This window comes from Lacerta agilis, chromosome Z, assembly GCF_009819535.1.
Source record: "Lacerta agilis isolate rLacAgi1 chromosome Z, rLacAgi1.pri, whole genome shotgun sequence".
NCBI lineage: Eukaryota > Metazoa > Chordata > Lepidosauria > Squamata > Lacertidae > Lacerta > Lacerta agilis.
In genome coordinates this window covers 11685701-11826785 of record NC_046331.1, presented here as the reverse complement: position 1 = coordinate 11826785, position 141085 = coordinate 11685701, and the positions used below count along the sequence as shown (strand labels likewise).

General features: G+C 46.3%; 7 protein-coding genes and 1 pseudogene across 12 annotated transcripts in view; 4 read left to right on the top strand and 4 right to left on the bottom strand.

Annotated features, from left to right (window-relative positions):
- The window catches only part of LOC117040342 (telomeric repeat-binding factor 2-like), a 5729-nt gene extending 4696 nt beyond the window's left edge, over positions 1 to 1033 (bottom strand). The window contains exons 1-2 of the mRNA XM_033138062.1: positions 767 to 1033; positions 252 to 398 (exon numbers count right to left, since the gene is read on the bottom strand). Of these exons, the coding sequence (XP_032993953.1) occupies positions 252 to 398; positions 767 to 790 (171 nt within the window). The 5' untranslated portion in view covers positions 791 to 1033. The remainder of the gene's footprint in view (positions 1 to 251; positions 399 to 766) is intronic.
- A 30738-nt stretch (positions 1034 to 31771) lies between these two features.
- ADAMTS13 (ADAM metallopeptidase with thrombospondin type 1 motif 13) lies at positions 31772 to 68812 on the top strand. Of its 5 annotated transcripts, none has more exons than XM_033137261.1 (32): positions 31774 to 31944; positions 32915 to 32981; positions 33438 to 33721; positions 34736 to 34877; positions 35667 to 35806; positions 36685 to 36768; positions 38791 to 38915; positions 39636 to 39782; positions 41382 to 41516; positions 45826 to 45976; positions 46515 to 46619; positions 46910 to 47061; positions 47578 to 47641; positions 48654 to 48783; positions 48904 to 49052; positions 50012 to 50132; positions 51057 to 51137; positions 52725 to 52906; positions 53057 to 53192; positions 54301 to 54430; positions 55762 to 55941; positions 56578 to 56767; positions 57485 to 57599; positions 58511 to 58640; positions 58917 to 59096; positions 59595 to 59777; positions 60485 to 60689; positions 61643 to 61979; positions 62675 to 62821; positions 64967 to 65143; positions 65889 to 66073; positions 68257 to 68812. In XM_033137261.1, exons 1-32 carry the CDS (start codon positions 31870 to 31872, stop codon positions 68407 to 68409), a joined length of 4782 nt encoding a protein of 1593 aa, XP_032993152.1. In that variant the 5' UTR covers positions 31774 to 31869; the 3' UTR covers positions 68410 to 68812. The 5 variants fall into 5 exon arrangements, with proteins under 5 accessions (XP_032993156.1, XP_032993157.1, XP_032993152.1 ...); XM_033137262.1 differs by having other exon boundaries at positions 57482 to 57599; positions 61643 to 61970; XM_033137260.1 differs by having other exon boundaries at positions 31775 to 31944; positions 57482 to 57599.
- A 2524-nt stretch (positions 68813 to 71336) lies between these two features.
- On the top strand, positions 71337 to 82286 carry CACFD1 (calcium channel flower domain containing 1). Its single transcript, XM_033137267.1, has 5 exons — positions 71337 to 71612; positions 76942 to 77014; positions 80085 to 80210; positions 81763 to 81870; positions 81987 to 82286. Exons 1-5 carry the CDS (start codon positions 71477 to 71479, stop codon positions 82081 to 82083), a joined length of 540 nt encoding a protein of 179 aa, XP_032993158.1. The 5' UTR covers positions 71337 to 71476; the 3' UTR covers positions 82084 to 82286.
- A 5633-nt stretch (positions 82287 to 87919) lies between these two features.
- SLC2A6 (solute carrier family 2 member 6) lies at positions 87920 to 108038 on the bottom strand. The gene is made up of 11 exons (XM_033138225.1): positions 108026 to 108038; positions 103145 to 103229; positions 101229 to 101391; positions 97629 to 97835; positions 96025 to 96124; positions 94126 to 94337; positions 92160 to 92312; positions 90967 to 91075; positions 90116 to 90292; positions 89238 to 89383; positions 87920 to 88090 (listed from the first exon to the last, which is right to left on the bottom strand). Exons 1-11 carry the CDS (start codon positions 108036 to 108038, stop codon positions 87920 to 87922), a joined length of 1536 nt encoding a protein of 511 aa, XP_032994116.1.
- Positions 108039 to 114470: 6432 nt separating this feature from the next.
- Positions 114471 to 116834, top strand: RNF183 (ring finger protein 183). The gene is made up of 2 exons (XM_033138228.1): positions 114471 to 114674; positions 115306 to 116834. Exon 2 carries the CDS (start codon positions 115351 to 115353, stop codon positions 115939 to 115941), a length of 591 nt encoding a protein of 196 aa, XP_032994119.1. The 5' UTR covers positions 114471 to 114674; positions 115306 to 115350; the 3' UTR covers positions 115942 to 116834.
- An 806-nt stretch (positions 116835 to 117640) lies between these two features.
- Positions 117641 to 130304, bottom strand: PRPF4 (pre-mRNA processing factor 4). 2 transcript variants are annotated; one of them, XM_033137544.1, is made up of 14 exons: positions 130243 to 130304; positions 128910 to 129087; positions 127246 to 127432; positions 127056 to 127143; positions 126772 to 126851; positions 126448 to 126541; positions 125916 to 126010; positions 125385 to 125443; positions 124410 to 124533; positions 121266 to 121355; positions 120533 to 120655; positions 119303 to 119410; positions 118675 to 118793; positions 117641 to 118246 (listed from the first exon to the last, which is right to left on the bottom strand). In XM_033137544.1, the coding sequence occupies exons 1-14, from the start codon at positions 130264 to 130266 to the stop codon at positions 118053 to 118055; spliced, it is 1563 nt and encodes a 520-aa protein (XP_032993435.1). In that variant the 5' UTR covers positions 130267 to 130304; the 3' UTR covers positions 117641 to 118052. The 2 variants fall into 2 exon arrangements, with proteins under 2 accessions (XP_032993435.1, XP_032993434.1); XM_033137543.1 differs by having other exon boundaries at positions 130234 to 130286.
- A 158-nt stretch (positions 130305 to 130462) lies between these two features.
- On the top strand, positions 130463 to 132067 carry CDC26 (cell division cycle 26). Its single transcript, XM_033137545.1, has 2 exons — positions 130463 to 130677; positions 131730 to 132067. The coding sequence occupies exons 1-2, from the start codon at positions 130597 to 130599 to the stop codon at positions 131901 to 131903; spliced, it is 255 nt and encodes an 84-aa protein (XP_032993436.1). The 5' UTR covers positions 130463 to 130596; the 3' UTR covers positions 131904 to 132067.
- A 3956-nt stretch (positions 132068 to 136023) lies between these two features.
- LOC117040063 lies at positions 136024 to 136309 on the bottom strand (annotated as a pseudogene).
- Between the last annotated feature and the right edge of the window lie 4776 nt (positions 136310 to 141085).

Below are 141085 nucleotides of genomic sequence, written 5' to 3'. Positions count from 1 at the left end.
GTGCTCCAGCAACACACAGGAACATATTAAGAAAGAAAGCTGCCTTATGCCAAGCCAGTTCATATAGTTTTCTATCACCACACATTGAGTGACAGTAGCTCTCCAAGGTTTCAAGCAGGGGACATTCCCAGTCCTACCTAGAGATGTCAGGGATTGAACTTGGGACCCTCTGCATGCAAAGCAGATGCTCGACTACTGAGCTATAGTCCTCCCACTACAACAATCAAGCAGCACTCCATACCCTTGCTTACCTGTAAGAGAAAGGGCTCAGAGTCACTCAAGCAGCTTTCTAAATACCGAAGTATTATCTGCTGGAAAACTTTAATGGAGAAGTTCCAGATGGCTGGATGAGTGAAGTTTTTTTCTCGGATGATGCTCTGCAACACTGACCTCATTTTCTAAGCAAGGGGAAATGTTTTTCAGTACTTGCAAGCAAATTGCAGTGCAGGGCAGAAATAAAAGCAATTTTTGCAGTCATTATAAGTTTAAACAAAACAAGCCAAACCAAACCACAAGAGCAGTCTAGGTAATGTCACAAATGCACGAAAGTAATGATGACTAGAGATGTGGAGCACAATCTGTAGCAACATGTGCTGCTTGCGGATGTAATTTTTCTCATTGCGTAAGGAGGACAATAAACTAAGTAAGACACTCACTGAATTGAAGAATGTGGGACGGACAAATCATGACTCTGCTTTGTAGTGATATGACCCTACAAGAGGCGCATTTCAACAACAACAACAATTGCCACCTGCTGAAAGCTCACCTGGGAACTTGGGTCCTTTGTCATGTGTTTATTCAAGATCTCACTGGCTTGTTCATATTCTTCGTTTTTTAGACAGATTATAACAGCCTGAAGATGAAAGACAAAATAATGGTTTGCAAGGAAGACTTTGGGGGAATGTTCCTAATCTAAGAAGATACCGTTTGAGAGCTACCCCCTGGCAGTTTTCTAGATCTGCTTCACATTTTCAACTCAGTGGGTTTTCACTGTGTAATATTAGATTACTTATTAAAGAAAATTATTTTTAAATTCAAGTAAAGCAACCTACTTAAATGTCTGTAGGCTAACAACACTGGAATAATGTATGCCTTATGTGGGGGTAGCCGATGCCTAACGGACACCAGCTATGGGGGTAGCTTGCGGACGGGACGGACAGTAATCCTGGAGTCCCGCTTCCACCGCGCCGTGAAGAAGAGTCCGCTGGCCACGACCTGAAGGTTGAGCTTGTGAGTTCGGAATGTTATGCCTTGATGGTTTCTGCGAGCGTCTGTGGATTCCAAAAGGTTCCGGAAAAGAATAGAACCAAACCAAACGGTGGCCAAAAACTAGACGGCCAAATAAAAGGTTTTGGAATAAAAACGAAAATGAAATAAGTACAACGGAGACTTCAGTCTGGTGAAGAAGCTCTCCGCTACCCTGCGTGGTTGGTTTCAGTTTCTCTTTTTATCTGTGCTTGCCACACAACAATGATCTTACTCGGCTTGCATCGCGCTTTCTCCACAACAGGGAGCGGTTGCTATTTATTAGAGGGTAAACCAACGTCATAACAAACATAACAACCAATTACAATCCTGTTACCGTGCTAAATTTAGGCGGAAAGAAGACTACTGACCGTTACCTTATTCAAAGTTAGAGCGCCTTTTCTACCCGCGGAAGGATCTGTGCAGTGAACTGCCTATAGGATCCTTCCTTCTAAGGCGGAAGGACATCTCCAAGTAAACATAAATACACATAAATAAAACATATTCCCACAGCCTTAGCCTAGGGCTTGCTGATTAGAAGGTTGGCGGTTCGAATCCCTGCGACGGGGTGAGCTCCCATTGCTCGGTCCCAGCTCCTGCCCACCTAGCAGTTCGAAAGCACGTCAATTGCAAGTAGATAAATAGGAACCGCTCTGGCGGGAAGGTAAACGGCGTTTCCGTGCGCTGCTCTGGTTCGCCAGAAGCGGCTTGTCATGCTGGCCACATGACCCGGAAGCTGTACGCCGGCTCCCTCGGCCAGTAACGCGAGATGAGCGCCGCAACCCCGGAGTCGGACACGACTGGACCTAATGGTCAGGGGTCCCTTTACCTTTAGGAGAGTAAAGAAGCCAGTCTTTCCTGGATTGCCCTGGATTTCCCAAAGAAGGAAAACATGCTCAGTTCCAATAAACTCAGGCACCTTTGAGCATACATTTCTCTCTCATTTCATCCCACCATATAGGAATCTTGCCTCCTTGCTTCTACTAACTTTTGTGAACTTATTTAAAAGCTTAATTTAAACATGGAGAAAAATAGACAAGAGTTAATCCTGGCATTGAATTAGCACCTTAATTAAACCCTTTCCAAAATATACTGCATTTTGAAACTTAAGACAGCTGTCTTCATACTTTCTAACTAGGCTGAGAAACAGCAATCAAAACCTACAAAAGAGAAAATGCTAACACTTACCGCTTCCTTTATTTTTTTTCTTATTTCTTCTATTACATCAATGTCTATGTCCAATTCATTCTTCATGTTATCCAAAAGAACAAGGGCATATTCAAGAGGCGTTAACTTGGTCTTGGTATCAATGGTCCAATGTTCTTCAATAATAGACAAAAGCTGGATAATCCGCAGCTGAATGCTAATGTGTTTCTCTAGCGCTAGGGGCCGTGAAAGCACAGCTGGAGAAGAACAAGACAGTCAAAACAGTCACTGAGCAAAATCAGATAGTTCAGCAAATCAGGTGTAATGAGGCTTGGGCCAGGGCACCAAAGCCCTGGCCCATACCTTATACCCCTGGTCATATACAGACAGCCAATTTCATCCCAACATACCTTTTGGGCCCAGGAGTTGCTTTGCATTTGCTTGCTTTTTGTGTGTAATTATATCCTTTAGTATCTATATATACACAAATACACACATCACTTTTTAGTGTCTTAATCTTTGTGGCAAGATATTTTGTTGGGACTCCCCTTTTGTAGGGCAGAAATGCAGTATGTACAGATTTTATTTATAGACATACAGAAGTAATTACTGTAAGAAAATGAATGGTAAAGTAGTTGAGTTTCTTAAAACTACACTCCAAAGGTGCTAAGCCATTCCTAGCGTTTGGCTTCTGGAAACCATCAAACTCAACTACAGCCCAAACCCAAAACTCATTAAACTCATTCTCTTAATACACACATCAACATCCTCCAATTTGAAATAGATTTCAAGAGGGCTCTGTGTGGGAATGTTTAGGAGTGTGGATGATGATATATTATTTTATATATCTCATCCCAGCTTGAATTAACAAGCTCCAAACTTAGCAGAGTTTCATTCCCTTTTAAAACACACACAGCAGATGTGCTTGCACAGGCTTGCTAAAGCCTCTATATTATATATGTTCCTGGTATATATTTCCCCTTTATCGCTCTTAAAAGACTACACACGACACAATGTATCTTAAATGAATAAAAAGAGTTTACTTACATAATTCCTGAGTTACAGTACAGGCTCAGAGAGGCAGACAGGTTTAGATAAATATATCTACATGTAGTGAAGCTGATTCCATAGGGGAACAGGCTTCACCTGGGCTCCTCTCAGCTGCAAGCCAAGAGAGCATCCTGCTTCTTCAAGAGACGAGGCAAAATGGTGACTGATCCCTGGGATCTTGTTCCCAGGTAAGACCACACCTACTTCTGGTCAGAGAGGAAGTTAATTCAGTCCAGGTAGTAGGAAAAGAGTGGCGAAAGCTGTACTGGGATGCAATTTCAAAAATGATAGAATGATCTCGATACAAATCCAAGGCAGACCTTTTAACATCACAGTAATCCAAGTTTATGCACCAACTACCAGTGCTGAAGAAACTGAAATTGACCAATTCTATGAAGACTTACAACACCTTATAGAAATGACACCAAAGAAGGATGTTCTTCTCATTATAGGGGATTGGAATGCTAAAGTAGGGAATCAAGAGATAAAAGGAACAACTGGCAAGTTTGGCCTTGGAGTTCAAAATGAAGCAGGGCAAAGGCTAATAGAGTTCTGTCAAGAGAACAAGCTGGTCATCACAAACACTCTTTTCCAACAACACAAGAGACGACTCTACACATGGACATCACCAGATGGGCAACATCGAAATCAGATTGATTATATTATCTGCAACCAAAGATGGAGAAGCTCTATACACTCAGCAAAAACAAGACCTGGAGCTGACTGTGGCTCAGATCATCAGCTTCTTATAGCAAAATTCCAGCTTAAACTGAAGAAAGTAGGAAAAACCACTGGGCCAGTAAGATACAATCTAAATCAAATTCCTTATGAATACACAGTTGAAGTGAAGAACAGGTTTAAGGATTTAGATTTGGTGGATAGAGTTCCTGAAGAACTGTGGATGGAGGCTCGTAACATTATACAGGAGACAGCAACGAAAACCATCCCAATGAAAAAGAAATGCAAGAAAGCAAAGTGGCTGTCCAATGAGGCCTTACAAATAGCGGGGAAGAGAAGACAAGCAAAATGCGAGGGAGATCGTGAAAGATACAGGAAATTGAATGCAAATTTCCAAAGAATAGCAAGGAGAGACAAGAGGGCCTTTCTAAACGAGCAATGCAAAGAAATAGAGGAAAATAACAGAATGGGGAAAACCAGAGATTTGTTCAAGAAAATTGGAGATATGAAAGGAACATTTCGTACCAAGATTACCACAATTAAGGACAAAAGTGGAAAGGACCTAACAGAAGCAGAAGACATCAAGAAGAGGTGGCAAGAATACACAGAGGAATTATACCAGAAAGATATGGAGGTCTCATACACCCCAGGTAATGTGGTTGCTGACCTTGAGCCAGACATCCTGGAGAGTGAAGTCAAATGGGCCTTAGAAAGCCTTGCTAACAACAAGGCCAGTGGAAGTGATGATATTCCAGCTGAACTATTTAAAATTGTAAAAGATGATGCTGTTAAGGTGCTGCACTCAATATGCCAGCAAGTTTGGAAAACTCAGCAGTGGCCAGAGGATTGGAGAAGATCAGTCTACATCCCAATCCCAAAGAAGGGCAGTGCCAAAGAATGCTCCAACTACCGCACAATTGCACTCATTTCACACACTAGCAAGGTTATGCTTAAAATTCTACAAGGCAGACTTAAGCAGTATGTGGACCAAGAACTCCCAGAAGTGCAAGCTGGATTTCGAAGGGGCAAAGGAACCAGAGACCAAATTGCAAACATGCGCTGGATTATGGAGAAAGCTAGAGAGTTCCAGAAAAACATCTACTTCTGCTTCATTGACTACGCAAAAGCATTTGACTGTGTAGACCACAGCAAACTATGGCAAGTTCTTAAAGAAATGGGAGTGCCGGATCACCTCATTTGTCTCCTGAGAAATCTCTATGTGGGACAAGAAGCTACAGTTAGAACTGGATATGGAACAACTGATTGGTTCAAAATTGGGAAAGGAGTACGACAAGGCTGTATATTGTCTCCCTGCTTATTTAACTTATATGCAGAATTCATCATGCAAAAGGCTGGACTGGATGAATCCCAAACCGGAATCAAGATTGCCGGAAGAAATATCAACAACCTCAGATATGCTGATGATACTACCTTGATGGCAGAAAGTGAGGAGGAATTAAAGAACCTTTTAATGAGGGTGAAAGAGGAGAGCGCAAAATATGGTCTGAAGCTCAACATCAAAAAAACTAAGATCATGGCCACTGGTCCCATCACCTCCTGGCAAATAGAAGGGGAAGAAATGGAGGCAGTGAGAGATTTCACTTTCTTGGGTTCCATGATCACTGCAGATGGTGACAGCAGTCACGAAATTAGAAAACGCCTGCTTCTTGGGAGAAAAGCAATGACAAACCTAGACAGCATCTTAAAAAGTAAAGACATCACCTTGCCGACAAAGGTCCGTATAGTTAAAGCTATGGTTTTCCCAGTAGTAATGTACAGAAGTGAGAGCTGGACCATCAAGAAGGCTGATCGCCGAAGAATTGATGCTTTTGAATTATGGTGCTGGAGGAGACTCTTGAGAGTCCCATGGACTGCAAGAAGATCAAACCTATCCGTTCTCAAAGAAATCAGCCCTGAGTGCTCACTAGAAGGACAGATCCTTAAGTTGAGGCTCCAGTACTTTGGCCACCTCATGAGAAGAGAAGACTCCCTAGAAAAGACCCTGATGTTGGGAAAGATGGAGGGCACAAGGAGAAGGGGACGACAGAGGATGAGATGGTTGGACAGTGTTCTCGAAGCTACTAACATGAGTTTGGCCAAACTGCGAGAGGCAGTGAAGGATAGGCGTGCCTGGCGTGCTCTGGTCCATGGGGTCACGAAGAGTCGGAAACGACTGAACGACTGAACAACAACAACAAAAGTAGGAAGTTATGCCTGGAGGACTGAGTTACCTTCATGTCCACTCTAGCAATGTTGTGTTTGGCTGCTCTGTGTTTACATCCCGCACTCAGAAGTTTTCAGGTACAGTGGTACCTCGGTTTAAGAACAGTCCTGTTTAAGAACGATTCAGTTTACAAACTCCGCAAAACCAGAAATAGTGTCCCAGTTTGAGAACTTTACCTCGGTCTAAGAACGGAATCCGAACGGTGGAAGGGCACCAGCGGCAGGAGGCCTCATTAGGGAAAGTGTGCTTCAATTTAAGAACCGTTTCGGTTTAAGAACGGACTTCCAGAACGGATTAAGTTCATAAATCGAGGTACCACTGTACTTAGGAGGCTAAGGGCGGGGGTGGGGATCCCAACCCTTCTCGTGACCATCTGTGATGGGCTTTAGGAGACATTCATTTAAGGGGACATGTATACTAACCATATTCCTGAGAATCACAGCTGGCTGTTTTCAGACCTTCCTTCTGGGTTCTGTCCTGTTGGTTAGTTGTACTTTGTGTCTTTTCTTTTAAAATCAGTTCCCTTAATTTCTAAAGGCAAATGACGAACATTCAAGGGACATAGATTGTATTATATTTTAAGTTGCTTTAGGTTCACTTTTTCTTAAATGAAAACACCTAATGACTATTAAATGTAAATAGGTAATAGTGACATAAGTGGAACCAGGGCTATTATGCAACATATTTTAATGTTTGATGTTCTGATATACTGTATGCTGTGAGCTGTCCAGAGTGGCTGAGGAAACCCAGCCTGTTGGGCGGGGTATAAATGATATAATAATAATAATAATAATAATAATAATAATAATAATAATAATAATGATGTTATTTACATTCACGTTCCTCAGCAGGAAGTACCTTTAGAATTATTTAACCCAGCGCCAATGTTCCCCAAATGCCCCTTTCCTGAAACAAACTGGTCCCACCATATATGACGTCCCGCAGCTGGCGAAAGTCCTGGCTGCGGCCGGCCCGGAAAGCCTGAAGGGCCCGGTGGGCGTAGAAGTGGATGGCCCACCGGTTCACCACCTCCTCTTGGGCCCTTTCGCGAGCCTCTGCGGCTCATTCGGGCGATTCGGCAAGAGGCGCTCCACAGCCACCGTCTGCCATCTTCCCGCCCACGTGCGCCAACACGCCGGGAAGGGGGCGTGGCGAAAGCTACGCCGTTCAACGCTTCCTTCACCTGACGTAGTCGGTGGGCGGGGCAGGAGAGCGTGGACGGGACCGCGGAGAGCAGCGCTGGCTCATCACAGCCCGGGCGGGACCCCTGTAGTCTCAGCGCCGTCCCGGTCCTAGCGGGGCTCTCTTTGCTCGCTGCTCTGCCTGGAGGCCCACAAAGTGCAGAGGGTGAAAGAGAAGGCGATGGGCAGCTCGCCCCACGCCGTGACGCTGCTTGCCCAGCGAAATCAAGGGGGCAGCCGGGCAGGTTCCCACAGACACCAGGCAGAGAAATCAGACTTGGGGAGGCTAGAGGGCGGAGCACGAGGGCACTGGCGGAGGAAGGGGATGCGGCGCGCCCCCGATGTCATCCCTGAGGTGGGGTGAGATCGCCGCCTCGCCCTCCTGGGACGCTCGCAGCGGGTGGCTCCGCCCCAACCTCTACGCTCGCCGCAGGCAGCGGCGACCCCGTGGGAAGATCGCCCCGCCTCCGTGGGACGATCGCCCCGCCCCCGGGTGCACAGCACGTGCACCGCTCTGGGTGCTAGAGCAGCTATCTGTGCCTCTGCACTCTGTCCCTCTGGTTGTCAGAAAAACAAGGTCAGCATCTCAGCATAATTCTCCCATCACCCCTAATCTTTAATGCTACATGCACAAGATTCCAGCTGTGTGAATTGATCCATATTAATGGCACCCACCCACTAGTTCCATAATCAAAGCTGCTTCCCACTCTCTTATTGATTACTATAAATATACTAAATATAATAATACATTAAAGTGGACAAATCATATCTTCAAAATTGGATAAATAAGCATGTCACCCGTTGTCTGAAAACGTTTATCATAATCACATGTAAGATTTTCTTTTGCGAATGAAATAAAATTGTTTCAAATTGTTTTAATGTTGGCATTTGTCTGCTTCGAGAAACAATGGGGTGCACCTGGGGGGGGGGTGAGGTCAAAAGTCAAACAATTGTGTTAGCAGTACCAAAGTGACCTCTCCAGGGAGCAAGCCTGGGCAGTGTGTATGGAGGTCCTGGGCTGCCCAGAGGACACGACACTCTCTCCTAGCCTTGCAGATGTGGTTTGGCTGCAGGAGTTGTCAGAAAGGGTTGTAAAAGGTGCCATCCAAACAGCCTGAGGGATTCCACTCCAGATATGTGTAGGGTTTACTCCTTAGCCTTTTCTGCTCATGAAGATATCCCACAAGGCAAATTAGGATCAGAGTCTTCCTTCTCCTTGATGGGCTACCTTTCTAGGTTGATGAGCCCCATCTGTCCCTCACTTCCCTCTACAGTACATGCAGAAACCACCTTCTTGACCACTGGACTCACTCTTGGTCTTGTCCGCACAATCTGCTGGATCCTGTCTTTGCATACAGGGAAAGTTCCTAACACTGGGCATTAGAGACTCCTTGGCTACCCTCACCAGGTTTAGGTAGTCAGTTGAAGCCGTACCCAGGATGGGGCAGCTGTTGCATGCTGACAATTTCTAGGAGCCCCTGGTGAGAGCTGAGTGCAGGGTGGGAACCAAAGGTAGCATTAAAAAAGTAACAATATAGTGCCATATCTATTGATGGAAGTGTCGTAAGGCTTGCATTTCCTTCTCTTTTGAGGAATGAAGGGAGAGAACTACAGTATTTGTCTGAAATAAATTTCAGTTTGTACTCTTGCAGAGGTATATTGATTACATTTTCAGATGACACATTAAGACAGGGGTCCCCAAACTTACCTGGCCTCGGGCCGGTTCCTCTGGCGCCGATCGTGCGGTGGGCCGGAGGGCAGGGGAGCGTGTGCCCATACGCGCTCACTTGCTTTTTCCGGCATGGCGTGGCACCAGAAATAGCTTCTGCGCATGCGCAAACGTCATTTCCAGTGCACTTCTGGCGCGGCGCAGCACTGGAAATAGCTTTTGTGCATGCGCAAGCATCTATTCCGGTGCATTTCTGGCGCGGTGCTGCACTGGAAATAGCTTGTGCATGTGCGCACGGGCCTCCACAGACCCAGAAGTGCACCGGAAATGACGCTTTGCGCATGTGCAAAAGCTATTTCCGGTGCTGCGCTGACCCAGAGATGGGCAGCCACACCGCGCCGGTAAGAGCAGGTGGTAGGGGTCAGCGGGGGTCGGATAATTGGCTCGTGCAGGCCGTATCCGGCCCACGGACCTTAGTTTGGGGACCCCTGCATTAAGAGCTGTTCCAGTATTAATGGATGTTGAATAAGAAGCTGTCTGATTGGTAAAGTTCAGCAATGATGATTCTTCATTGGGAATTCATAGCTAGGTAAGTTTTGGTAACCAACTGGAAATCTAGGCACAGGGAGCAGCCGCAGAAAAAGAAGTGGGGTGAATTTGATCAGGTGTGCCAGCTTGGCCCTGCAACTGTGGGTACCCAGCACCATGGGTGCCATGCAGCATGTATGGCCCTAGCACCAAAATTTGTGGGTGCCCAGCCCCTCCATGGGAAATTTTGTGGGTGCTTGGGCACCCAGGGCCACAGTGAATTGGCACTTTTGCTGGGAATTCAGAGTTAGTTCAGGGTAATGATAGCCATCTTCATATATATAACAAGGGCTGTCACGTGGAAGAGGGAACAAGCTTGTTTTCTTCTGCTCTGGAGGGTAGGACTCGAACCAATGGCTTCAAGTTACAAGAAAGGAGATTCCAACTAAACATTCATTAAAACTTTCTGTCAGTAAGGCAGTGGAACAGATCCCACAAGAGGTGGTGGACTCTCCTTCCTTGGAGGTAGGCCTATTTAAGCGGAGGTAAGATGTGGGGGTAGCCAGCAGATGGAACGGCCGGTAATGCTGGAGTACCTGCTCCCACCGCGCCGTGAAAAGGATCCGCTGGCTACGATCTGAAGGTTTTTAGCTTGTGAGTTCGGAAGTTGTTAGTTGCCTCTGAAGTTCTCTGCGAGCGTCTGTGAGTTCCAAAAGGTTCCAAAGAAGAAGAAGAAGAAGAAGAACTAAACTAAACTATGGCCAAAAACTAGACAGCCAAATAAAAGGTTTTTAAAACGAAAATGAAATAAACACAACGGAGACTGCAGTCTGGTGAAGAAGTCTTTCGCTACCCTGCGTGGTTGGTTTCAGTTTCTCTTTCTCTCTATGCTTGCCACGCAACAACGATCTTACTCGGCTTGCCTCACGCTTTCTCCACACCACAACAGGGAGCGACAACTATTTATTGAAGGGTCAACCAACGTCATAACAAACATATCAACCAATTACAATCCTGTTACTATGCTAAGTTTAAGTGGGAAACAGACTAATGACCGTTACCTTATTTAAAACTAGAGCACCTTTTTTAACCGCGGAAGAATCCATGCAGTGAGCTGCCTGTCGGATCCTTTTTCCCCTTCCTTTCAAGGGCGGAAGGATATCACAAAGTAAACATAAATAAACATAAATAAACAGGTGCAAAGGCACCTATGAAACATATTCCCACAGTTAGATGCCCATCTGCCATGGATGCTGTGATTGAGATTCCTGCATTGCAGGGGGTTGTTGTTGTTCTCCATCATGCATTGGGCAGAGCTAGTGTCCCATTGTTGCTGCTGCTGCTCCAAATGTTATGGGGTATGCATATGCTTGCAGCCCCCCCAGAAAAAGGCCTTTAAAAGAAGATTATTTTTCACATTTGTATCCCACTTCAGTCATGTGATGAACTGTGGTTTTATTTTATTAGCTTTGCTAACAGGAATAGGCCATTTCACTCTGTATTTTTATTTTTATTTTAAATACAGAGTTAGAAGAGTTATTTCTTTGTTATGTTGTTACCCTTGTCCCCTGTCATGGAATCATATATAAATATTTGCTGTTCTTGAGTTGAGCCACTGGATCAGGTGGCCATTTTCTCCCCAGTCGAACCACACATCCATGCCCCTGATATTTAGATAACATTAGGTAAGGAACCACTTTTACAAGGGGTAGAAACATGACAGAGAAGTTTTCCTAGCTGGCCAAGATGGAATACTGTTAATCCTTGTGATGGGGAAGAAACAGGCAATCCATTTTTATCTACCCCTTTACTGTTTATTCTTGGTCAGGCATTTTTCTTTCAATACCTTTTGATCCATATTTTCCCCCCAGTCTCCAGATTGTTTCAGATTTGGTTGCAGTTTATTACTACTTTAATTGATTAATTAATTAATTAATTAATTAATACAGCCTTTTATCCAAATATCACATGATGGTTCAAGACATAAAAGTTTTTCAGGTCCCTTGGGGTTTGGACATTTGACAGAGGACTCCTGTTACTGGACTCTTGGCACCTCCAAACCTTCCTGTTGGATATTTGTTGGCAAAGAGTTGCTCCAGCAGATTGAATTCATACATTGGTCATTGAAAGAAAGAAAAAAAAAATACAAGGACTATATGAGGACAACCCCAACCCCTAACCCTGCTCACCATTTCTACTTTGCTTGGACAGAGCATGAACCAATTCCATAATTACATATTATGATATCTCAACATTAGGTAAGAATGGGATGGCGTTCTCCTTGCTCAGGTCTTTGCTGTTTGCTCCAACAGAAAGCTAGAGAGAGGTTTTCGGGGGGCGGGGCGGGGAGTAGTGGGGAAAGAGGAAGTATAGATTTGCCCCAAGAGTAAAGCAGCCCAAGAGGGCAGCTCCCATATGTCCGGAATTCCCCGGATACACGGGATTCGAAAAACGAAAATAGCAACCAGGGGGGTGTTTTAAGAAACGCAAAAATAAATGCAAAAAATGCTGTGCCCCTGAGACTTCTCCCTCCAGGCCAGATCTCTGCTGTGCCAGGAAGCCTGGCTTTCTGGGAAGTGGGAACGCAGTGCCAGGGCTGTTTCAGCATCGCAGGAGCCCTTAGGCAGCCTTGTCAAAATCAGGCAGGCTTTGGGAAGGTGGCAGGGAAGGTGCTCCTAGTCCAAGGGGCAAGGCTTGGGTGGCTGTTATGTACTGAGTTGAATAGGATCCAAACTGCAGCAGTCTGATTGGTCCTAGAACAATAGGATTGAGATTGCAGCAGTCTGACTGGTCCCAGAATAGGATTGAGATTGCAGCAGTCTGATTGGTCCCAGAACAATAGGATTGAGATTGCAGCAGTCTGATTGGTCCCAGAACAATAGGATTGAGATTGCAGCAGTCTGATTGGTCCCAGAACAATAGGATTGAGATTGCAGCAGTCTGATTGGTCCGCAGGAGCCACCCAATCCAATTCCAGGTGGAAGTGAATCCGCACTCTGGTTGGCATACAGGAGTATCCTGGAATAAGCCAATCACGTGGGGCCCATTGTGTAAATAGTGTATATAAAGCAAATGTTTTGGGGGAACTGCATTCCTCACTACTATGAGCTGAATAAAGAGCATGAAATTCACACTGGACTCCAAGTATATTTCAGCGGCTTAAGGTGTTTCTGGGCATTGTGCAAAAAATACATAAGTATCTCTTACATAAGTATGTTAACTCATGAAAAGAGAGAGATAATGAGCCCTATTCTAGGACTACTATCTTGGTTTTATTTTGGCGTTTCTGCTAAAAAAAGCTCAACAACATTCGTGGTGTCCTGATTTTTACCTTTCGGAATATAGCAACCCTGCCCAAGAACCACAAACCAAGGAGGCCCAACATATTGGTGTCAAAATAGATTCAACAGAGCATAGATCTAGATCTGTGTTAATTATTTTTTGGGAGATCTGGAGACTTATACGTAGTGGGGCTTATGTTAATTCCTTTCAGGCTAGAGGGATATCTGTGGAGTGGACAGCATCTACTGGTGTATTGGTAGAGTTTGTACTCCTGAAATAAATGAATCAAGAGGGATTGATGGTTCTACAATAAAGGACAGCTGGAATGAAGACTCAAGAAACAGGGCTTTGGTTGTTTGTTTGTTTTTAAAGGGTAAAGGACCCCTGACAGTTAAGTCCAGTTGCAGACTCTGGGGTTGTACAGGCCGAGGGAGCCGGTTCTATTTATTCAAATTTAATTTGACGATCTGCAACAAACAGTTGCAAACTATTATTTTATTAAAAACAATAATTTTTAAATGAGTTTCCAAAATGCATAAACAAAACAGTATGTTTTCCCCATTCTCCATCCTCCCACCCCTGAACAGAAGACTTATATATATAAGATTTTGCCATAAGTCCATGTGTGTGGTCGGTGGATGCCAGTCTTCAGGATGTTCATTTGAATATTTTATGATGAGATACCAAATAAATTGTCTGCATCTGGTGTATTGTTCAATGCATGTACCCTCTTCATTAGTTTTTCAGTTAGGGTAATTGTTCTTACATTCTCTCTCCATTGTGTGATATTCAGATGTTCAAGTTTCTTCCAATTCTGTGCTATAAGTAATAGTGTTGCCACCAGAAGGAAAATAATGATCCTTATATAATAAAGCAAGTTGGTCTTCCTTTAAAATTGTTAATAACCCAAACTTGGATTACACAGCACTTTCTGGTTTCTAATATTGCTTCAGTGAACATTCATCCCCATAATGTTCACCTTATAGGGAATGTTGTACCAGTTGCCCTGCATCCTCTCCAGTATGCTGGCAAATATGTTTTGTCTATGTAACTGTCTTAAGGGTGTTTAGATGCCATCTGTCATCTGTGAATTAACTTGGATGAGTTTTCTCTAAGCCTTTTTTCCATTTCAAAGTTAGATTTCTTTCTTTCTTTTAAATAATGTTTTCATTTATTTTTCATGGTACAGAAAACAGTAAACAACAAATAACTTGTCCTGATAAAATTACAGACTTTCGTCATGCTATGTAATAATGCTATGTGATTGCTCCAACAAATCACGCCACATTTTCCCATGAGTGTTGGGTGGATTCCTGCCACAGTCAGAACAATTTATGTGTTCAATAAACATTTGCCATATGTTATGAAAGGAATAGGGATTGTGTTTGCCACTTGGCACTTGGCCCTGACATGTTGTTTCTCTGCCAATGTGATTGAAGGAGCGTTTCCACCCTCATCATTCATCCCAGACACTGAGGTCCACCTCCTAGGGTTTTCTGGCGGTTCCCTTCCTGTGAGAAATGAAGTTACAGGGAAACTGGCAAAGGGCCTTCTCAGCGGTAGCACCCTCCCTGTGGAATGCCCTCCCTTCTAATGTAAAGGAGATAAAGGAGAAGCGTAGGTGGATGAAAGGAGATAAAGAACTACACAATTTTTAGAAGACCTCTGAAGGCAGTCCTGTATTGGGAAGTTTTTATGTTTGATGATTTATTATATTTTTATATTTTTATATTCTGCTGGAATCCTCCCAGAGTGGCTGGGGAAACCCAGCCAAATGGGAAGGGTCCTATTCTTATTCTTATTAACCATACTCTGGTATACCAAGAATCAGTGTTCATCCCAACACCAGTTTTCCAACATCTGGCTATCTCCATATAGCCAACTATCAACAGAAAGGCTAATTATTAGGGTAGTCTTGAGCGGGTGGGATCATAAGCCCAAGTAGTGCTAGTGCAGGAGACATTTCAATTGTTTTGTTATATATAATTCCACCCTCGTTTTGGCCAGGACATTCCATATTTACACCAGCTTTATATTTCCATGAAACTTTTTGACTCCCTTAACTATTGCCAAACCCTCCTTGTCGATCTGGGAGTAGTTGCACTCCGCCGACGTGAGAGTTTGGGATAAGTAAGCCACTGGAACTTCCCTCCCATCCAGGAGCTGGTGGCCCAGTACTGCGCCCACTCCATAAGGGGAAGCGTCGCAAGCCAACACCACCGGGAGCATTTCATTGAAGAGTGCCAACACTGAGTTGGACACAAGCAAGTCTTTGACCCCTCGGAAAGCCTTGGCCTGTTGAGGGCCCCAGACTCACGGCACTTTTTTCTCCAGGAGCCTGTGCAAAGGCTCAGCTACGGCTGCCTTGTGTGGCAGGAACGCATGGTAAAAATTAAGAAGTCCCAAGAAGGCTTGTAACTCTGCCTTGCTCTTTGGGTCTGGGGCATCGCAAATGGCGCGCACCTTGTCCTCTGCTGGATGGAGGCTGTCCACGTCAACCCGGAACCCCAGGAAATCCACACTGCTAACTCCCAGCAGACACTTTTTCTGCTTTACGTTAAGTCCTGCTGCCTGGAAGTGTTGGAGCACTGTCCGTAATCTGGCGGTAAAGTCCTCTTTTGATGATGCGGCAATCAGCACATCATCGAAAAACGGTGTGACTCCGGGGATGCCTTTAAGGAGATGGTCCATTAGGCTCTGAAATAACCCTGGGGCCACGCAAACTCCCAACTGTAGGCGTTTGACCCTGAAAGCACCCCTGTGAGTCATGATTGTCTGGGCGTCTGCGATGGCCTCATCAACGGGCAGCTGCTGATAAGCTTGCGCTAAATCTAACTTCCTGAAAATCTTGGCCCCAGCCAGGGTCCTTAACTCATGGTTCACTAGAGGAATCAGGTATGCATGGCCCTGTAAGGCCCGCTTCAGGGTGCATTTGTAATCACCACAGATACGGACTGAGCCGTCCGGCTTAACCGGTGTGACGATTGGGGTTTCCCAGGTTCCCAAATCTACCGGCTCTAAGACCCCTTGTGCAACTAAGCGATCAAGCTCCTCATCGATCCTGGGTTTAAGTGCAAACGGGACTCTACGGGCCTTGACCCAGATGGGTTGCACCGTGGGGTTGAGCCGTAGGGAAATCGGGGGTCCGTTGTACAGGCCCAGGGTTCCATCAAAGACTGATGGAAACTCCTGGCAGATTGATTCAAATTCTGCCCCTGGGGAAATCTGATTAAGCCCCGAAATGCTTAAGCCTAACAGCCTGAACCATTCTAGGCCTAGAAGGCTAGTGAATGGGCCTTCAGTTATGATGAGGTTCAAATTCTTGGTGTACTTCTTAAACTGGACCTTGAAGGTGCCCATACCCTTTAGCTGTATTCTTTTCCTCTGGAAGTCCCACAGCACCATGGGGGCCGGGCAGAGAGGAGGACCGCTGTCAGGACAAAGCTCTTTCAGAGTCTTAGGAGATATTGTGGAGTAGGATGAGCCGGTATCCAACTCCATAGTACACGGGGATCCCTCTATCTTGAGTTGCACCCTAAGCTTATTGGGCCCCAGGGACAGAAGTTGCAGTACCCTGGCTGAAGAGATGGACTGTAACTCCTCTATGTAGGCCTCATGGACACGTTGCTTGGGTCGTGCTCCGGAGTTCTTGGAGCAGCAGACTCGACCAATGTGCCCAGTCTTCCCACAGCGGAGACATGTGGCGTCCCGAAACCTGCATGTCCGCCGCTCATGGTTTTCTCCGCAGCTGGTGCAGGTCCCTCGAGGTGCGTCAGATGGTCGCTGGTTCAACAATGCGCTCGTAGCTTGGGAGCTGTGGTGTCGGTCGGATCAGTCCGAAGCTCGGTGGACATCCTCATTGTGGGAATCTACGAAAGATGACTGGTCTCGCTGTATTCAGTGAGTTCTCCTTTCGGCATGTTGGCTGTAGGCCGCCTTGTGGGCGTTATCCTTCTCAAAGGCTGTGGCCATATTTATTGCTTCCATCATCGTGATGTCATCTTTTGCCAGCAGCTTGCGGCGGAGACGGCTGTCTCACATGTCAGTGATGAACCTTTTGAGAAGTCGTTCCTCGATGTCAGCGAATTGGCAATACATCGCAATCTCCCGGAGTGCAGTGATGTATTCACTTGCTGACTCTTGTGCTTGTTGCACTCTGTGCGCCAAGTCATAGCAGCGGTGGTTCTTAGTTGGCTGAGGCACGAGGTGTCTTGTCATAGCCTGTGTCAGCTCATCGAAAGTGCAGGCCTCTATGTCCCTGGGTGCCATCAGACCTTCCAGTAGAGTGATGGCGGAACTTCCCAGCACCGTCAATAGCACATGCACCTTGTCTGCCTCCCTAGTGAAGCCTTGTAGTCGGACATAGCTCCTTATTCGGCGGAGCCACTGCGGCCATTCTGCAGGATGGCTCATATCGAAGTCCGGTGGTGGCCGACTATGACTGCTGGCCATCCTCAGACCTGAAGTAGTCGCTTGTGCAATTATGGGTGGTTGCGAAGACGTGGCAGGTGCGGTCTCATTTCCGGGGCTTCTTGCTGAGTCCAGCGTGGCAGTGTTGTTGCGCTTACTGTGAGGCGGCAGGCGGCTATGCCTCATTGCAGTCTCAGGCCTCTGGTAGCTAGTGGGAGCTCATGAATCCCATCCTTGTCACCAATATTAAATATTCAGGAAAAGTCAGAAGCCCAATGCAAGTTCGTTTATTCAACAGCTCACTCCCATATTAAACAAGAAGACACACTGAAAAGCCCCAGCAAGGAGTGCCAGTTGGCAGTTGACAGTTGACAGTGCTTGCCATTAGAACTTTCGTCCACCTACGCTTCTACGATTGGTTAGAATCACAACATGTGTTAAACCCAATACATAACAGTCCTAGAGCCGTTCACTCCTCCCCAAAGATGGGCAATAACTTACTAGACTTCCGGCTTTGGAAAGGTGGTGCATGGCTCTATGCCACCCTCCAACAGCCACACAAAATGGATGCACTTTGTAATCTTTCCTATAATGGCTGCCTGTGTTAGGCCAATATTTTTGGTGCCCCCAAGTGGATCTTCTAAATTTTGCAGCACCTCAGGTCTTGAATAACTGCTATAGCAGGCATGTCCAACAGGTAGATCGTGATCTACTGGTAGATCACTGGACGTCTGTGGTAGATCACTGGTAGATCAGTGGCTCCTCCCAAAGAAGCTAAAAAACTTTGGCTCCCCTAAAAAACCTCAACATCTTTGCCCCCCCTCCTCTAAAATCACCCGACCCACCAAAAACAGGGCTTTCCTTCCTAACACAAGCTCAATGTCACTTTCCTCCTCCCTAAAGAAGCTCAACAACATGTACGTTAACCCCCCCCAAAAGGGCTTTCCTTCATTAAAAAAAGCTCAACAACTTAACAACTTTGACCTGAACCCCCCAAAAGGGGGTAGATCACTGCCAGTTTTCAACTCTGTGAGTAGATCGCAGTCTCTTGGAAGTTGGCCACCCCTGTGCTATAGCATAGCACTATGTAAAAGTACCTCCAGAGGAATATACCCTACAACGAATGCAGGTCCTACATGTAACAGGTGCTGTTTGCAATGCATTATATATTATATGAAGTTCTGCTACTTGAAAAGGCAGGAAGATTGAGAGACTGAAATGAGCATCCTACATAAACAGAGATCAGAAAGGAAAAGTGCTGCAGTGAGGGCTGGGCGATGTCTGCTTTTCAACATCGCAATATATCACCAGCTAAACATCGTGATATATCGATATAACAGCATGTTCCACCTCCGCAATGCTGCACAAACAAGTACTAGACTTCTGCTTTGGGAAGGCAGTGCCAGGTCTCTGGCAGCATCCCAGAGCCCTAGCGCTGCCCTCCAACAGCCACACAAAATGGACGCACTTTGTAATCTTCCTTAAAATGGCTGCAGCCTGTGGGAAGCTAGAATTTGGCGCCCCAAGTGGATCTTCTCAAGTATGCATCTTCTCACCTTTGTGTGGGCAAGCCCTTACTAGGCTTCCAGCTTCAGTATGGTGGTGCCAGGGATTTGGAAGCGTGCCAGAAGCTTAGCACCACCCTCTTACAGCCAGACAAAATGATGCCCTTTGTAATCTTTCAAAAATGGTGGTGTTCTGTCTGAGGCCAATATTTTTGGTGCCCCCGAGTGGATCTTATCAGTTCTGCAGCACTTTAGATATTTGAATGACTGCAATAGCATAGCACTATGTACAAAGAAGAACAGGGACAATGGAGTGGAAACAGCTTTGTTTACCTCTGGTGGAATACACCCTACAATGGAATCCAGTCCTCTGTGCAATGTACTATATCATACATGAGGTTCTGCTACTTGAAGAGGCAGGAAGATTGGCAGACTGAAATGAGCATCCTACATAAACATAGGTTAGAAAGCAAAAGCGCTGCAACTAAGGCTGGGCCATGTCTGCTTTTCAAAATTGCAATATGTCACCAGCTAAACATTGTGATATACTGATATAACAGCATGTCCAGAATAAGGATAGAAGCAGAGCATTTTTTTCTGGGACAGAACTGGGAAAACTCATCTTTTTGTTTGTTTATTGCAGACTCAGTTGCAATGGCACCCCCATCACCCATGCATAAATGAAGATGTGATTAATAAATTCAACCAAACTATCTGGATTGGAAATGGCCACAGCATTATTGATTACAGATATATGTGGATGTTTGGCTCAGGCGTTGCATGTATATTCATTACAGCCCTACCCCCCCCCGGTCAAAAAAAGATATTTAATTTTTAAAAAGGTAAGGGAGCTCAGCTGTTTCCCAAGTTCCTGCAGAAAATGATGTAGAGTTCAACAGGGTGCTGTGCTAGCTACTGCTGCTACTTAAGAATCTAAGACTTATAAATTTTTACTTACCCTTAAGATATTGGTACAAATGTTATTTTTGAATTTATTAGAGTTTATTAGTATTAGTAACACAGATATCAAAGGTAAGGTGAGATAATGTTCCATAACAGACAGGAGGAAGACATAGAAGCATGCACACACAGAAGGGCGGAGGGGAGGAAAGAGCACTAAGTTTATTTTATTTTAATAATCCCAGTTTATAAACAGGGGTTACAAATTGAACTCTCCATTTATTCCCCCCCCCACTTGCAAAACTTCAATCTCATAATGATTAGTGGTGTCAGGGGCTTTGGCAGCATCCCAGAGCCCTTGTGCCACCCTTTCAAAGGCAGACAATATGGATCTTCTCAATTTTGTGCCACCTTGGCTGGGCAATCTGAACAGCGCTCTGCTACTGGGTAGGGAAGTCAAAGGCTCTGGCAGTGTCCTAGAGCCCTTCTCTCCTGCCCAAACCTGAGCAAGCAAGTACTAGATTTCTGGCTTGGGGAAGGCAGTGCCAGGGCGCTGGCAGCATGCAAGAGACATAGCACCACCCTCCAACAGCCACATGAAATGGATGCACTTTGTAATCTTTCCTAAAATGGCGGCCTCTGGGAGACCAATATTTGGCGCCCTCAAGTGGATCTTCTCAAGTATGCACCATCTCACCTTTGTGTGGGCAAGCCCTTACAAGGCTTCCAGCTTCAGGAAGGCATTGCCAGGACTTTGGCAGCATCCAGGAGCCCTAGCGCTACCCTCCCTAAGCTACACAAAATGGATCACTTTGTAATCTTTCCTGAAATGGCTGCCCCCAAGTGGAACTTATTAATTTTGCAACTAGGGCTGGGCGATTTCAACATCGTGATATGTCACTGGTTAAACATGGCAATATACCGATGTAACACACCGTCGGATGGACTGCAAACCTATCCATTCTTAAGGAAATCAGCCTTCAGTGCTCACTTGGAAGGACAGATCCTGAAGCTGAGGCTCTAATACTTTCATGACCTCATGAGAAGAGAAGACTCCCTGGAAAAGACCCTGATGTTGGGAATGATTGGGGGCACAAGGGGACGACAGAGGACGAGATGGTTGGACAGTGTTCTTGAAGCTACCAACATGCATCTGACCAAACTGCGGGAGGCAGTGGAAGACAGGGGTGCCTGGCGTGCTCTGGTCCATGGGGTCATGAAGAATCAGACATGACTAAACAACTAAACAACAATAACAACACACTGTCTAAAATAAGGATGGGACTATGCAGAGGCGAATGAAAGGGATGATGTGCTGGGAACTGCTATTACTTAGGGGTCTAAAATTTATTAGATCATACTTACCTTTAACATAGTGTTACAACCTTTATTTTACGGTACAGATAATTTTAAAATCAGACCTTTTCTCTAAAATAAACCTGTGTAAGTAATTAGTAGCCTGGATATCAAAGTTAAAGTAGGAGAATATTTCCTAACACACACAAGGGAGACACACAGAAGGAATTGGACAAAGGAGAAATGAGGCTTAAAAAACAGGGCAATGTTTATTTTTTGAAATAACCCCAGTTTAGGGAAGTAAATAAATAGAGTGCACACGCGCGCACACACACACACACACACACAAGCAGAGCTTTCTAAAGTTTTATGTTTGGGTCACACTTTTTAGGCATACATAATTTCGAGACACAGTAATTCAGTTTTAACGAATCCCTTTCCAGCCCCAGTAAAAAGGAGGGCAGGCGAGTGTTCTGGTGACAGGACCTACTTACGCATTGCGACACACAGTTTGGAAAGCTCTGCACTAGGGCAAAGCTGCACTTTCCGCTTTGGGAAGGCGGTGCCAGAGCTCTGTGCCGCCCTCCAACAGCCACACAAAATGGATGCACTTTCAAATCTTTCCTAAAATGGCTGCGGCCTGAGGGAAGCAAGGATTTGGCACCCCAAGTGGATCTTCTCAAGTATGCATCTTCTCACCTTTGTGTGGGCAAGCCCTCATCAGGCCTCTGGCTTCAGTATGGCGGTACCAGGCCTTTGGAAGCATCCCAGAGCCCTAGCGCCACCCTTCTCCAACAGCCACACAAAATGGGCACACTTTGTCATCTTTATTAAAATGGCTGCAGCCTGTGGGAAGCTAGGATTTGGCGCCCCAAGTGGATCTTCTCATGTATGCATCTTCTCACCTTTGTGTGGGCAAGCCCTTACTAGGCTTTTGGCTTCAGTATGGCGGTGCCAGGCCTTGGGAAGCACCCCAGAGCCCTAGCACCGCCCTCCTCCAACAGCCACACAAAATGGATGCACTTTGTAATCTTTCTTAAAATGGCTGCAGCCTGTGGAAAGCTAGGATTTGGCGCCCCAAGTGGATCTTCTCAAGTATACATCTTCTCACCTTTGTGTGGGCAAACCCTTACTAGGCTTCTGGCTTCAGTATGGCGGTGCCAGGCCTTGGGAAGCATCCCAGAGCCCTAGCGCCACCCTCCTCCAACAGCCACACAAAATGGACGCACTTCTTAATCTTTCCTAAAATGGTGGCCAGTGGGCGGCCAGTTTTTGGCGCCCCCAAGAGGTCTTCTCAATTTTGCAAGTAGGGCTGAGCGATGTCTGCTTTTCAACATTGTGATATGTCATCGTGATATATACCGATACAGCACCATGTGCGTGTCTGAAATATGAACAGAGATACGAAGAACGAACAGGGTTATGTGCCGGCAACTCATACTGCTTAGGGGTCTAAAACGTATTCATTTAAACTTATGCTTAAAAAGTTGTTACAACTGTGATTTTATATTACCAATAATTTTAAAAATAATACAATCTCTCAAAAATAAAAGCTCTAGAAGAAATTAGCAGGGTATATGTCAAAGGTAAGGTGAGAGAAAGCTCCGTAACAGAGATGAGGGAGACACAGATTGTGAGGGGAGCAACGGGATGAAAGAGGCTTAAATAGGGCAAGGATTATTTTTATTGTTTTATACTCAGCATTAAATAACCCCAGTTTATTTTTCTACCAGAGTAGTGGAAGCTGCCAAGCAAGCCAGAACAACATGCTGGGCTTTGGGGAGGGGAGGCAGAAAGGGCTTCCTGGTATTGTAAGAGCCTCAAAATTTGTGCCACCTAAGCAGGGTGGCTCTTGCATAAAGCCTGCAGGCTCCGATTTGGCTCTGGGAAGGAAACGGCAGGGCTCTGGCAGCATCCTAGATCCCTTCCTTGCTTCCCAAAACTGGGCAAGCAGTTACTAGACTTCTGGCTTCAGGAAGGCAGTGCCAGGGCTGCAGCAGCCTCCCAGAGCCCTAGCGCCGCCGCACAACAGCCACACAAAATGGATGCACTTTGTAATCTTTCCTACTGTGGCTACGGCCTGTGGGAAGCTAGGATATGGCACCCCAAGTGGCTATTCTCTAGTATGCATCTTTTCACCCTTGTGTGGGCAAGCCCTTACTAGGCTTCCAGCTTCAGTATGGTGGTGCCAGGCCTTTGGAAGCATCCCAGAGCCTTAGCACCACCCTCCTCCAACAGCCACACAAAATGGGTGCAATTCTTAATCTTTCCTAAAATGGTGGGTAGTAGGAGGCCAATATTTGGCGCCCCCAAGAGGATCTTCTCAAGTATGCACCTTTTCAATTTAGTGTGGGCGAGCCCTTACTAGGCTTCTGGCTTCAGTATGGTGGTGCCAGGCCTTTGGAAGCAGCCCGAGCCTTAGCGCTGCCCTCCTCCAACAGCCACACAAAATGGACGCACTTCTTAATCTTTCCTAAAATGGCGGCAATGGGAGGCCAGTATTTGGCGCCCCCAATAGGATTTTCTCAATTTTGCAAGGAGGGCTTAGCAATATCTGCTTTTCAACATTGTGATATGTCATTGCGATATATACCGATACAGCACCATGTCCGTGTCTTAAATATGAACGGACATATGTAGATACGACCAGGGTTATGTGCCAGCAACTCATACTACCTCGGAGTCTAAAACCTAATTATTTTTACTTACACTTAAGAAATTATTACAACAGTGATTTCATATTACCAATAATTTTTAAATCAGCACATTTTCTCTAAAATAAAATCTGTGGCAGAAATCAGCAGCACAGGTATCATAGATAATATGAGAGAATGTTGCCTAACAGAGATGGGGGAGACACAGATTGGGGGTGGGCTAAGGGAGGAAAGAGGTTTAAACGGGAGGAAAGAGGCTTAAATAGGGCAAGGATTATTTTTATTGTTTTAAACTCAGCAGTAAATAACCTCAGTTTATTTTTCTTCTAGAGTAGTGGAGGCTGCTATGCAAGCCACAGCAACCTGCCAGGCTTTTGGGAGGGGAGGCAGAAAGTGTTTCCTGCTCTTGCAAGAGCCCCAGATTTTGTGCCACCTGGTCTGGGTGCCCTGTGCATAAAAACTGCAGGCACAATTTTGTGCCACCTTGGCATGGTACCCTGCACAGGAAAACCAGGCTCTGGCAGCCAGTGGCGGAGGAAGGCTCCACGCTACCTGGGGTGGCGAAAGGAAACGCCCCGGGGGCAGGGCGGGGCGCCGTGATGTTACATTGTGACGTCACGATGGAGTGCGCCTGCTGCTTCCGCAGCCCCCTTTTAAGCCACAGAGTGAAAAGGCAGCTTGTGGGGCTGCAGAGCATGGGCGTACCCAGGGGGGCAGGTGGGGGCAGATGCCCCCCTAGAAGCAAGCTACCCCCCCAGAAGCAAAAATGATCGGCCTCCGTTTGGAGTAGACCGGGACTCCAGGGTAGAGCCGACAGAGCTAGGAAATAGCCCTGCAGTTCCTGAAGCTGCCACTGGGGGCGCAGGGAGTTCTCAGCCTCTTTCCCTCCCTCAGCCTTGGTTTCTAAGAGATCTCTCACACGGCAACCTGGGGGGGAACCCTTCCCCCGGCGCCTTATTGTCCTTGGCACCCCTCAAGTCCTTGCCATGGGGCTCCCCGTTTTGCAGACACAGGCACAGGCTTCCCCACCCCAGTTGAACTGCGTCCCCTCCCTCCCTATTTTTAAAAATATTTTTAAAGAGTCCTCTTCGGTGTCAATATCAGTGCCCTCCTCTCCTGCCTTTATTTTTCAAATCGCTTCCTTAACACTGCGAGGCCGGCAAGGAATCTCCCCCCCCCAACACTGCAAGCCGCCACCTTTCCATTTAGGAGATTCTCTCATATAATTGATCCTCGCACACTTTTTTTTTCTTATTTCATGCTGTCCTGAGAGCAGCTGGCTGCTCACATCGCAGCCATGTCGTCATACCTTCCAGTTTTAAAATTTGCTATTTGAGAGAGGAGAGATCTCCACATTGCATGTAAAGAATTTGGAGACAACTCCTGTTTCTAAAGTAAGTTGACCGTGCGCTGCTGCTCCCAGGGCGACGGAGCGAGCAGCGGCACGTGGGGTGAGAAGCGGCAGCCCCTCCCGCAACTCTCCACGCGCTGCCGCTTGCTCCCTTGCCCCAGGAGCAGCAGCGCTGCACAGACAGGGTGCTGGGTGGCGGCGGGCTCCCCTTGGAGAGTGGCGGGAGGGGCCGCCATTTGTCACCTCCCTCCCCTGGCACACGGGGCGTATCACCCCCACAGCCCCCCTTGCGATGCCCCTGCTGGCAGCATCCCGTATTAGAAATTAGTAGTGTATATGTCAAAGGAAAGGTGAGAGAAAGTTCTCTAAAAGAGATAAGCGAGACACAGATTGTGTATGGGACAACAGGAGGAAAGAGGCTTAAAGAAGGCAAGGTTTATATTTATTGTTTTAAATTCAGCATTAAATAACTCAGTATATTTTTCTATCAGAGTAGTGGAGACTGCCAAGTGAGCCACAGCAATCTGCCAGGTTTTTGGGAGGGGAGGCAGAAAGGGCTTCCTGCTCTTGCAAGAGCCACAAATTTTGTGCCACCTAGGCATGGCGCTATTTGCATAAAAACTGCAGGCTGCAATCTGGCTCTGGGAAGGGAACTGTGGGGCTCTGGCAACATCCTAGAGCCCTTCACTGCTTCCCAAAACTGGGCACGAAGTTAGTAGACTTCTGGCTTCAGGAAGGCAGTGCCAGGGCTGCAGCAGCCTCCCAGAGACCTAGCGCCGCCCTCCCTAAGCTATACAAAATTGATGCACTTTGTAATCTTTCATAAAATGGCTGCAGCCTGCGGGAGCTAGTATTTGGTGCCCCAAGTGGATCTTCTCAAGTATGCATCTGTTCAATTTTGTGTGGTCAAACCCTTACTAGGCTTCCAGCTTCAGTATGGTGGTGCCATGTCTTTGGAAGCATCCCAGAGCCCTAGTGCCGCCCTCCTCCAACAGCCACACAAAATGGACGCACTTCTTAATCTTTCCTAAAATGGCGGCCAGTGGGAGGCCAGTATTTGGCGCCCCCAAGAGGATCTTGTCAATTTTGCAAGGAGGGCTGAGCGATGTCTGCTTTTCAACATTGTGATATGTCATCGCGATATATACTGATACAGCACCATGTGCGTGTCTGAAATATGAACGAAGATACGTAGAATGAACAGGGTTACGTGCTGGCAACTCATACTGCTTAGGGGTCTAAAACGTATTCATTTAAACTTACGCTTAAAAAGTTGTTACAACTGTGATTTTATATTACCAATAATTTTAAAAATAATACAATCTCTCAAAAATAAAAGCTGTAGAAGAAATTATTAGCGTAGATGTCAAAGGTAAGGTGGTAGGAAGTTCCCTAACAGAGATGAGGGAGACACTGATTGTATGTGGAGCAATGGGAGGAAAAAGGCAAAATTTATTTTTATTGTTTTAAACTCAGCATTAAAAAACCCCAGTTTATTTTTCTACCAGAGTAGTGGAGGCTGCCATGTGAGCCACAGCAACATGCAAGGCTTTTGGGAGGGGAGGCAGAAAGGGCTTCCTACTCTTGCAGGAGCCCCAATTTTTTTGCCAGCTAGGCTGGGCTTGCTGTACTTGAAAACTGCAGCCACTCATCTGGCTCTGGGAAGGAAACTGCAAAGTTCTGGCAGTGTCCTTGAGCACCTCTCTTCTCTGCAATGCTGCACAAACAAGCACTAGACGTCCGGCTTTGGAAGGCGGGGCCACCCTAGCGCCACCCTCCCAAAAGCTACATAAAATGGATACACTTTGTAATCTTTCCTAAAATGGATGCAGCCTGTGGGAAACTAGGATTTGGCGCCCCAAGTGGATCCTCTCAATTATGCATCTTCTCACCTTTGTGTGGGCAATTCCTTACTAACTTCCGGCTTCAGGAAGGCACTGCCAGGGCTGCAGAAGCCTCCCAAAGCCCTAGTGCCAGCCTCCCACAGCCGCACAAAATAGATGCACTTTTGTAATCGTGCCAAAAATGGCGGTCTGTGCATGTCCAATATTTTTGGTGCCCCCAAGTGGATCTTCTGAATTTTGCATCAGCTCAGATTTTGGAATGACTGCAATAGCCTAGCACTATGTAAAAATTGACTGAAAATAGTGTAAAGTACCTCCAGAGGAATATATCCTACAACAAAAGCAGGTTCTACATGCAATGTATTATATCATTTATGAGGTTATAACAATTTAAAAAGCAGGAAGATTGACAGACTGAAATGAGCGTATTACATAAGCATAGGTCAGAAAGGAAAAGGGCAGTGCAATGTCTGCTTTTCAACATCATGATATGTCACCAGTTAAACACCACTATCGTGTTTCTCCTAAAATAAGCCATAGCCATAAAATAAGCCATAGCAGGATTTCTATGCATTTGCGAAATATAAGCTGTTCCCCGAAAATAAGCCATACCCCGAAAATAAGCCATAGTGACGCGGCACCTCCCATTAAAACAGCCTCGAGAGGCGTGGCTATGCAGCGTACTGATACGACGTGGTTAAAATAAGACATCCCCTGAAAATAAGCCATACTGTGTTTTGTTGAGGGAAAAAATATATAAGATGGTGTCTTATTTTAGGAGAAACACGGTATATACCACCAGTATAACACCATGTCTTAAATAAGGATGGAACTACAGTGGTACCTCGACTTACGAGCGACTCGACTTCTGCATTTTTCGACTTCCAAGTGACCTCCGGAAGTGAAAAAATGGCCACCGCTTCCGAAATTTCCGTGTTACGAAGGGAAAGGGGCGGCACGATACCTCGACTTACGAGATTTTCAATGCAGTTTTTTTGACTTGCGAAGTTTTTTTTCCGTTCCGAGATGGCGGCTTCGACTTGCGAAGATTTCGACTTGCGAGCGCACCTTCGGAATCGATTAACTTCTTAAGTCGAGGTACCACTGTATGTAGAGGCAAACGGGGTGATCTGTTGGCAACTGCTACTGCATAGGGGCCTAACCTTTACATAAAATAAATTATTACCCTTAAGATATTGTTAGAACTGTTATTCTGCAGATAATCATAAAATCATCATCTTTTCTCTAAAATTTAACCTGTAAAAGTTATTATTGCCATAGACATCAAAGATAAGATACGAGAAGGTTCCCTAGCAAGCAGGAAGGAGACACAGAAATACATGCATACAGAGAAGGGGAGAAGGGAGGAAAGAGCCCCAAACAACTGAGGTAGGTTAATTTTTTTAAAATAACCCCAGTTTTGGGAAGTAAACGAACAAACAAACAGCAGAGGAATCCCACCCTCCATTTATCTATTCTCTCCCCACCCCCATCCCACAAGTGCAAAGCTGCAATCTCATAAGGTTTACTTGGTGTCAGGGGCTCTTGCAGCATTTCAGAGCCCTTGTGCCACCCTTCCAAAGGTAGAGTCTGGGTGCCCTGGGCAGAAAAACTGCCAGGGATACTGCCACAACTCTGCCTCTGGGAATGAAACTGCAGGGTTCTGTTATTTCATATTGTGGTACATAATATTTTAATATTATCACCTTTTCCCTAAAAAGAAAAAACAAATCCGTAGAAATGATTTGATGTCCGCTTTTCAATATTGTGATGTGTCACCAGCTAAACATCGTGATATACCGCTATAACAGCATGACTGAAATAGGGATGGAGCTATGTAGAGGCGAATAGACACATAATTCTTAAATTAGCAGCTTTTCTCTAAAATAAAAGCTGTAGAAATAATGAGTAACATAGATATCAAAGGTAAGGTGATGGAAGATTCCCTAAAAGAAAGGTGGGAGACACAGAATTACACACAGGAGGGGAAAACAGAGGAAAGAGGCTTAGAAAACAAGACAAGTTTATTTCAATTATTTTTAACTCAGAAGTAAATAATGCCAGTTTACTTTTTCATTATGGCAGCCGAGCAAATCTCAGCAACATGGGAGGGGGTGTTGGGGAGGCGGGGCCAAAAGGGCTTCCTGCTGTTGTATGGGCTTAAGCAGAACTCTGGTGTCAGGAGGTGTGGGGGAAGTAAATAAATAGAGGGCAGAAGAAACCTACTTTCCCTTTATTTATTGCTGGCACACGAAGACACCTGCACAAAGCCTTGATCGCATAAGGTTTATCCTCCCCCAAGAAGGATAAAATGGGCAGACATTGGTAATCTTTTGAAGCCAATATTTGGAGCCCCCAAATAGATCTTCTCAATTAAAGTACCTCAGGAGGAATATACAATAAAAATAGGTCCTACTTTTTACCATTTTAAAAAAATTAATTTTCCAAATTATTATAAATCAAACCAATTTAATTTAATTTAATTTACTACAATTTCTTAAAATCAGGTTTCCCACTCCTGTTCCAAACATATGGTCATTTCCTCGCACAGTCACATCATTTCTTATTTAGAGTCCAGTTCATATGTGCACTTGGTGTCCCAGGTAGCCAAGGAGACACAGGTACAGGAGTGTTGGATATTCATTCATTCCTCATCCCACTCTGAAGTTGGAGTTCAGAATTCCCCTTACGCTTGAGCAATATCGTGCAGACTGCTCCATGCATGGAAACTTAACATCCCACAATCTAATTTCCTAGTATCCCAGTGCAGATTAGGAACTGCTCAGAGTTCTTGCAAACAGGAAGACTCAACAGGGTGATGATGATGATGCAAAGTTATTTATTGCCATCTCTATGACAACCATGGAACTTGTGAGGAAGGAGAATATTACAATGTCATCATGGAAGATAGAAGTGTAGAACAAGAACTACTCAGGGAGGGAGGGGGTAGAAAGAAAAATAAATTCACTCTTCCTAGCAGTTCCCAACACGTTCTCACTGGCTCCCTTTACACAGCAGTTGGTCATGTTCCCTACAACTGGAGGGGCCAAACCTATATTTTTGAAAAGGATAAATGGGGGGGGGGAATCCTATCCTCCCAGCCTATTTAAACTAGGCTAAAACTCTTCATTCAATATCCAGTTTTCTACATTGGGGTTTTGTTTTTAATATTGAAGTGTACCGATATTCTGCCCCATGAGCCCCCAACTACCATCCAAAATGGTAAAGCCTAGAGTTTACCACCTCATCAGTTGTTGTAGGAACAAGGCCTAGAAACCTTCAAAACGCCAACTCAGAGGAACATTTTTGTTGCTGAGCCCAACTCAAAGTACAGGCTGTTCTCTTGCAAGCTGTAAATGAAATGTGGACAACCATTGGCCCTAGGGCCCACATCGTCTCATTTTATGTGTCCCACATGTCTCCTGAATTTAATCCCTTTTCTCGCATCCCAACAGAACTTTTATTTTCATTATTCACCCCAGCTTTGTTAAATGTCTCCCCATCTTAATATATAGTTTCAGAATGATTGGAAGGGGCAGCATTTTATTTGATAAAAATATATTTCTAGGGTGTGTGTGTGTGTGTGTATTTCTTGCTTGCACATCATGCGGGGGGGGGGGGGAGTAAGGTGTAATGTCCCCCAAAGTCTGAGAACAAATTGGTGGGCTTCTACCAGCAGTGTGGAGGACCGGAGTCTATGATATATGAAACCAGAGAGACAAAATTGTCCTGGGTTATCTAATCCAGAATAAAAAACGGCCCTGTTTCAATTTTCACAAAGGCTACCTCAAATTAGTTTTCAGTCCCATGCAGATGTACTGCAAAGTTGAGGGGCCCCAGCCACACCATCTCTCACTGGGGAAGGGTGGGTGGGAACAGGGTCGTCTCGTCATAGATGCTGGGTGGCGCGGTGCGCCAGGGCGCCGGGCCCTCTGGGGCGCCCCCGCGAGCCCGCCACATACCAGGCGCCCCCTCCCCAACCCGCCCCCGCCCCCATGGGTGGGCGGGCGGGTGCTCGCGCTGGCGGGCGAGCTGCAAGCCGACCGCCCTCCAGAGCCCCAGCTGGAGCGCTGGGAAGGGCGCACAAAGCCCCGCGCCGCTCCAGCGCCACGGCCCTCATCCCCCGCTCGCCCACCCCCTCCCGAGGGGTGGCCAGCGCGGGAGGGAGGCGGGCGGAGAGGCGGCACGCCAGGGGCGCTGAGGGATTGTCGCGCCACGGCAGTCAATCCCTTTAAGATGGCCCTGGGTGGGAAATGTGCATAAAGAGGAATATATTAGTGAAAATTACATATAGAAATACTAGGAGAAAAATGCTTGCAAAAAGGTTTACACTAGTCAAAACTGCAGAGAAATATGTGTTTTATTACAAGAAATTTGCACTACAATGCTGTAGGATTTTCGTGTGGGGTTTTAAAAGGAAAGTTTGCAAACTGCTTCATAAATATGGAGAACTTGATTAAAGATTGGAAAAATGAGAAACTGAAATGTCCAAAATTGACAAGAGCCTTCCATTCCTGGTTGACACAAACCGGGAATGTGCTTGAAAGTAGAACAAATGCCTCTCCCCCCCCCTGCCCCCTGCACTCCTGGGTTTCTATTTTCTGTCTTGTTTTGCTGTGTGTGCATTTTCAAAATAACCCATCCCAAAGCTCCTATTTCCATCACTGATTGTTTGGCTGAAGCCAGTCTCTGCAAACATTGCACAAGCCTTCCTCCGCCCTTCAGCTCCTTTGGCAGAGCCCCCAGCTGCAGCAGAAAAATACCCTTTCCCCTAAAATGCCCCACCTCACTTGTTTAAACTCTCTGCCGTTTGTTGATTCTGCTCCATAACACGAAAAGGCCAAAAGGAAGCCCAGAGTTTCTCACTTGCTCCGAGGTGTACATTGTAGATCCTGCTGGTATCATCATGACCCTAAATACCTGGGTGCTATTTTTTGCAGTGTTCCCCATGGGAGTTTGCTGGCTGTCAACAACCCAACGGGTAAGTTTGACCTCTAGAAAAACAGGGCTGCAAGGGAAAGTGTTCGTTTCCTCCTGCAAAAGAAAAAACTTGATAGAGTTGACACAGCTCTTTAAATGAGACTGTGGGGTAGTTCAGTGGTAAACCTCCATTAATTTGCCCTCCTCCTCAGCTTTGAGCCTGACCCCTGCTTCCGCATCTCTATGAATGACACCATCTAGTCAGCAGTTTTTGTGTGGCTAGTTTCACGCATGGAAAGAAGCACTCAGTCAGATAACAGGTTGAAAAAATATATAAGCCCACACCATTGCGGTGGGCGACGGGGGAATGTTTTGCAGTAGTGTTGTCTCTGAACAAGACATTTAGAATGCTAGGGGTGCCTTTTGGGGTAAGGCCTCCCGACACTTGGCTCCTTTTAGAGCTGGGCTATTTTTTTTATTTTTTTTTTGTTAAGGGTCCTGGCTATTTAGTTTCTATGCCAACACGGTACTTGTATTTGACCTCTTTAGTTACACAAAGGCCTGTTCACAAAGGTAGCCAACTAAGGAGACAACTGTCAGATAATATAGGGACATTCCAGACCAGTCCCTATCCACTTGGCAACTATGGGTTCCCTAGTCCTGCTTTAAAATCATGATCAATCACACACAAACTAGTCACCTCTTAAGCAACACACACACACACACACACACCACTATCATTCCAAATATATGACTACACTTTCTTGCTTTTAAAAATGGTCCTCAAATACACCCAACTTGGGAGGGTGGGTAGGGATTGGGACCCTCCATATTGCAGTTTCGTCAGGCAGGCTGTCAGCTGAGTAAGTCCCCTCTGGTTTACCCCTCATCGTCCCCAGGTTCCCTGTCTGCATTGGAGCAGTTGCTCTATCATCCCACCCCTCTTCTTCAGAGGACATCCCATCAAGCCCAGAGTCAGGTCCACACATTGATAGTTTCTGACTCTCTCCCTGCCCTCTCGCCCCTTGCAGACGTTTCTGGATTATTTGGAAACTCATGACATTTCCTCATATTTTGGCACCAATTCAGTATTTGAAGGTAAGAAGTTAACAAGTACCCTGCCTTTGCATTAGCAAGCCCAGTCTGGGTTCAAATAGGTCATCTGCTCTGCAATTGCATGGGGGAAGCCTTCTATTGGCTACCAACTTTGTAACCTGGGATTGGAGGGAGAAGGGGATGCTGTGTGTGTGTGTGATTATGATTATTAAAATTTGTATACCACCCTATGCACATGGGTCTCAGGGCAGTTCACAGGATAAAATCACAACAAAATACACAATCAAAATGAAACAAAAACAACCAAATAGCACCCCCCTCACACACACACACACACACACACACACACACACACACACACACATTTTAAAAGAGCATTTGGATGTCAATCAGCCAAAGACCTGGTTAAAGAATCACTGCACCTGTTTGAATTATTCATCAATACTTCTATCTATTGTTTTTATTAACACCAGGTATTTCCACTCCCAATTTCCACAGTGCCAGAGTTCAAAGTGGTGTACCTGACTTGCTCCTGTGAAGAGGGCCATGCTGGACCGACATCTTGCAAAGCCCAACTTTGCTCATTCAGAGCCTCAGGGGAAGTCTTTGCCGTCAAATTCCCAGAGGACCAAGCCCTCTTTCCCACTTCCTTCGTGAGCAACCGAAGGCTGAGCTCATCCAACAGTTTGCTGCACCGTTTCTGGGGCAACTGTTTTGCTGGGGGACAGGTTCTCAGTCCTCCAGGTGCAGAAGGCCGAATGACATATTGTGAAGGGCAGCTGGTGAGTTTAGTCTCAGCATGTTTTAGGAAGCAAAGATCCTCCATGAGGCAGGCAAATATCACATTTCTGCAAGTATCTAAATACATCAGCTTGGGCTCCAAGATTGGCAGGGGAGGCCCTGTTGGTGATGTTACCTTTGGGGGTTACCAAGTTGGTGCTGACCTGGAACAGGGCCTTCTCAGTGGTGGTTCTCCATTTGTGAAATGTATCTGGCTGATAGATACTGTTTCTGGCAACTTTGAAATTATTATCTTTGAGGATATGTAATTGTTTATATATATTTTACAATTTTTTTAAACGTTGTTAATTGAGAGGTATTATTTTTGGGGGTGGTGGGGTGGGTTTTTGGTTTGCCAACCTGGGCTTCTTTGACAGCAAGGGAAGAATATAATTTTAATTTAATAATCATAATCATATCACATAGTTAAACTATGGAACTTGTTATGTATTGAAGTTCTCACCCTAGGCCACTAGGGGTGTTGTGTATATAGTTTCACTCTGTCCACCGTGACTGCAGTTCTCACTCAGGTCCACATGCAAATAAAGGATTGAGGGTGCCGTTCAAAGATTGGGTAGCTAGAGAGAGTTGTTACTGTTGCATGTTACTGAGTACTATATAAGCAGGCTGGCTCAGCCCTTCAGTTCAGTTCTGTTCCAGCCTGAGAATAAAGAGAGCTGCTTGGAGAATCACTGTGTCGTCTGCTATGTCCAGCCACTACTTAATAGAACTCATTCCCAGAGTAGACAGTGGTGGTTACCAATTTGGATGGTTTAAAAGAGGACTGGAGAAACTCATGGAGGATAAGGCTTTTAGTGGCTACTAGCCATGATGGCTAGGTTCTGCCTCCACAGTTGAGGCAACAATGCTTCTGAATACCAGTTGCTAGAGTGTTTTTGTGCTCAGGCCTGCTTGTGGGTTTCCTGCAGGCCACTGTGAGAGGTGGATGCTGGACTAGAGGGGCCTTTGGCCTGATCCAGGAGATTCTTCTTTCTTTTGTTTTTACCTCCCCCCAGCAAGGATTTGTCATTGTCCACGGGGCTATGATTCACATTAGGCCAGGTAGAAGACAAGACCAAGGGCTGCTGATGGGCCCACTCCTTCCCAAACCTCACGTCATCTTCAGGACTCAACAGAATGACAAAACAACACAGACAGGTAGGCATTTTTTCTCAGAATCTTGTCAAGAACCAGGGGGTCTGGTCTGCGTGTCAGTCTGTGTTGTTCAGGGTAGGAATGGGGAAGAAATTCAGGACAGTAAAGGTGAACCTACCTGTCCCCTGAAACAATATGCAAATCAAAATGCAGACATCCCCTGAAATTTGCAATGCAGGTCTCCAGCCAAGTAATACTTTTAAAAACACATATAGTATGCATGAAATACTTATGTTGGTGATAATGACATCCATAAATCTGAAGACAGCCCTGTTTAGGGAAACTTTTAATATTTGATGAATTATTGTACAGTGGTGCCCCGCTAGACGAATGCCTCGCAAGACGAAAAACTCGCTAAACGAAGGCATTCGTCTAGTGGAAGGCTGCCCCGCAAGACGAAAAAGTCTATGGGGCTGCCTCGCAAGACGAAAATTTTTCGTCTTTTTTTTTCGTCTAGCGAAAGCGCGGCTGTCATTGCCGCTTCGCTAGATGAAAAACCCGCTAGACGAAAATTTTCGCAGAACGAATTATTTTCGTCTAGCGGGGCACCACTGTATTTTAATATTTTGTTGGAAGCTGCCCAGAGTAGCTGGGGAAACCCAGCCAGATGGGAAGTGTATAAATAATGAATTATTATTATTATTAAATTGATTATATCAGAGAAAACTGTGTAAACAATGTGTATATTAGGAGAACAAAGGAAGCAGCCTCATATCGACTCTGAGCACTGGTCTAAATAGCTCAGTACTACAGGTATTTACTGGCTGGGATTCAGTCTGTGTGCTATTGCAGGGCGGAAGTTCCCATCCCGATACCGCAGAGGGTCTGAAGGGGATGTGAAACACTTGGAGCTTTTGGTTGTGGTGGGCCCAGATGTCTTTCACTTCCACAAAGAAGATACCGAGAGGTACATCCTCACCAACGTGAACATTGTGAGTTGCTCTCTGGCTGTATGCAGGTGTTGTTGTTTTTCTCTCTCTCTCCCTTCTTCTCCTGATCCTGTGGCAGTTTGTATCTTTTATGTGATGTTACACTAATTTTATTTTTTTAAGGTCCTGCTGGATCAGGCGAAAAGCCTATCTGAGAGCAGGATTCTCACATCCCAAGGGCCAGCCTGATGCCCTAACAAGAAGTTTGCAAGCAGGGCATGAGCACACTAGTAGCTAGAGCACAAAAAGTAGGTGTGAAGCAACGATATCTATACATCAGTAACATCTAGCAAACTCTGCCAACATCCTGATGGCGCTGGAGGTTTGCTTCCTCCCCTCCACCCCCAATAAAACCCCTGCTTCATCAGACCAAACATTTATTTTAGCACCCTGTTTCACTTCCATGGTGGCCAGCCAGACACCTTTATGCCCTGCTCATGGGCTTCCAAAAAGCCAAGCCTCCTCCTTTGCTCTTCCTCCTTTCCCCCCAGCAACTGGAATCCAGAGATAGTCTGCCCCTGGATCTGGAGGTTCCATTCAGTTAAGTGTTTCTGAGACTGTTTCAGCTCTCACATTTATTGCAACAGAGAATGCAAAAAATCAGTGTTTAAAAGGTGGCCCTTTCCTCCCAAAGCTTCACAGAACAAGTTCGCTTGTGTTCTGCACTGTAATTCATCTACAGCTGTTGATATGAAGCTCATAGCTTCGTCTTAAACCAGGGACTTGTAGCCCTCCATGTAAAGTTAGATTAAAACTCCTTCCATCTATGACCGTTGGCTATGCTGGCTGGGGCTGATGGGAGCTGTAGTCCTACAACATCTAAGATATCCACATGTTCCCCACCCTTGCCTTAACCTTTCTTTCTTTCTTTTTCTCGACAGGGAGCAGAGCTTCTTCGAGATGCATCACTGGGAGCGCAGTTCAGGGTTCACCTAGTCCAAATGATTGTCCTCACTGAACCTGAGGTATAAATAAATAAATAAATAAAGACCGTGTTGGCTCTAGGCATGGGCAATGTATCGATTCATCACCCGAAAACGGTGCATCACAGTGACAAATTCACGATTTTAGGCAAGGCAATACGCTGTGAATGCCAGCAGGTGTCACCAGTGTTTCATGCATGGCTTCCTCAGTCCTCAGCTCTCCTCAGAGAGCCATGCAAGGCCACCTGAGGCCCACTCTCTCCCTCCTTCCCTCCCCTGCCCAGCCATCCCTTAAGACAGAGGTGGCCAACTCCCAAGAGACTGTGATCTACTCGCAGAGTTAAAAACTGGCAGTGATCTACCCCCTTTTGGGGGGTTCAGGTCAAAGTTGTTGAGCTTCTTTTTATGGGCTGCAGGGCTAAAATGTTTAGGTTTTTTTTAGGGGAGCCAAAGTTCTTGGGCTTCTTTGGGGGGAGCCAGTGATCTACCACAGACATCCAGTGATCTACCAGTAGATCACGCTCTACCTGTTGGACGTGCCTGCCTTAAGATACTGGAGTGCTTCTGGGGGCAGCAGACCTCTTGAGCGCTGCACTGGCTCACTCACTCACCTGCCAGCACCATCCCTCCTCCGGCCAAACAAGTGGGCTGCCTCCTCCCTTCTGCCTCACACTTGGTGCTGGGAAGCGGAAGCATGGCCATGCCCTTTGAGCCCCTGAGGAAGGAGCACACAGGGAGCAGCGGCAAGAGCAGTGCTAGCTCCTCTTCCTCGCCTCCAGGCCCAGGCCTTCATGGTGGTTTGGTGGTAGCGGCGGTGTCCATTTCCCCTCAAGTGGCTGCCCGCAAGATGGAGGTTGTGGGACTGGTTGTAGCGCTGGCACCATGAGGTGCAGCATGAAGCAGTGAGGCCCATGGGGTAGACTAGAAGGGAGCCGGAGCGTCTGCTTGGGGGCAGTGAGAGGCGCTGAGGCGAGGCGATACTGTTGGTATATGCTGTCCCATCAGTGCAGATGGGAGCTACAATGTGGTCAGGGCCGGTGCGTCCATTAAGGCAAACTAGGCAATTTCCTAGGGTGCCAAAATGGAGGGGGCGCTGGGCAGGCTTGGGCGGGGGGCGGGGCGGGCTAGCAGCAGCTTCTCTGCTGTAGCGGAGAGGTGCTGCTTGCCCCTACACCACCCCCGGCTCCCGCTAAAGCAGGCTTTGGCAGGGGGGCGGGGGACGCCAGAAGGTGGTCTTGCCTAGGGCGCAAAAAACCCTAGCACCGGCCCTGAATGTGGTACAAAGGAGGAATGGCTGTGGAGGGCTGGCTGGCTACTGTAGGCCTACTGAGATAGTTCAAACCGCTTTGAAGTCCTCCTTCCTTTTCATTTTCAGACATCATTATATATCACTATATCACGATGTTTGGATGGTGGTACATCACAGGGTTGAAAAGCAGATCTCAGCCAGCCCTAGGTTTTAGTTGGCCCTGGCATATGACACCCTCCGTAGGGGCCTCTCGCACAGTGAGTCCGTCTCCTCAATGCATCAGGTTCTAGGGGCTTTTGTCTGTAGAGCACCCTACTGGGAACCTTTTGGTCTGAGTCCAGGGCATATCTGTCAACTTTTCCCTTTTCTTGCGAGGAATCCTATTCGGAATAAGGGAATTTCCCTTAAAAAAGGGAAAAGTTGACAGCTATGGTCCAGGGCCTGGCCTAATAAGCTCATATGGATCTGTGTGCACTCAGATCCAGAACCCTCCTCAGGCAGGAACAAACTAGCACTTAGATTAAAATATTAAAGCGAGCCGTGGGCCAAGCTGGGATCAATAACTCATGAATGGTAAATGAAATGAATCCAACTCATGAATGATGCCCCTAATTAGGTGATTGTTGGCCATTGGGATGGGTAGGGGGAGGCCAGGAGCACAAACAGTAGGTGGAGCCCCAGTCCATGGCAAGCAGAGCCATAGCCATTGAGAACCAGAGACAACTAATTCTCATTTGTGCCCATCCTCCTCCCTGCTGAGTTTTGCAAGGGCACCCCTGAGACTAAAGTGGCCTCAGTGAACACCCTCTCTCTAGGAAGGCATTGACATCTCTACCAACATCACTTCCTCAATCATCAGCATTTGCACATGGGCTGGGAAAGTCAACCCTGAGAATGATTCGGATCCTCACCATGCAGATCTAGTTCTGTACGTGACCAGGTAAATTAAGCTCTCCTTTCTTTGAGTGATGTGTAATGGGAGGTGGATCATAGGCCCAGTGTGTTCCAAGTTTTGCTTGCCTGAACCTCTCCCGTGAGCACATGGTCCCTACATGGATGGTGTGGGAGCACCCAGTGTTGGAACTTAGCAGTTCAGTAGGTCTTGCAGTGCCCATGGAACTGCAAAGCAGCTCTCGATAGCCTTGTCCAGGGACAGGGAAATCTGTGGCCATCCAGATGTTGCTGAACACTAAGTCTCATCAGCCCCAGCTAGTGGAAAGGGGATAATGGGAACTGTAGTACAACAGCATGGGGAGAGCCACTGGTTTCCTATCTCTCCATCTGCCTGGGCTCCTCTAGACAACAATCACCCTGATCTGCTTGCACAAAACTTACACGGAGGTTAGACAATGCCTGTCTTTATTGAACATCCATCTTGATTTGCTTGCAGGAAGTTTTTATGTCTTTCCATTAGTCATTTCTTAATGCTGCACTTTTCAATGCATTTCCCCACCACTTTCCTAACTTCAAAAAAGTCAAACTTTGTTTAAAAGTAGATTTGTTGTGCTAGGGCAACAGAGTTCTTTAATCCCACTTTAATTGTGCACACCTAAATTTTCCAGTATGCACTTGCACTCCCACAAAATACCGGTACATTCTGGAGGAGCTCCCCACCCCCCAATTGTTCTAGTGTTCTTCCTCTTTACCTGTTTTGCTTTAGATTTGACCTGGAATTGCCTGATGGAAACAAGCAAGTGCGTGGTGTCACTCAGCTGGGTGGGGCCTGTTCCAGTTCTTGGAGCTGCGTCATCACCGAGGACACCGGATTTGGTCTGGGAGTTACCATTGCCCACGAGATCGGTCACAGGTCAGTGGGCAAGGAATTAATCTTATCATTCTTATTTACTGAATTTGTATACAACCCTTCATCCGAAGATCACAGGGCAGTTCACAACATTAAAAATACCAAATGAAAACACAAAATGCCTGATCAAAAACAAATCAATAACCCCCCTCTCACAAATGCATTTAAAAGGCCTGGCTTTAGAGAAATGTTTTTGCCTGGCGCCTAAAGATATGTAATGTAGGCTGGAAGGGTAAGGGAAGATCCACAGCATACATTTAAAGTGCATCCAAAACACATTTAAAACACATGACTTTGCTCAAAGAATCCTGGGAGCTGTAGTTTGCTGAGGGTGCTGGGAAATGTAGCTCTGCAAGGAATAAAACTGCTTTGTGGTTTGTATACAGCTTCTTAATATTTTTTCTATGTGACTTCTGGGTGCTTTTATTGCACTTTTCTAATTTGAAACCATGCATTACAATTCAAACAGCAAAGAATGAACACTTTATTTTAATATATGGTGTGAATACAGCCCAGAGTGCGTGATCTGTCTTCAACCTGGAAAAACTGGGGGTTGGGGGGGGGAGTTACAAGTATCTGTCTGTACCCACATACATATCCAGCACTCAAATGTATTCATACACACATTACAGAAAGGTTTGGGATCTTTTGCTGGAGTTATAACGTGTGTCCATTTACTAATATGTGTTTTACCCTTAAACCTATGCCCATAGAAGTTCTTGCACAAAGGAATAAAGCTTGGTTTATTACATGAAACAAAAGTAACAGAATATATAAATGCTACTCCAGACAGCAAAATTACTATTCAAGCTGGCAGCAAATTCTATCAAACGTCCACACCTTGATCTGAAGAGTGAAAGATTCCCCAACTGTTTTAAAAAAAACCTAGAAAAGTGAGAATGACAATTTTGTTATTAGAACTAACACTGAAAGTAAAGCAGAGAGCAAGGGGGGGGGAGAGTACGCCCAATCTTAAAGCAAAGCAAGCATGGGAGCGCTGAGTAAGTTCCTTGCTGTTGGAGCTATGAGCGGTACCTAACTTGAAAATCTAGGGGATTTAAAATTCACCCAATGTCCTCCAGTGGGGGGGGGGGGCACACTTGAGATGAACAATTCCTAGATTTCCAAAGTTATTGTGCTATTGGTTTTATTTCAGTTTCTTGCCTGCTTCCCACTCTCTGTGTTTTGCTTAAAACGAAAGGTTGAAAGAATATGTTCCAAGTGAGCAACTTACTAAACCTGGTCATCCTTTTTTTCCTACCTGCTGCCTTAAAATGATCTCACCATTAACTTGATGCCATTCATTCAGGTGTTGAACAGACTTTAGTGGCAACTTGATTCACACGTGCTGACCTTTACGAGATGTGAGGAGCTCAGGATGTCTTCCTGACTGGCTTTCAGAATATGTTTGCAATAAGGCTGGTACCAGGGTGGGTCAAGCAAGGTTCATGCCATGATTTGCAGTAATAAACCACAGAATTTAAGTTCAGATTCTGTCTCTCTCTCTTTTACACACACACACACACACACACACACACACACACACACACCCCTATTCACACTTCCTTCCTTCCATTCCTTCCCTTTTTATTTTCATTGCAGCTTTGGGATCCAGCATGATGGAGAAGGGAACCGATGTGCAGGCGATGGGCACATCATGGGCTCTGAAGGTGGCCACAACAGTGTGGATTTGACCTGGTCTGCCTGTAGCAGAGAGCAGTTCTTAGCCTTTGTCAGGTAAAAGGGTTATGTCTTTTGCACACAGTTATTGGGAACAAAACACCAGGCAAGAGAAGCCACATACACTATTTATAGATCATTTTAACAATGGGATTCTTGGATCACATCAGTCTGTATACAGGGAGACCACCAGTAGTGCTGTGGTCTAAACCACTGAGCCTCTTGGGCTTGCCGATTAGAAGGTTGGCGGTTTGAATCTGCATGACGGGTGAGCTCCCGTTGCTTTGTCCCAGCTTCTGCCAACTTGGCAGTTCAAAAGCATACCAGTGCAAGTAGATAAATAGGTACCACTGTGGCAGGAAGGTAAATGGCGTTTCTATGTGCTCCGGCACTTGTCATGGTGTCCTGTTATGGCAGATGTGGTTTAGTCATGCTGGCCACATGATCTGGAAAGCTGTCTGTGGACAAACACTGGTTTCCTTGGCCTGAAGTGAGATGAGCGCCGCAACCCCATAGTCGCCATTGACTGGACTTAACTGCCCAGGGGCCCTTTACCTATAGGCATGGAGAAGTTATTTCAGGATCTGTTCTCCACAGGGTGTAGGGAAATAAAACTGGGTAAATATCTCCTGCTATAAGGGAATCTTCCTTTTCCACCCTCTTATTATTATGATTATTAATATAATCTTATTAATTCATCAATAGCAAAGCTCCAGGGCAAGTTAATGATCCTGACCGGACGGATACTGGATTCAGCAAGGGATACCCACATGACCTGAAGATGCTGCTGTGCAATGCCAGGTCAATGTTGAATAAAACCACTGCCATCCACGACTTGATTGTGGATGGTGGACTTGACCTGGCATGTGTAACAGAGACTTGGTTGGATGAAGCGGATGGGCCTGTCCTTGCCGCTGCTTGTCCACCAGGTTTCTCTTACGCACAGCAACCCAGGCCATCTGGGCGGGGAGGGGGGGTTGCAGTGATTTTTAGGAAGTCATTAGTTTGCACCAGGCGTCCTATTGGGAAGACCCAGTTCTCTGAGTGCATGTTCTGGAAGTTGGGCAATAGGGGCAGTACAGGATTCCTTTTGGTGTACCGACCTCCCCGCTGCACCAAGGATTCCCTGCCCGAGCTGCTTCAGGTCGTGGCGGATGTTCTCCTGGAGTCACCTAGTTTGGTCGTCCTAGGGGATTTTAACATCCATGCCGACACGACCTTACAAGGGGCCGCTCGGGACTTCGTGGAAAGCATGGCCTCCATGGGGCTGTCCCTGAATAAGTCTGGTCCAACTCATAGCCGAGGACATGCCTTAGACCTGGTATTCACCTCTATGGATGTTGGTGATCTGACATTAAAAAAAGTGAAACTAAAGAAGTGCCATGGTCAGATCACTTCCTGGTGCAACTGGACTTCTCCGCAACCCTTCCCCTCTGCAGGGAGGTGGGACCAATTCGGATGGTCCGCCCCCGCCACTTAATGGATCCAAATGGTTTCCAGAGAGTGGTAGGGGATACTTTATCCCATGTTGATGGCCTTTCAGCCGATTCCCTGGTGGCCCGCTGGAATGTGGAGCTAACCAGGGCTATTGACTGTTTGGCTCCGAAGCGCCCTCTCCGGTTGCATGGAGCCCGGACAGCCCCGTGGTTTTCCCCGGAGCTGAGGGCGATGAAACAATCGTTGAGACGGCTAGAGCGCCGGTGGCAGAAAACCCATTCTGAATCCGACCGAACACAGGTTAGAGCTCAACGTCGAGCCTACCAAGTGGCGATAGCGACGGCGAAGAAGACTTTCTTCACTGCCTCTATTGCATCTGCGGAAAATAGCAGCAGGAGACTCTTTCAGGTGGTTCGGAATCTATCGGAGCCACCTTCGTCATCGGGGCCTGGTAGGGACCCCAAGATCTCCTGCAATGCGTTTGCAAAGTTTTTTGCAGATAAAATCGCTCAGATTCGGAAAGAGATAGACTCCACCGTGGGAGCAGGGCCAGGGCGGGAGAGTGCCAGAGTCCTGTCTAGTCCAGTTGCGTGGGATCAATTTCAGTCTGTTACCTCCGAGGATGTGGACAGGCTGCTTGGACGAGTGAAACCAACCACCTGTCTCCTTGATCCTTGCCCATCCTGGCTTATAAAAGCTAGCCGGGAGGGGCTGGGCGATGGGCTGCGCGGGGTGGTGAATGCTTCCCTCTGTGAGGGAGCCTTCCCAGCCCCGCTGAAAGAGGCGGTCATTAAACCGCTTCTTAAAAAAACATCTTTAGACCCGGCCAATATGGCCAACTATCGCCCAGTCTCAAATCTACCATTCTTGGGCAAGGTGATTGAGAGGGTGGTTGCTGAACAACTCCAGGCACGCCTGGAAGAAGCGGACCATTTGGATCCCTTCCAATCGGGATTCAGGCCTCACCATGGGACTGAAACCGCCTTGGTCGCGCTGGTCGATGATCTCCGGCGGGCTAGGGACAAAGGTGAGAGCTGTTTCCTAGTTCTGCTGGATCTCTCAGCGGCCTTTGACACCATCGACCATAACATCCTTCTAGACCGGCTAGAGGGGTTGGGAGCTGGAGGCACTGTTATACAGTGGTTCCGCTCCTTCCTCCTGGGCCGTGTTCAGAAAGTGGTGGTGGGGGATGAGTGTTCAGACCCCTGGGCTCTCACTTGTGGGGTGCCTCAGGGTTCTGTCCTCTCCCCCATGCTTTTTAATATCTATATGAAGCCTCTGGGAGAGATCATCAGGGGGTTTGGGCTGGGTGTTCATCAGTATGCGGATGATACCCAGCTCTACCTCTCTTTCAAATCAGAACCAGTGAAGGCCGTGAAGGTCCTGTGTGAGTGCCTGGAGGCGGTTGGAGGATGGATGGCGGCTAACAGATTGAGGTTGAATCCTGACAAGACAGAAGTACTGTTCTTGGGGGACAGGAGGAGGGCAGGTGTGGAGGATTCCCTGGTCCTGAATGGGGTAACTGTGCCCCTGAAGGACCAGGTGCGCAGCCTGGGAGTCATTTTGGACTCACAGCTGTCCATGGAAGCGCAGGTTAATTCTGTATCCAGGGCAGCTGTCTACCAGCTCCACCTGGTACGCAGGCTGAGACCCTACCTGCCCGCGGACTGTCTCACCAAAGTGGTGCATGCTCTGGTTATCTCCCGCTTGGACTACTGCAATGCGCTCTATGTGGGGCTGCCTTTGAAGGTGACCCGGAAACTGCAATTAATCCAAAATGCGGCAGCTAGACTGGTGACTGGGAGTGGCCGTCGAGACCACATAACACCGGTCCTGAGAGATCTGCATTGGCTCCCAGTACGTTTCCGAGCACAATTCAAAGTGTTGGTGCTGACCTTTAAAGCCCTAAACGGCCTCGGTCCTGTATACCTGAAGGAGCGTCTCCACCCCCATCATTCAGCCCGGACACTGAGATCCAGCGCCGAGGGCCTTCTGTCTGTTCCCTCACTGCGAGAAGCAAAACTACAGGGAACCAGGCAGAGGGCCTTCTCGGTAGTGGCGCCCGCCCTGTGGAACGCCCTCCCATCACAGGTCAGGGAAATAAACAACTACCTGACATTCAGAAAAAACCTGAAGGCAGCCCTTTTTAGGGAAGTTTTTAATGTTTGATATTGTTGTATTTGGTTTCTGTTGGAAGCCGCCCAGAGTGGCTGGGGAAATCCAGCCAGATGGGCGGGGTACAAATAATAAATATTATTATTATTATTATTATTATTCAAATAGAAGTCAGTGGAAACCACTGAGAGCTGAGTCAGCCTTCACCTTCATAGCCCCACTTCCTTCATCTGCAAATGCTAAACTGCAGTCCCTGAGAGCTCAGCCAGCTCCTATCTGAATAGCCCATCCCACTTCATCTGCATATTATAAACTGCCTCACCAGGGTGACTTTGCTCAGCCCCACAGAACTCAATGACAGCCAGTGAGAGCTGAGGCAGGACTTATCTGCATAGCCCCATCACCTTCATCTGAGAGCTGAGACATCTCCTAGCTACATGACCCTGCCCAGAGTGGCGGACTGAGGTGGTTGAAACCCCCAAAGGCAATATCCCAGTTTGATTTCAGCAAGATTCATGCAAATTGGTGCAGATGCTGGCACCGCTGGTAGCAGGGTGGGCAGAGAAGCAGGTACAGCAGCAACAAGGCAACACTTTCCATTCTGCTTCAAGCGGCAAAATGGGCCACACCACTCCTGACTCCACCTCACCTCTTCCATCTGCATAGCCCTGCCCTAGCATCTGGACTATGATGGAACCCATTGGTTGTTTTTTTTTAAGAGATCACTGGTGGGCTATGCATTTAATAACAGTTGGCACTTGGCACTCCTTGAAGCTAATCCACAAGCAGTTTTTCTGTCTTGGTTTTTCCCCAGTACAGGCCAAGCAAGCTGCACAAATGACTTGCCAGACCTCAAGGACAATATCCCAGGAGGGAAGCCAGGCCTTTATTATGGGGTGGATGAGCAGTGCAAAACGGCCTTTGGGGGCGGAGCTACAGCTTGCACTTTCTCCAGGCATGACATTGTATGTATTATATTTATCTGCTGGGTCATGCTGATATTGCATGCAAATAATAATAACCATAGCATTTCCAATTCAGCTATGTATTATCTCACCTTGAGATGAGATAAAAATGTATCTTTAGTTCAAGGTGTCATACATTCCACTCCTCCTATTGCCCCCCCCCCAATATTTTATCCTTGCAACAGTTCTGTGGTGTAGGACAGGCTGAGAGATGGTAAGTGGCCCAGGATCAGCCAGTGAGCTTTGTGGCTGAGAAGGGGTTTCGAACCCTGGTCTTCCAGATCCTAATCTGACACACCTCCACACTGGCTCTTAGATTCACATAGTATTTTAGCATGTTCAAAGCATGTCATGTATGTTATCTTTGTCATATTGGACAACACCCTAGTAAGGTAGGCCAGAGTTATGGCAGGGTGCTGAGGCTGTGGGAGTGGTTTCCCTTATACTCCCCACTCCCATGTTTTCCCTATGTCAAATAAATAATAACCAATAAAGCAGCAGGGCACCTATCACCATGCCCCCCTTCTCCTATTTCTAGGACATGTGCAAAGTTCTTTCTTGCCACACTAATCCAGCCGACCAATCCAGCTGCACTCGGATCCTCATTCCCCTCCTGGATGGTACTGAATGTGGAATCAACAAGGTAAATGGGTCTTCTGATATGAAACAGCAGTAGAACGGGGATGAGGACATTGTGGCCCTCTAGTGGTCTAGCACCCTGAATGTCGGCCAGGCTGCCTTGAACTGATGGGAGTCCCATCAGTCTAAGGAACCTGTAGTCCTCCAGATGTTGTGGCCATGGGTGATGGGAATTGAGAGTTCAGCTACATGCATTTTGCTTAGCTTCTCTGTGGCCCTTCTGGATTCACACCTCCATAGCCTTAGTTGTGTTGCTGTTCTGGTGCTTGATGGCCGTGCTGTTCTCAATTCCAGTGGTGCTCCAAAGGCCACTGTAGATCTTTGGAAGAACTGGTTCCTATTGCAGCGGTCCATGGGAAGTGGTCTACCTGGACTGCCTTTACTGACTGCTCCCGGAGCTGTGGTGGGGGAGTCGTGGCCAGGCGGCGACAGTGCAACAACCCCAGGTGAGTAAGTCCTCGTTAGAGCAGCATTTTTGGGGGACTGTGATCAAAGAGAGCCGTAGAGCCTGGGAGAGAGTTGGATGCAGGTGGACTGACGATGTTGGAGCAAAGCTCCATTTGCCCCAATGGGACAGCTTCTGCGGCACTTAATTGAAACGAGATGTGTAAATGTCTGCTTAGCAGTGCAGTGCATATTCATAGGCCCTTCCATGACTCCTGGGCAAGGCTGTTTGATGGCCAGGTGTGTCCCGGGTCCGTGCTGACCAGCATCTTGTCTATGCTCAGAGAGCAGCTTCGCTTCAGAAACTGAGATCTGATGGGTCACACACCATGCATTTAAAGCATATTTCACTCACCCAATGCAAAGAATCCTGGGGACTGTAGGTCCCCCCCCCCAGCACCCTTAAGAAACTACAGTTCCCAGGATTGGGGTCAGGACTTGCTTTAAATATACTGAGTGGGTGTGATTAAGATCCTCTCTCCTCCTGCCACACATACAAAGGTGTCATTTCCTTCCAGACCTGCTTTTGGTGGACATCAGTGTGAGGGAGAAGACTTGCAAGCAGAGATATGTAATGAACAGGTAGGCAGGCAGCTTCTGTCCTCTGTTTAGAAAGCCCTGGCACCTTTTCCTTTTGTAAATAGCAAGCCACTCTTCATGTGGATAGGCTCTGTGTTGTCTTCCATGATTCCTTACATATGGAATGTACCAGTTATACCAGTTTCTGGAAAATCACAGGAGGGGAGAGTGCTGTTGCACTTAGATTCCACTAACGTGCTTCCCATAGGCATCTGGTTGGCCACTGTGGAGAACAGGATGCTGGACTAAATAAGCAACTGGCCTGATCCAGTGGGCTCTTCTTACATTGGTGAGGAGTCTAGTTCAGCATCCACAGACGTGGACCTCTAATTCCTAGCTTTGTGTCAAGTTTCTAGTCCTCAAGCTGTAGAGAAAATCTCAGGCGCATAGAAAGCTGCCTGATACCAAGTCAGACCATTGGTCCAGCTGACACATTATTGTCCATACACTGTTCGGTAGCAACTCTCCAGGGTTTCAGGCAAAAGCCTTTCCCAGCTCTACATGACTGTCCACCCCTGAGCTATACAGTTCTTCCCAATGGAGCATGTATGGAGGTTGCAATGAGAAAGAACAAGCTCCAGCTAGTTATGGATGGTCTTAGGGTGGAACAAAGCTACATAAGGGAATTGCATAGATGTGGTCCCTTGCAGAAGAGTATTAGCAACTATAATTAGAATATGCGTGCATGTGCTTAAATTGAGGGAAGAGTTGGTGGACACAGGAAGGGTTAAGTACCCCCACGTTTCCACCTGCCAATCCATCTCTAAAAGCACTGCCTCTCCTTTGATGCTATCTCCACAAATTCAGGTTTGGGACATGATATTTATCCCTTAAAAGCCCCTGCTTGGAATTAAGCTCCATTTAAATCAGTAGGACTTGCCTCCAACTCACCAATGTGGTTATGAGAGTGGGCCATTTACTTGTTCCCCCCAAAAGCAAAGGGCAGCCCAGCTGTTATGGCGGTAAGAAATGGCATGTTTGATCTCAGCCATTTGGTCTGTCTCCTCTTCCATAGCCCTGCCCAAGGACAACCCAGGTGGGTTTCATGGATGAACAATGTGCTTTGACGGATTTGAAACCACTTTACCTCAGCCTTGAGTTTCCATCCTTCTATAAGTGGGTGTCGGCTGTTGGCTACACCAAAGGTAATCCAAATTTGGGAGTTTTATGAAAATGGAGTGGGGAAGGGAGTTCTAACATTTTCTCAAAAACTATTTAAATTCATTGTTGTACTAAAACTCTTAGGTACTTTCTACCTATCACAGGAGACACCATGTGCAAGCACATGTGTAGGGCATCTGGGAAGAATTTCATGGTGAGCCGAGGGGACCGATTCATAGATGGAACAAGGTGTGAGCTGAGCACCCCTGCAGAAGAGACAGTGGTTGGCCTTTGTGTGATGGGCAGCTGCAGGGTAAGGACAACAGCCATGCAGAGGTGTGCCAGAGAACAACTGGCACTTCATTAAGGCAGGCAGGCCCTTTAATAAATAAATCGTGTGCCTTTTTCTGTCTTGTACCCATTCTTACTTTGTCTCCTCAGTGACTCATCCCAGTGAAGCTTTCCCTATACAGTAATGTATCTCCAGGACAGGAAAAGCCTTGATTGTGCATTTATGTAATTATTATGATTCATTTGACATTAGTTGCTCCCTGCATAAAAATATGCTTTCAAAAGATTAAGAGCTGAAGGCATAACATAAAATCAGAAAACAATGCTTTGTTATTAAACATAAGAATTTAAGAATAGCCCTGCTGGATTGTGCCAGTGGCTCATCCGGTCAGGCATCCTGTTCTTTCAGATGCCCCAGTGGGAATCCCATAAGGAGGAATTGAGAAATAGCCCGTTAAAAGAAACAACCTGTTAAACACACTCAGTTTAGTTTTCTTGGCTGCTGTTAAATGCACAGGAGCAAGGCTGACCATTAGGTCCAGTCGCGGACGACTCTGGGGTTGCGGTGCTCATCTCGCTTTACTGGCCGAGGGAGCCAGCGTACAGCTTCCAGGTCATGTGGCCAGCATGACTAAGCTGCTTCTGGCGAACCAGAGCAGCACATGGAAACGCCGTTTACCTTCCCACCAGAGCAGTACCTATTTATCTACTTGCACTTTGACGTGCTTTTGAACTGCAACTCCCCCAATAAGTAAAAATATATTTTAAAAAACAGGCAGGCAACTCCCCCACAATAGACAACACTCCCCAAAGTCCAAACAACTCATGGGGGGGCAGAAATTAAGGGGTGGTGGACTGAGGGCCCTATGGTGTCCATGAGCACCATGCTGGGGACCTTAATCATATCCTATCACTGCATTAGGCCAGTTGTGGCTCCATCATTCCCTGGGCGCAATTGAAGCAGCTTTCTTTTTTGCCCAGATGTTTGGTTGTGACGGTAGGATGGATTCTGTGAAGAGGAAGGATATGTGCCGAGTATGTGGTGGAGACAACAGTACCTGTTTTCGTGTGAAGGACTCTTACGCGGAAGGAAAATCCAGAGGTATAGTGCCGCTCCTTCTCTTTTTCTTTTCTAATTGTTAACATTTTTATTATTCTTTTCCTCCAAGAATGGAGCACACCTTTTTCTTCACTACATTCAGAACAAGCCTGGAAAGTAAGTTTAGCCGAAATATAGTGAGTGGCTCCTGGTAGTGATGGGGAAGAAATCGGGTTCTCTCAAAACAACTTGCAAACTAAATTTTGCTTTGATCTAAGTTTAGTTCAGTGATTAAAAGTGAAAAAAAATTATTTTTTGCATTGGGACGCTGAAATCTTTTGGCATAGCTTTGGCATAGCTTAGAGTGTCACGTGGCTGGGGCTGTAAAAAGCCAGCAGCTTCCATTCTGAGCTGTTCTTATCCCAACCAGCACTGTTTCCTTGCCCCTGCAGTTCGGTTTCCACCAGATAATATATCATGTGCCTGCTTTCTGCTATTTCATGTAAGTTAAATAATAATTTCCACATAGCCGCCCAGAGTGGCTGGGGAAACTCAGCCAGATGAGCGGGGTATAAATAATAAATTATTATATTATTATCATATCACATGTACAGGTAAGTTACAAATTTAACGCAATGAACGACATAATAATTTCCTCATCATTCATTTAAATACAAAGGAAGCACAATTTAAACTGAGGGCACATGAGAGGAAGTAATCAATTACATATCCTTTGCAGACTGAAAACACCACCAATTACCAATCGGTATTTGCTGGATTGATTTACATTCCAAGCAAGCCAAGCAAACAAGCACCAGCAATTTCTGCTTCTATTTTTCAATGGAATTTTACACTTTGCCTGGTTGTGCCTCAGTCCCACACGTTTTTAGCTGCAGACATCTTCTCCTGCCTCTCGTTTTTCCTTTCTTGGATCTTCTTTGGTATAAATGTGCCCCATTTCCCCTTTCTCTTTTGTCCCCCTTCCAGAGTATGTTACGTTTTTGAGGCTCCCTCCTAACACCACCATGGTCCATGTGGTCAACCGGAACCCACTGTTCACGCATTTGGGTGAGTTTAGTAATGCAGCTTTAAAAAAAAACACACACACACAAACAAACAAAACACAAACAAACTGAAATCCTTTAAACATATAAGACAAAGCTGCAGATAGTAAAGCTGCTTTAAGATTGCCACAACCAACCTTGATAATTTCTAATGCAAACCCATACGAGATTGCCTCGAGAATGCAAACATTTTGCAGGGGGAAATCAGTCACAAACCAGAAATATACATTTGCATAATGAAAGTGGATTAAAGTGCTCTGTCGCTCTAGCACAACAAATTCATTTCTTAAAAGAAAAACATGACTTTTTGTGGTAATGAAAGTGACGGGGAAATGCATTAAAAAGTGGAATAAATGAATAAACACCACACAAGAAAATCAGGATGAATGCTCTCATTTGATGTATAACCTCCCCGCAGACAATTCTGAACAACAGCTCATTTAATAGGGTATGTTGTCTGGCCTCTGCATAAACTTTGCCCAAGCAAATCAGGATGAATGCTCAACAAACACATCATTTTGTGGGAACCACAATATTCCAATGTAGCAAACACCCCCCCCCCCCCAGTTTCCTTTAACTAAAAGCCAATCCAAAAACAAATGTCTTGGGAGTGTGACTACTAAGCCATGCTTTCACAAAGCTCAATTTTTAATATGCTTATATTCACAGCAAAAGCTGTACCAGTTAGATGTGGTCTTGGCAAACATCGCCCGAAACTGGTTTTGAAACTGGTCATAGTGGTGACAATTTCAGTTTTAGGGTAGGCAATATACCATGAAGGCCAGCAGGTGTCGCCAGCGTTTCACGCATGGGCTTTCTCAGTCCTCAGCTCTCCTTAGACTGGGGAGGGAGGGAGGGAGGGAGGCCCACACCCTCCCTCCCTACACAGGTCAGCTGCCCCCTAAGATACAGAAGTGGGGCTGGTGGTGGTAGCCGTGCCTGCGGCTATCTCTTGTGAACTGTGATCACTCGTTCGCCTGCCATTGCCATCGCTTCTCCAGCCAAGCTAGCAAGCTGCCGCCTCCCTTCTGCCTCACGCTGGGTGCTGGGAAGCGGAGGCACAGCCATGTCCTTTGAGTCCCTGTGTGGGGAGCACATGGAGAGCAGCGCTGGCTCCTCTTCCTCACCTCTGGGCCTTCATGGTGGTTTGGCGGTGGCACCCGTTTCCCCACAAGCTGCTGCCCGCAAGATGGAGGTAGCGGGGCTTGCTGGGGCGCCGGCAATGTCAGGTGCTCTGTGAGGTGTGACAAGAGGAGGACATAGACATACAAGTAACACGGTACAGCCCAATAGAGAGGTGTGACAAGACCCACAGGGTAAGCTAGGAGGGAGCTGGTGCACCTGCTATGGGGCGGTGAGAGGCGCTGTCGGTATATGCTGTCCCATCGGCGCAGCAAAGGAGGAATGACTACGGAGGGCTGGCTGGCTACTGTACTGAGCCTGTTCAATCTGCTTTGAAGTCCTCCTTCCTCCTCATTTTCAGACATCATCATATATTACTCTACTGTGTTCTGCTGGTGATACATTGCAATGTTGAAAAGCGGGCATCTCCCATCCCTTGTGGTGACACATTTCTGTTGCCTTCTTCTAGGTGTGAAGGTCCAAGGGCAGTATGTAGTGGCAGGGAAAGGCAGAATCTCTTTCAACACCACGTACCCCTCGGCCCTGGAAGACAACCGGATAGAATACAAGGTCTTTCTCACAGTGGAGAACCTGCCGAGTTTGGAGGAGATTCATGTGAATGGGCCAACGCAGGAGGACATAGACATACAGGTAACACGGTAAAGCCCAATAGAGAGGGCTGGCAGGCCATTTGGCCTGTGGGCCTGAGTTTTCCCACTTTGCTTAAACCCATTGAAATCAGCCAAGCCATTGGGTTGATCTCTGGATGCCATTCAAACCCTGGTTCCTTTTCCCTTCTAGGTTTATAGAAAATATGGGAAGGAGTATGGGGCTGCCACTAGCCCAGACATTGTCTTCAGCTACTTCAGACCAAGTGAGAAAGAGGTACATGCATGGGTACCCCAGCTTGGCCCTTGCTCCGTGAGCTGTGGGGAAGGTAAGGCACATTGTTTTCTGGCTCCACGCTCAATTCATTGGGACATTTCTGTGATGAAGTTATTTGAGCAGAGGTGGGATTGCTCTCCAGAATGCTGACTTAATAAAGGTGCAGTGGGGCAAGTGGAACACTGTCTCACCAATCTCTGCCTACCTTCTTACTTAAATATTGTCCACAGGCCCAGCCTGTCAGCCTCCTCCTTAGTTGCAATTGTTGCCCTTGTAGAACTCAGTAGGGAGGAGAACAGGATATTGTCATTAGCTATGGCTCCACCCCCTCTTGGTCTTCTTGCACACCCCACCACTCCCAATTGACACCACTGGATGTTATAGCCCCAGGTTTCCTGCAAGTAATAAGGATGATTGAGGATTTCATTTGGTCCACATTTCTAAGTGGACTAACCTGATCCACCCTAAAGGTAAAGGTAAAGGGACCCCTGACCGTTAGGTCCAGTCACGGACTCTGGGGTTGCGGTGCTCATCTCGCTTTACTGCCAAAGGGAGCCAGCGTACAGCTTCCAGGTCATGTGGCAAGCATGACTAAGCTGCTTCTGGCGAACCAGAGCAGCACATGGAAACCCCGTTTACCTTCCCACCAGAGCAGTACCTATTTATCTACTTGCATTTTGACGTGCTTTTGAACTGCTAGGTTGGCAGGAGCAGGGACCGAGCAACGGGAGCTCACCCCGTTGCGGGGATTTGAACCGCTGACCTTTTTATCGGCAAGCCCTAGGCTCTGTGGTTTAACCCACAGCGCCTAAAAGGCATTAACTTTCCAGTTTTGCCACTCTCAAATTCCTTGAGTCCAAAAAAAAAAAGTGGCAATATGTGTGCTTGGGGTTGAGATGTGCACAAAAATGAGCTTCTTTGGATTAAATGTGTACAATGATACATACTTCATGTGGCAGAGTATGTACTGAAAAGCAATTAGTTGTATCCAGCTAAGTTCTACTTAGAGAAGATCCATAGAAAATAACTAACCTGTTAGTTGTGGCCATCAGTTTTAATATTGTCTGTCTTGTCACCCATAGCTGTTCTGTCCAATCAGCACTGACTCCCCTCTTTCCTTCCGGCAAATCTTGATCTCCTTTACACTTCATATTTTGCAGGCGCTCTGAAGGTCAGTTACTCCTGCTTTGACAAGGCAAGGAATGAAATGACGGATGACCTACATTGTCTGAAGACCCCAAGGCCTCCTGCCAGGCAAGAGCCTTGTGCTGTGGCCCCCTGCCAGCCCCAGTGAGTAAAAGTACTGCTAGTTCTCTTTGTGGGAAAGGAAGAGCCCAAGTCACCCATGTTCATCTTCAAAAGCCTCAGCATAGCCAATCGCTGCTATCACTGAAAAGGCTATAGTAGGGTCTCAGTGGTAGAGCATCTGCTTTGCATACAGAAGGTTCCAAGTTCAATCCTGTTAGGGCTGGGGACGTTCCCTGCCTGAAATCCCAAGAGAACCACTGCCAGCGTGCACAGAATATTGAGCTAGATGGACCAGTGGATCGACTGGGTACAAAGCAACTTTCTATGAAAGGGTTGTAGCTCATTGTTTCCATGCAGATGGTCCCAGATTTAGTTTCTAGCATCTTCAAGTTGGGCTGAAAAGAATCCTCTGAAACTCCAAATAATTGTCAGTGTAGACAGTGAGCTAGGTAACCAACCGTCTGGGTCAATATAAGACAGCTTCCTATGTTAGCTTATGCCCTAACAGTAAATATAGGTTAAGTTAGGAGATGTGTACATAATGAAGCTATCTCAGAAGACCAACTCTGCATGAATCCACCAGTCCTAATATTCCAGTTTGGTTGCTAGAATTGGCTAGGCAAGATTGGTGCAATGGTCTTACTAGGTGGCACAGAGTCCCAGGAAGAGCGTCTGCCTTGCATGCAGAAGGTCCCAGATTCAATCCCCAGCATCTCCAGCTTGGGCTGGGAGAGACTGTCTGCCTGAAATGCTGGAGAGTCACTACTGAGCTAGATAGACCAGTGGTCTGACTCATACAAGGCAGCTTCCAACATTCCTGCTTATTTCATCCCCTGTACTCAGAACCAAAAGGACTAGAATATTGCTTTCTTTTCAAGTGACTGCAGCAGCTGCTTTGCTTGCAGAAGGTTCCAGGTTCGGTCTCCAATGGCATCTCCAGGTGGGGCTGGAAGAGACCCGTCTGAAACCCTGGAGAGCCACTGCCAGTCACTGAAGACATTACTGTGCTATTTGAATCAATGCTCTGAATAGGGCTGGGCGATATCTGGTTTTCAACCTTGTGATATATCATGATATACCAATACATCCCAATGACTGAAATAAGGATGAAGCTTTGTAGAGGCATTGGTTGGCTTCATGGCTTTCCCCACATTGTGATTTTTGCATAGCACATAAACACGCACACATCATGATTGGTGTTATATTGCCAGGTCAATAATTATGAAACCGATACGATACGGACTTCAAACTGGTTCTGGGTATATTGCCCACCCCTAGCTCTGACTCTTTTATAAGGCAGCTTCCTGTGTTCCTGATGCCACTTCCTGCATGACTGTGGGTGGGTGTGACAGGCCCTTCCTGTTTTCTCCAAGATGGGTAGCAGAATACTTTGGGCCCTGCAGCGCCCCCTGTGGCGGTGGTGTGATGGAGCGGCTGGTTCACTGTGCAAAGGAAGAAAGAGGATTGAATGTGACCCTGCCTGATTCAGAATGCGTGGATGCTCCCAAACCATCAGCTGTCGAGTCCTGCAACACTGAGATGTGTCTTCCAAGGTAAGTAAACATATAAGTCACCCATGAGGGCCAATGGGTTGTCCAATGTCTCGGCCTCCTGTGATTCTGTGGAAGAGCAAGGAAGAACTGCAGAAATGTGTGGTGATTGGTGAAGATGGGTGGTGGAACACACATACATTTTTGCGAGGAATCCTATTTGGAATAAGGGACTTTCCCTTAAAAAAGGGAAAAGTTGACAGCTATGCACCTGGCACCCTGAGTCTTTTCATTGGCTCACAAAATTACATTGAGGGTTTTTTTTCTGATCTCACTCAACTACACCAGGAAAACATCAATCATTTCTAAGTTAATCCAAGGAGAACATAGGAAGAGCCTGGCTGCTGGGTCAGACCAAAAAATTTAGTCCAGCCAACCTGATTCCTCCAATGGCAAGTCCACAAGCAGGACCTGAGTGCAACAGCAACTCTCCCCTCTTGCAGAGGCAGATTGGCTCAGATAATGAAGGGAAAACAGAACCATTGAGGTTAGAAGCCATTGATAGCATTATATTCCATGAAAGATTTGGAAAGCTTATCCATCTCTCCACCCATGAACACACAGTGAATACAGAATCTGTTGCAGAGAAATCCAGAAGTGGCCCAGGCCACTCTGTAATGGCTGTTACTTCCTATACAGGTGGAAGGAATCAGAGCCAGGCCAGTGCTCTGCGATTTGTGGCTTGGGGGTTGCCCCAGTGAATTTGACTTGCGTTCAGCTCTGGGATGGGGTGGAAAGTACCGTAGATGCCAGCCTGTGCCCAGCGGATGAGAAGCCCCTGGCCTTTGTGTCTTGCATGGTGAACATCTGCCCTTTGGGATGGAACATGGTACGTAGAGCATAGGAGGAGCTCTGTTGGACTAGACTAAAGGCCAGTCTAGTTAGGGTTGCAGGGAAAGTCCAGTTTAGTTCGTGTCTGAAGAGAAATCTACCTAATTTGCCATTTCAAAACAATATACAAACTAAAATGCAGCCATGGTTCAAAATTTGCAATTCTCCAAGTTTTACAATGCAGTCCTCCATGTATACCAAAATATGCGTGTACTAAAGTGTGCATAAAAAAGCATATAATAGTAGAAAGAACATACAAAGTACATTATATAAGGGAAAATAGAAATATTGAGGGAAATACAATTGCAGTTGAATGTAGCTGCTGTATGCTAACAGCTCAAGCCATGTCTGATACACTTATTCAGCTTTTCTCTCCGTTGACTCCTGAGTAATATAGCTCTGTGAGAAGGCTCTGCGACTAACAGAAATCCCAGCATATTTGTAACATGAAATGGTTTTCTGGAGGAGACCGTGTTGACAATGTAGCCTATTAAAATAAGTTGGTCAAGTATGTAGCATAGATGCATCCTCAAACTGGACGCATCAGCGCTATATACTTCACCCTGGGAGCTGTAGTATGATGAAGCTGCTGAGAAGATCCCTGTGCCAAAACTGGAGACCCCAGGGTTCCCTAAAGGGGAGCCTTGACAGATATGTTACATTCCACATTCCAACTTGTTTCCCTGCCATGAGATATTGTGTTCTTCTGCAGCAGGAAGAGATGCCCCACTCAGAGCTCTTGGTCCCGTTTTGGCCTCATAAGACTGGAAATCGCTCAGTGTATGTCTGGAGCCCTTTGGCTGGAGCATGCCCTGTCACCTGTGGGGGAGGTAAGGTGGTTTCCTAGGTGCTTCTTGTGCATTAATGAGCTCATCAAAGACTATTTTGTGTATTATCATTTTTCAGAAGGGATCTTTGTCTTGACAACACTGTTATCCTACACTAATTGTTTGTTTGACTTCAAAGCATTTTCATTCTGTTCTTCAACCAAAACAGCTCCCAGAGTGGCTTACATATGATCAATAAAGCAAGACAATCCCTGATTATAGGCAGGCTGTCTATCCTGAGTGACGTGACATGAAAGAAAATAGGGAAGAGGAGGGAAGAGGAATAAGCAAGCTCAGGGACTGGTTCTTAATGTTAAATAGTAGCCCGATGGAGTGCAAAGGCCATAGCTAGATAGCAGTTGAAGGCTGGAGAAGCCCAATGGAATTGGTCTCTCAGCAGAACTGATGTAGTCCCAACCCTCACTCTGCTGCAGCCTGATGGGATGGCTGCTGCCCAGCGGAGAGTTGAGACGAAGCCAAATGCAACTGATCTCTTAGTAGATCCAGTAGAATAGCTCTGTTTCCATTCTCTTTTCCTGCTGCAGTCCAATGGAATGATCACTACTAGTTGCATGGGAGCCAAAGATTACTGGTAGAATAGCCCTGCTTCTTGTTTCTTTCCCACTCCTCTGCAGCCTGATTGAATGGCAGCCACTAGGTGACAGTTGAGGGAGAACCAAAATAAATTGGTCTTTCAGCAGAGCCAGTGGAATAGCCCTGCTTCCCTTCTGTCCTTCTGGCTTCACAGCCAGATGGAATGGCTGCTGCCAGGCTGAGAGCTGGAAGAGGGAAGATCCAGTGTCCCTGCGAGAAGGAATTAAAAGAAATTGGAGCTCATCAAGTGGGCTCCTGGGGGGAAAACAAAGGAGTTTTACATAACTGACAAAATCCACTCTAGCCACTTCTCTTTCCAGGCCTGATGTGGCTGAACTATGTCTGCCTGGTCTTTGACACCAGAGAGGAAGCAGAGGAGGAACGTTGTAACCAGGCACCAAAGCCAGCGAGTCAGCTGGAACTGTGTAACCCCACGCCATGTCCAGCAAGGTAAAAGTGCATAGCATGAGCATAAGTACGAATTGATTTTGCAGTTCTAGCCTTGTATTCCTTTCACAGGCCCTTGAGGCACATTTGCAGCCCAGAAGAAAGAGAAAAAGAATCCACTCACTCTTGAGTTTGCAAACGATTCCTTGCCTGACGGTCACCTGGAGATTATCCCTGCTTGCCACCAGTGACCGGATCCATGGTTTTGTCACAAGCCCAAGGAAGTAGATGGAATAAGTTGATTTGTGTCTGTCTCCTCCTTTCCTGCTCTCTCTCCAGCTGGGAAGTGAAGGAACTTGCTCCATGCCCTGTGACCTGTGGTGGAGGAAAGATACCCCTCTCGGTCCGCTGCATCCGGCGAGACAAGAACACAACCCGGACTCTTCCTCACTCAAAATGTAGCCGGATGCACAGGCCAGCTGGCAGCAGAGAATGTGCTATGGAACCATGCCCAGCAAGGTGAGTGCCAATCGTTTTGAGGGCAGTGGCCAAAGAGAGCCTTCTTTGTCACAGAGCCTAGGGCTTGCTGATCAGAACGTTAGTGGTTCGAATCCCCGCGACAGGGTGAGCTCCCGTTGCTCGGTCCCAGCTCCTGCCAACCTAGCAGTTTGAAAGCACATCAAAGTGCTAGTAGATAAATAGGTACCGCTCTGGCGGGAAGGTAAACGGCGTTTCCGTGCGCTGCTCTGGTTCGCCAGAAGCGGCTTAGTCATGCTGGCCACATGACCTGGAAGCTGTACACCGGCTCCCTCGGCCAATGAAACGAGATGAGCACTGCAACCCCAGAGTTGTCCGCGACTGGACCTAACGGTCATGGGTCCCTTTACCTTTACCTTTACCTAGAGTGAGGTCTGGGATTGGCCTGTTAACAGTGGGTGGAACTGAGGGTGGGAGTCACACGTTGGCCCCCCGGGTGCTTTTGATTCAACAACTGGTTCTGTTGTTTCCACCTGCCAGGTGGTCCTACAAAATGGGCACATGTAGCGCCAGTTGTGGTAGAGGTGTGATGCGCAAGGTCCTATACTGTGCACGGGTGACGGGGGAGAAGGCGGAGGAAGAGATTCTACCAGACACGGTCTGTGAGAGTTTGCCTCGCCCCGAAGAGCAGGAAGTGTGCAACCTGGAACCATGTCCCCCAAGGTCATTCATTAGTTGTGCATTCATTTAACTGGAGTCTTTTCCTCATCACCACAAATATTATTTTGTTATTATTTAGCCAACTTATAGACTGCTTATTGTGTGTGCGCGTGTGTGCGCATGTGTGTGTGTGTGTGTGTGTGTGTGTGTGTGTGTGTATTTGAATTTTGCAACCAAATTTAGCATGATGGTTCCTGAGGTGAAGGAGCAGGTTTTTGTCTATATTGAAATACAGTTGAAAGCAATTTTGAATTAAGTTGGTGGGCTGAACCTTTCAAATCTTCAATGATTTTCTTTTGTTTCTTAGAATTTCCAAGGCATGCCAGCTACGAGGCTGCTAGTTATGCATAAATTATCTTCAAATGGTTCAGACTGAGACGAAGACACTAGAACAACATCAACAACAACAGTCAAGGGCTCTAAAACATTCAACAGTTCTTTACACATAAACAGATAACTTTAAAAATTGCTACATATAATTTTTCTTATTACCTTGATGTTTTAGATTGAATTTCAATGAGGTGTGTAAATTGCTCTGGGCTATATTTATGAAGAGCAGTATAGATAGATATAGATAATCTGATATCCCCAAATGTTCTGCGCAAAGTGGAATGATAGGAAGGGCCGGTTAAAATCTGGGGATGGTGCAGAGGGCAGTTGTGTTTACTTGACTCACTGATCAACTTTCTTCTCTCTTTCTCTCTGAGAAGGTGGAAAGTGACTAGAATGGGTCCATGTTCCTCCTCCTGTGGACTTGGGGTAGCCACCCAGTTGGTGACTTGCATGCAGCTTTCTGGGGGCCAAGAGATTGAGCTGGCTAAGAGCCAGTGCCGAGAAGCAGAGAAGCCACCCTTCAGTGTGCCTTGTGTGATCCGGGTCTGCCCTTATGAATGGAGGGTCACCAAATGGACACAGGTAAACCTTTCAGTCAGGGGTGGGGAACTAAAGCCTTGAGGTCACCTGGCCTCTCTATCTGGCCAGCAAAACTCTTCCCAGGCCACACACCCCATTCACCTTGCTTTTGCCTGGCTAGAATGTGTCCCTGAAGTCTGATAATGCCTCTTGCTTGGATAGAAGATGGAGACGGGGTGGGGTGAGTCTGTACAAAAGCAAAATTTTCATCCATTGCTCCTCACGCTTATGCCTCTGGCCACAACAACAACAACAACAACAACAACAACAACTGGAATGTGGCCTTCAGAAGGTTGCCTAGAAGGGAATGTGGCTCTCACGCTAAAAATGGTTTCCCACCCCTGGTTCAGGCTTCAATACCATTCAGAGATGTGTTGGAATTAGGACAGAGCTGGGTTGCTCTCAAGAACCCCCCTTGGTACTTGCCAAGGCCCCCTGCCCCTCTCATTTTATTATTTTTTACTTTGAGGACTTGTTCTGGGGGCATTGCCTGCTTTTTTGTCAGTCTTTGTTTTTTTGGGAAAGTGGTTAAATGTTTTGCCTGTTTAGAGAGGGGGATTCAGTATCACCAGCTTTTCTTCTGTGAAATGGGCATTTTGTGGTGCCCACCGCAGTTTTCTTAGATTTCCAAATGTGACCTCCAGCCCAAACTGGTTGTGGAGAGCCCTGGGTTAGACTCTTCAACTAGAGCCAGATCAGCCTAGCTTCAAATCCCAAATGCCACCCTTGTGGGAGCCATTCTTTCTCAGCCTAGCCTTCTCACACAAAACAGGGAAAGCCATCTGTAGTGCCTTGTGGTCTCTGAGGAAAAGGCAACATCGAAGTGTAATAAGCCAATGATGGGACAGTTGGGGGTGATGTATAAAAGTGTTTCCTGCCCATATTATTCCAGGGCTCCTCTCATCCGAGAATGCTTTCTGTGCATTTAAAAGTATCTTCTGGGTTTCTCCCTCCAGTGTTCTGCCTCTTGTGGGAATGGTATTCAGACACGACAGGATTTCTGCATCAATCCCAAAACTGGGGCACGGGTGAACCCCACCTTTTGCATGCACTCCCCTAAGCCTGTGATGCTGCAAAGTTGCTCCGTCACTCCCTGCCTTGAACAGGCCACAGCAGGTCCAGTCTCCAGGTCAGATCTCAGGACTTTGCTGCCTTCTACAGAGCAACTGATGACTGCGGTGACCATTGGACCTGAAAAGCCACACCATAGAGCTTTGGACCTTCCACAGCCTGATGGACTAGCTCCTTCCATGAAACGATTTGAGGATATACTGTGGGACGCTGATGAGTACAGTTGCGCAGCTTATATTTACTTATGTGTGATTATCGCTAGACTTCGCCTTTTAACAGAGGCTGCCAACCCCTTTTAGACCAGGAAGTACATTTGTGAGGAAGTGCAATTGGTGGGGCATATTTGAGAGACCGCCTCTTCCCCTACAGACTCTCTTGGGTGTTAATATCAGAAGAGCCTTCAAAAGTTCAGGGGTGGTGGTTGCCTGGAAGAGAGCATTCTCTGTGGCAGCCCCTAAGTTTTGGAATTCCCTCTCCACAGAGGTCCATATGGCTTCTTAACTATACAGCTTCCAGAGAAAGCTGTACAAATGTACTTTTTTAACCCTGGCCGTTGACACCTTAGTTGTGTGTTGTGGTTTTGGACCCACCCTGTACCTATGATTGCTATTTGTTTTAAGCGTCCTTAGTAGTAAATTCCAAATTGTTGTAACCCACCTTGGGACCTGCAGGAGAAAGGTGGGTAATAATTTAATAATAATAAATTCATAAAATGGCTGTTGCAGGGCATGGCATAATGACTTCAACGTAAGAGAAGCTGGTGCTCTGGTACTGAGCTGTGCCCTCTTTAAGAACATAAGAAGAGCTTACCGTATCAGTCCAAGGGCCGGCCCAGCTAGTCCTCTTCTCACAATTGCTGATCAGATACACTGATGGGAATGGCATTCAGAAGCACTGCTGCCTCTCTTCCTTTGCAGGTCCCTGTGGGCAGCTGTTCCTAAATTCCACTGGGTTGATCAACATGACTGGTGTGCAAGCCAGCGACTGCATTGTCGCCATTGGCCGCCCCTTAGGAGAGGTCCTAAGGGTCCAAGTGCTGGAGAGCTCCCTGAACTGCAGCGCAGGTGAGTGTTTGGTTCATAGCGTTGGAGGACATGAAAGCTGGGACGCCACCAGTTCAAATCTTAACTCAACCAGGAGATGCTAGGTTGAAATAGCTTCCCCACCCTATTCTGTGGCCTGAATTGAATTGGCCTGCATAGTTATGGATGTCCTCAACAGTTCAGGATGGGAGAGAAATCCAACTGAATTTGCATTGAAAGATGAACCTATCATAATTCACATTTTCTGAAACAATGCATGAACTGAAGCACAGCCTTCCTTCAAAATTTGTGCAATACAGTTCTCCAGCCTCAAGTAATGTGTGCAGAAAAGCATGCTTTTGGGTAAAGTGCTAATATATATATTGGTGAAAATAGCATACAAAAATGCATTACATTAGGGGAAAGTGCTGTGCCAAAATATATGTGCATTAAGCCAGTGTTTTTCAACCACTGTTGCCTGGTGTGCCGTGGGAAAAATTGAAAAATTCTGTTGCCTGGTGTGCCTCGTGATTTTTTTCATGAAACAAGTGTGCCTTTGCCCAAAAAAGGTTGAAAAAAACTGCATTAAGCAATATTGTGGAATCCTCTGCCAATAGAGATTCAGCAGGTGCCTTGTGCTTCAGCACCTGTTCGAAAATTTTCTATTCTTTCAGGCTTATGCAGACAATTAAGAAAATGTATTTCCAGAATAGTTAGCTGATTCTGATGTTAACTTTATACAAGGTTTCTATTGTATGTGCATATAAAGCATCTGCATATAAAGATAAAATAGCAGATTATGAGAAATAGCAGCTAAATGTTCATGAGGACCTTTTAAAAATTTACACAGTGATGCAGAAATGCAGTGAACACAAAATTTGAAAAATTAGGAACTGAGAGGAACCAAAATGGACAGAATTAATAGCCCTTCCCTACTATCAGCAGGAGAGACGCGGGTGGTGCTGTGGGTTAAACCACAGAGACTATGGCTTGCCGATCAGAAGGTCGGCAGTTCAAATCCCCACGACAGGATAAGATCCCATTGCTCGGTCCCTGCTCCTGCCAACCTAGCAGTTTGAAAACACGCAAGTGCAAGTAGATAAATAGGTACTGCTCCAGCGGGAAAGTAAACAGCGTTTCCATGCGCTGCTCTGGTTCTCCAGAAGCGGCTTAGTCATGCTGGCCACATGACCCGGAAGCTGTACGCCGGCTCCCTCAGCCAGTAAAGCAGGGGCGTTCCTAGCCCCTTGGCTGCCCGGGGCGGGAAGCCAAGAGGCACCCCTGGGGGGGTGGGGCATCGCGGCGCGTGCGTGCGTCATGATGTCATGACGCACGCACACGCGGCGATGCCCCGCCCCCAGGGGATGCCGGGTGCCAGGGTGCGGCTTCTGGAGTCTCTGCAGCTTGCAGAGACTCCCAAAGCGGCGGCCCAGCATCCCCGGGGGCGGGGCATCGCTGCGTGTGCGTCATGACGCACGCACACGCGGCGACGCCTGCCCCCGGGGGATGCCGGACGGGGGCTTTCGGAGCCTCGGCGGGCTGCAAAGAGCCCCAAAGCCGCAGCCTGGCACCCCTTTGTGCTACAGCAGCGGCTTCAGGGGTCTCTGCAGCCCGCAGAGACTCCCAAAGCCCCCGCCCGGGCCCCCTCGGGGGAGCGCAAGTGGGGCAGGGAGAGAGGCAGGTCAGCGAAGAGGGGTGTTACCCCTCTTCGCTGGTCCGCCCCTCTCCTTGCCCCGGCTCCGCAAGCCAGCCAGCGGCGCGAAAAGCCGCTGGAGGGCGGGGGCTATTTTTGGCGCTGCCGGGGCAGAGCCGCAGGGGCGGCCAGCGAGGGGGGTGACACCCCGACTCGCTGGCGGCCCCTGCGGCTCCACCCCGGCAGTGCCGAAAATAGCTGAAAAATATATTTTAAAAAAGTTTAAAAATAGCCCAATGGGCGGGGCCGACACCCGATATGTCACCCCCAGCAGGGGCGCTGCCCGGGGGCCCCCGCCCCCTCCGCCCCACCCCCTGCGACGCCCCTGCAGTAAAGCAAGATGAGTGCTGCAACCCCAGAGCCATCCATGACTGGACCTAATGGTCAGGGGTCCCTTTACCTTTTTACTATCATCAGACAATCTCATTTGTTATAAAATGGTTGTGGATGATCAGTCTGACATGTTCCCCAACATCCCTTGTATTTTGCTCCAGGTGACGTGATGTTGTTTTCTACACGGATGATGTGGCGGACAGGCTGTAAGAAGCTGATGCATTCCACCATAAACACCAGGACCAACACACTGGTGGTGAGACAGCGCCGCCTGGGTCCTGGGAATGGAGTTTTCCTTTGGTACAGCAGCAAAGTGGCAGCTAAGAAATACCATCAAGGTGGGTTGGGTTGCTGCCATACTGAGCTCGCTCCACTGGAAGTGAAAAAGGTAGCTCTAAGAAGGGCTTAGGGTTCCATGAGAGACATGAGGTCTGTGGCTGGATCCTCTGGTGTCTTTTTCAGAGTGTAAAAATAGGTTGGTGCATGGGCCACCCAGGCCAGGCACATGTGTCAGGGGTCGGGCACACTGCTGGGTGGTGCACTCACCCAAGGGAGCCTAGCACTTCTCTTGCTTTTAATGTTTTGTTCTTGTAATGAAACTACAGTCTGTTTTCATTGCTACAGTACTTTGTCTCTGCCTTGCTCCGAGGAAGGGAAAGCGAGTCCTTTCACAGAGTGAGGCATTTGGGGAGGGATAGTCTAGGATTGTTCCTGGATTGCTGTCATTTTTCCAGGGCAGCTAGGCATTCTCTTTCAAAAACATTTTTAAAGTTTTAAAGAGCCAGAGTGGTGTAGTGGTTAAGAGCGGTAGACTCGTTATCTGGGGAACCGGGTTCGCGCCTCCACTCCTCCACATGCAGCTTCTGGGTGACCTTGGGCTAATCACACTTCTCTGAAGTCTCTCAGCCCCACTCACCTCACAGAGTGTTTGTTGTGAGGGAGGAAGGGAAAGGAGAATGTTAGCCGCTTTGAGACTCCTTCGGGTGGTGAAAAGCGGGATATCAAATCCAAACTCTTCTGAAAACTCTACCACAAACCCCCTGGACTCATTGCTCTCTTCTGCATCCATTTCCTTAACCACAGATTGTGACGTGCAGTTGTTCGGTCCCAGTGGGAGAATAGTGACCCCTAAGCCTTTGGCAGGCCAGGAACAACAAGGGGCTTGCAGGACATTTGTTGACGTGGCTCCAAGGCATCGCATTGCCATTCACGCTGCATATGTGGACCCAACAGCTGACTCCAACCAAACACACTCCAGTTACATCTCGGTGAGAAAACTGCACAGAGCAAGGGTCCAGGTGTCACACACTAGGAGAATAAAAGCAAAACATTAATCAGATGCAAGGGTGGGGAACCTGATCAGCACTCAATTTACAGTGGGGTGGGTGGTTCCTGCTGCACAGGGCGCTGAGCCAAGGGGGTGCAAAACAACAACAACAACAACAACAACCTATATTCCTATGGGTACCTACTAAGTAGAAGGGATGCGGGTTGCACTGTGGGTTAAACCACAGAGCCTAGGGCTTGGTGATCAGAAGGTCGGCGGTTTGAATTTCTGTGAAGGGGTAAGCTCCTGTTGTTTGGTCCCTGCTCCTGCCAACCTTGCAGTTTGAAAGCATGAAGTGCAAGTAGATAAATAGGTACTGCTCCAGTGGGAAGGTAAGCGGCATTTCCATGCGCTGCTCTGGTTTCGCCAGAAGCGGCTTAGTCATGCTGGCCATAGACCCGGAAAAACTGTCTGCGGACAAACGTCGGCTCCCTCAGCCAGTAAAGCAAGATGAGAGCCGCAACCCCAGAGTCATCCGCGACTGGACCTAACGGTCAGGGGTCCCTTTACCTTTACCTTTTTACCTACTAAGAAGATCCATAAAAAGCAACTACTGTACCAAAAGGAATTATTGTGAAAATAAAAAATATGGGAGGTGGGAAGGGCAAGCCAGATTTTGTTCTTACTCAGGGTGACATATTACCAAAGTCCGCCACTGACCTTTTGGCTGCATTCCTTCCTGGACAACTTTCTGGGAGCCATTTACCCGTGGTGAGCAGAGCTAGAGGCAAAAGTGTGTGGAGCAATGAGTGGAAATGTTACCTTTGTCCAGGAGGCTAGTTTCTAACATGCACTCTGATTTTGTTGTTGTCTTCTGCTTATTCTCTCCCCCCCGCCCCCGGCTCCTTTCCCATCAAAATGCTGCTTCTACCCTGGACATTTATGGTGGTATAGCCACATTTGGGACCCCTCCAGAGTCCCCACTAGGTTTGGTTTTTTTCTGAAATCATGTAACTTTTCACACCACAAATGTTCTGGTTTATTTTTTATCCCACATTTGTTGCCCTGTAGCAGAAGAGTTACCCTTCCAGGTAGTAATAGTGTGGTTCTATTTTGGGGGAGCATTGCAGAACAACCAATAAAGCAGAAGAATGTGTGAACAGTCCAGGATAAACCCACCACCAATGCAACAAATGTAGGACAAAAAAATAAATAAACCAGAATGTTTGTGGTGTGAAAAGTTACATGATTTCAGCAGGAATTTTATGGGACGTGTGCTGACTGGAAATGGAGCAGTAAGTCCACCTCGAAACATCTGCAGGTGCAAAAGTGTGGTTGTGTATAACCCTCTCGATACCATCATAAGCACAAATAAAAATGAACGTAAAATAAAACCGGAGAAATGAAGGAACCCTTAGGCATTGTGAACAAAAGAACACAAAGAAAGCCTGCTATTTCAGGCCAATGGCTCACCTAGTCCAGCATCCTGTTCTCACAGTGACCAACCAGGTGTCTGTGGGAAACCAGAACCCAAGCACAAGTGCACTCTCCCCTCCTGTGGTTTCTAGCAAATGATGTTCAGAAGCATTGCTGCTTCCAACTGTGGAGGAAGAGCATAGGCAACATGGCTAGTAGCCATTGATAGCCCATTGATAGTGTCTACTCCACTTCTGAAGCCGCTCAAGTTGATGGCCATCACTGCTGTCTGTGGGAGTGAGTTCCATGGTTTAACTATGCACTGCAAAGTATAGTTCAGGCATCGGCAAGGTTATCCAACCATGGGCCGGATCAAGCCCACAGAGAGCATCCGTGGGCCGAACATGTGCAGTGCGATGCCGTAAATCGCGCCTGCGCATGTCTGTGACACCGAAAATCGTGCCTGCGCAGAAGCGATTTTCACCATCTGGACATGTGCAGGTGCGATTTTCGGCGTCTGGACATGCGCAGACACAATTTCCGGCGCCACTTGGCTAGTCCCTGCGCCGCACGGTGCTAATTTACCACAGCATGTGGGTGGCTTGCCAAGCGGTTGGCTTGGTTGGCAGGTGGCTCGTGGGCCGGTAAAACGGCCTTCGTGGGCCACATCCAGCCCATGGGCCGGAGGTTGCCGACCTCTGGTATAGTTTAACTGTTGTGGATGTGACATTTCTGGGTCTTTGGCTGACCTGACCTTCCATTCTTCAGATCCGAGATGTCAATGCCATGAAGACCGCAGTTTTCCATGGAAACCAGCCATTCTACTGGGAGTCAGTTGGGAGCAGGGCCGAAATTGAATTCAGCAAAGACTTTGCCAGCGTTGGTTTCCAAGCAGAATACTGGGTCACTTTGCCCAAATAAACACAGCCTCAAGTTGTTTCAAGGGCAACTGTTCATTCAAGGGTTATATAGCCAGGGGGAGTTAGTAAACACAGTTTGTCTTGTAAGAGGAATGAAAAGTGATACCCACTGAAAAACTCTTAGAGGTTGCAGGAGCCCTTCTCTCTTTTTTTTGCACCAGTTCCCATTGCTGTGGAAGGGAGGGGCTTCTTGTGCCTGAACTCACCCTGGCTCTGCCACTGCCTCAGGTTCAATTATTTTTCCTTCAAATGCTGCTGCTGCTGTTTTCTATCAGGATTAGTCCTGCTCCTCTCATGTGCTAAAGCCAACATACACATACCTCTTGGAGATCTGCCAATAAAGTCTTTATATGGGTGTGAACCTGAAAAGTTATTAGCCTGAAATTAAAAATCCCTGCACCTGTGTACTGTATCATGTAAACCTGAGTCAGCCAATCTCTGCTGTCCTCTACCTGGAAATTATTATTCCAAATGCCTCTGATTTCTAGGTGAGGTGTTTTAATATATACAGTATATATATCGAAAAATGCAGTGTGTTCAAATATGTTTGCAGTTGTGTGTGTTATGCATCTACACTCACTACAGATACAGGCTTGGCCACGGCACGCTGGGGGATGAGTAGACTCAGTTGCAAATGCAGGTTTTCCAGCTCTCGAATGTGAGGCAAATAGTGTTGGAGTTTGGCATATATCTTCCTATATACCTAAAAATCTAAAGCTGTCATTGTACAGCCAGCGGCGGAGCATATGCCCACGCTACCCAGGGTGGGCACACTCCCAAGGGGGGCGCGGTGCGGAGGGTGCCCTCCCAGGCATGAGATAGCTGCTCGGGTGCCCTCCCGCCAGGGGGGAGGAGATGGCCATCCACGGGGGTAGAGTGAGCTGCCCATGGCAGATATTTGGCACGCTGCCCACCCGTGACTCCCAAGCCTCCCCCGAGCTGTCAAAATGAAGGTGGAAGTGGGGGGGAATGCCACCAGCAAAGCGGCGCAGCTGCTCCCCTTACCCCGATGGCTCAGGGTAGGCTTGGGAGTACTGGGCGGGCAGGGGGCTGAATGTCACCCCCCTCAGTGAGGTCACCCAGGGTAAACCGCCCCCATCTCCCCCCTTCCTACAGCTCCCATTGGAGCATTTGTAGTGCTGCATCACAATTCTGGATTTGCCTGGTCAGGGTGGGCGAAGGGAGCAGAAGAGAAAGGAAGTTTTAAAATGGTGGTTTTAAACAGTAAGAATTGAATGAAGCAGGGATGGAGAGACACAGGAGCTGTGAGAGGGTGGAGTGGAGGGGCAGGCAGGGGGTAGGAGGGATTAGCGAGCAACACTAGCAGTGGCAACACCCGTGTTTGTGTGTGTGTACACAGCAGAGTGCAGGAATAAATAGTCTGATAATGCTGCAACTTACTCCAAGTGTTGTTGCTTTACTCCCAACACCCCTTCTCAACGAAGTGTGTTCAAGTCCACAAGTCGGGTGGTCCCTGCAAAGTGGTTTAGTGAGACTGTCTGCAAAATATACTTAAGACTGAGGTGACATGGGTGTAGCGGGGGGGGGGGCAGCTGTCCCCCTAAACCAAGTAAACAAATAAAAATGCTCAACTAACCGACCAATTGCACCGCAGATAACTTGGTTCTGCTCCACCCCCAACATAAAGCCTGGCTATACCCATGTGAGGTGGTGTACATAGTTCTCTTTTTTCCACGTTATCCTCACAACCAGTCCTTTTTACCCCCTGGAAAAAAGCATTGCTCACAACTGCCCTTTGAGATAGGTTAGGTTAAGAGAATTGCTGTAACTGCCCCAAAGGTTACCCAGTGAGCTGCATGGCTGCATGGGTATTTGAAAACTCTTCCATATCCTAGTCCAGCACTCAAACCCAAAGCTTTCCAAGCTTTTTCATGTTGGTGACACAATTTTTAGAAACGCATCATTTAGTGACACAGTAATTCAGTTTTACTAGCAAACCGGAGCTTAAACTAACCCTTTTCCAGCCCCTAGAGGAGCTTGGGGGGAGCATTCGCGTGACACCACTGCACACTGCAGCCGACACACTAATGTGTCACGACACAGTTTGGAAAGCTCTGCACTAACCATCACACCGCACTAGCATTTCCTTTCATTTGCACTGGCAAGCAAGATTTTAACATGTTTCAAAATTCAACTTCACATGAAGATTCAGCTTCACATCTTAGTTAGAAAGAACATAAACATCTGTTATGCATCTGCTGCTATTCAATCCTCCCCTTTCTTGTTCCTTTTTTAAAAAGGGGTGTGTGAGATCTCTCAGCTACACTAAAGTCCTTGATCTACCCATTGTTTCCTATAGCATACCCTCCAACATTTCTGCGATGAAAATGGGGTCATCCCATTCTATAATGATAATTTTACCATATATACATATATACTCCACAGATCTGACTGGATTAGCCCAGCCACTCTGGGCAGCTTCCAATATACATATATAAACAAAATAAAACATTAACACAAACAAACAAACAAACAAACCCACCACCCTATACAGGATTGACTTCAGGTGGCTAGGGGTCAGATAACTCCATACCCTCCAACATTTCTCCATTGAAAACATGGGGCATCCTAAGGAAAAGTGGGACATTCTGGGATCAAGTCAGAAACTGGGGCAGCTTCTTTCAAATCAGGGACACCCCTGGAAAACAGGAACACTTGGAGGCAGTTTTATTATGTGGCTTCAAAATTAACAAGGGAGTTGCAGCCCTTAACAAACAAAGGTCAGTGTACTTTTCCCTCCTTAAGTCTATGGATGAGAGATGCAGACAGCCCCTCCCCTTTCCTCCTCTTGCAAAGGGGGAGGGGACCCAGAATGCATTACAAAGGGAGACGCGTATGGGGGGGGAACGACAGCTGGTTGGAGTGGGCGGGGCTGTCTCCATTGTCAGCTGGAGCTGCTTTTAAAGGGACAGTGGGTGGGCTTTGGGTGTATAGAGATGCACTGAGGACTAGGATCCTGCCCAGTGCTGGGGGCGGGGGAGAAGTTACAGTGGCAAAGCAGGAAAGGTGGATTTACCTGTCGTTTAACACACATACCCAAGGGCAGGATGAATTCCCATGAAGAGCAGCCTCAGTCAGATGCAGCTACTGCTGCTGCTACCCCATCTTCCACCGATGATGATGATGGGATGACCTGGTGGTACAAGTGGTTATGCAGACTGGCTGGCATCATTGGGGGCATCTGTGAGTATTTCCTTTACTCCTCCCACCCCACAGTTTTCCCCCTCCAGTGATTCCCCTACCCCCGCACCTCCAGAGCAAAGTCCCAAGACCCAATTTGCCTCCTATGGTGGGGGGATTGCTTTGCACCGACTGGCTGATTTTGTGTCTTTGGGGATTATTTGCTTTAATTTTCTCTCCGGTAGGGGGCGGGGGAATAGCACAGCAAACTTTTTGTACACATGTTCTTGGGGTGGTTTGTTTTTTAAAAAAAACAAAACAAAACATGTTTTGTCACTCTTCTGTTGTGAGCTGTCAAGAGGACTAGGCTATTGACTGCCTTCATTTAAATATAGTTAGTAGGTAAATAAATAACCACATCAGGTTGTGTGATATGCAAAAAAAGATCAAAAGTGCAACAGGGTTGTGCCTATTTTGCATTAGCAAATGTTTGTATTTCCACATTACATTTTGGGGTTTGATTGAGTTACTTGGAGTCATTTCATTTTTGTTGTTGTTTTTTTAAAATATTTATATCCCAACTTTCCTCAAAGGAGCTCAAGGCTTCTCCCCCTCCCCATTTTATCCTCTCAACAACCCTGTGAGGTAGGTGAGACTGGGAGGCAATGACTAGTCCAAGCTCAGCCAGTGGTCTCTCTCATGTCTCAGTCTACAGTGGTGTCATGTGGGGAACACCCACCCAGTCTCTGCTTGTGCATAAATGCCCCACCACCACCCTGATTCATAATAACTCCCTGACTGAATCAGATCAAAGGTCCAACCAGTCCAAAACCCTGGCCGGCCAGATGCCACCAGGAAACCAGTAAGAAGGGTACAATGATATTAGCCATTCCATATTCTTCACCTCTGGGATCTGATATTCAGTGGGTACTCTGCTTCCGAACATGGAGGCTTCACTATCTTATCAGGGCCAGCCGATGTTGACTCAGGCCCCATCTGCACTACATATTTAAAGCAATAACACACCACTTTAAACAACCATGGCTTCCCACAAAGAATCCTGGGAACTGTAGTTTGCTAAGGGTGCTGAGAGTTGTTAGAAGACCTCCTATTCCCTTCACAGAGCTACAGTTCCCCGAGTTCCCTGTGAAGAGGGATCAAACTATTAAATCACACTGGAATTGTAGCTCTGTGAGGCAGGGGCATGAGAACTGGGACCTTATTGGTGGTGACTCCATGCTCGTGACACACCCTTTCAAGTTATTTGCATATGTCTGCCTTCAGCGCAGCTGGACTTTTTATATAAAAACCACACATTTCCAGGGGCTTTTTCCTTGGTTGATTTAATAGGGCAGCTGGCCTGAAACTTTTGTTTCCGTTTTGTGCTGTTGTTGGCTTTTTTATAATATTAAGTTTCTTTTCATCCACTACAATGGCACTTTGCTAGCCTGTGGGTTAGTTAAGGGCCCTGGCTTGACTGGTTCTTGATTTGTTTTTCTTTTTAATTGAAATGTAATATTGCATTCTGTGTTTGCCACAAGCTGCCTTGCAAGGGTGTTGCTCTAAAAGGTGACCTGGAAACATTCAAATAAATAAAAACAGATAGATAGATAGATAGAAGCTCTTTGCAAAAAGTGCATCCTCTCTTCATTCAGGAATGGAATAGAGGGCATGGCTCCCCAGCCAACTGGGTACAGGAGCACTCCGCGCTGTACCATTTTGTTACAGAGCCCATTTGTATAGTTGATTTGCTCGTTCTCTGGTATGTTTGCATTTCTAAGCAGAGTTTACTTTTGTAGAAGTCAGCATTTTAAAAAAGTGTTTTGCAAAGGCTGATTAAGTTGGGGACGGTGCCTGAGACACTTACTTACGACTTGAAAGAACTTCTCCCTTGCTACACCCAGCCCTGGATACCTGTTCCCAGTTGCTTCTCTGTGATGTGATTTCTTACTCATGGTTTAGGGCACACCTGATGATGGGGTTGAACTTTGCTCCTGCTGTACTTTGCTCCCTATGTTTAAACTTGTTGGGTAACCTTTTTTCAAGCTGGTATTCCTCAGCCCCAGGCCACTCTTTCTGTTCCTTGGATTCCTCTTCATGCCACACACCCCTCACCAGCCAAGTGTTGACCCCTCCTCGAGCAGAGGGCGCCAGGTTGCCCCCACGATTGAGGGGCCCAGCAGACGTGGCGCATGTGTGACATCACAGGCATGATGTATGTCCAACTGCCTGTCCCCAGAAGGAGGCTGAGCACTCTGGCGGAGGCTGGGTGCTGAAACTGCGGCACACACTGGGTCCCCTTCAAACGAATATCATAGAGAATTTTTGCCCTTGAACTCTGATAATGCTTCCTGCATGTCTACATGGAGGTTAGGGAGGTGTGTGTGAGGCTGTAGTATCTGGCCTACTGTACAAAAATTCACATTCATTGTCCCAGCCACTATTCTCCTTGCTTCCTGGGCGAGCTGGAAGTAGAATTTGGCTGGGTTCCACTCTCTGCTTCTCCTACCTACTTGTTAGGGAAAGTTTCACCTGCTAAAATTCTCAGACCTTTGGCTGCTTTTAAAGGCAGCACTTCCCCCTGTCCCTCCCCACCCACAAAAAAAGCAACGATGCCCTGAACAGTCCGAAAATAAGCCTTGGAACCACCTGGGATTTGGTCCTCATTAAACTTGCAGCAAGGTTCTCTGCATCCGATACATCACCAGACCCCTTTCGCGGTCGTCAGCAGGTAACTTAATCCCAGTATTATGCGACACTGCTCATGAAAAAACAAGGGCCAGCAGAGCTGAGTCGACAAGAAATAATGCCACAAAGAGAACAGATGCACACAGATGCACTCAGTCCTCCCCCCCAAAAAAACCCTACAAAAATTAGTTTTGGAAACATTTTCAGAGTTTGTAGAGAACAAACGTTCAGTTCTCAAAGCTCTCGGAACCAAGTCTGGTTACGTCCAGGAAAATCACATAATTTTTTCCCCTCTGCTATGAAAGCGGAGCGTGACCTTAGGCAGGTGACTAACCCTCAATGTCAGAACCTGTCCTCAGAATGGCCACAAATTTTTGTCATCTTCATGTGAGATGTCATGTGCAGCTTCACATCTCACAGTCCATGGTTGAACTGTGGAACTCACTCCCACAAGATGTAGTGATGACCGCCAACCTGGATGGCTTTAAAAGAAGATTCGTAGACAAATCATGGAGGACAAGGGTATGGATCCTGATGTTCTACCTCTACTGTTGGAAGCAGTGAATACCATTGTTAGTGTGCTTCTCTTGGAGTGAAGTCAAACTGCTGTGACCTTCTGTGGTGTGCAAGCCTGGGCAGTATTTGGGGTCCTGGGTTGCCCAGACTACAAGCCTCTCAGCCTCGCTGATGTGGTCCAGAAGAAAGCAGAGCAATATGTTTGGCACCAGCTTGGCTGCTGGATTTGCTGGAAGGAGAATTGCAAGGCGCCATCCATCCATCTTAGGGACTCCACTCCAAATTCGTGTAGAATTTACTCCTTAGCCTTCCCTGCCCCCCTGAAGATATCCCACAAGGCAGTGGAGGTTTAGGATCAGAGTTTTCCTTCAGCTAGATGGGCTACCTTTCTAGTTTTATGAGCCCCATCTGCCCCTCACTTCCATGAATGCAAAACGCCTTCTTGACTATTGGACCCAGTATTGGTCTCATCCACTCAATCCAGCAGAGCCTGTCTTCACATGCAGGGGAAGTCCCTGACTCACCAAGGGTTTGAGACCCATCACCTATCTTCACCTGGTTAGCTGGCCAGTTGAAGCTGCTCCTGGGTTGTGGCCATTGTCACATGCTGGCAACTTCTAGGAGCCACAGGTGAGAGCTGGAGGGGGAGCGGAGGTGGACTAGCTACCCCAGAAGGAGCATGTTATGTCCCCTGCCAGAGGGACTACCCTTCCCTAACACCTCAGACACCCCAGTATATATCAGTGTAGACCAGGGGTGTCAAACTCAAATTCATCGGGGGCCGCATCAGCAGTTTGGTCACCCTCAAAGGGCCGGTTGTATCTGTAGGACTGTGTGTCCACTTTTTATTATAATAAATTATTGTCACTGCATTCAATTATTACTGTTTTTTGTAATAATGTAAGTAATAACTAGCACTGAAAGCAGAAACATAGTCAGAATAATGGCAAGTAGATATTCAAATGTACAATTATTGTACAATTTATTGAAAAATGATTTTATTGAAAAAAAGCTTGCGAAGAAGAGGCGCCACAATCCGTTTCGCGCAAGGCAGGAATCGGATCCAGTTTCTCCCTTTCCTCCCCCCCCTTTTTTTTTAAAAAAGAAGTGCTCCACGAAAGCTTGCATTTCTTTGAAATAAAAACGAGCGTGTCGGGGGAGCAGTGTATAAATAACAACAATAAAAGAAACGAAACCCCGAAAGCTTGGCCTCCGTAACAGGCGCGAAGATGAGGCCGCGTCGTGTCAATTGGGAGGGGAGGGGGAGAGAAGAAGGGAAAAAAAACCAGGAAGAAGAGGAAGAAGCGGCCGCGTCGGCAGTCTCCCGCGACATGAGCTGCCCGCCCACCGCTCCTCACAGCCGCGTCTCGGGGCTTCCTTCCTCTCGCCAGCCGAGAGCAGGCCCAGGCTGGGGCAGACCCCTCGGCGCCACCAGGCAGACCTCACGTCACCCCAAAATGGCTGCTTCCCCCTCAGCCGCCGCCGCATCCCGCCACGGAGAAGGCCCCCATGCCCCTCACGGGTTGCCGCCGCCTTTCTCCCCACCCACAGGTGACCCTCTCCCTCCCCACCGGCGCCGCCATTTTACTCACCGACCGAGCTCGCCGCCGCCTCCTCCGCCAGGCCTTCAACGCCAGGCCCCGTCACCTGCTCCGCCCCTCCTCCCAGCGCCGCTCTCGCTCCCCCCCACACCCCCGCCGCTGGCCTCTCGAAGGCCGCGCCTCTGGCGAGAGCTCCGCCAAGCTGCCCTCAGCCAATCGCCTCCGAAAGGTCGCGCGGATCATAGAGACGAGGAAGAAAGGGGGTCGGCACACGGGGGAAAGAGGAAGGGACAGTCTATAGAGAAGGGGAGTCCTAGAACGGCCTAAAAATCGCTACCGGCTGAAGCTGTTAAAAAAAAAAAGCGAGAATAAAAGGTGAAGGCTGGCAGCCGGCAGCGGCTACACGGGCCACATGATGAGGTCTGGCGGGCCGGATTAGGCCCCCGGGCCTTGTGTTTGACACCCGTGGTGTAGACAGACCAGTTGCTGGGAAATGCAAGTGGATAGAGTGTGCTGTTGCACTCAATACCTTCTTGGGAGCCTCCCAGAGGAATCAGGACAGTCACTGTGAGAACAGGATGCCAGACTAGATGGCCTTGATCCACCAGGGCTGTTCTTAACATTTTCTAACTGCTTTGTCCTTTCAGCGTGTGCCTTTTCTGGCCTCTTTAACTGTGTGACCATCCACCCTCTCAACATCGCAGCTGGTGTTTGGATGATGTAAGTAAACTTGACTTCCTTTGCAGTGACCATTTGTTTCGAGTACCGGGGTGCTGCAAATCAACGGCAGCTGAGATGAAAGTCTGTTGCAAATGCAGAGGCAGGCAATGAATGATTTGTCCTTGTGGGATGTGTGGCCTTTGCACTGCCCACTCAGCACAGTCTCTGGCCTTCCTGCCAGTTCCAACCCCCTAGGCTGAATCTACACAGATATAAAAAAACACACACAATGAAAGTGCTTTTTAAAAAAATAAAAAAGTAGTAAAGTATATATGGAATTTGCTATTCGCTCACCAGCGTCACCTAGTGTCACATTTGTTTAATGCACTTAAAACGCACTTAAAATGTTATATTTGCAGCTGAGTCCCTGTGGCTCCAAAAATAGAAAACAGTTCAGAGTGGCTTTGGGAGGGAGCAACTCACTGGTAGAGCAAGGCTTAATCCCTGGCATCTCCAGGTAGGGCTGGGAATGTCTGATACAGTGGTACCTCGCAAGACGAATGCCTCGCACAACGAAAAACTCACTAGACGAAAAGGTTTTGCGATTTTTTAGGTGACTCGCAAGACGAATTTTTCTATAGTCGTGCTTCGCAAGATGAAAATTTCAATGCATTCCTATGGGAATTAAATTTCAATGCATTCCTATGGGAAACCGTGCTTCGCAAGACGAAATTTTCGCAATACGAAACGACTCGCGGAACGAATTAATTTCGTCTTGTGAGGCACCACTGTACTCTGGAGAGCCACTGTCAATCAATGTAGACAGTACTGAGCTAGACAGACATGGGGTCTTACTGAGTACTAGGCAGCTCCGCATGTCAACTGGCTATCTGTTCAGAACTATGAGGACTAGAATCCTACCTTATTTCTAGGGAAAGGGCCATAGCACCTGCCTTGCATGCAGAAGTTCCCAGGTTCAATTCCCAACATCTCTAGGTATGGCTGGGAAGTCTCTTGCTCTTAAATCCCAGAGAGCTGCTGCCAGTTTATTTTGTGCAATTTTAATTGAAAACATTTTAAAGCCACTTTTCTGAGTAAATGCCCCATAACAAGCAAGGTAGAAGATTTAAAACAACAACAACAACAACAACAACAACAACACAGTACAAACTGGAAAATTTTTAAAACACTACAAAATTTAAAACACTTAAAATTAGAAGTAAAATAAAACACAGAACCCAAGAAAACATAATTGAGTCATTCAGTCATGTCCGACTCTTTCTGACCCCAAGCTAACAATCATCATACCTCGAGGGTCGGCTGCATTTAAAGGCACACCAACCACACCCACACTTTCTGAAACAACAAGAACTGATACACAGCCAAATATTGAAATTTGTGCTTCTCTGGATTTTGCAGTGCAGTTCTCCAGCCAGCTCATGTTTCCAAATTTGCATATACGAAGGTAAAGTGTGCCTGTCAGTACATAGATCAGCGAAAGGAACATATAAAAATGCTTTTTATATGGGGAAATTGCCATCTTGGCTGTCTCTTAGTGCAGACCCAGGTCACTGAGCCTGAGCTTCCACAGCCGCTGCCTGGCATGAACCACCAATGGCAGGATTGGCAGCAACAACAGCAGATATGTTCTATGCTTATGGCAATGTTTTATTCTCTTGCTAGTTGTGCTGTTTTAAATATGCATTTTATATTTGACATTATTAATGTTTTCATTTGAAATGTTTAAGATAATTTGTTTGTTAACATTGCTGCATTAAATGGGCATTCTGTAGTTGACCTCTTTAGCAATGTTCTATTTTGAAATCTTTAAGATAATATTTTAGTTTCCTGTTAAATATCTTTGTTTGAAAGTATATTTAAATTTTTTTATTAATGTTTTATTCTTGATTGTTTTATTTGATGTTTCAATGTCGGTTGTAAGCTGCTTTGAGATTTTTTAAATTAAGAATATAAAGCAGTAGAGAAATGAATAATAATAGGCAAAATTCATAACAAAATGCGCACATTGGGAAAGGTTTGGGGGTGATTTTTCATGTGGACTTTTTGTTTAACAAAAGAAAATGTTGCACATGTGTAGAAACATAGAGAACTGAACTTAACATCAGGAAAAATAGAAATTGAGAGAAACCAAAACTGGCAGATTTGCCCATTCCAATTACAGTGGATCTCAAATGCTGTGGCTCCCAAACAAATCGATTCCTGAACGATTGAAATCCAAAAGTGAGTGTTCCGGTTTTTGGACGATTTTCAGAAGCCGAATGTCCCTACACCCATTTGGGAGCCGTGCCTTGGTTTACGAACTGTTCTGGGAGTAGAACGGAAGAAAAGTGTGCATGCACATGAAAACTCATACCAAAAACAAATTTAGTTGGTCTCTAAGGTGCTACTGGAAGGAATTTCTTTTTTATTATTTTGTTTGGACTCCCAGAACGCATTCTGTTTGAGAACCAAGGTACGACTGTACTAGCTAAATAACCTCTGGTCCCAGTAAGATTATAAAAGCTTAGAACTTAAAGCAGCCTAAGTGTTTCACTGGCTGAAGTGTCTAGGACTTTCGAGAAAAGGCAAGCAAGAGTTGGCATGGTAGAAGTTTATAAAATTATGCATGGCATGAAGAAAGTGGGTAGAAAAAAGTTTAAATCCCTCTCTCATAATGCTAGAACTCATGGGCATCCAACATGGCTGAAAGTCAAATAATTTAGGACAGACGAAAGGGTGGAGGGTAGAGTTGAACTATGGAACCTGCTCCCACAGGAGGCAGTGATGGCCACCAATTTTAAGATGGCTTTAAGAGAAGATTGGGTAAATTCACGGAGGAGAAGGCTGTCCATGATTTCTAAGCTATGATGGCTCTACCCTGCCTCCACAGTTCAAAGCAGCAATGCTTCTGAATGCTGGAAACCACAGGAGAAGAGAGAGCTCTTGTCCTTGGCTTCTGCTTGTGGGTTTCCTATTGGGGCAACTGGTTGGCCACTGTGAGAACAGGATGCTGCACTAGATGGGCCATTGGCCTGATCCAGCAAAAAATTCATGCATTCACCGGACGGGCCCTTTCATTATGGATGGGGCGGGTTCTCTCTGGTTTTGAGTGTGAGTTCTTGCCCCAAAGGTTGAATGCCTTCGTCCTTTTCCTGTGCGAGGCCCCCTTCTGCTGCCAGTTCATCGAGTTCGCAAACGCTGTGTCAGCAAGGGCAGACAAACTGCGCCCATGGCAGAAAGGTGCCTTCTACTGCGGGTAAGTGTGTCTTGGGGTTGGGAGTGTCTCTGGATTGCCAGTATATTGTGCCAGAGGGATTCAAGTGCATACCAGAGCTCTAAATTTGCACAATTAAAGTGCTCTGGCGTAACAAATCCACGGTAAACAAAACAAAGCATACTCTTTGTGGTTTGGAAGGTGACGATGACTAGTGAGAAGAGTCACAGAATCATAGAATTGTAGAGTTGGAAGGGACCATGAGGACCATCTAATCCAGCCTTTCTCAATCTTGGGTCCCCAGATGTTGTTGGACTACCACTCCCATCATCCCTGACCACTAGTCTTGCTAGCTAGGGTTGATGGGAGTTGATCTAGTCATAACCCCTGCAATGCAGGGATCTTTTACCCAACATGGGGCTCAAATCCACAACCCTGAAATTATGACACACAAGGGGGAAAGGACAGGGAGGGTAGAGGAAAACAAAAAACAGAGGCACAGATTTCTAGACAGTTGTTCCTGTATTGACCATCTGGCACTGTATAGGGTCAGGAGGTGCCTGATGGAGCTGGGCCTCAAGTAAAGCTGATGAAATGAGCCTGGCTTCCTCTCTCTCTCAGGGAGGCAGTGGGGTGGAATGGCTGCCCTCAAGTAAGAGCTGTTCGATGGTGGAATTTGCTGCCAAGGAGTGTGGTGGAGTCTCCTTCTTTGGAGGTCTTTAAGTGGAGGCTTGACAGCCATCTGTCAGGAATGCTTTGGTGGTGTTTCCTGCTTGGCAGGGGGTTGGACTGGATGGCCCTTGTTGTTACTTAGAATCATAGAATCATAGAGTTGGAACTCTATGATTCTAAGTAACAGTTAAGGAAGAAGAGGCCTGATGGTGGCTGGCTTACTCCCTGGGAAGACGGGTTGATAATTAAACAACTCTGGGAATTGTAGTTCTATGAGGGGAATGTGGATTTCCTAAAAATTCTCAGCTAACTACAATTCTCAGGATTCTTTTTTTGAGGGGAAGCCATGACTGTTTAAAACAACACAATAAAGCTTTAAATACATGGCGCAGATATGGCCAAAATCTTTTCAATCTTTTTTTTTTTTTAACGTTCATGAGTGTTGCCTGGTGTATGCTTCCTAGAAAAGTTGTTAATGGGCAATATCTCATATTTGGAGTAGACCTGTTCAGTCATTTGTCCAGTAACTTTCAGTGAATCTACTCTTGACACTGACCTGTTGGATATCACCCAGTATGTTTAAAATACAAATTGTTCTAAACTTTTCCCTCTTTAATGACTTTGGTCCTTGAAGCTGGGTATGTTTTCCCTCTCCGCAGACCCCTTTCCAATATCTAGTTTGTATGTACCCTAAATCTGGTTGTGTGATTAAAACGCATTGTAATTCATCGGCATGCCTAACTTGGGTTCATTCATTTTAGTGGGTCATTTCAGTGACCATTTGGAAACGAAAAATCTGAGGTCACAAAATCCTGAACCAGCTTGGTCCATATTTGGGTCCTTTCTTTTGCTAGGCATCCTGTGTTGAAGTTTTGCAGCACGACACTGCCTTAACTTCACAAGTTTCCTCTTTCCCCCCCAGGATGGCTATATTCCCAGTTATACTGAGCCTGACTCTGACAACTTTATTAGGCAATGCCATTGCCTTTGCGACGGGAGTGCTCTATGGACTTTCAGCATTAGGCAAAAAGTAAGTCTTCCCTTCCTCCCTGTTCCAGCCAGTGGATTGCTGGTCTTTCTTGGTTGCTGTGCCTGTCAAAACCACCACTCACTCCAAGCTCCTGTGCTGTCTTTTGCCTTTTGTAGGGGAGACGCCATCACGTACGCAAGGATGCAGCAGTTTCAACGGAAGCAAACAAACGAAGAAGGGGTGACAGGAAGTGTCGAACCGCAGGCCGTGTGATATCGCCATTCTTTTGAGGCCAGTCATTCCCATCTCGTTGAAAACCAAAGCTTGGGAATTCACTCCAGCCTTACAAACTGGCCTTGGAACCCTGTGCTGTGAAACTCTTTCAAAACTTCTAATTTCAAGCCGGAGAGTGCAAAATGAAAACATACTTTCCCCTTTGTCCCAGAACATTTTTTTAAAAAATCACATTTATGCAACACTGTGAATCTTGTATGCTGCAACATTAAGGAGGCAGGATTTAATGTGGGGGTCCTCCCACCCTGCTCCTTTCTCAGGTTGGTGTGGAACCAAATAGGGTGAATAAGCCCCATTTGTCACATCACTGTGGTGGACTCTTAGTCGCCTGTTAAAAGCCCTTGTTGCAACAGCCTTTTGATACAGTTTTTGCAGCACAATACTTCTGAGATAATCAGAAGCTACATTCTGGGCCTTGATTGTATTTTGACATTTAGGGTGATAGGGAAGCTATTTTGGGAGCTGGAAAATGTGGTACTTAAATGAATTCTAGGACCTCAGCCAGTTTGGTGTAGTGGTTAAGAGTGGTAGACTTGTAATCTGGTGAACCGGGTTCGTGTCTCCACTCTTCCACATGCAGCTGCTGGGTGACCTTGGGCTAGTCACACTCAAGTCTCTCAGCCCCACTCACCTCACAGAGTGTTTGTTGTGGGGGAGGAAGGGAAAGGAGATTGTTAACCGCTTTGAGATTCCTTAGGGTAGTGATAAAGCGGGATATCAAATCCAAACTCTTCTTCAGCGTTAAATATTTGAGCCACCAACACAGTCTCTGATTTGGTGTTCTCTCTTAGAGTTACAAACTTTGGGGGCTTGATGGACCTTGCTGTCTTCCTACTTTAGAGTCTTGTTCCCCCCCCCTCTGCATTGCAGAGAATTATTCCCCTGATGAATTTTTAGACCCATTTCTTTAGTAATTTTAGAACTGGCGTTTCTTTAGTAATTTAAGAACTGAGCCAACTGTGTGTTGATTTGTGAGATGCATTTTCTTAAGGAGAGAAATTACTTGAAAACCCTTAGTTTGTTTGCATTTGGTATTTTTCCTTTTAGGATTCTTCAGCAGTGGGGGGGTGAGTAGCTTTTGCTGGGGGGGGGAGGATAACTTTTTGGAGTGACCCTGGCTTCCGAGGGTGGAAAGGGCAGCCATTGTTGCATCCCAAAGTCTAGCAAAGGACCCCCTGCTTCCTTGAGAGAACTGTTACTCTTACTTTGCAGCAAAGATGGCCAGAGGTGGCATGATAGAATTATTGGTTTACAATACCTCAAAGCATTTCAGGTTAAGGGCCACAGTAAGCCCCATCCCTGTCCCCCATAAAAAAACACTTGAGCTGCAATTATAGGCATTTTTTGTACATGTAAAAAGCACAAATCTTAGGTTCCATAATGCAATACTGTAAAATGGTTCAAGCAGTTGGCCAGTTTTGTTTCTGGTCACTGCTTTTTATAACGGGGGGGGGGGGACTTCCTTGCCCTGAAATGCTACGCAGTTGCAATCTTCTTTGCTACTGCTTAACCTGATTTACTACTTGATAATTCCACTTTCCGTATTTATACCCTGTAGCTATAAATTTAATTTATTATTCCTTTTCCTTGTAATTTGCTTTGGAAAGCATAAAAATGTATTATTATTATTATTATTATTATTTATTTGGAGTTCCTCGAACTGTTCCGGTGGGGATCTGTTCTCTTGGGGTATAGAACATGATACAAGTGCTTTCATTTGCTGGGAAACAATTTTTGTCTTGTAGTGTTAGGTCACTGTCTTTTTAGGAAGAGGAAGATGGGGCTAGTTGGGAACTGAGTAGGGCACAGAAATAGTGTGCCAAGTACTAATTAAGTCTATAGATGTAGCTGATACAGGGGTGTGTGAGAATCTTACCTGCCAGGTGCAATGTTGTGTCCCACCGCTAAGGGTCAGTATTTTCAAATGCATTATCAACAAGAAGTGGTGGTATTATAGGCTTCCTTTAGGAGGAAATGCTAGAGATTCCCTGTCTCTGAAGATTGAACAAAGCTGGATCGCTGCCATTTTGAAAGAGCATAAAAAGAATAAGGCAGTCTCTTCTCAGGTGCAGTTAATTTTTGTGAATGATTATTGGAGACTCTGGATTCTACATTGTAAGAATTTCTTTTTCTTTTACTGTGCTGTATAACAGATAGTATTTTCTTGTTTCTAGGATATGTATTGCACAGTACTGTCTGATTTTTCCCTTCAGGGTTTTTTTTTTTTTAGCATACAACAAACATACCACTTGTATTCACCAACACCAAATTTCAAGCAGATGGAAATGCAATAATTTAATTCTAGGGTCCCTTCTGAAATTTATTTATCTTGTAATTAATGGCAGTATGAAAAGCTATTGTTTGAAAGACTGTGCATGCATCCTAGTGCAGGGGTGCAGAACCCTTATCAGCCTGAGGGCCACATTCCCTTTTTGACAAGCTTCAGGGGGCCACATATCAGAGGCAAAAGTGGGAGAAACGACAGGTGTAAACTATACATTTGTACAGTAGACGAGTTTCAGCACACACTCACACACTCCCTAATTTCTTCCATCCTGGCAAGCAAGCAAGAGGCACCTTCAGGGCTCCAGGACACATTTCAGCCTGGCAAAACCACTTGAGGATGTGATGCAGGGCTGCTGAAGGGTGTGGCTTGTGGAGCTTTCTGAAGGCCGGCTAGAGAGGCCTGGAGGGCCACAGCTGGCCCCTGACCCTGAGGTTCCCCACCCCTGCTGTTAAGGGGCCTCAGCAAGAGGTGTGCTGGATCAGACCAAAGGCCCATCTACTTCAGCATCCTGGTCTTATAGCAGACAACCAGATGCCTGTGGGAAGCTCACAAGACAGACCCAAGCACAACAGCACTCTCCTCACTGGTGATTCCCAGCAACTGTCACTTAGAGGCAGGATGTAAACCACCTTGAGACCTTGAGGGTGGTATATAAATTCAATTAACAACAACAACAACAACAACAACAACAACAACAACAACAACAACAACAACAACACGGCTGTGGCCAGTAGCCTTATTACCTTTCACAAATTTGTCTTAACCCATTTTAAAGCCATCTTTGGTTGGTGCCCCTCTTGGAACAATTCTCTGGAGTAAAATCCATAGCTCAACTACTTGCTGCGTGAAGAAGTCCTTACACCTGTCTCGTGAATTATACGATGCACTAGTGGAGGGATATTGTGTGTAGAGTATGTCCCCTAGTTGTTCTTGGGCTACAATTCCCATCAGCCCCAGCCAACATGGCCAATGGCCAAGGGTTATGGAAGTTAGATTCTGGAAGGCAACTTGCTGGTCATCTCTGGCCTACAGGATAAGCAACCATGAGCAGGTGGCCTCCTCCTTCTCAAGGATGTGAAGCTGCAGGGCCCATGTGGCAGATGAAGCAGCCCACCTTAGGCAGTGGAATCCCATGGGTTAGTGCTGGGGTTGTGCAGCCGTGGCAGCAACGGCTTCCAGAGATATTTCGCTAGAAGTCACCATACAACTCCAGTAAGTGATGCTTTGAGGGGGCGCTGCTGCAAGGGCGCACCTTCCCGTTTCTCCTTAGTTGGCAAAATGGGATGGGCCACTTCTGTGAAGCTGAGACTGCTGGCTTGCATCACTGGTCTATGGGGAACAGGTTGATCTGAGTAAACCAGTTTTTATTCTGTGTAGAATCCCTTGACAACCATCAGTTTACTGAACCTGCCTGTCACTGATCCTCTTTTTGTGTATGCAGTGAATAAAAAGACCATTCTACCTCTGGTAATAAGTTCTTCAGTTTCAAAAGCTATTTACTACAGTGGAATGTGTGTGTGTGTGTGCTTCCTGCTGCTAAAGAATGTACTCTGGAAACAGAAAAAGCAGGATACGTTCTATAGAGCTGATTCCTGTGGATTAAAGAGCTTCTAACCTTTTTGATCTTTTCAACTTCAGACTTAGAGGAGCTACTTCCTATCTTATGAAAATTGCACTTGTTTCACTTTTTCCTGAAAGTTCCCTAGTTCAGAATTGGGTGCTTTGCATAGCTTTTCTTTTTAATCACCCCAAGTTCTAACCATGACCAGTCCAGAAGATAGCTTGAAAGTATGCTGTTGTGGATGGTGAATGTTCAAAAAGACCAAAAGTGAGGGGGAGATATCCAGTGATTGAGGGTTGTGGGGAGTCTCAGTACTACTGAAAAGCTGCTACTTCTTCTGTAGTTTTTGAGCTTAACCTAGTCCAGGCATGTCCAAAATCCATTTCAGGTGCCTAATCCGGCCTGCCAGTCGGTTTAATCTGGCCCCTGTGGCAGTTTATTTCCTGGGGTAAAATCCTAAAAAAAAAAACCTCAACAACTTCAACCCTAAAAAAAGGTTAACAACTTTGGTTGGCCCTTCACTTCATCAAACCAGGCCCTCTTTGAAAAAAGTTTGGACACCACTGACCTAGTCCATAAAGCCCTCCCCCTTTTCTCCATTCCCCTCTTGGGCTCTCTTCTTTGCCAAACAATTACCGGTATTCATTATTTGAAAAATGGCACTATTAAAGCAAATATATGTATATATGTGCTTGGGCTGCAAATACAAGAACAGAATGCAATGCCATTTACTGACATTTTTAATACATAAACATTCTCCATCTAGTTCATTTAATAGTTGGGGCCTCCTCTTCTCCTTAGAAGTAGTATGAAACCAATATGCAGTTTAAAAAGCTAAAGCTGCCTATGGTTAATACACATAATGCTTGTTTGATTCCATGGTGTGGCCATTGGGGCTGCCAAGTTTTTCAACTGGTACCTGCAGCCGTACCTCTCACAGAAGTTTTCTGAGCAGATGACTTTGCTGACTTTGCTCTCCTTGATATGAAAAGAAACCCCTGTTTATTTCTGTTTGTCAAGCCCAGGAGTTAGATGATAATGATAATGATATTGGTCAGGTCACTTGGTAATGGCATCAACAATTGTGCTGAATGTGATCAGAGCTGCCAGTGGGATTTGGGTCCTTGACAGACTTCTTGAATGCTATTGGTTAAATGTCTTATGGACTGGGGCTCATAGCAATCTAGTGTACTTTTCCATTTCCGTTGTCTCTCATGGACCAGGAAAATTGGTGTGGTGGTTGCCAGGTAACCTGCTAGACCCAAGCCATGGGAAGACCAGCCTGTACATCAGGGCTGAGCAAATGACAAATGGTGCCTCTAGCCAATATTTTGTAGGAGGGATTTCAAACACATACTGAAATGACAGATTTGCTTAAATAAAGCACTCAGTTGCTCTAGTTCAAATAAATCCATTTTAAAAGGGGGGAAATGGACTGTGTGGTTTGGGTAGTAATGGAGAAGTACATTGAAAAGCCTGGGATGAACAAATGATTAATTGCACCCATGGAACTTTCTCAGAATTCCAGATATGCTCACTGGCTCACAGATGTTGGCGGCCCCTGGTTTACAATGTTCAAAATGCTTCACACACATCCTAATAGCAGCCCTTACAATAACCTTGCAAGGTATGTCAGTATCATTGTTTTCATATTGCAGATGGAGGGAGCTAATAAAGAGAGATTGGCTTGCCTTCAACCATTTATTGAGTTTGTGACTGAGGCAAGGTTCCAGCTGAGAACTTTCTGGTGTGTATTTCAACCTCTTAGCTGCCATGGCACCTGTCAGTTTTAAGGGAATTAATAAATGCATATGAGCAATAATAGCTCACTATATCCGCCCCACCTCCCATCCCAGTTTAAGGACTGGAGAAACTTGGATAGTAAGTTATCACAGTGGTCAACCTGTCATGGCCTCAAAAGCCTCTCATTTTCTCATATTGTAAGGACTTGAATTAATGTTGAAAGTTCATTTAAGGTGGTGGGAAGATTCAATAAATGATTTCTGCCCAGTCCGGAAGTATGATTCAATCTGCTCCAAGGACCTTGCTTTGGTTTCAGGAATGAAAAACGTGAAGATAAGGTTCACTATGCAGACGGCCCCGAAGAAGAAGTAAGGAACCTCCAGGCCATACTCTGCCTGGAAAAGAAAAAGAAATTATCCTTTGGAAAAGCAGGGAAAGAGGACATGGGGAAGAGTGAAAAGTACTTATTTATGCATTAAATATAAATCCTAGATGCTCCACCAACTTTCAACTGTGGCCTTCCCCACTAGTGATATGTGGTATGTGGCCCCTGTGGGGGGGGGGGAACAAAACATTCCTCAATCCTGCTCTAGACTCTGGTGAGGGTACTGAGACTTTGACTTCCTCCACACCACACATTTAAAGCGCTATGATGCCACTTTAAACAGTTGTGGTTTCCTCCAAAGGATTCTGTGGGTTGTAGTTTGTTAAGGGTGCTGAAGGTTCCCAGGATCCAGGGTCAGACTGTTAAAGCAGGTTAGGGCTGTGTAAACGTTACCAGCTTAAAACGCCGCTACGTCCTTTTCCCTCAGTTTCAACTGAAGCTGGCTTTGTTGGGGAAAACACATCAAAACATAGTATTTCATAAGAAATGACACGATAGATACAGATTGTGGTGGGGCAGCACTGAAGGTGAATGGGGGGGTTTACACAGCCCCTTTCTGTGGCATATATTGCAACATGTATGAAATCTCTTCTTCAGGGCTGTCTTAAGAATATGCAGAGCTGCACGGCGCCCCCCCCCCCGGTTGCCCAGAGTCGACCTTTATTTTAGGGGAGGAACCCCAAAGTTGTTGACCTTTTTTTAGGGCGGGCTGGCGAGGTGCGTACGGCAGAGCTGGTCTGGCTGCCTCAGCAACAACAGAGGACCCTGAGGTGGCAGCGGCAGCAGAGCAAGGCCGGGGCCAGGCGCCTGGGGGGCAGGGGTGGACAAACAGAGCCCAGCGCAATAACAGTTGAGTCTGAGGCGGTGGCAACTGAGCGAAGCCAGGTGCCTCGTGTGAACAGCATGCGCTGGGTGGGCCTCTTGACAGCCCATCAATCCCAGGTGCGCAGGAGGGCGGAGCCGGCCGGCCGGCTGCCTCAGCGCCTTGCTTGCCTGCAGCAGGAGAGATGCGGCGCTCTGACGGGCTCTGGCTGTCGGCTCTTCCTAAATCTCAGCCCCAGACTCTCGGCCTGGCGCCCCTGAGAGCCCAGCGCCCGAGTGCCCCACACCCCTTGCCCCTATGGGTAAGACGGCCCTGCTCTTCTTCCTCTACTTACCTTAACCAACAGAAAGACTTTAGTCAAGACAAAGGCTGTCAACCAGCTCACAAGCACACACAGCCCAGACACTGTCCCTCTGGCCTTCAGTGGGAGAATCTCAGCCATCAGCAGCCAGGTGACGGGACCCCAACCGATGGCATAACCTAGAGACAGGAAAGAGGAGCCCCTCTGAAAAACCTGGAAGAGTTGAGGCCTCAGGCATAGCTGAATGACTAGTCCTTCCTCAAACATGTTAGTGTGGCAAACCAAAGCAGCAATAAGTGTCAATTTTGATGTAGATCTGTTCTATAACTGCAGGTGTAAGGAGAGCCCTGCCGGCTCAGAGCAAAGGCCCATCTAATCCAGTATCCTGTTGCTATAGTGGCCAACCATATACCCTAAAGGGAAGCCAACAAGCAGGTTCTGAGCACAACAGCATTCTCCCAACTCATGTTCCCCAGTAACTGGTACTGGAGATAATACACTTTGATCATGACTGGTAGTCATTCACAGGCTCCTCTTCCTCCATGAATTTGTACAGTACTCTTTTGAAGTCATCGAAGCCGGTTGTCATCACTGCCTCTTGTGAGACTGAATTCCATAATTAAATTATGTGCTGTGTGAAGAAGGACTTTCTCTGATCTGTCCTGCATCTTCCAACATTCGGCTTCACTGGATGTCCATTAATTCCAGCATTATGACAGACAAGAGAAAAGTTCCTCTCTTTCCACATACTCCACACCTTGCATAATTTTATACTATAAATGCCCTGTGATCCTCAGTTGAGGGATGGTATATAAATTTAATATGTTGCAACAATAATAAGCCACATCAAGCTACTGCTTAAAACATTCAGAGGGTATCTGGGTGGCTTCCTGTTCTTGACAAAAACATACCTACGATGAAGACCATGGTGGCAATCAGAGGGATGACGGTGAGGACACTTGTCCAGCTGGTAGCCAGGCCCTCGTGGCTACTACTGTTGACCATAATTGCTGAGGAATTATGGGAATATTGAGGTATGAGGTGGATGTAGAAGCCCAAAGTCAAGTTTGAGGCAAGCATAATGATGGCTGTCAAAAGTGTGTAGAGAAGAACAACAGTGTGAGATGTGAGGGTTATTTATGTCTGGGAATTTCCTCAACCTGCTCGTTATTTCACACCCAGTCTCTGGATCCTGACATTCTAGGGAGATGGCACTGTGGCTAAGAACTTACTGGGTTTTTCTCCTGTAAAGTTCTTGGGGTAGGAGAGCTTTGGCCCTCCAGATGTTGCTGAACTACGCCTACCACCCCCAGTGTAGTTTAATGATCAATCTCTTTTCAGAAGGAACTCAGGAACTGTAGCTCTGTGAAAGTCATAAGGGGTTTCCTTAACAGCTTTCAGTACCCTTAACTACAGCTCCCAGAATTCTTGTGTGGAAACCATGACTGTTTAAAGTGGTATCGTAGTGGTTTAAATGTGTGGTGTGAATGTGGTCTAGGCTGGCAAAGGCAAATGTTGCAAAAACACCAGCAGCCCATTTTACTTTATTGGGTATCTGGTTTGGGGGGTGATGGGGAGAGAATGCCCACCCACACCCCACATGTTCAGTGCTTTCAATTCAATACTTTCTCTCTCCCCCCCTCTCTTCCCCACACCCCAATGATTGAGCCAAACAATTCCCCAAAGCTGGTTTTTACTCTGCAAAAAATAGATCTATAGATGCACCAGGTGGGGGTGTGATAGGAGTGGACAAAACCTGCACCTGAGATATATAGAAGAATCTTCCTTCCGACTTTATCCATTGAGAAGGTGGCAACTACCACTGATGCTAAGCGTACGGCCCCCACGATAACAGCATCGTATTGCGGCTCCTGCAAAGGTAAAAGGAGAAACCATTTAGAGTGTCTGAGGCCCTTACTTCCCTGAGTCAGCATTTTCTTAAAACACACACAAAGAGGTATAGGAAGGTCAGGTGGTACCCAGTGCGGAAAATTTCTTGTCACCCCCCCCATTGATTCCCCACCCCCTACCCTGCAAAAATGGTTGTACGTTATTTGATATTTTCTTACAAAGGAATAATAACAAGTAATAATAATTTTTTAAAAAAACACTTTTATTTATATCCCGCCCTCCCCGGCCGAAGTCGGGCTCATTGTGGCTAACATCAGATACATAACACTGGTATAAAATCAAACAATAATTAAATTACCTCCTAAAAAATCTCAAAATCAAATTAAAGTCTAATTAGATGGCTTTCCACAGGGTTAGGGTTGGGAACAGTAAGTGCTCCACTGAACTGAAATTTCAGCCTTCACAACATAGGAAAACAAAAATCCTATGAGGTAGATTAGGCAGAGAGATGGTGACTGGCACAAGGTCACTCAAGCAGCTTCATGGCTGAGTCAGGGTTCGAACCCTGGTCTCCCAGGTCCTTGTCCAACACTCTAACCATTGTGCCACAACGGTAGAAACGAAACACGCAGTGAACAAGCAGGGCCCTCACTTCTGTAGACTGATTTGGTATTTGATTCCCTCTAGATGCTGTTAAACTAGAACTTCCCATCAGCCCATCAGCATAGACAATGGTCAGGGGCTTGTGGGGCAGGGGACTGTCTTTATAATGAAAAACTTTAATAAAAACATGGAAAAACCCCTCCCCTTGGGCAGCAATACTAATGTAGAACAGAGTGTCTCTCCTTTCATCTGAGGAACATTGGAAGGCATGCTTTAAAGACTAAATTACATCTGCTCCATACATTTAAATCACTCTTTTACCACTTTGAGCAGTCATGGCTTCCCCCAAAGCATCCTGGGAACTGTTGTTAGGAGGCCCCTTCACAAATGAGAGTTCGCAGGATACTTTGGTGGAAGCCAAAAAAGGAAGGCAGTGGGTGGAATGGGGTGGGGGGTAGGGGAAAGGTCCTGAGGAGAATTTCGGATAAGTGGCTTGCTTACCAATATGACCTCTGTGCTGTTAAATATCACCTGCAAGTATACAAGAATGGGGGTAACCCCTGAGAGCTGCTGCAGGAACCTCATCAACAAGGTGATAGCCAGCGGTTTCCAGATGTAGGGCTGCTTGATCTCTTTCCAAGAAATTGGTCTGCTCTAAGGAAATATGGATACAAACGGCTCAGACGGATCCATTTCACACACACCCAGGCACAAGATCAGGATTTCGTGGAATGGCCTCCAAGGAGTGGAATGATGCCTCCCCTTTTGCTTGGCTCTCCCTTTCGATAGACAATTGCTGTATGTCTAGGGAGACCTTGGCCTTCCAGAAAGTGCTGAAGTACCATTCTCCCATGGGAGTTGTAGTTCAGCAGCACCTGAAGGGTCAATGGCTCCTCACACCTGTTCTATATCAAGAAGAAGATAGATTCACATCACACTTGAGGATTTGTTGCCTTCCAGATGAACGGAGAAGGGATTCCTGTCAGAAACTATTTCCATCCAAGGGTATATTCTAGCCTTGGCCAACCTGGTGCCCTCCAGATGTTTTGAACTATAATTCCTACCAGCCCCAGAAAGCATAGGCAGCTAGGCAGGCTATTTTAAAAGCTTCAAAGGTGGGGAAGACAGTGGGGGGGAGTGTGCAATACTCAAAGACTACCCCGTTAAGCAATTGTACCTTTAAAACTCCAGGCCACTTTGCAAAGGAATCTGCCATACTGCAGATTCTGAAATGGACCACTGACCTGTCCCTGGTCATAATCCTCTTTGGCTGGATTAAGTACTGTACTTTTCCATGTATAGGACTATGTTTTTTACTGAAAAAATGATGTTTAAAATAGGGGGTCCTGGGGAGAATTTCGGATAAGTGGCTTGCTTACCAATATGACCTCTGTGCTCTTAAATATCACCTGCAAGTATACAAGAATGGGGGTAGCCATGTATAACCTCTTATACATGGGTAGTGCCTAGGGGGGACGTGGGATTTTCTTAATTTTTAGTCCCCCAAAATAGGGGGCATTTTATACACGGGGTGTGTGTTATACATGGAAAAGTACGGTAAGTGAGATTTAGAATCTGAGTAAAGGCAGATTCCACCTCCAGCCCTACTTTTGAGACACAAGAGTGTAACTTGGGAGCAGGGGGCACAGAAGGAGATCAAGAAATTGGGGGTGATGCCACTTTAGACTTCTCCTAGTTAACTGCAAACTGCGAGGCAGTTTTTATATTACAGGGTGGGTTGGAGTATCATTTCCCACCATTTCGTAGCACCCATAGCAGTAGGAAGGGATAGACGGAGAAATTCGATTTGGTTTCCAAGTTCACTGTTTCCAAAACAATATACAGTGGTACCTCGGTTTACAAACTTAAACCATTCTGGAAGTCCGTTCTTGAACCGAAACCATTCTTAAACTGAGGCGTTCTCTCCCTAATGAGGCTCCCGCAGCCGGTGCCCTTCCATCGTTTGGATTCCGTTCTTAGACCAAGGTAAAGTTCACAAACTGGGACACTACTTCCGGTTTTGCGGAGTTCGTAAACCGAATAGTTCGTAAACAGGGCTGTTCTTAAACCGAGGTACCACAGTAGGCCTTTAAACTAAAACACAGCCCTCCTTCAAAATTCACACTTTGCCAAATTTTGCAGTGCTGCACTTCAAGGAAGATGTGCAAAAATGAAAATGCTAGGCAAAGCATCCATAAAAATGCATACATGGGTGGAAATTGGTTCAAAAATGCATTGAATTAGAGAAACTTGGCCTTGCAAAAAAAGGGGGTGGGGACATTAGGCAACATTTCATACAAAAAATGTGCACAGTAAGAGAAATTCACATGAAAATGCTGACAAATTTTCACAGGAGCTTCTTTTTTTTTGTAAGTTGCAAAAGGATGTGAAAATCTGGAGAACTGAATTTACAACTGGGGGGAAAGGAACTGAAATTGACATGTTCGCCCATCCTTCCATACCACACCTGCTCACTGAAGCTGTCCTTGATTTCCTCATATTCCCGCCAGTACTCTGCATGTGCTCCTCTCAGCCATATCAGGGAATCAAGGGCCTTTTCCTCCTTCCCCTTGGAGACCAGAAAACGAGGTGAGTCCGGCATGAAAGACAGCAATGCAATCATGAGAAGGACGGGCACCAGTCCAGCCACCGCCAACCAGCGCCAGGGAACAACGAGGCCTGCAGTGGGAAGAGGACACAGGAAGACGTGAGTGAAGGACTGTCTCCAAGAAGCAGCAACAGTAATAAACAACCATACCCCTCTATTTCCCATGTTCAGAGATTATGGGGGTTGTAGTCCACACTTGGGGAACCTTTGGACTTCCAGATGTTGCTGAATTACTGCTCTCATCATCCCTGGCTGTTGGCCATGCTGACTGGGGCTGATATAGTTCAAGAGTATCTGGAGGGCCAAAGATTACCCATACCTCTTGTAGTCCAATAACAGCTGGAAGACACCATGGTGACTGCCCCAGCTTTGGGCACAACAGCTTAAATGTAATTCCAGTCCCTTTTGTCATCTTGGGAAGGCCTACAACATTACTGCTGGATCCCCTTTCTCTCTCCATTCTCTCTACCAGCCAGGGTGTTTCAAAAACCTTACAATATGTTCTGAGTTAATTGGTAGGTGCCCTGAGCAACTGCATTATCTCTACCAAATCTGTTGTTTCTATCTCTGGTTTTGCAACCAAGAGCCTGACTGCGACATTATAGGCTCCCCAATCCTGTCCAGTGTGTTTGGTCTTCCGTGGGCACTTCCTGGCTCTTGCGTTACACAGTCCTTGCCTCTTGAATGTCAACCTGGACATTTATAGAAAAGGTTGCCAAGCCCGATAGAGTAACCTGAAGAGCCAGTGTGGTGCAATGGTTGGAGAGTTGGACTATGACCTGGGAGGCCAGGGTTCAAATCTCCGCTCTATCTGATTCCAACAGGAAGTGGCTTTCGTGACTCCAATCATTGGTTCATCTAGCTCAGTAATGCCTGCACTGGATGGCAACGGACCTCGAAAGGTTTCAGATGCAGGTCTCTCCCAGCCTTAACTGGAGAAGCTGGGGACTGAACATTGCACACAAAGCAGATGCTCTGTTATGGTGCTATGGCCCTTTGCAGGAATATAAGAAACCACCGTATGTTGAGTCAGCCCATTGGTCCATCTAGCTCACTACTGTCTGTACTGACTGGCAGCAGTTCTCCAGGAGTTTCAGACAAGGAATAAAAGCCTGCTGGATCAGGCCAATGGCCCTTCTAGTCCAGCATACTGTTTTCACAGTTGCCAACCTGATGCCACAATGGGTAGCCCGCAAGCAGCGCCCAAGTTCAAGGGCACTCTCCTCTCCTCTGGAGTCTTCCGCAGCCCTACCTGGAACTGCTGGCGATTAAACCTAGGACCTTTCTGCATGCAAAGCAGATGCTCTGCCACTGATCTGGAGCCCATGCCCCAGACATTGGCTAAGATCTGATAAGCAATGTGTGTTTCTGCCGAAGGTCTGAGAAAGGGTTAATCACAGAATGACTTAAAAAGATCAGATAAATAGCTTGTGAAATTTCCAGTGTTTCTCCAAACAAATAAACAAGGAGTCACTGGGTTGGAAACCCTGCAATTTGGGGAGGTCCTGAGCTGGTCCTACTTGTCCAACCAGAAGACTAGGCCCCTGGATTGGAAGAGGGGATGCAAGATTCTGGCAGGGGAGGGGGAGGAGAAGGACACCTTAATCCTTCCAGAACAAACAAAGCATTCCAACCATCTCTGAAGCCCAGTTCTCCTGTCTGAAGACACCGCTGATCTAAGGACCACCAGCCGCCCTACATTTAAGCCAACAGTCTGGTGCTGATTCATTCCTCCAGAATTCACATCCAATTACTTGCCTAAAGCATAGAGGAAAAGGGCACCCAAGACGGACATGATCTGAGGACAGGAGCCCAAAGCTCCCCGGACTCCAGGGTGAGAGATCTCAGAGATGTACACCTGGAGGGACAGAAAAGGAGGGTAAGTTGCCAGAATTTTAATCAGCAGAACAGGGGTGGGTGTGTCCAAGTAGGCTTTGCACACAGTAGATCCAGTGAAATTAATGGACCTAAGTTAATGGATGTAGCCACAATTAGGGATGGATGATTCTATCAGTTTCAGCTTCTCTCAGTTTCTCGTTTTAACAAGCATAACGTCAGTCATCCATGTTTGTACATCAGCCTGTGATTTATTTATTTTTATAAATAACATGTCCTCGGGGGGGGGAACCATCAGCATTTTTTGTGCGAATGTCTCCTACTCTACGTGTTATTTCCGAGCAGTTTTGCACTTCTGTAGGTTATTTTCACTGATATATGCATTGATGCACTTTACCTTAGCACATACATTTTTGGAGACATTGCGTGGCTGGAAAACTGTAGTGCAAAATCCAGATTCATGGGAATTTGTAGAACGGCTGTGTTTTGGTTCAAATATTGTGTTGGGAATTGCATTTTTAAAAAGTTTACATTTGAATGAGAACTTAATTCTTCCCCTGTTCCTTGCCACATACTGTCGGATGCAATATGCCTCTGAATTCCAGTTGCTGGGAATCATAGGTGTAGGGAACTCTGTTGCACACAGGGCCCTACAAAGGTAGGTTAGTATGAAAATCAAACAGCTCATTATCGTCAACACTGATTGGCAGTGACTTTCCAAGATTTTAGGCAGGGGAATTTCCCCAGCCCCATCTGGAGATGACATAAAAGGCAGGTGCTCTACCACTGAGCTACGGCTGTTCCCCTAAAATTTAATTAAGCTTTCCAGTCCTTATGGTTCCAAATAATGGTCTGGTTTAAATGGAAAAACTTGGGAAGCTGCCTTCTACTGAGTCAGATGCACTGCTCCACTAGTTTAATATTGTTGAATCTGCCAGAGGCTCTCCAAGGTTTTAGACTGGGAATATTCCTAGCCCTACCTGAAGATGCCAGGGGTTAAATCTGGGGCCTTCTATATGCAAAGCAGATGCTCTCCCAATGTACTGTGGTCCTTCCCCTAATATTCCTGTGGTCCTTTCAGGAGACCACTACCTCCAACTTCCCTGTTTTAAATATTGCTTAACCAAATTATATTGGCTCAGCCAGTAAATGGAAGAGGAAGGAAGTGTGTAGCAAAGCCAATTATCACTTTACCACCTAGGCTCTTGGGCACATGCCCAAAAGTAGCTGCAGAGGCAAGAAAATCTCTATGACCCATCCAAGTTCCAGTGTGGGCTTGGCAATTCCAGGATGTTTTCTGGGAAGAGGAACTGGTTATTACACCACTCTCAGAATGGCGGTTTTGGGAGGGGAACAGGAGTCTCCTAATGACTCTTAGCACCCTGAACAAACTACACTTCCCAGGATTCTTTGGGAGGAAGCCATGACTGTTTAAAGTGGCCTCAAAGTGCTTTCAACATATGGTACAGAATTTGAGTTTGCTGGAATGAGATTGAACCTCAAGGAAAAGTACATTGTTGACTTACTGGGATGGAAGCAGAAGTCACTCCCCCAGCAAATCCTGTTAAAAGCCTTCCCACCAGCAGCATCCAGGTCCCTTGGGCGCTGGTCATGAAGAGATATCCGATGACAGATGGGACAGCAGAGAACATGATGCTCAGCTTGCGGCCCAGGTAGTCGTTTAAATACATGGTGACCAAACCACCTGCTGCGACTCCAAGGGTGAACACAGACTACCAGACACACAAAGAAACAGGGACAATATGTTAGGAAAGCAAATCTGATCACGATGGCAGCTGCTACCATAGAAATAGGAGTGCAACTTAGTAGGGTTTGAATTCAGCACCCTGTGGAATCTGGCCTGGGGGGGGGGAATAAATTTTCTATGATGAAGGAAAGACTTGAGGGAGCTGGGTATGCATAGCATGGAGAAGAGCATTCTGAGAGCTAATATAAGGTAGGGCTGCCATACGTCCAGCAAACAGAATATGGCAGTATTTGTTTTTTGAGATTTTGCAAAAAACAAAAACAAACAAACAAAAACTCAACAACTTTTGTGTTCAAATTGTGTCTGAAATATGGCAACCCTAATATAATGGCCAAAGTGCTGTCACATGGAAGATGGAGCCCCTTGTTTCCTGTTGCTCCAGAGGGCAGGATCTGAACCAATAAATTCAAATGATTAAAAAGAAGATTCCGACTAAACGTAAGGAAGACATTTCTGACAGTAAGAGCTGTTTGAGAACAGTGGAATGGACTCTCTCAGAAGGTGATGGACTCTCCTTCATTGGAGATTTCTGAACAAATGCCAGGCGGCCATCAGTTGGGGATTCTTTAGCTACAATTCCTGCATTGCAGGGGGTTGGGCTAGATGACCCTTGGGATCCCTTCCAGTGCCTGAGTTTCATGCTCTGGCCCCAGGGAGTGGAGAGCAGGTGGAGGCGTGGCTGGTGCGTGTCCTAGGGGCATGGCACACCGCCCGCAGGGGCATGGCTCCCAGCACGGGTGGGGGGCAGCCGCAATGGCACCCCACCGGGATCACGCTGCTGGGGGCGGTATGCCCCCCAACCTCCTCTTCTTCCACCAGTGGTCCCTTCCAGCTCTCAGGGTGATTAGAGTGTCCTATACAGAACTATGAGTATTTTGCCCAGGAAGGAAGGAGGAAGCATCACAAGCAAGTCTAGAGGGTTGTATGGTCTGTTCATTAAAAGTTACGTTTGTCTTTAGAGTCAGTAGGGACACCTGAACAATTACTCTCACTAGAACGAAGATTACAAGCTAGGGGGGCTGGGATAGGTTGTGGAAAATAGGCAGAGCTGACATGCCTCTTAAATCCACCCATCAACTATATTTAAGTATATTTGCATATTGTTAAAGCCTCGGTGTAGAGGATGTTAAGAGAGAAAAAGGAAACATGTGACATTATGGTTTAATCAACAACAACAAAAACTCCCAGATTGTCAGACAGGAAGGCCACTTTTAACACAGTCTCCTCTGCTAGAGCAACACACTGGAGCCAAAGCAGCAGCACCCAGTGGGTGTATTTATCTCTCTGCCCTACTGGTTAAAATTAGCATCCGTTGACTAATCTGATGGATTTGCAGATCGCTCCCCAGATTAAAGTTCCTAGGCCTAATCATCTCTGCAAAATCCACTTGTTTAATTTTGCAGAATGAGCTGGGAAGGGTCTTGTAGGCCATCTTTTAATTCAGGTCCCTGGAAAATCTTCCGAAGCCACAACCCTCACCAGCCCTGCTTTGCATCCTCCTTGAGTGGTTGAAATGAGCTGGATGAAGGCAAAATACCTCAAGGAATTGCCTCTTTCCATATGAAGCAACTTGGACCCTGAGACCATCTTCTGAAGCCCTTCTTGGTGTGCTTCCTCCACGAGAGATCTGGAGGATGGCAACACGAGAACAGGCCTTTTCGGCAGTGGCTTCCTATTTGTGGAATGTTCTCCCCAGGGAGGTTCATCTGGTGCCTTCATTATACACCTTTAGGCACCAGGCAAAAACTTTCTTCTTTAACCAAGCCTTTGGCTGAATGACATCCACTGCCCTTTTAAAATGTGCTGGGGAGGAGGGGATTATTGGATTGTTCTTGTTTTTATTATTTATTCTCTGTTTTTACATTGTGATTTTATGTTGTAACTGCCCTGAGACCTGCAGAGGTGTGTGTGTGTGTGTGTGTGTGTGTGTGTGTGTGTGTGTGTGTGTGTGTGTATATATATATATATATATATATATATATATTCATTCATTCATTCACCCCACCCACCTCTGGCTTGCAACACATATAAAACCACAGAAAAACAACCATTAAAAGCTTCCCTATACAGGGTTGCCTTTAGATGTCATCTAAAAGTCATGTACTGACTGTAGTTATTAATAATAGCATTTGCATTGTAGTCCCACCCACTTTTGCCTCTAGCCCCTCCCACAACTGCTATGTAGCCCTTGGAAAGTTATCCAGGTGGGAATGTGGCCCTTGATCTGAAATAAGGTTCCCCACCCCTATGCTAATCCAACCACGAGGTCATAGAAGAAAACTTAAGAGCGAGAACATCCCCAGGGTTCCGGTTGAAGACTTCCAAAGCAGAGGAGTCTACTGGTTCATTGTTAAACCTCTCTTACTGGCAATATAATTTTCCTAACGTTCCATCTAAATCTACTCTCCTGTAACTGAAGCCTATGAGATCCACTTCTGCCCTCTGGAGCAGCAGAGAACCGCTTTTGCCCCTGTAGGGATTTGAAAAATGCAGTCATGTCCTCTCAACAACCCTGCAAGCAAGATAGAGTCGACTAATCCAAGATACAGCAACTTGCCCAGAGTCAGACAAAGAAGACATATCCTTGCTTCAGCCTCACCCCTTCCCTCAGCTTGGATTCTTCCATTGCAAAGGTTAAAACAGATTCTGGGGGACAACACTCTTTTGGTTTAGCCCAGGGCTGCTAGGTCTCCTGAGGCTCAAGTGATGGCATATAGGCCAGGGGTTGGAGCCTACCAGGGTGGGGTGGGGCTTGGTCAGCATGGAATGGGTGCTAGCAGCAGGGCTGGCCCAATACATTTTGGCACTTGAGCCAATCCACAAAAAGGCACACACACCCCATCACCACCACCAGGGAAGGAGTGAGTGAAGATCTACATCAGGAACAAGGGGGATGGGAGGGAATATAGACATTCTTTGGGAACAAGGGTGGGAGGAGACTAGCAGCACTTCCTGTTTAGCAAAAGGCCGCTGTAGAGGTGGCATGGGGGGTGCTGCCAAGGAGGTGGCAGATCTGGCCTCCAAGAAGCATGATGCAGCTGCCACTGGGTAGAAGCGATAAATTTATTGGAGGATGGATCTGTTTCCCCTCTGGGTCCTTCCACCCTTGTGAATCCTGCTTCATAGGTGGACCAGCCCTGGCTAGCAGCAAAAGTTCCCAAGCAGAAACTAGACCACCCCATCAGTCTTAGATTTTAATATTTCCCATGGAGACCCAGAGAAAGAGTCTAAAACCCTGCAGCTTTGGGTCATATTTTGACACCTGGCACCCCTTGGGAACACTGTAATCTAACTGATGGCATGCACCTCTCAGGTCTATTTCTCCCGCTTTTCCTGCTGGCTGGCAGGCCACTCTTACCCCAAACCAGGATGCCGTTGCCTCTGTTAGTCTTAAGCTGAGGACCAGAGATGTTTCCAAAGCAGGGATGACCGGGGAGGTGTAGACTAAAGCGAAACCAAAACTAAAGTTCCCAAGCACAGCAGCAAAGGTGGCAAGGAAGACCCGATGGTTTTTAAGAGTCCTAGAGAGGAAAGGAAAGGAAAGAAATGGAAAGGGAGAGAGAAGAGTACAATTATGGAATGACCAATGTGGTCCATCACGGATGTTGATGGCAAGAGGGTTCCTGTATTTTTATGAGCTTGGTGGAACATAGGAAGAGCCTGGCTGGATCAGGTCAAAATTGGGTGGCCAAGGCAGCCATTGGCAGCATGCCCCTGCCAGGCTGTCCAGGCAACTTGCCCAGGGTTGCCAGGTACTGGTTCTATCGTTGAGTGGAGCTTCCTTCTTTTGCAGTCCCATCTTATTGTCTTAAACTCCATGCTCTTGCCCTCCATGCAGGCTGAATCCGACCCTCCAAGTCTCTCTGTATGGCCCCCTGAACTTTCTCCAGGCCACGCACCCCTCCTAAGCCACACCCTCTTTTGGTGCTTTTTTTTTGGCTGAAATGTGTCCTTGAACTCTTATGTGTTAATTATACTTGTTTAATTGACACTGAAATGGTGAACGCCTGTATGTATATTACTAAGAGTTGAACTGGAAATTTCCACTGAAACTAAAGAAGAGCAACAGGAGCTCTCTGCTGTCTAGCTGGCAGGTTGATGATTAACTGTTGATGTCTTCTGGTTTGGCACGTGACTGATTTAGATCACATGAAAGAGATAGAATGACCTTTTATGCATAGTTGCAGTTACAGGTAGGTAGCCGTGTTGGTCTGCCATAGTAAAAAAAAATTAAAAAAAATCCTTCCAGTGGCACCTTAGAGACCAACTAAGTTTGTTCTTGGTATGAGCTTTCCGTGTCTGAAGAAGTGTGCATGCACACAAAAGCTCATACCAAGAACAAACTTAGTTGGTCTCTAAAATTTTCTTTTATGCATATGTTAATCTGCGGGTCTCTGTTTTGTGTGAGTTGAGTCGTTGTTCTTCAGCAGCCAATAACAAATGATGTGATAATGAGGTCTCTCCTAAAGGGAAAACAGCTCCAGGCTGTAATGGAGGTTGTGGGAGAGACAGACCCTTGGTTTCATATTTTATAAGAAGCCGAACCTGTGCTGGGACATGCACATGACTGTAAGGAATTGTTTTAGATGTATCATTAATGTTTTTGTACCTGTTTTGAAAGAAGATCTGGTTAGTAAAGCTTTGAACAATACTTATGGATCTGGACAGTGTTTTATTCCAAGAGGAGTTAGTTTAATGCATCCAATTGCTTCAAGCTGCACAATATTAATATCTGCAATATTATCATGTTTCTTGCTTTACATGTGTTACTTCACCCACTTTTCCCTCTGGCAAATCTGGCCATTGCTGGCATGTAACCATTGCCAGAAGTGAATGCCTTGCCTCAGGCTGAAAATGTTTTCTCCCTTCCTGGATCACAGCAACACAAACAACACATTATCAAAAGTACATGATTTTTTGTACAGGAACCGTAAACTAAACTGTCAGCTCCCTGGCCGCCGCCTCCAAGAATCCTGGGACCTGTAGTTTTCCCTCCACAGAGCTACAATTCCCAACACCCTTACAAACTACAGTACCCAGGATTCTTTGGGGGAGAGTGAGCCATGTGCTTTAAACATGTGTTAGATATGCTTTAAAAGTATGGTGTGGCTCTGGTGTGGGATGAGGACTAGCAGCTTAAGCCAAAAGTATTCCAGGAAAGTGGGATTTAAGGGGGAAGAGTTGCAAGCAAGAAAGGTGTACCTCTAAGGCATAAGAAGGGGAAAGGGGGAGATGAAATTAGCAGAGCTGTCTTAAGAGAGGCAGAAACTTTACCTGTAATATTCTTTCTCCGCCTGCTGAGCATCTTTCTCCTTCAAGCTTTGATAATCTTCCACAGGCTCCTTGCAGAGGAGCGGCTCTTTGATGCGGAGATCCAGGGTGGCTCAAGGTGTGCCTTTCCCTCCCAGAGAGAGATGGAGATGTAGCTGGAGGGCACAGAGCTGTTTGCCCAGTTGTTCCCACTCCCTCAGCACCCAGAGATGCTGTTTGCCTTCCAGCAAACCTTCTGGTCTGGGATTTCCCCAAATGGGCGAGGGAAAAGCAGAAAAAGCAAAAATAATAGCAACCGTGGAAGAACTACCAAACGAAGTGTGCTATTGTGAGGGAAAATCTCTGTTCTTCTGGTCTAGCAGCAGACCAAAAAGAGGAAGTCAGGGAGGATGAGCAAACAGGGTGTAGAAACAAGATAACAGAGGAGGTATCATGCTTGAGCTGGGTGACAAAGATAGGCAACTCAGTTGGGGTGGGATACAAATAATAAAATGATCATTATTATCGTCGTCATCCTTATTATGGTAGAAGAGAATCTAGCTCTCTTGGGCTGTGTACATGCCATACATCTAAAACACACATCTCCAGTTGACTCCTCACAGAGCTACTAATTCCCAGCAGCCATAACATTGGTGAGGGGATGTGATGGATGCTGTGTATGCAGTGTTTGTTCTTCCTATCCCCAATAGGTCTCTCCCCCAAGGTCAACTGGGGGAGGCTGCACCCTGCAGCTAGGCCCCTCCCACCACCTTCCCTCAGTTCCACCCAGGCACGCCAGGCACTCCTGTCTTCCACTGCTTCCCGCAGTTTGGTCAGACTCATGTTGGTAGCTTCGAGAACAATTTCCAACTTTCTTGTCCTGTGTCGTCCCCTTCTCCTTGTGCCCTCCATCTTTCCCAACATCAGGGTCTTTTCCAGGGAGTCTTCTCTTCTCCTGAGGTGGCCAAAGTATTGGAGCCTCAGCTTCAGGATCTGTCTTCCAGTGAGCACTTAGGCCTGATTTCCTTCAGAATGGATAGGTTTGATCTTCTTGCAGTCCATGGGACTCTCAAGAGTCTCATCCAGCACCATAATTCAAAAGCATCAATTCTTCGGCGACCAGCCTTCTTTATGGTCCAGCTCTCACTTCCATACATTACTACTGGGAAAACCATAGCTTTAACTATACGGACCTTTGTTGGCAAGGTGATGTCTCTGCTTTTTAAGATGCTGTCTAGGTTTGTCATTGCTTTTCTCCCAAGAAGCACATGTCTTTTAATTTTGTGACTGCTGTCACCATCTGCAGTGATCATGAAACCCCCAAAAGTAAAATCTCTCACTGCCTCAATTTCTTCCCCTCCTATTTGCCAGGAGGTGATGGGACCAGTGGCCATGATCTTAGTTTTTTTTTATGTTGAACTTCAGACCATATTTTGTGCTCTCCTCTTTCACCCTCATTAAGAGGTTCTTTAATTCCTCCTCGCTTTCTGCCATCAAGGTTGTGTCATCAGCTTATCTGAGATTGTTGATATTTTTTCCGGCAATCTTGATTCCGGTTTGGGATTCATCCAGTCCAGCCTTTCGCATGATTAATTCTGCATATAAGTTAAATAAGCAGGGAGACAATATACAGCCTTGTCGTACTCCTTTCCCAATTTTGAACCAATCAGTTGTTCCATATCCAGTTCTAACTGTAGCTTCTTGTCCCACATAGGGATTTCTCAGGAGACAAATGAGGTGATCAGGCACTCCCATTGCTTTAAGAACTTGCCATTGTTTGCTGTGGTCGACACAGTCAAATGCTTTTGCATAGTCAATGAAGCAGAAGTAGATGTTTTTCTGGAACTCCCTAGCTTTCTCCATAATCCAGTGCATGTTTGCAATTTGGTCTCTGGTTCCTCTGCCCTTTGAAATCCAGCTTGCACTTCTGGGAGTTCTCGGTCCACATACTGCTTAAGCCTGCCTTGTAGAATTTTAAGCATAACCTTGCTAGTGTGTGAAATGAGTGCAATTGTGCGGTAGTTGGAGCATTCTTTGGCACTGCCCTTCTTTGGGATTGGGATGTAGACTGATCTTCTCCAATCCTCTGGCCACTGCTGAGTTTTCCAAACTTCCTGGCATATTGAGTGCAGCACCTTAACAGCATCATCTTTTAAAATTTTAAATAGTTCAGCTGGAATATCATCTCTTCTACTGGCCTTGTTGTTAGCAGTGCTTTCTAAGGCCCATTTGACTTCACTCTCCAGGATGTCTTACCAGCTTTACTCTTGTGCTATCTTTTTAACTGGCCAAAACCACTGGGTCTTCCTGAACCGCTGTGTGCTGGAAGTGTGGGAAACTACAGGCTGCGTTTCCCCCCACCTCTCCATGGAAATAGCTCAACCTGTTGAATTTTTGCTTGGCGTGCAGGTGTTGCAGGCGGTCAATTTAAAAAAAAGGGCATAGGGTACCCTTAAGGAAGGTTCATTCTGGGAATCTCCACTTTCTGTGGAAACAGCCAGCTTGCTTTTGCATTCCAAAAGAAGCAGCGCAAACATTATTGCATAGTTACTGGTTGGGACTTGCCAAACCTTTTCTAATTTGCGTTGCTTGCCTGGCGGCTTTACTACATATTTTTAGGCACCAGGCAAAAAGCTTTCTCTTTAGCCAGGCTGATTAACATTCCATGTTCCTTTAAATGTGTTTGGTTGAAGGGGGGTTATTGGCTTGTTTGTTTGTTTCTTCTTCTTGCTTTTATTATGTGAACCGCCCTGTGATCTTCGGATGAAGGGTGGCATGCAAATTTAATAAATATCAATAATTATAATAGTTCAGCTACTTTGCTTTCTTTGAATCTTATCCACTGCACTAACTTTTACATGCTTGGTAGGCAGGAGGGAATTTTTTTTGGGGGGGGGGCTTTAACACAAAGGCATGGGAAACCTGTTGCCTTAGAGAAGTTGATGGACTACCGTTCCCATCTCCCTCAGCCAGCATAACCTGTGGCTAGGTCTGGGGGGGGGGAATTAATTTCTGCTCATGTTTAAAGATGAATCTACCTGATTTGAACTTTCCAAAACCACGTGTAGATTGAAACACAGCCTCCCTTTGAAAGTTGCACTTCTCTGAATTTTGCAAGCCAGATCTCCAGTCAAGTATGGTGTAATGGTTAAGAGCAGTGGACTCGTAATCTGGGGAACCGGGTTCGTGTCTCTGCTCCTCCACATGCAGCTGCTGGTTGACCTTGAGCTAGTCACACTTCTCTGAAGTCTCTCAGCCCCACTCACCCTCCAGAGTGTTTGTTGTGGGGGAGGAAGGGAAAGGAAAATGTTAGCCGCTTTGAGACTCCTTCGGGTAGTGAAAAGCGGGATATCAAATCCAAACTCTTCTTCTTCTTCTTCTTTGTCAAGTATCATGTACAGAATTCTATATATTGGCTTGAAGTGTGCATAAAGGTGTCTATATTAATGGAAACAAGATACAAAGATGTTGGGAAAATTGCTATGCAAAAATGTGTATATCAGGCAAAATTGCATAGCAAACTGTTTATAGTAGGAAAAATTTACATCAAAAGGCTGCTGAATTTTCAGGAGGACCTAAAAATAAATAAATCACAAACCAATGTGGAAATGGGGAAGGGGAGAGAATGAGAAACAAAAATTTATAGGTTTGCCCATCCATACCTGCTAGTAACCATTGGTGGAGGGAGGGTTTTTGAGCATGTCCAAAGTGCATCTCCCAATCCACAGAGCAGCAGGAATTTGCCATTAGGATCTCTGGCTCCTGTTTTCTAAATGGCATTATATATTGTATATGCAGGAGGCTTTGTTGTCATGCTGGGAAATGTTTCATGCCCTTATTTTTTGTTTATAACACATTTAATTTTTTTGCACAGGAGCACAGTAGTGGGGGGACAATGACACACAGTGTAGTGCAATAGGTTGCATGTAGGACTTAGCTGTAGTGTATTCGGTTGCATGTATCTTAGTAACAACAGAGTACATTTCTCACATTTGAAAAGGTCCCAGGTTAAATCCTCAGCATCTCCAGGTCAGGATAAGAGAGATTCCTGCTCAAAACCCAGGAGAATCTCTGCTAGTCAGTGTGGACCTAGATGGACCAATAGGCCTGAATTACTGTAAGGCAGCTTCTGATGTTGCTGGGATAAGATCAAGCCAGGTGTGACTTCTCTGCAGAACCTATACAAATTAATTAAGCCCTGGTTTGTATGCACTCATTATGTGTTACGCCCAAAACTAAGACGTACTAGCTTTAGGACCTGGTGAAAACTGCCTTGGAGGGAGGAGATCTTCTGTTAGTTGCATACCTGTGATAACGTCTACCTGTCTGCAGATGAGAGGTGTATGCAGGGAAGTTGGTGGTACCAAGTTGACAGAGCAGTGGGAAACTTGAAATGCAACAAGTGAACCTTTTCGTGGAGGAGTGGAGTATACCCCATTTGTACGTGGAAAGGGTGGTAAGTATTCGATCCTTTTCAAGACTTGTTCTCCTTGGTTCTATAATAACTTTTTTGGGGAGAGGTGATGGGGAACAAACCATTTTATGTTTCTTGCAAATCTAGAAAGTGCCAGGAATCTGGGAACTTTTGCCAACTTTTGCGCATACAGCAAAGCATGAAGTAAAGGTGACGAGTCTAAACATCTCAAGAATGAAGACAAGAGGCGATTCCAAGTATTTTCAATAAATAAAACCAGACATCATTTTTTGGGGTGGTGGGCAGATAAGGTGGTCAGGTTTTGCACAAGCGCCTGTAGCTATGCTTTCAATGGGCATTGTCTGAGCTGCAGTCAGAGGAACATCAGAAGCTGCCTCAGTCCAAGCCAGACAATTTATCTAGCTTGCCTTGTCTACTCTGACCAGCAGAAGCTCTCCAGAGCCTCGCTTAGGGGGGCCTCTCAGCTCTACCTGGAGATGCCATTGGAGATTGAACCTGGCACCTTCCACATGCAAAGCAGATACTCTACCACTGAGCTATGCTGCTTTCCAGGAACACAGGATACCTGCTTTAGCCCAAGTACTGACCGGCAGCAGCAATCCAGAGTTTTAGGCAGAGGTGTCTCGCAGCCCTACCTGAGGTCCCAGGGACTGAACCTGAGACTTCCTACATGCAAAATGGTGGTGCTCTTCTGCTAAGCTACAGCCCATCCCAATAAGATGGCTAGATAAATATTGTTAAGAGTTTGGTCAGGGGGAGACCCACCCCCAAAACCCAAGAAATTAATTAATCTGGCTAACGTCTGGGATAGGAATGGGAAATGCAAGCTACAGAACTGTGTCAGAAAAGGAATCCATGGGCCAGCTTATGCAAACCAAGTCTGTCCTGGCTGGTTGAATGCAAACCATTATGAAACAGTGGCCAGGTACTATACATCAAAGAAGGTTCTCAGGTCTGTGCAAAACAGGAGTGTCAGGGAGGTGACAGGGAAAAGTGTAATTTCACAGGAAGCTTGGGGTTTTGGCAAGAGGTGTGCTGGGAAGGAGAGCAAAGGCTAGTTCTCCATGAGCTGCTGGGAAGGACAGAACTTTATTTGGGGTGTATGTGTAGAGGTCAGAACCACTTTGGCACTGGCTGGAGGAAGCTGCACCAGGAGACCAGGAGCCACGACTGACTGCTGTTTTGGACCCAAGTTTGCTGAAGATATGAGAGGGGCAATGAGAGACACTCCTGGGGTATAATGTTCAGCAGCCCCTCCATGGCAGATATCCGTGTGTAAAGATGTGTTAATCAGCCATATTTCTTAAAGATACTAGCCTCTGCTGTGCCTCGATCTTCCCAACGGAGACACAACCTTGGGTAAACACCTGGAACCCCAGGAATTTCTTACAGCTCGTGGAGATTGGAGTGGCGTGTAGCACTGGTGTTAGATGTGGGATCTGTGTTTGCCCAAGAGCAAAAGTGAATGGTAGTGTGCATGCAGTTATAGAACTATTGCCTTTAAAGTGATTTAATATACACTAGCAAAAGTGGAAACTCGGCAGAGAACTCTTCATCTTTCTCCCTCTTTAAAACTTTGCCTTTAGCCTACTTTGTCCCACCTCACTGGAGTGGCCAATGTTTATTGATCACTTTGTAGACAAAATGGCACCTTTCTCTGAGATTATCCTATAAAAACTGCCAGGCCTTTTTTTATGGCTCATAACAGATCATAAGAGTTTATAAGCGTTTCATTGCTCACATTCCCTTATTTCCAAAGTTCAGAGTCAAGTGCCGATCCTTATGCATGACAACATCCAGACACAGCAAAGCAGAAGTTGTATCCCCAAGCAAGCTCAGAGAACCCCATTGTTTGCAGAAATACAAAAATATTGGGGGGGGGGGCAGAAATCCTAAATTGAGGGAGCTCCCCGCCCCCCAATACTTCCCAGTTAGGACTGGTTAGTAGAACACTGCCCCCACCAATCTCACCATGCCCTCAGCCAGCCCCCAACCCACTTGCCTTTTTACTTGCTATCAGTCTATGCCAGGGGAAGAGGGAAGTTTTTAAACTCACAAGGGTATATCTTAAAGGTCCAACAGCCTATATTTTCATGTTTTGCTTTGCTGCATGTGTTGTGGTTTTTAAATCTCTGCTGGGGTTCTGTCACCAAAGAGTACAATTTATTTTTGCTTCTGCGGGAGGAGAAAGGTGGAGCCAAATTACTCCCTCACTTTCCCATGACACTCTCTCTCTCTCTCTCTCTCTCTCTCTCTCTCTCTCTCTCTCTCTCTCTCATTACCAGCATCTCCAGGTAAAGATTGGGAGAAACCCTTGCCTGAAACCTTGGAGAGCCACTGCCTGTCATAGTAGACAAGACTGGACTATTTGCACCAGCCGTCTGACTTGGGATTAGGCAGTTACCTATATTTCAGTCTCTGCAGCCTACTTTGTGTATCTGACAAACTGGGCTCTTTCCTTTGCAAATGTTTTCCACAGAGAATGTGTTGGTCTCTTAAGGGGTCTCAGGGGTCTTGGCTGTTTTTGCTACAAGAGGCTAATTTAACTGGACCACTCTCTCTCCTCTTTCCCTTCTCTCCATGCTCAGTAGGTGCCAGATGTATAAGAGATGTACCTATAGATGAAGATTTGTGGGAAACAACCCTCTATCCAGAGAATGACACAAGACATGTCTGCACTCCAAGCTGAAAGTAAGTCGCTGATGTAGGTGTGGCAACTTCTTGCCATTATCTTTTGCATGTGATGTGCAATAGACCTTTGGAACTCACAACCACAAGGTGTCGCAATGGCCGCTACCAAATATGGCTTTTAAAGGTAAAGGGACCCCTGACCATCAGGTCCAGTCACGGACAACTCTGGGGTTGCGGTGCTCATCTCGCTTTATTGGCCGAGGAAGCAGGCATACAGCTTCCAGGTCATGTGGCTAGCATGACTAAGCCGCTTCTGGCAAACCAGAGCAGCACACGGAAACGCCGATTACCTTCCCGCCAGACTGGTACCTATTTATCTACTTGCGCTTCGTGCTTTTGAACTGCTAGGTTGGCAGGAGCAGGGACTGAGCAATGGGAGCTCACCCCATTGTGGGGATTCGAACCGCCAACCTTCTGATTGGCAAGCCCTAGGCTCTGTGGTTTAGACCACAGCGCCACCCACGTCCTGAAATGGTACAGCCATACTATTTCAGGTCTCTACTACCTCATTTTGTGCTATGTTTACGTGTGTGTGTGTGTGTGTGTGTGTGTGTGTGTTGTTTTAAAGAACATGCTTCTGAGTTTTCCTTTTCTTCCTTCTCTGTGCTAGAAGACCAAGACATGTGGAAAGATGTTGATGATGAGGAGACCTATTTGTTTGACTGTAGAAACTTCCCTGAAGAACCGTGTTGTGAACCCTGGAAGCGTGCAGAGGGGGAGGCCAGAGAAAGATCAGCTCCTTCTGCCTCTACTGAAATTCCTGCACCAGACCTGCAAGACTCTGATTTCCTCCCCTCTGTTTCCCTTGCTGCCTTTTTGGCCCTCGTGTTTGTCTTTGTTTCTATGATCCTGCTCCATCATGGTGACAGCCACTTATCCTTGGATGGCTATAGGGCTGCAAGCCCAACCAAGAATCAGTTGCCTCAAAGCCGGCTTGGACTCCTTCGCCTTCTCTTCCCAAACCAGCCAGAAACTACGTGGCAGATTCTGCAGCAATACATACGTGGCCAGCTGGGAGGGACAAATCCTGACAAACCTTGGGTCCTGGTCACCGCTGGGCTGGGTGATGCAAGAAGCACACTTCTGTGCCTCACCAAAGCAACTCTTTCCCTCCTGACGAAGGAGAGTGCCGTGAAACTTCGATATCTCGAGCAAAGTAGTGTCTGGCTCCCCTGGAGGGGCATCCTGGAAAATGGGACCTGTGCTATCTCTGCTGCAGAGATTTATGTGGGGCAAAGTCCTGTACCTTACGGCATAATGGTGTCCACACGGAGCTCTGTGGATGGAAAACGGTTGGCCACCAAGATCAACCTTGCTGTGCTGCTGAATGGTATGAAACGAGCACGGGAAGAGTTCCTCCTCCAAGTCTTCACTCCCAGACTGGTGTCTGATATTTTAAATACTGTTCTCTTTGCTGATAGGGCAGTGAATAAATTGGTGGCTTCCAATGGGAGCTTCCTTGTCCTCCTGGTAAGGTCTGAACAGTATTTGGAAAGTGGTTTTGTTTGCTGAGGAGCAGGTGTCTGGAGTTCCAACACTCCCAGAAGAGGACACCTTCCCGTCAATGTCTAGTGTGGCTGCAGAGTAACAGGAGAGTCTGGATGGCATGCATTAAAAAACAGAAGCTACTGTTCCTTGGGTTTTGAAGATTCTATAGGTCAAGAAACTTTCAACCTGAATTGTAGCATCAGGAGCATCAGGAGTACTACCCTGGTTCCGGTCAGCTGTATTCCTGGAAATAAACACACCCAGTATTGTCTACACTGACTGGCAGCAGCAGTCAAGATTTTAGGCTGGGTTCTCTCCTAGTCCTATGTGGAGATGTTGCAGGAGACAGATCCTGGCATCTTCTGCATACAAAACAGATACTCTGCCATTGATCTGCAGCCAGTAAGCCTGGAGGATTGTATGCATCCTGTTTGTCCAAATCACTGGCTGGCCACTCACATTTGCTGAGCAGATGCCTATGGAAAGCCCAGAAGCAGGACCTGAGTGCAACAGCACTCTTCAATTTCTAATTCTCAACAACTAGTTTTCATAGCCATACTGCCTCTGACAGTGCAGGTAGAACTGTTATAAAGCACATTGGGTTGGAAGGGAGAAGAGGTTCTTTTTTTTTTTTTTTGGCAACTGAAACAATGCACAGTAGTAATAAGACCAAGGACTACAATTACCCAGCTGCACCACTAAACTGATAGTCTGAGGTATACTGCCTTTGGAACTGGAAGTTCCATTACAGTATTGTTACGTACTTAGTTGAATAGGATCCAAAATGCAGCAGTCTGCTTGGTCCTCCGAGTATATTTCAAGTATATTATGGCCAATGGTTAAATGGATGGTACCTCTGGAATTTGGGAAGGGAGGGAAGGATTTTAGGGGTTTGCAGATAGGCTTTGCCCATCCCTACGAGGGTGTTTGGTTGTGGGGTGGGCTTGCTCCTTGTTGAGACACCAGAGCAGAGGGGGAGGGGGAGGGGGGAGGATGTGAGTTAACCCGGCTTCCAAATGAGAAGCAGAATGATGGGAGTTTTTTGTGTGATGAGAGCATGAAGGCACTTCACAAACACATATCCAGAGTAATCAGAGAATACTATATTTAGTATTTTGCCAGTCTCTTCAAGCAGCACTGGGCAATGCGCTCCCAACACTTCTTGTAAATCTTGCTTAGCCAGCTAACTTTTATGACCTTTCTGAACATAAATTTGAGGAGTATGCTTTTAATTTTCAATTTGAGGAGGAGTATGCTTTTGAGGGACCCAGGTGGTGCTGTGGGTTAAACCACAGAGCCTAGGGCTTGCCGATCAGAAGGTCAGCAGTTCGAATCCCTGCCACGGGGTGAGCTCCCGTTGCTCGGTCCCAGCTCCTGCCCACCTAGCAGTTCAAAAGCACATCAAAGTGCAAGTAGATAAAGAGGGACCGATCCAGCGGGAAGGTAAACGGCATTTCCGTGCGCTGCTCTGGTTCGCCAGAAGCGGCTTTGTCATGCTGGCCACATGACCCGGAAGCTGTCTGCGGACAAACGGCAGCTCCCTTGGCCTATAGAGCGAGATGAGCGCGCAACCCCAGAGTCGGACATGACTGGACCTGATGGTCAGGGGTCCCTTTATCTTTTACTTAGCAGTCATTCAACTATAAATTAGCCCCTTAGATATAGGAGATGCTGGATCAGGCCGCCATTAGGTTTCTCTGCAAGCCATGCCCCCTCACAATTTTATATTGCTTTGATTGATTCATTGTATTTTATTGTGCGTTTTCTTTCATATTAATATTCTCTTCACTATTTGGGGGGGGGGGGCTCTGCACTTACAAAACTAAACAAACCACAATATCACTTACAAATGCAGATTTTTTATTATTATTGTGGGATCACCTTATCTCATATGTGTCCACTTGAGCACTGTTACTGGTTCCACAGAATACTTGTTCCACACTTGCAAAAAGTCAAACTTTTACTGGTGGCAGCACATACCCTTTGGAACTCCTTGCCAATTGAAACTGGGTGGGAAACCTTTGTGGTACTCTTTTCAGTGCCTGCTAAAAACATTATTGTGTCAGAAAGCTGATATGGGCATGTAGACGTTAACATGTTTTAATCTGTTGACTATTAATTTCAATTATCTTTAAATGCTTTTGTTTTTAACTTTTTAAAAAATTGGAAAAAATGTATCGTTTAAAGGTTTTAGCACAATCAAGCAGTATATTAATGATGTTAAATAATGCATTTATACTTGTTTCCACCATCAATGGACATGGTCCATTGCAATGTATAAGGGGGGGAAGTTTTTGCCCTCCCACCAGGGGTTTAGAAGCTACAATTCAGTACTGGAAGGAGATGGTGGAAGGTGTAAAGGAGGGGGGGGATGTCTTACTGCTTTTGAGAATTGTGCTGGGATTTTAGGGCAAATGCTGCTCTGCCTCTTGGAGCATGCCTTATTGTTCTCCCATGCTCCTAAACCAAGGTACCTAAAATCAAAGGCAGCAGTGCTGAAAAATAGGCCAGCTTGGGGCTTCCTGACTTCCAAGGCAGCCCAAGGCTTTCACTGCCGGCCTTCCACCGGTTCTCTCGCCTTGGCTGCCAGGCCCTGGTAGTAAACAACAGCTGCTTACCAACCTGACAGAATAGAACGCCAAGCTCTGCCTAAGGGACAAAGTCCCCTGAGAATGGGAGGAGAGCGAACACCTTTGGTTTAGCAGCCACCAGCAAAGGAAGCATCTTCCTGCCTAGGCGCTCTCTCTCTCTCTCTCTTCACTTTGGACCAGTCCAGTTCCAGCTGCAAACCCACACTTGCTCGCCAATCTTAAGAAAGAATAAGGGAGCAGAAGGAGAATGCATCAGACTTCTGGCAGGTGTGAAAAGCAACATTGTTCCTGGATGGAATTGAGTTAGGATGAGGCCAAACTGCCCACATCTCCTGCTTTTCAAGGCAAGGTAGGTTTGTTTTGGGTGTTGTTGTTGTTTGCAGGGGTGGGTGGGCGTAGGACACAGGCAGCTGCCTTTATGCTATAGAGTCAGAGCACTGATCCTTCGACTAGCTTGTCTGGATCGACTGGCAGTGGCTCTACCATTACAGCACAAGCCTGTGTGCTTCCTCTGATAAGGCTATCAATGGCTACTAGCCATGACATCTATGCTCTATGCTAAAGGTTTCACATGAATTTCTGGTTGGCTGCTGTGAGAAGAGGATGCTGGACTAGATTGCCAATGGCCTGATCCAGCAGGCTGTTCTGATGTGGATGTTTATCTTCTCACCCTTGCCTTTGCACTCTTGCTTTGCAAGAGAAGGGCTCGCTTCCACTGTTAAAACTTCATACTGCAAACTCCCTTGGGCGGAGGACTTTTCTCTTTGCATTTGCTGATGCTGTAAAAACCAGATGTTGGGAACCTTTGTCCACCCCCACCCCCACCCCCACCAATGCTGAAGAACTACAACTCCTATCAGCCTCAGCAAGCACGGCCCTATGGCAAACCAATCGTTCCATCTCGTGGGCCAAAGGTTCCACTGCATTGGTGCTGCTGTATGATTACTGTCACTGAGCTTCCACCTGCCCTTGTTTTTTAGTCTCCTAGGTAGCAAAGAAGGCTGTGTTGCTGACTGGGTCTCCCCATGGCTGAGAAGCAGGTCCAGGGGCTGGAAGCCGAATGCCCCATCTGCTGGAACCCTTACGACAACACTTTCCGCACCCCCAAGGTCCTTCAGTGCCAACATTCCTTCTGCATTGAGTGCCTGGCTCATCTCAGCTTGGTGTCCCCGGCCCAGAACCGCTTGCAGTGCCCACTCTGCCGCCACCCTACCGTCCTCCCCTCCGACCAGCCTGTCACTGAGCTGCCCACCAACGATGCCATCCTACGCCTGCTGCGCCTGGAGCCCAACCACATCATCCTGGAGGGCCGGCAGCTGTGCTTGAAGGAGCAGCGCAAGAGCAGGTACTTCCTCCGTCAGCCCAGGATCTACACCTTGGACCTTGGCCCAGTGACAGATCCCAGCATTGAGAGCTACCGTGAGCAAAGCCGCCCGGCCAGCACTACCACTGCCGCCACAACCCTGCCCAACCGCCACCGCTCCCCAATGTGGGCCTGTGCCTGCAACCCCCAGCTCCGGATTTTCACCTACCTAATGGCTGTCATCTTAAGCGTGACTTTACTACTCATCTTCTCCATCTTTTGGACCAGGCAGTTCTTTTGGGGGTGGGGGTGACAGGGACCAGCAGCCTCCTCAGGCAGAAGATGCTGGGAGCATGGTACAGGTGGTTGGCAAGCAGCAACCAAGTGTTGGGAGGACTATCTTGTATGTGCCACACAGCCTGCCTTGAGTTCTCTAAGTCAGCTCAAGTGTGCTGGAAGACATTGCCCAGAGTTATGATTTAAGACTCAAAGCTCTGTCAGATTCTGCCTATCAAACAAGAGAGAGACTGCCAATTGTCCTTCGCTCCAGACAGCAAAATGGTTTGGACTGCCACTGGGTCCCAGGATTTGACCTCGAGGGTTACTTGTGAGCTTTAAAATAGGAATGCGGATAAGGACATGACAAGGCAGTGGGAGCATTTCAGCGAACAAATTCACTGCTTCTTAAGTTGGCTAAAGTGGCAAAAGGGTGAAAATGGATAATGGGAATATAGCAGGTGTGGAGAGGAGAGCTTTTCTCATTCCAGGTGTTGCTGAACTACAACTCCCATCATCTCTGGTCATGATGGGAGCTGTAACACAACGTCTGGAGGGCCCAACCTTCCCCATACTTGGAGTAAAGGGACATAGGAATCTGCCTTAGTCAGGCCATTGGTCCATCTAGCTCCATATTGTCTACAGAGTGGCAGCTCTCCAGGGTTTCAGGCAGTGGTCTGTCTCTCTTATTCCTACCTGGAGATTCTGGGGATTGAACCTGGAAGCTTCTGCATGTAAGACTCTACCACTGAGCTATGCCGACCCTCCAAACCGGCATCTTCCCCTGTGCCAAATGCCTCTGCTGCAGCCAATGAAGAGTTCCCAACATCCAGAGAACACTGACTGCACTGCTGAATGTGGAACCACCAAGGCTGCAGATCTTAACTGTCCTCTGTCCAGGCTTGGAGATGGTCCTCTATGTACTCACATCATGCAGCCACGAAAATGAAGGCAGGTGCTCAAGGGGTTTTTTCTCCTGGTGTGTGCACTACTGGTTAGAGGGCCAAACAGCAGTGACATTAAACTTTTGTATCTACGCTGCAGTGTGTTGTTTCAAATTGCATCAGCTTGTAAGAGTGGGGGCTGAAAATAGGATCAAAGCAATCTTTTGGGTCTAGCAAGGAGGTAGGTTTAGCGTGGACAGGGTGGATTGGGAAAGGGACACACAAAATGAACATAAGTGGGGTGGCTGCAGCGCCTTTCCCTACAAGGAAATGCCAATTCAGGGGTGGAAAATCCCCCCCCCCATTACCTCATTCCGTTCTGGGCAACCTTCTGAGCGCCACAAGCCAGTGGTAGTTGGGGTGAGGCAAAAGTGAGTAGGGCAGCTAATGTAAATATTACCTCTGTGCAGCAGGCCAGTTTCCATATCCACACATGGCCTTCCATATCCTCCATCTAGGCAATCAAGTATTATCAGAGTGAAAGGACACATTCCTGCCAGGCAAAAACTCTCAGGGAGGATGTGAAACATGGTTTGCGGAGGGTTGTGGCCTGGGGGAGAGTCCTGAGGGCCAGGCAGGGAAGCCTGGAGGGCCACATCTGGCTTAGGAGGCCTGTGGTTTCACCATTCCTGGGCTAATGATCTTTAAGGTCCCTACCAACTTGATGATTCTATGAATGCAGGAGTGATAATAGGGAAGCTGAGCACTGAGGGATGGGGCAGGGGAGGCACCCCATCACCAGAGGCTGTTTGGCTCAAGAAACAATGTGTCAAAAACGCAGCCCACACAGGCTTCACCATTTTCAAGCAGCCACTCTGCTTTAATGTTAGGTTGTCGTTTTTCAAGAAAAGTCTCTGTCCGAGTGAGAAGAAGCTGTGACCCCACTCCCAAAGAACAACCCACCCTACCAGCTCTGTTAGCACCCTGGGTATTCCTAAAGGTTGGTGGTGTTGGATCAATGCAAGCCCATTCCACAGGGAAGGGAGGAGAGAGTACACAACTAAAGCAAAATGCAATAGGGAAGGTGTTCTCAAACTCAGCTTGGCCTGACCAGAGGGTGTGCATGTGTGAGGAGGAGGCAGTATCCCAGAAGCGCATCAAGCCATGCCCTGATCTGTGGCGGAGGCCCATGGTGTCACAGCAGGCTGCCTTCCTTGGCCGCGGGAGCTGGGCAGGGCCAATCCGGCGGAAATGCTCCTTCCCCCTACTCTGCCATCCAAAGCTTGAAAGTTCTGTCATAAGAGCATGTGGCGATCAGCTGCCCGTCCAGGGAGATGTCCAAGCCCATGACTTTGCCCTCGTGTCCTGCCAAGGTTTTCAGTGGGGATGAGCCTGGGTGCGTCCAGACCTTGGCTGTGTTGTCGTAAGCTCCGGTAAGCAAGAAGTTGCCATGATTTGCTGGGTGGCGGGAAAGAGAAAAATAACAGGAAGTGAGGAGGGGGACTAAGGAGGCAATGTAGACATTCACCACTTAGAGCAGGGGTGAGGAACTACAACTCCCATTGTCCATGACCATTAGCTATGCTGGCTGGGGCTGATGGGAGTTGGGAGTCCCAACAACTTCCAGAGTGCTACCGGTCCCCCAAAAACCTTACCCAAAAGCCAACCCATAAGCAGGGAATGGGGGGGATGCAGGAAGAGGGAGAGGGAGTAACAGAGCATACAGGCTATTCTCAAGAGCCAGTGTATTTGGGGAGGATGGGGAGCAGTATATATCCATGTCTTGGGAATCTATGTTGCACATGGAAACCATAGACAAGGTACTTTTCAACCCATTATATATCCTCAGTTTCTGGGGAAAGGCCTTAGCAGCTGCAGAGACTTACGTTCAAACTTCACTCCTGTCACCAGGTTCTGATGGGCAGGGATGGTGTAGATGCACTTTCTCTGGCGGAGATCCCACACTTTACAGGTGTTGTCGCCACTGCCAGTGGCAATGTGGTACCTATGGGAAGTACGGAAGAGGAGGAATTCAGGTTTGCATGCAAGGGGGTTGTTCCCAGTTTCAGCCCTATTCATAACCCTACATGATTAAGAAAAAGCTTTAGTAAAATATACTGGGATGGGGGGAAGGCTATGTACTCATCATACATTTAAAGCACACAGCTTCTGCCAAAGAATCCTGGGAACCGTAGTTTACTAAGGGCAAAGGGGATTATAAACTCTGTGAGGGGAAAACTAAAGTTCCCAGGATTATTTGGGGCGGGAAATGTGCTTTGAATGTATAGTGTGCATGCATACTTCCGGTGCTGGCGCCATTCTGCGCAGTCGGGAGCCGTTTTCATGCCGAGACGGCTCCGGTGTTTTTCGGGTTTTGGAGCTACCGCAACCGCGCTGTGCATGCAGACTAAATTAGTTCCATTATTTTCAGTTAATCTACTCTGAGCAGGTTAGTTGTCTGTGTGTCAATATTAAGACCAGCACCCCAAGAGGGGATGGCAAATTGGTTCTTACCCATTAGGGGAAAAGTTGATCCCATAGATCTCCTTGAGATGACCCTCCAAAAACATGATACAACGCCCCGTGCGCAGATCCCACACGCGGCCAAATGCATCAAGGCCACTGAAAGGAAGAGAAAAATGTCAAACAATCTCTTTCTCACGCAAACCCCTTCACGTGCTTCCACTCTGAGTAAGAGGCTTCACTTAATGCCATCTTTGGATCTTCTTTCCTCTTTAGTGGTCACCTAGGCTGGATGCCTTAACATCAGTAAACAGGAGCCAAAGGAGCTTCTGTGAACCACAGTTGTTAAATTGGAGCAAAGCCTTTCTGCAATGCAGCTCAGATTGCCTCCCATGTTACTACCACCTCTTGTCTGCAGATCCAAGATTTTGCAAGCAGGGCTCAGATCTGACCTACCTGGCTAATCACATGTAGCAAAGTCTAATTAACACACTTTGTTTGTATAGATTTAGAATAATTATCAAATCAAAAAAGTTATCTAAGAGGAGTACAAAAACTGTAGGTGAAACATAGCTAAATCTACAAAACAATTAAAAAGCAAATATACATAAAAGCCATTGGCATTATAAACACACATAAAAATAAGTAGAACTTCAAACAAACAAACAAACAAACAAAAAGGTGCCTAGAACTATATAGCTTGCTTAATGTCAATAGGCAAGGAGTTCCAAAGCATAAGTTATATGACAATGAAGCATTGACTCAATTACAAACAAGCTACAGCAAGAGCTGCCCAGATCAGAATTTGCAGATTAAGAACAATGATGGGGCAATTCTTAATATTACCCTAAATAGTTGAAACTTTTATTTTAATAAGTAGTATAAACTCAGGAATACAGTCAAGCTATTAGGAACAAAGTTTCATTGAAATGAGTCAGAACATTGGTCCATCTAATTCAGTAGTGTCTACACTGACTGGCAGCTGCTCTCCAGGATTATATAAAGGGGATAACCACTGGGGACTGAAGCTGTGACTTTCTCCACGCAGAGCAGACACTCTTATCAAAGTATGTCCCCTCCCTCATTAGAATTTCCACCCTGTGACTTTTTAGCTCCAGGAGTGAAGACTTGAGTGGGATCTTCTGAAGGTAGAATCCCAACCAGTTCTCTCTCTTTTCTGGCATTTTAGAACTAGCAAGTGAGCATCATTACTGGCTGGCTGATACTCGCTCAGTGACACCCCCAGGAAGGGTTAGGACTTGCACATGCATGTAGATTTACCCAGTGGCAGAAAGGGAGCCGTCAACATGGAAGGCGATGTCGTAGACTCCTTTGCTGTGCCCCTCCTGGTGCAAGATCTCCTCCTGAGCCTCTAGGTCCCACAGGCGCCAAGAGTGGTCATAGCTGCAGGGGGAGAGGTGGAGAAGAGACAAAAGACCCACGTGAATATCTCACAAGGCCCCAACAGGTGTTCCCCTCCCCCGAAGTTCAAGCAGGTGGCTGGACTGTCTATCCTGATCTCCACTCCAAGCTGAGACCATGGAATTAATCTAATCTGCCCCCAGCCCCCACAAACTTAAGACGATCAGCCAACTGATACAGGGATATGTGTAGCATTTAGGACACATAATTCAATTCCCTGCTCAGTTGCCAATATCACTGAGGAAATATTGGGATCTTCAACTGCAGCTTCCTCCCATTCCAACCTCTCACTTTCCAGTCTTGTGTAATGAGTGGTGGGCTGAGTGGAAAAGAAGCAACACATCACAAGGGGATGACAACAACTGTTTTTCTATCGAGGGCAGAATCCTTTCAAAAGGTAACCCATGGCGGCGGCATTGCCAGTGGTGGCGAGACTACTAACAATGGAAGGCACTCTCTTTTCTTCCTTTCTGCCGCTCTATGCTCTTCCTCTCTCTCCAGCACATCATTTCCCTATTTATTCTCCTCCCGCAAGAAATTAGACCAGGTGCCATGTGTGGCCCTTTGGGCTGCACCCCCTCCTCTGACTTACCAGGTGGTGCCCAGAAACCTGCCAGAGGGATGCCATGCCACCCGGGCTACTCTCACTGTGTGTCCCTCGATGTCAGCCACTGGTTCATCACTGAAAGAAACACAACATCTCATGGCGAATTCTTGATGGTGCTGGTTGTCCCATAAGAGAGACTAAAATAAAGAGGCAGCAATACCGAACAGGAGAAAGGAAGGTGCAAGCAATGATATATGGAATAAATATAAAAACAAAGAGGGAATAATTTTGGAAACCATATGGAAGGCTTGAGGGAAGTCCTGGCCTAAGGAGGCCAAAATATAAAATGTTAAACAAGTAAATAAAGTGTAAATATATTGTATGTTTGTAAAAATGAATAAAAAGGATTATGAAAAAAAGGAGAAAGGAAGGTGCGATGGGTGGATCCAGCTGGCTGGCTGGAGGACAGAGGGGTGTGTGTGTGTGTACAGAAACTAGTCTGATGTGTGAAGGTAAAATTTACAGTAGTTATTCCACCCACCACTGGTAAGTGACCCCCAGAAGAGAAAAGGGTTTCAGTTGTTACTGAAAGATTCACAGACTAGCTTGGCTTTATCCAATGACTTCATTAACAGCTTAGTTATAGTACACTATAAGATTTGTACACTGTTTGCTGCTTTTCAATCCTAAAATATGTTGTGATTGGTCTTTGCAAAACTAGTTCACAAGGAAACAAACAATGCTGTATCTGACTGGCTGCAAAAATACAAAGGCAGCTTGGGATGCTTCATGTAGGCTACTCCCCATTGTTCCCAGGGCTGCAAAGTAGAAATATTAAAGTAATCCAAGGGGGTTTGAAACAGAAGGGAAAACCCTGACTGCCAAAGCAGAGCAGTTGTGGCTCAGTGGTAGACACACTCTTCAGGCAAAAGAATCCCAGATTCAATCCCTGGTGTCTCCAAGTACGGCTGGGAAATCCTCCCACCTGAAACTGTGAAGAGCCACTGCCTGTCAGAGCAGACAACAGTGGCCTTGAGAGGCAATTAGACTGATTTGCTATAAAGCAGCTTCCTATGGGGTTGTATTCAATTAAGTTCCTTAATTGAGCAGACCCAGTGAAATTAATGAACCTAGGTTAACCATGTCCATGCATTTCAATGGGTCTACAACCCTGTGTTCCAAAAGAAAGCGGCTGGATAGTGAACCAGTAACCTCATTGGCAGGAGGGAATCCTAATACTTCCTCAAGTATCAGAGTTACTAGACCAGCTCCACTTAATGTAGCTGCTCTCTTCAGTTTGATTGAGCCCCCTTGCTGCTGGAATGATCCAGTCCTGTACAAGCAACCCTGACTTTCTTAAATAAAAGGTGAAGGAACTCAGGGAACTCCAGAAGGAAGCCTAGCCCAGTAGGGTTTGAATTTGACATCAATATAACAAGCTACAGAGTGGCCCAGGAACAAAACATTTTAAAGCTCTTCTACTTGTTTCTTTTGCGGCCATGTCTTTACCTGTCCCATATTATACAAGATGTCAGGGGTGGGGCAGGTGCGGCTTGGCAAAAATTGTCCCATGGGCCATATCAGTTCCCCGCCAGGCCCATGGGCCACAGGTCCCTCACTGTTGCAAAAGAGGGTCTCGAATTCAACAGGTGGGAGAAAATCTATCACTAAATATGAGTTTGAGCAAAAGATTCCTGCATTGCAGGGGGTTGGATTCAATGACCCTCGTGGTCCCTTCCAAAATAATAATAATAATAATAATAATAATAATAATAATAATAATAATAATAATTTATTTAAACCCCGCCCATCTGGCTGGGTTTCCCCAGCCACTCTGGGCGGCTTCCAACAGAATATTAAAATACAATAGTCTATTACATTAAAAGCTTCCCTAAACAGGACTGCCTTCAGATGTCTTCTAAGTCTGGTAGTTGTTTTTCTCTTTGACATCTGGTGGGAGGGCATTCCACAGGGCGGGTGCCGCTACCGAGAAGGCCCTCTGTCTGGTTCCCTGTAACTTGGCTTCTCGCAGCGAGGGAACCACCAGAAGGCCCTCGGCACTGGACCTCAGCGTCTGGGCAGAACAATGGGGGTGGAAACGCTCCTTCAGGTATACTAGACTGAGGCCGTTTAGGGCTTTAAAGGTCAGCACCAACACTTTGAATTGTGCTCGTAAACGTACTGGGAGCCAATGTAGGTCTTTCAAGACCGGTGTTATGTGGTATCGGTGGCCGCTCCCAATCACCAATCTAGCTGCTGCATTCTGGATTAGTTGTAGTATCCGGGTCACCTTCAAAGGTAGCCCCACATAGAGAGCATTGCAGTAATCCAAGCGAGAGATAACTAGAGCATGCAGCACTCTGGCGAGCCTGCATACCAGATGCAGCTAATAAACAGCTGCCCTGGACACAGAATTAACCTGCGCCTCCATGGACAGCTGTGAGTCCAAAATGACTCCCAGGCTGCGCACCTGGTTATATGATTCTATGACCTCACAGGCACCCAAACTGAGAGTGCAAATTTACCGCCACTGATGCTTCTGCCCACAGCAACAGTATCTGACAGAAATAAACCTCTTCCCTGAGGCCCAATTAAAGAATCTGCTCTCTCTGTTCCCTTGGATAAGGCACTGACAAAATTAACTGCCTTCCCCAAGAGTCACAGTGCCTTGACTGTTGGAACAAACCCAGCCTGTCTGGGTGCTACTTACAGGGGACATAGCAAGACAAGAGGTGTAAAATGTAAGACAAGTATAACACAGGGGAGAAGTGGGAGACCCCCACCTCAGTTTGGGCCGGGGGGCATAACCAATAAGCCAAGCAAACTCATGTCTCTATAAAGCTTCAGTAACAGTAACACAGAAAAGAAGCCTCATTATAAGGAGAGAGGAGCACTGTTGGATCAGACCCCAAAAAGCACCAATGCCAAAATAACTTTGGGAACTATAGTTCACCCTCACGGGACTATAATTCTACAGCTCCCAGGGTTTTTTGGGGGGTGCCACGTGCTTTAAAAGTATGGTGTGGTCATGCCCCTGCCTCAATCACTTGTGTTAGCTTTTTGTTTGTTGCAGAAGGAGGTTAAACAGGAAGCCATTCTCCGGGCTGCTTTAATATTTTTCTCTACCACCCGCAGCAGCCAATAAAATAACGAAGGGAAGGCAACTGATTTTCCTGGGCTCAGGTGTACCTTTCAAGACTCCAGAGTTTGACAGAGCCATCCGCTGCGCATGAAGCCAGGTTGACGTCCTTCTTGTCCAGGGAGATTGTTGCCTTGGGGTGAAAGACAATGGCTCCAACGTTGGTGTTGTGCCCTTGGGAACAGATGAGACAGACAAGACAATCTGAGAGCCAGCCAATTTTAAGCTTACTTCCTTTGCCTGAGTCTGGGCCTCTTCCTATTGCTCCAAAGAGACTCTTTGACTGGGAATCACTCCAAATTTAGTTTTTTGTGCTAAAGCAGGGGTGAGGAACCTTGGCCCTGTAAGCCAAATGTGGCTCCCAAGGCCTTCCACTTTGGTCCTTGGCACTCTCCCCACACTAATTCACTCTTTCCCCTCAGGCCATACACTTCACTGTCCCTGCTTCACACCCTTCTTGAGTTTCTTCTGCCAGCCTGGATTGCATCCTTGAATTCTGAAAATGACTCTGGCTGGCCTGAATGGAGGATGGCTGCATGCCAATAGTGGGAGGGGCCAAAAGCAAAAGAAGGTGGAGCAACAAATGCAGCTTTTCCCTTTGTACAGTAGGCTACCTGTCTTCACACTCCCATTTCTAGTCTCCTTCCAGGCATGATCAGAATTCAAGGACACATTCCACCCAACTAAAAACACTAAAGGAGCGTGCCAAGCAGGGTTGGTGCAGTTCGAAGAGTCCCAAGCCCTGAATTAGTCAGCAGCTAAGCAGTGGGCCTATAGGATATGACTCCCAACACTGATTATTAGAGTCCAGGCTGTCTTCCAGAAAGGAATGCCACCTCACCCAACCCCAAGGTGGACAAAAAACCCCAAAGAAGTTTGCACAGCAAACTTTCGAAATTCATAGCCTCCCACCCATGTAGCCTTATGCTCCTAATCAGCCATACAATTGATCCAGTCATTTGAGGGAAGATAAGAGAAAAGCAGGCTGCTTTGGCAATGGGTGCGGTGGGAGTCAGATACTATACCTCGCAAAGTGTGGATGAGATTACATTCCGGCACAGACCACAGCTTACAGAGGCCACTCCTGGGAGAGGAAAGGCAGAAGGAAAACTGACTGGCATTTTATTTTATCTTAAAATGTTTTCTATCTCTTGTCTTTCTGTTTTACAAACAAAACCAATCAAGGAAGCTAAGAGAGTAAAAAATAATAATCAAACACATATAAAAACCAAGCAAAATTCAATAGCAACACACACGCCAGTTGCAAGATATCAAGCCTAAAAACAAAAGAGAAGATAGCAAGTCTAAAAACAACCTTCAACAATATGATAAAATGCACCGACAGCATTATCACATTCTAAAAACTACTCCCACAATAGCCTTCCAGAGCTTGCTAACTGCAGGGCATTGGACAAGATAACTTTCGGGATCTCTTCCAGCTCTACAATTTTATGATTCTATGACTGCCCTCAACAGCTCAGGTAGCCTCTCCTGTGCACTATAGGAGAACTTAGCAGGATTGGGAGGGAGATAATGAAAAGCAGAATAAAGTTTACCAGCAAGCTGTAGCCAGGAGTTTGGAGTTGGGGCTGAAGTTGCAATAGGAGATAGGGCGGTCGTCCCCAATTTGGCTGCAGAAATTATTCAAAGACTGAAAGAAAAGAAAAGAAAAAAAGATAATATTTTGCCACCAGAGGAACTGAAGGGCTCACTAAAACAGGATGGCCCTGAGATGGTAAAGAAAAGAGATGAAGTTTCCTGCCCAGGCTGCTCCCCCACCTCACCCCCAGTATTGTTTTCTACTAAGCTGAATTGTTGGGCCCATTTAGTGCAATGTTACGTGTTCTGAACTAGCAGCTGAATTCCAAGCAACCAGCAGAGATCTTTCCTTGTCCAGGTGTCCTTGGAAATGGAGATACCAGGGAGTCAACCTGGAATCATCCACATACAAAGCATTTGATCTAACAATGAACTATGGTGAGGAGGAGCAGAGGCACAGAAGTCTTCTGCAAGCTCATTTGAACCTCTGCATCTCAGGGGCCTTCTGCCCAGAACTTTTAAGTCATAGCAGAGATGGGTCCCACTTACCCTTAGAGATTTGTGCAGCTCCTGTTTCTGGGATGTCCGTGTGGCCTCAGGGACCTCCTTGAGCAGCCGGGCTTCCTCCAATCGTTTCATTGCCCTGTGAAGGGAACAAAAATTAATGTAACCAGGTCTTGCCCATATTCAACCCTTGCAGAGGCCTGCAAGTTGTAATGGTGACAATTCTTCTGCCATATTCCATCTATCTTTTGAGGTGAGTTTGAACCCCGCCCCCATTTCTCAACCATCACCACCATTCTAGTTAAGGACAACAGATATACAAGGCTTCATCAATATTTGCATTAGCATTTCTCAATCCCAGCCCCTTACCGAGGGAGGGAGTAGTTGGCGATCCACAGTCTGGCCGTCTTCAAGGTATTTGGTCCTTCGTGGTACCAGGTTTGCTGATACTAAGAGAAATGAAACATTAAAGGGGTGGGAATCTCTTGTGAGACTTGGCTAGTACAGTGGGCACACATTTATAGCTAAGGGGAAAGCTCAGAGCTCAGAGGGAAAGTGTGAGCTGTGCATACAAAAGGTCCTAGGGTTTGTGAAGACTCCCATTTGAAAGCCCAGAGCTGCTGTCACTCATAACACACTTTAAAATTTATTACCTCCTCTTTTGATTTCTTGGACTTCTCGTCATCTTTTTTGGTCTTCTTCAATGCGTCTGTGCCAACCACAGACAGAATATTACGTAGCCTGTTGAGAAATAAAGTGAAGATTAAATTGCCTTTGTTTATATGAGTCACATCAACGAACTGGGAAAGGAAGTGAGAGCAAGTCAATTTTATCTTCTCTCACCTCTCCCTCCTTTCTGCAGGGCCCTCTCCAAAAAGTGTGATGGGCTCCCCAAGGGCTCGTAAGCAGGCCTTGACTTCAGAGTCATCTGTGGAAACATTGATTTGCCTGGCACGCTTCCGGCGCTCAAACTCTGCCAGGACCTCTGCCTGGCGCTCGCTGATGTGCTCTTCCAAGTCAAAAACTTCACCTAATCACAGTAGAAAGCCAAAAGTTATAGGTAATACAACCCCAACAGGACCCTACAAAGTCTCAACTCTTGACCCAAACTTCATAAGTTTGCTTCATTCCAATGAAGCCACAAGCAAAGAGCAACAATATGTGGTATATGTTGTGTCACCTCTCTCTGCTCCTTGAGTGTCCAGGTCAAAGCTTATGTTATCAGTGAGGCCTGTGGCTTAGGACTTTGAAGTACACCCCTCTTTTCAGCCAAAACTGGCTCCCCAAATGGCTTAAAATCAAAATTCATACAAAGACACAATGTAATTAAGGTATTGCTGGGTGTGTGTGTGTGTGTGTAAGAGAGCACAGTCTCTTATGGCCACTGGCAGTACACATTTTTATATGCAGAGGGAACAAAAAGGACCTGTAACAAACATTTCCTCCCCTGAAATGAAACTTAAGCACAGTGTACGCACATTGATCTGCTGCCACCTGTGACACTCCTTCTCATCTAGTGTTTTGTTCCTTGCCACCCCTGTCTAGATTTAGATTATAAAGACCTCAGGGCAGGGATTTGTCTCTTGCTTGCTTTCTCCTGTAAAGAATCACAGTGGCACCTCATGTTGTGAACTGTCCCCCTTACAATTTATTCGGGTTACATGCTCCACTAACCCAGAAGTAGATGCCCTTTGTTGCGAACTTTGCCCCAAGATGCGAGCAGAAATCATGCTCCGGTGGCACAGCAGCAGCAGGAGGCACCATTAGTGGAATGACAGTTACGAATGGACCTCCAGAAAGGATTAAGTTTGTAACCAGAGGTAACACTGTATGTATAACTGATAGAATCCCTGGGATAAAGATAGCCTGGTCACATTTATCCATGGACTGATTGCTATAATGCACTGTACTTGGGGCTGTCTTTGAAGATCGCTTGGAAACTATGGTTAAAGCAAATAAATGGGACTGGTCATGTGGAACCTATTTTGCCTGTCCTACAGAGATACACTGGATTAAAGTTCATTGCCAAGATCAAGCCAAAGTGCAGATTTTGACCTACAAAGCCTCAAATGGGTTGGGGCCAGGCTAGTTGAAAGATTACCTGTTCCCGCATGAGCCCACCCAAACATTAAGATCTATTCTAGGTCCTACCACCCTTGGAAGTATAGTGGACAATGACACAGGCTTCTTAGTTGTGGCATTCTGTCAGCACCAGGTAAATGCCTTCTTTGCTTGCACAGACTTTTAAAATGTTATACTGCAGCACGTGATTTTATGTCAGCATCTCGTTTAATCTCCATTATGCTGTGTAATGCTTTAGTGTGATTTGTTTTAAAGGACTTCCTGTTTTAATTGTAATTTTAGTATTGAACTGTGAGCTTCTCTGAGAGCATTTGCTGAAAATGGCCTGCTTACTAGCATTCTAAACAAATTATCCGCCCCACTTAGCAGTTCTTCCCTCCATCCTTTTCCTTCCATCTCCCAGTCAGCTCACTACCATCTCTTACCACTGGTGATATTGATGTTGCCAGCCTCAATAGCTGCTTTGACCGCATCCTTGCCCATCATCCCAGACTCCCCTTTGAGGAGACGCTCTCGCTCTTTCTCCTCCAAGCTCCCATAGAAAATCGGGGTTTTCTTGGCTGGAGGAGCACCCCCTTCATCTGAAGCCTTTGTTTTTGAACCCTGCAAGAAGGAAACTCAGCTGTAGCCTACATGGAGAAGTAAGAGAGCAAATGTGGATTTCCCCCCACCTGCTGTCATGGGGTGGCTTGATGCAGAGAACTGGGGAAGAAGGCTCAGAGCCAGGGGGACAGCAATGCATGGTCAGAGGAAGAAGAGGCAAAAGGCTTTAGTGAGCAGGAAAAGACTTGGGGCAGAGAACAGTCCAGACTGAGGCAGAAGTGGAGGCTGGAGAGGAATGGGGCCAAAAGGCAGCAACCAGCTTCCCTCCCCCTATACTCCTGACTCATGACATCTGCCCACATCTGACAGCCCCCACCCCATCAAACAGAACATGAGACAATTTTGTTTTGGATCCCAGCATACTGTTAATCATTAAGGCTAAAATCCTAAGCCCACCTCTGTGGGAGTCAGCCCTACTGAACTCAATAGGACTTTCTTCTGAGTTGACATGGTTAAGGATTATACTGTTTGGTAATATATTTATTACAGTGACTAACATAAAATATTCCACAGGAACAGTTGTGAGTATTAAAAACAAAGGACTGTATCCATGTCTTGCTCTGAGTGGGCCCAATAAAACTAATGGGCTTGAATTGGTTATGTTTATTCATTTCAGTGGATCTGCTCTGTGTAGAGATAGCACTGGATACAATCCTAACATATACCGGTATATTTTTTTTATTCTGGCATAAACTTTCATGAACTTCCAAGTCCACTCTAATAGGTGATTTTGCAACAACAACGTTTGTTATTCTTTAAGGTGGCAAAGAATGCCTTGTTGTCTTAATGCAGCAGAAATATTAGAAATCTTAAAGCATAACATTTTGCCTTTTGTGGCAGAAGCCGAAGCGTTGAGTTGCACCCAACTCAGCTCCGCTGAAAGAGTAGAACCACTGAAATTAACAGCCGCAAGCGAGTCATATTCATTAATTCAAATTAGTCCAGCCTTGAATTGAGCGTTAGTTGGATACAATCCGTTACGCTTTAAAAATTGACTACCGACATGAGGTTACGTTAGTCACTGCAGTAAATAAGTAGACACTGGTGTCTATTTGGTACAGATTTTTCATTTTATCATTTCTATGAAAAGATACACGTTTTTTTAAACTAAGAAACCGCATTATATCCCAGTTTCAAGCCCCCTGCCTTATTCACCGCAGCGATCCGCGACGCAGCCATGGCGATTTCCCGAACCCTCCTCTCAGAACGGGGCTCTGTAGTGGGGGAAATCACACAAACACTTCCGGCACAGCGGTTTCCTCCCGCCCTCGCGGAGCGCCACAGCCAATGGTGCCTTTCTATTCAATCCCGGAGAGCGGGCCGCTCTAGCCTCCCTGGAGCTCAATGGTGATGCGGAGCGAGACCTTCCGGGTTGCTGGCCGGCGACGTGGGGCATGGTGGGATCGAGCCTCTGGCTTTGGCGTCTGAACGAGAGGTGCAGGTGAAGAAAAGAGCGGGGAGCTGCTGCGCACGCGCAAGAGAGCCGCGGGGGAAAGGTCTGCTTGCAAGATGCTGCGGCGGAAACCGACGCGGCTTGAACTGAAGCTGGACGACATCGAGGAGTTCGACGGCGCCCGCAAGGAACTCGAGGTGGGTGAGTGGTTGGCTGGATGCGGGACGGCGAGGCGCTCCTTGCCCACTTTTCCTCGGTGTTGTTGTTGTTTGCGCACTCTGCACATGCTTAGAGGTTCTCTTGTCCTTGCACTCCCTTTTCCTTTTTAAAAAGCTGCTTCTCCTCACAGGGGGAGTAGCCATCCTGTTTGTTGTTGAGCTGCCTGGCGCGGGCTGCTCTCCCCCACTCAGGAGGTTACTGAGTATAGTAAACAGGCGGTGAGGTAGAGCCGCCCGCTGGGGTTGGGCGCAATCCCCCCCCCTCCTACTGTTATTACTTGCGTGGAACTTGCACAACCAAGCTTATAAAATTATGCGCAGTATGGAGAAAGAACACTGGCTCCTCAGGGCTTCTGTTTGCTTGCTTTAATATAAGGTTGTTGGCTGGGGAAAGGTCGCAGCTCAGTGGCAAAGGGTTTTCTTTGCATTGAGAAGGTCCCAGGTTCAATTGTGATAATCCCCAAGTAAGTCTGGAAGAGGCTTCCTGCCTGAAACCTTGGAGAAGTGCTGCCAAACAGGGTGGACAATACTGAGCTAAGTGGATCCAATGGTCTGTTTCGGTAAAAGGCAGCTTCCTGTGTTTTATGTTAGATGACCATAAGCTCAGCTGTAAAGCATTTCCTTTGCATGCAGAAGCTCCCAAGTTCAGTCTCCCAGGTAGGGCTTTGAGACTCCCTGCCTGAAATCCTGCAATATTGTTGTTAGTCAGAGTAGACAATACTGAGCAAGATGAAAACAATGGTCCAATTTGGTATAAAACGGCTACCTGTGTTCCTGTGCAAGAAGGTGTGTCTGTGCGTACACAGTAGAAGATCTAAATGCCAAATTATGCTTGAGGTTGCCTTCATGTTAGCCCCTTGCACTCACGCGTAAAGGTCTTTGTCCCCTTTCTGTGGCAGAACCTTTTGACAGCTTAAATCTGAAAGCAAAGAATCTGATTCATTCAGCTATATTTGAGAAAGAAAGCATGTCATGGGTGGAGGGGGTACATATGTGATTTCTTTAATCATGCTTTCCATTTGTTTCCACAGAGTCGTAGGAAGCGCGATGAGGTGGACGTGGTGGGAGCCAGTGATGGTGAGGGTGCACTGGGACTCAACACTGATCATAAGAGCCGGGAGCAGATGATACATGACCGGATTGGCTACAAACCCCAGCCCAAACCAAACAACCGTTCATCTCAGTTTGGGAACTTTGAGTTCTAGAGCCCAAAGGGTGGACAATGGCCGTGCCTGGTACCTATGAGCTTTGGAAGAAAGCAGGAATTAGTTTCAAGAGCCCAACAAACGCTGTTTAGAAATAGCAGAAGAGACTGAGCTTCTCTCTAGGTTTTAAATGGATTTCCTCCTCAAAGCAGAGCAAGTCTTGCTTTCCCTACAAAGATGGGATCTCTTGATGGTTTCTTTTGTGCAAGGCTGCCATGCTTAATAAAATATTTGTTTTTAACTTTGCATGCTTCATTGTATAAGCACAGATGGACATTTTGTTGGGTTTGAAATTATACCTAAGCCGGCCTGATGTCAGTACTGTTTGTTTAAGAAATAGAAGAAACAGGTGCCAGTGTTTTGTTTTTAACTGGCTGAAGCGTGGGCGATACTCTGAGTATATAAGGCTCTGTTGCAAAGCGTTTAGTGCTCCTAGCCTTGGGAGTTGGTGGGGGTTTGAAGGTTGGGAGTATGGGAGTGAAAGTTCTGAAGATAAAGTACAGTTGATTTAGTGTAACAGCAACTTCCGATGTGAGCGCCATTCCGTGTAGTCGGGAGTTGTCACGGCTTCGCGGCAACTCCGGTGTTCTTGGGGATAGGAGCTACCGCAACTGCGCTGCGGGCTCCATTAACCCACAGGAGGAGCGTCCCGTGGTCCTGGGTTTCTAGCGGGCGCCAGACGTGTCACCCCTGCTCTCAGGCAGCCCCTGTAAAGGGGAGGCTTGAGCGAGCGAGGCTCTGGCACGGCGCTGAAGAAACCATCTCTAACCAAGGACACGAAGCAGCGGGATCTACGGGATTTTGAGCGCTCCGCTTTTCCTTGATCTGGACTCAAAAGAAGGATTCTGTAAGTACAGAGTTTAATTTGGCTCTAAAAAGTGAAGAAATTTGGCTTACAGAGAGAGATTTAAAAGAAGGAAGTCCATCTCTCTGACAGCGGCAAGATCAAAGTAACGTTAATGCAGCTGCAGCCACTTAAGACTTGCTTGAAACTTTTACACTGATTTTGGATACTTAAGAAAACCCTGTTTGGGGTAAGATCAAGAACTTGATTTATTTCTTCTTACGATTGGTGAAGTAAAGAGTCATAAAGTTAACCCTCTGACTAAGGGGGAAATGGCGGCTATGGTCCGGTTAGTGAAGATGGAAAAGTACTGAAACTTTATCACTTCCTGCCTGCTCCTGCTTGCTCAGTTCCCACGGTCTCCCTAGACCCAACAATGATCCCAATCCAGGAAAGAATACAGTTGGAATTACAACTTTTGCAACAGAATGTTATTGACAAGTTTACTCAGATTCAAGTTACTTGGAAGAACTGTTTCACTGATCTACTCAAGGAAATAGTTAGAGAGAATTTTATTCCAGAGATTTCATCTGATGAAGAAGAGGCACAAGTACAGGGACAGGAGAGGCTTCCAGGACGTGAGAGGTCGGAAGCCGGTAATCAAGACAGTGTAGTGAGCTTCTGGGGTGGCAGCTCAGAGGCTTTGGAACAACAATTCTGGGAAATGCAACTTGAACTGGAGAGTGGAGAAAAGTTACTTGGTGACAATGTCTCTGTAATCATGTATCAAGGAAAATGTGACATTCTGGAGGAAGAAGGAAATTGCAACATTCTGGAAGAAGAAGAACCTGGACTGGGAAAATGTTGGGGGGGGGGAGTCTGGTGGGAGATAGGAATGGGAAGGGGGAGGATGGTGAGGAGGGGGGTGGGGTAATGGGAATTAAGAGGTATATTATAAATGCTGACCACGGTACTCCGATATCAGAGGGGAAAACGGATTTTGAGAATGGAAGAAATACTTAGGTTTATGGTAAAATGTGTTAATTTTTATACTTTTGAAGTTGGAATCAGAAGAAACAATGGCAACAGCTTTACTTAGTTAAATGAAGAAAGGATATAAGAAGTTAAGATTTGGAATATGATATTTTATTTGATAAGAACAAGTTGTATGATTTAAGATATGTTGGTTATAATTGTAAGACTAAGATTAGATGTAAGAAATAAGATTTTACAATGTTATAAAATTACTAAAGAAGATTAGAAATGAACGCATAAGAGAGGACGTGAGGAAGTCCCAGGCCTAGGATTTTAAAGAAGAGAAGGATTGTTAAATAATTGTGTTTTTTGTTGGTGTGTTTTTGTGAAGTGTGTGTAGTGTGTGTTTTTGTATTTTGTTTAATTTGATTTTGAAAAACCCAATAAATTCTTATTAAAAAAAAAGATATAATGTAACAGAGTCTCTGAAAAAGGCTAGAAACTGATGGAGAGTTTTTTACTTTATGTAAATTAAACTCTAGTTTGATAAAGCCTTCCTTTTTTTTTCTCTGGTGCCTGCTTTAGTCAAGTTAATTTTTCCGTTGCGTTTATTCTTTAACTCTGTGGGAAGCATACTTTAATGGGCCACTGTTAACTGGGGTGTAAGTTCTTCTTTTGCACCTTTTAGTTCAGTACCCAGTTATTTTTTCCCATTACATTTTTACTTGTGAAAGAGACCTTGAGCCTTGCTGACAGGTGCAGCAACAGAAGTGAAATTGAGCATATTTTATTTTTTACTTTGAGGTGGTTGCAGAGTGGGTTTATTTACCTTACAACTGAGAGGCCCTAGATTATTAGAGCACAGATTGGATATGCAGAAGGTCCCAGGCTGAACTGCTGACCACCAGTTAAAAATGCTTCTGAGTTGCCAGCCTGGGAAATGACAATTTTCTGCCTGTATCCCTGGAGTAGACAAGGGGTGCGGAAGCTGTGGCCCTCCAGACCAGGCTTCCCCAAACTCGGCCCTCCAGATGTTTTTGGCCTACAACTCCCATGATCCCTAGCTAGCAGGACCAGTGGTCAGGGATGATGGGAACTGTAGTCTCAAAACATCTGGAGGGCCGAGTTTGAGGAAGCCTGCTCCAGACGGTGCTGAATCATAGCTCTCATCCTCCCTGACCACAGAAATAGGCTGGCTGAGGTTGACAGGAATTAGTTCACCATTGTCTGGTGGACAGTGGCAGAATTTTGCCTGCGTTAGAGTAGACTGTACTGAGTTAGGTGGACAAAAAGTCTGACTTTGAAGCAAAATGGATTTGGGGGGCAACCGCACTATATTATCTTTCTCGCACAAAGATGGAGTTGACCATGGTTATGATCAATATGCTTTTATTTGTGGGATGAAACAAGGTACCAAGATCTACTTGTTACAGAGATGCTCCGAAGGTGCAGGAGATGTTACTTAGTGTTTGAGGATTCCCGCTCCCCCTTTGTCTTGGAAAGAAGGCATTCTCTCTAAAGCTGCTGCATACTGACAAATTAATCTTCCTGCAAAACAGTATGCCAAAAGATACTGCCTTATAAGTCCATGGGTTGCAATAAAACATCTGCTCCTATCTTTTGTGCTTGAATTCTGTGTGATCCATTCATAAGCAATGGGCTGTAGCCAATGCTAGTCCTACTAAAGAGTAGATCCACTGAAATTAACGAACGTGACTAACTTGGGTCCATTAGTTTAATTGGGTTTACTGATTAGAACAAGCATTAGCTGGTAACTGTTTTCCGCAAAGAAGTCTGGGAGCTGCAGTTTGTTAAGGGTGCTGAGAGTTGTTTTGTTTTTTTAGTTAACACAGCTGATTTTTGGTTGTTGCCAATAGACTGAGTAGCATAAAAATTGTAGCGGGGATTAAACACTGGAGAGAAATCACAAAAATAATAATCCTAATAACATCTTTTGTCTTCAGAATTGATGGGTAAACCTCAGTCTAATTGGAGCTCAAACAAAGGGAGTAGGGAAACTTCCATTATTGTCAGCAGGCAGCTCTGGTTCTGGAGTTGGGTTTGCCTAACAGTGAGGGGGGTTGCTATTAAAGCCACATAAAAAATGACCTACATGGAGCATCAAATTAGAACATTTGATGTTTCTCAGCCCTCTCCCTGGAGGAAAAAAGATTGTTACATTAAAAGGCAGCCATGGCTTCCCCCCACCCCACCCCACCCCAGTGTTGGGAGCAATAGCCCTCAGCAGCCTGTGTAGATGCTGGAAGGTTTATAAGAAGTATGTGCTGAGAGAGATTGGGAGGAACAATCTCTATTCAACTACAAAAGCCCTCACAGAATCCACCAGGCTTTGGCCAATGTTCACAAGAAAGCATCACACCATTCCTTCAGGCAGCCATAACCGTCTCTGGATTACTTGGCGTTGGTGCCGCACGTGTCCTTCAGCCACTCGTGGAAGGGGTCCTTGTCCTTCAGCACTAAGAACTGTCCCAGAACCACGTACGCCTTGTCAAAGCCTTTGTCTTCCAGCTTCCTGCCAAGTACATCTCCAATGCCAACTAAAGTACCAAGAGACTTGTCCCCCATGGGCTCAGCCACGGAGTCCTGATGCTTCTGACTGGTGGCCATGTTGCCTGCAGCTCTGCCCGCTCTCGCCTCAACCATCGCTCCCGTCAAAGGGACCCACTAGTCTCCTCACAGAGCTACAATTCCCAGAGTTCCCTGTGAAGAGGGATTATTGATAAACCACTCTGGGAGCAGAAAAGGGGTGCTCCTAACAATTCTCAGCCCTCTTAGCAAATCAGTTCCCAGGATTCTTTGAGGGAAGCCATGACTATTTAAAAACAATCCCGTTTTAAATGTGTTTTGTGAATGTGGCCAGTATATATAAGGAGGCAGCATCAAAATCTATCTCCTGCGTGTGGTTCTAAAAAATGTTTTGACACCGAAATGCGTGAAAGATGCCGGTCTAAAAAAACAAACAAACAAAAAAGGCACTAGCTTCATGGTACTGCTAGGTGCCATGCAGGGTGCTTTGAAACATTCCACAATAATCCACAATTTCTATAAGATACATTCTGCTTTATTAGTTACATACACAGACTGTTCATCTGTACTTATATAATGTTATCAGATGGGCAATCTCAAACTGGACTTAATGTACATCTGCCATAGAATATTTTGCTAGAAGAGAGACAAGTCTGAAAATATATTGAAAGGCACCATTGTTTATTGGGCACAGTGGGGTATACAGCACCAGCAACACAATTCTTTAGCAAGTAAAATGAGGCCCCAACTGCACCATAGGTTTAAAGCAATATAGCATTGCTTTAAGCAGTCATGATTTCCCCAAAGAATCTTGGGAACTTCAATTTGTTATGGGTGCTGCAGTTGTTAGGAAACCCCTAGTCCTCTGACAGCTACAATTCCCTGAGTGGTTTAACAGTCAATCCTTTTACCATGGGAACTTTGGGAATTGTAACACTGTGAGGGGAAAAGGGGGTTTCCTAATAACTCTCAGTACCCTTAACTGAGGTTCACAGGATTCTTTGAGAAGCCATGATTGTTCAAAGGGGGCAACTGGCAAGTTGAAGGCTCAGAGGTGGGAGGAAGCTGGAGGCCTCAAGTACACCCAGACTGAAAAGCTTTTCTTGCAACTTCTCATGAAAACATTGTGGATCTTCATTCTCAGAGCTACCACACCAAAGGCACCCCACTCACAAAACATGCCAAGCAGTATTTGCCTTGGCAGACATGGGTTTGTGGACTGATGAGAGGGAAGCAAGCAGAGAAACAGAAGCAGGCAGAAGAAAAAGGCTGGAATGTAGCCTGCCGCCAAGCACGTATTGCTGAAATCACATGTTAAATGCACATAAGATGCAAATTGCCTGTTTTGTTTTTCTTCCAGTTATACATAAGATATAAGCCAAGATATTAGGCACACTAGAAGAGACTGGTTTCCTCCCATCTATATAAAATGAAAGTTTTAAGTCTCCTAAAGCTGGGAGCACACTGATAATAGCATTAGGGCAGAGGTGGGGAAATCTGTGGCCTTGCAGATGTTGGGACTCCAGCTCCCATCATCCTAACCAGCACAGCCCCTGGTCAGAAATGATGGGGACTTTTCTGCAGCAGTACCTGGTGGGCCCAAAGGTTCCCCATCCCTGTACTCTAGTATGAGCATCTTGCCTGTAAATGGATGATTCAGAGGAGGTTGGAAGCTGCATGCACCTAGCTTAGTTACCTGCCATCTACTATATACTTTCACCTTTTCGAGTGACTTAGTGTATAGTGAAATGTTAAAAACACATAAAACACAACAACATAGACCTGGGGAAGCCATTTGACTGTGACATTTAAACTAGGACACAGTTTGTTTGCTTCATGCTAAACACAGACTGCATGCAGAAATTCTGTAATAACCTTAGGTAAAGGTAAAGGTACCCCTGACCAGGGTGGATTTGATTTAAATCAAACTGATTTAAATCACGATTTAAATCACTAGTCAGTAAGGCTCAGGGTGGATTTAAATAAAAAAAAACCGATTTAAATAAAAAAATTGATTTAAATAAAAAAAATTGGATTTTAAAAAATTAAATTTAATTTTAATTAAATCAGATTTATTTATTTAAATCCACCCTGAGCTTTACTGACTAGTGATTTAAATCGTGATTTAAATCAGTTTGATTTAAATCAAATCCACCCTGCCCCTGACCATTAGGTCCAGTCGCAGATGACTCTGGGGTTGCGCGCTCATCTTGCTCTATAAGCCAAGGAGCCGGCGTTTGTCCACAGACAGCTTCCAGGTCATGTGGCAAGCATGACAAAGCCGCTTCTGGCGAACCAGAGCAGCGTATGGAAACGCCATTTACCTTCCCGCCCGAGCAGTACCTATTTATCAACTTGCACTGGTGTGCTTTCGAAGTGCTAGGTGGGCAGGACATCTCACTTTATAAAGTTACTAACTTTACTTACACAGTATTATTCATTTGGGGCACGCAGTGATCTTGGATGAAAAGAAACACCCACACTCAAAGCAATTTACAAAAAAAAGACCACTTGAAGCAAATGGCTATCTAAATTCTACCCTTTTGCTGCCTCCAAAGTCAATATTTGCAGAAGTCTAATGCAGAAAAGTGGGTATGATTTTTATATGCAGGGACTGAAAGCCAAGTCTGCTCAAGAAGGGTTGCACATGCCTTCTGAAGAAATTATGCCAAAGAAATCAGTCCAAAATATTTCCCTTACAGGTAATGGAGGTATAGACCTTCAGTCTTAAGGGTTCCCCTACAGAGGAGCTGTTTTATTTCAATTAGAACTCAATGAATGTGGTTGCAGGGAAGAGCTTAGGGAGATTATTAAAAGAAAGTCTATCTTATTATATGCTAAGCAACATAACAACATATTGAATGACCAAGAGTTAAATGATACACTGCTTTCATTTTTAGCTTCCAATAAACTTGCCCAAAGGGCTTCTGTAGACAGGGGTAGCCAATTGGCGTCTCTCTCTGGATGTTGTGAACTCCCAACTCCCATCAGCCCTAGCCAACATGGCCAATATGGCAGCTGTAGTTCCAACAAGTATGTACAGGGAACCCTCATCTGCTACACAATGCTCTACTACATCAATGGCAACAGAGTCAAGACATACCCAAAGTGATGAACATCCAAATTAGTTTATGGAATTCACTGAGACAGGATTTGGCAATGACAACTGGTTTGATGCCTTTAAAGGGAGATTGGTCAAATTCATAGCAAATACAGTAAAGTAATTGGTGGCTATTAGCTAGATAATCTCTAGATAAAGGTAAAGGGACCCCTGACCGTTAAGTGCAGTCATGGATGACTCTGGGGTTGCAGCGCTCATCTCATTTTATTGGCCGAGGGAGCCGGCATTTGTCCACAGACAGCTTCCGGGTCATGTGACCAACATGACTAAGCCACTTCTGGCAAACCAGAGCAGTGCATGAAAACGCTGTTTACCTTCCCACCAGAGCAGTACCTATTTATTTACTTGCACTTTGACGTGCTCTCGAACTGCTAGGTTGGCAGGAGCAGGGACCGAGCAACAGGAGCTCACCCCATGGCGGGGATTTGAACAGCTGACCTTCTGATCGGCAAGCCCTAGGCTCAGTGGTTTAGACCACAGCGCCACCCGCGTCCCTAACCTATTGATACAGAGATAGTAATGCCTGTGTGAATACCTGCTGCAGGGGAATGAGGTAGTGGGAAGAGCCTGTTTGTTACATACCTTTTAATGCAGGACAAACAAATGCTGATTAAAGTCCTATTCTGCTTCTTTGTCAGTTATTTCAGCTTGATGCTGTTTGGCACTTCCAGCTACACCTTTGGCCCTCCAAAAGTTCCTGAACTACAACTCCTATCAGTCTCAGCAAGCATGGTTAACAGCCAGGAATGATGGGAGTTGTAGTTCAGCAACATCTGGAGGGCCAAAGGTTCTCTACATCAAACTTACTATTGTTTGTTGTATTGAAGGGAAAACTGGCCCAGTCCCTCATGAGATGTTTTTCTTGCAGACTTCCTTGTTCCTTGTGAATAAACCCACTGAGGCCCTACTGGCTGTGTATTAATCAGCACAGAAAAAAGAGTTACACCCTTCATTAGCTCTTGTTGTATTTGTGTGATCTGCTGCAAGGCAGCTCTTGAATCTGTATATGAAGGGTCATCAAGTGACTAGTGGCATGCAACATAGGCCACTAATACCCAATTGCAGCCTCCAGGTCCTCCTTCCTACCTAAGAAAGAAGCCTCTTGCATGACATTAAAACAGATACAGTGGTACCTCGACTTACGAATTTAATCCATTCCGAATGCACATTCGTAGGTCAAAAAATTCCTAAGTCGAAAAAAGCGATTTCCCCATAGGAATGCATTGGAAATGAAAAATTCGGAAAAATTCGTAAGTCGAGTAAACCCCATCTAAAACCACCAATGGATGTCCTTTGGATGTCAAAAAATTCGTAGGCGCGTGGGCACTTTTTTCATTCGTATGTCGAGTAATTCGTAAGTCGAGGTACCACTGTAATTGGTTTGCCATTCTTCACATTTGTTCCTTTTGGGGAAGGTAGGTATGCCCTGGATGACATCAACAGAGCCCTGTAACCCTTCCCGGAAAGATTTCTTACATTGTACTGCTGGCAGGCTTAGGGCATGTGTGGGGGAACCTTTGTCCCTCCAGATGTCTTGAAATACACCTCCCATCAGCCCAGGCAACGAGCATGGCTAACAGCCAGAGATGAGAGATGTAGTTCAGCAACATCTGGCAGGCCAAAGGTTCTCCACACCTGAAATTGGGGCAGACACACAGCTCTATTGGTTGCTGAATTCTGTTTGCTCCAGGACTGATCAAAACACAAGGGGAGTAACTCTACAATTCTATGATTCTATGACATAGTGGACTTTTT

Coding starts and splice junctions, on each gene's coding strand:
- ADAMTS13 (XM_033137260.1), top strand. CDS start 31,870: ATGACCCTAAATACCTGGGTGCTATTTTTTGCAGTGTTCCCCATGGGA. Junction 39,783..41,381: donor GCCCACGAGATCGGTCACAG/GTCAGTGGGCAA, acceptor TTTTCATTGCAG/CTTTGGGATCCAGCATGATG. Junction 41,517..45,825: donor CAGTTCTTAGCCTTTGTCAG/GTAAAAGGGTTA, acceptor GTTTTTCCCCAG/TACAGGCCAAGCAAGCTGCA.
- CACFD1 (XM_033137267.1), top strand. CDS start 71,477: ATGAATTCCCATGAAGAGCAGCCTCAGTCAGATGCAGCTACTGCTGCT. Junction 71,613..76,941: donor TGGCATCATTGGGGGCATCT/GTGAGTATTTCC, acceptor TTGTCCTTTCAG/CGTGTGCCTTTTCTGGCCTC. Junction 80,211..81,762: donor AAAGGTGCCTTCTACTGCGG/GTAAGTGTGTCT, acceptor TTTCCCCCCCAG/GATGGCTATATTCCCAGTTA.
- SLC2A6 (XM_033138225.1), bottom strand. Junction 101,392..103,144: donor GCGGAGAAAGAATATTACAG/GTAAAGTTTCTG, acceptor TTTCCTCTCTAG/GACTCTTAAAAACCATCGGG. Junction 91,076..92,159: donor ACAGCACAGAGGTCATATTG/GTAAGCAAGCCA, acceptor TTACCTTTGCAG/GAGCCGCAATACGATGCTGT.
- RNF183 (XM_033138228.1), top strand. CDS start 115,351: ATGGCTGAGAAGCAGGTCCAGGGGCTGGAAGCCGAATGCCCCATCTGC.
- PRPF4 (XM_033137543.1), bottom strand. CDS start 130,266: ATGGCTGCGTCGCGGATCGCTGCGGTGAATAAG. Junction 124,534..125,384: donor TCTCATCCACACTTTGCGAG/GTATAGTATCTG, acceptor TCTGTTCCCAAG/GGCACAACACCAACGTTGGA. Junction 118,247..118,674: donor GACAGGAGTGAAGTTTGAAC/GTAAGTCTCTGC, acceptor CCCGCCACCCAG/CAAATCATGGCAACTTCTTG.
- CDC26 (XM_033137545.1), top strand. CDS start 130,597: ATGCTGCGGCGGAAACCGACGCGGCTTGAACTGAAGCTGGACGACATC. Junction 130,678..131,729: donor GCGCCCGCAAGGAACTCGAG/GTGGGTGAGTGG, acceptor TTGTTTCCACAG/AGTCGTAGGAAGCGCGATGA.